Below are 144179 nucleotides of genomic sequence, written 5' to 3'. Positions count from 1 at the left end.
AATTGTCATGACTGTCATAATATAAAACTCTATTCAGCAATGAAAGGTTACTATTAGAGATATAAATAGTGATGGAGGAAATAAATTAAATACAGATATATTGATATTGCAATATATTGCAAACCTAATTTCTATAAGCGATATATATATATATATATACATACATCGCAAAAAATATATCGATATATCGCTATTCCGTAAGCAAATTGCATTTTCAGGCGTACGTTTACTGTATTACAATAACATTACTTAAATTTTAATATTTCTTTTTACCATTGAAATTAACATCATAACAGTCAAAAGCATAAATGTAAAATTGTAACAATAAACAATACATTTTCAATACCATATGATGTAAGTCCTAACCTAAATCAAAATTATGGTGGAAGTAAGATGAGCTTAAATTATATGTGGGAAAGAGTTAAGTGAACTCCACATGGTTGAATATTCGATATTGGAACACGATTCAATTATTCTAATTGTATATAGGATTCAATCCAGGACACAGATATAATGCTCTTTTCTACCTAACAACGTAATCATTTTTAAATATAAGTAAACCGTACTTAGAATGTTACAAGTTTTAATAAACTTCATAGTTGATTTGATACAATCCCTCTATAGTAAGTTCCCATTGCAAGTTATTGTTACACTCCAACATTCCAAACAACAATGGTGATGATTACAGGGATAGAATTTTTATGCACTAAAAAGATAAAATAAGAAAACAGAATGTCAGCACTAGCTTGTTCATAGAAATCATAGACGTAAACAACTGTCACATCGGTATTAAATCCTTGTTTCTCTTCCCATTTCAGAATACAGAAATAAACATTTTGATAGGCCTATCCGTTTTGAGGTTAGACTGTTCCCTTTCAGGGTGGGAGTTGCTCTCCTGTCTTCGAGAACATTAATAACAATATTAAAACAGTATTAGATAAACCTCCAGTCTGTCTCACGTTCGCACACGCTGCATTTTGAATTTGGTGCTGCATATTACACAGTTTGAATTCGAATTCCAGTTCAGCCAATTAGAACAAGGTACTGAGTAAGGTTGCACAATTATTTAACTGCCCACCTTCAGTAGCGCCATCTCTCGGGAATTATCGGAGTTATCTAGTGTGGATTTTGTTTTTGTTGATAATGATAATAATTCCACAAAAAAATCGGTAAATTTATGAGAAAACCGGTATATACGATATATTGAATCAAAATTTCGATATCGATATATCGCTATATCGAAACGAAAATACCGGTATTTCGTAAAAGCCGATATACTGTTCCAATCTCTAGATAAAAACATTATGAATTCAGTAATGTAAAAATCATAATATAATAGGACAGCAAATTGGTTTAGGGTAAAATATATTTTCAGTCTAAATTCAAACAAAACTCGAAATATAACGTTCTCATTTAAAGAAACTCTAAACGGCGAAATTCAATCACATTCAACATTGTTAGGACTTGTATTAGAGTCTAAATAATTAACATGAAATGAACTTATTAATTTTATAATTATTATCAGCAGAGACTGGAAATTCGGCAGAATGCCTTTTTAAATGTGTTAAATCTATCTTCATTTTGAAAGTAAATCTGTACGAAATTATAGTTTTGTGATTGAAACGTCACAGTTTTATGTTGCTCTTTCTGTCTTTTTTTTTTTAATATAAATGCCTAATTTATAAAATAAATGTTTTTTGTCTTTATTTGATTATTTATCTATTATTTATTAATTTATTATTAAAAATTGCCTACAGATACATTTTAATTTATTTCTATAACCGCTACAATGAAAGTGACTTCACCGAATGTATATTATTGTCTTTCAGTCAGTTCATATTCTCTTTGCAACAATGAGTGCTGCCGTGCAAAAATGTATAACAGTAAGCGTTTTAATTATCGCTTGTGTTTATTTGACAAGGCAACAATGAGTGCGGGTCTAACGTTATTTTTAACGGTTATTTTTCTTTCAGTTTTCATTGCGACGTTGTTGTATTGCGACGAAATATTTCATATCGCAACATATCAGTACAACGAAACACAAAAATGCACTTTCCAAGGCTACTGGGAAGAAGATTTCTTTGCTTCCAACAGTAATTATTGCAACATCGAGTCGAAAATCTCAATTTGCATTCGATTTATGTAAAGGTTTTCTTGCTGCCGAAATCCCTTTGTGGAAAGTGCAAGGTTGTGGGTCTAGTGCAAGGTTTTTGTAATTGCCTTTTATTGCGTATTTTAGCTATTTATGATGCCTTTCTGCCTGCCTATTTTAATGATTCATAATGCCTAAACTTCCGGTCTCTGATTATCAGGCTCCAAAGAGTAATTTATTATTATGGCTTTTAAAATTGTAATACTAAATTATACCGCAATCAACACATTATGCCTTTTTTAGTAGTACTATATTACGTTATGGAATTTATATAGGCGAAATAACAAAAAAAAAAAAAAAAACTAAATATTTTAACAGGTGCTACCTGCATATGATGCCCACTGCCGACCATTATTTATTCAGGAAAAAAATAAACTGCCATAAATTTATATATGTATATATATACACATACATACGGTATCAGTATATAACACACATTAAGGAAGCCTCAATAGTTGTCACTACAAAAACAGTATTACGCTACTGTAACACAAGATACAATTGAACAGTGTGACCCCAAAACGCGTTAAGTCCAATTAAATTGAAGGACTGGGTTAGGTATTTTTTATCCACCTGTCTATGGACTGTGCAAGTTTTCAAGTGATATTCACGATAACACAAACTTTTAGACAAGAATTGGCGTTGTTTTGGAGGCAAAGAGGCTTAAAATATAATGATAGAGTTCTCAAATCATGATTTATTTATTCTGATGTAGTTAAGGCCATCAGGCCTTCTCTTCCACAACACCAGGAATACAAATACAATAGTAGAAATAAACAGAAAAAAATACACTATATATAAAGTAAAGCTACACAAAAATATACACATGTTGCACTCACACAAACTTTAAATGAGTGATTAAGTATCATAACTAACTGTATCCTAACTAATTAACTAACATAAACAAGAAACTTGCAACTTTAATCCAGATTAAAAAAAATGAAAAGAAAAAAAACACAAATCAATACTTCTAGCAATACCTAAAAAACATTAACTAAGACATAATTTTCCAATTTAATTTTGAATTGTGATAAAGTCCTGCAGTCCCTGACGTCATTAGGTATAGAATTCCAGAGGCGAGGTATTTCTACAGTATAGGAAGATGAGTATAAAGACGTTCTATGATGGATAGAAAGAAGTGCTTGATGTCGGTTTCGAAGAGTTGTAAGAAATTGAAAGAGCGATAACAGATAATTCGGAGTAGATGTATGCGTGATTCTAAACAGAAGAGACAGTGAATGTATTGTTCTTCGTCCCTTCAGACGCGCCCATGAAAGTAACTGGATAATGTGTATGTTAAATTATAAACGTGATCAATGGACTGAGAGAGTTCTGTACTACTATTCAATTTGCAGCATATACAACTAATCAGTTAAGCTACACAAACATACACAATACATAGTAAAGAAGCACATTTTAGTTTAGCTATACATCATTGTACATTTCATATCAAGTACAATAATTCAATTTAGAAGCATTAACATTTCATCAGTTGTGTGGAATGTATAAGTAAGGTGGGTGCTCCTGTTATGGCCATGTTCCTGATATGGCCACCCCGCTATTGTGAGTGAGTTAACCAAAAAATCCGCTAAATTGCAGCAGCATCCAGTGAAAGGGCATCCTGGTATGTCACTTGATAGTTTTCCATCCAGTCAGGTTGAGCAATATGGCGTCAGTTGCCTGTTTTGCGGTTTTCATGTGACCTCTTCTTACTTTTCTCTGGTAAGTCTCCTTTGTTTTATGCATGTTTTTCAAAGACTTGTTTCATGAAAACCATCGTACTCCATTCAGTTTTTAATGTTCTGTTGATTGGTGTTGTCGTTGATGGCGTATCTTTTACAAGTTGTTCATAATCAAACGATTTTCGTGAAAGCTTACCTGCTCATGATATGGCCACATTAAATGCACCATGGCCATATCAAGTTCATTTCACTTTTATTTTTTCACCTGACAAATTTACATGCCTTATAGCTGGGATTACGCAAAAATTTTGTATTTTAAGAAAAAACAACTTAATTTTTTTATGGAAAAACCTGTTTTGACTACACTTTTGAATTATAAAAAAGATTATTAAGTATCATGTTTATTCATTTTACACCAAAATTATTTAATTTTAGCACAACTGCGCTATCAAACTGAAAACAATCACGATTTATAGAACATGGAACAAGGGTGGCCATATCATATGCATATGTTCCTGATATGGCCAGTAGGTAGACTTTTGGAATTTGGGACATTTTGGGCAATTAAAGCTATTTTTATGGGGAAAGGGAATTGTTTTAATGAAGTCCATTAGACTGAGAACGAGTAAGAAAAAATTGGTTTACATTTTTTTTTTTCAAAATGGCTGCTAGAAAAATTCTCAAACCTTAGCATGGCCATATCAGGGACACCCACCTTATGTAGAAATTTGGTTTGCATTTATTTTCATCGAATACTACTCACAGCTGTAGTTATTATTACTATTATTTTATTAGTATTATTGCATTTGTCTATTCTTCACTTCAAACATCACTTTATATTCTCTTATAATGCAGAACATGTCTCTCTTATAAAACGTAACTCATATTAACAAATGATTGACTGATGGTAGTACGTTGAGATGTTAACGACATAACATGAAGCTGAGGACGTGCAAAGTGAGGTGAACCTGGAACTCGGCAAATCACATAAAGTCGCGTCACACCAGATCTTATTTGCCCTCCAGTTTTCGGTCAACAGCCGTAAGATTCCCCGCCTTGATGTGGTCTGATTTGCATGTCCGGCAGGCTGCTAATTCAATGACGACGAGAAGGCTGGCGACGCCGCCCCTCTTTGTGCCGCACAGCCTGGTCTAATTAACATCTAATTAGCTGCCACAGTGATTATTAGTAGTCAGTAATGTCAGTTTTCCATGCAGATAAGTCATCGCACCCTCATTAAACGAGTTGCACTGAACCATAACTTGTGAGTAATAGGACGCCTACGACAGGATGAAAAGTGTGGCGTACAAAGTTTTAATTCAAGATCACGTGCCACACCGAAGGATAGGCCAATGTTCCAGATTATTTTGACTTCAATTAGGCGTGAAAATATCAGAATTAGCTCGGAGGTTGCGCTTTTGCAATCATCTAACTTATATTTTTATGATGAGAGAGAGATGGAACGGAGAAAAATTCTCTCCGGCGCCGGGATTTGAACCCGGGTTTTCAGCTCTCCGTGCTGATGCTTTAACCACTAAGCCACACCGGATACAATCCCGACACCGTTGAGAATCGTCTCAGATTAAGCTCCATCTCTTGGGTTCCCTCTAGTGGCCGCCCTCTGCACTACGTCATAGATGTCTATGCACGCAGGACCGAAGTCCATACATGTGTAGAGGTGCACTCAGATGAGTGACTGGTTGGCCGGGGTCCGACGGTATGGGCGCCGTCTTTAAATCACAAAGTGATTTATTACGCATATGGCTTAGTGGTTAAAGCATCAACACGGAGAGCTGAAAACCCGGGTTCAAATCCCGGCGCCGGAGAGAATTTTTCTCCGTTCCATCTCTCTCTCATCATCTGAGAAAGCAGAATATCTGCATGGAAATATCATATGTACTTCGGTACATCAAAATAAATATTATATTTTTATGATTCTGTGCAGATAAGCGCCAGTAATGTAAATTAAAGTACCATGAGTGGTTGTTCTTGTAATGATGGTTGTTGTGGTGCTTGTTATTGTTGTGATGATTGTTCTTGTGGTGGTGGTGGTTCTTCTTAAGAAGGTGGTTGTTGTTTCTGTTGTAGTGGTTGTTTTTCTTGTAGTGATTCTTGTGATTATTCCTGTTGTGGTGGTTGTTCTTGTTGTGGTGGTGATTGTTCTTGTGATTATTTGTTGTGGTGGTTATTGTGGTGGTGGTTGTTTTTCTTAAGATGGTTGTTGTGGTGCTTGTTCTTGTTGTAGTGGTGGTTTTTCTTGTTGTGATTATTCTTATGATTATTCCTGTTGTGGTTGTTGTGGTGACGGTTGTTCTTCTTAAGATGGTTGTGGTGATTGTTCTTGTGGTGGTGGTTCTTCTTAAGGCAGTGGTTGTTGTTTCTGTTGTAGTGGTTGTTTTCTTGTAGTGATTGTTCTTGTGATTATTCCTATTGTGGTGGTTGTTCTTGTTGTGATGGAAATTGTTCTTGTGATTATTTGTTGTGGTTGTTATTGTGGTGATGGTTGTTTTTCTTAACATGGTTGTTGTGGTGGTTGTTCCTGTTGTGGTGGTTTTTCTTGTGATTATTCCTATTGTGGTGATGGTTGTTCTTCTTAAGATGGTTGTTGTGGTGATTGTTGTTTCTGTTGTGTTCGTGGTTTTTCTTGTTTTAGTGGTGATTGTTCTTGTGATTATTCCTGTTGTGGTTGTAGTTGTGGTGATGGTTGTTCTTCTTAAGATGGTTATTGTGGTGATTGTTCTTTCTGTTGTGTTCGTGGTTTTTCTTGTTGTGGTGATTGTTCTTGTGATTATTCCTGTTGTGGTTGTTGTTGTGGTGATCGTTGTTCTTCTTAAGATGGTTGGTGTGGTTGTTGTTCCTGTTGTGATGGTGGTTTTTCTTGTTGTAGTGGTGATTGTTCTTATGATTATTCCTGTTGTGATGATGGTTGTTCTTCTTAAGATGGTTGTAGTGGTGGTGATTGTTCCTGTTGTGATGGTGGTTTTTCTTGTAGTGGTGATGGTTGTTCTTCTTAAGATGGTTGTAGTGGTGGTGGTTGTTCCTGTTGTGATGGTTTTTCTTGTAGTAGTGATGGTTGTTCTTAAGATGGTTGTTGTGGTGCTTGTTGTTCCAGTTGTGATGGTAGTTTTTCTTGTAGTGGTGATTGTCCTTGTGATTATTCCTGTTGTGGTTGTGTTTGTTGTTTTTTTAGTATCTAGTATTCTGCTACGGTTGTCTGGCGTCTGATTGAGATGAAGGTGGTAATGCCAGCGAAATGAGTCCAGAGTCTAGCGCCGAAAGTTACCCAGCATTTATTCTTAATGGATTGAGGGAAAACCTTGGGAAAAAACCTCGACTAGGTAACTTATTCCAACTAGGATTTGAACCCTAGCCCGCTCGTTTGACGACTATGCATGCTAACCATAACTCCACAGTTGTGAACTTGTGATTATTATTATTATTATTATTATTATTATTATTATTATTATTATTATTTATTCCATCTCTGTACCGTTTCCTTCAAGGAGCTAAACGCTAAATGTCAGTTTCCGCTGTGCTTGTTGGAGGTAGGCACCTGACACATACTGTGTCTCGCTTCAATCAAGTATTTATTACTCTAAATTTTAATAGCGCCCTTCACCGCGAGGATGAAACTTTCAATGGGGGTTTCCGCACTCACTTAACAATACCACCAACGCGCCACCTCTTCGTGTTAAAGAGAATTACACTTCGCTTCTGCTATTATGCTTGAAGATTAAATGCGTTGCAAAATTAAGGCAAAGTTATATTCCTGGAGAATCCTTGACGTAATTAAGTTTGACTTATCACTATAAGCCTACAAATTTTCGAATTATATCCCATGTTTTCAACAAAGTGCACTCTTATGTTACATAAGATTACACTAAAAAGAAATGACGTTTCAAAAAATTAATCATTACTAATACCATATTGCCCACATACTACTTACACGTTTCTTTCCTTCTGTGAAGATTATCTCGTATTTATGAAAATACATTAAAAACATGTCAACGTTTAAAGAATTACTTTCAACTAAACTTTTTATTACCGTCATCTTTTGTAACATTCGAAGCCACGCGGAATGGTCTGCTCTGATTGGTTGACGAACATACCTCTTATGACATGAATAATTATTAATACTAATGTTGTTATTGTTTTTGTTATGATATTTTGTATTTTACGTCGTCTGTTTAATTTGTAATTTTTTATTATATGTAGGCCCACTCTATTATTGACTTTGTTAATTACATATTTTGTGCTCACAGTGTGTAAATGAAATTCACTACATAAATTCAATAAATAAATAAGTGAATAAATAAGTAAATAAATAAATCAATTAATGAACTAAATAAATAAACAAATAAGGAAATAAACAATAAACAAATAAGTAAATATATAAGCAAATAAATAAACAAACAAATAAATAAAGAAATAAATAAGTAAATAAATCAATCAATTAATGAACTAAATAAATAAATAAACAAATAAGGAAATAAAAAATAAACAAATAAGTAAATATATAAGCAAATAAATAAACAAACAAATAAATAAGTTAAGAAATAAATAAGTAAATAAATCGATCAATTAATGGACTAAATAAATAAATAAACAAATAAGGAAATAAAAAATAAACAAATAAGTAAATATATAAGCAAATAAATAAACAAACAAATAAATAAGTTAAGAAATAAATAAGTAAATAAATCAATCAATTAATGAACGAAATAAAAAAATTAACAAATAAGGAAATAAAGAATAAACAAATAAGTAAATATATAAGCAAATAAATAAACAAACAAATAAATAAGTTAAGAAATAAATAAGTAAATCAATCAATCAATTAATGAACGAAATAAATAAATAAACAAATAAGGAAATAAAGAATAAACAAATAAGTAAGTATATAAGCAAATAAATAAACATCAAACAAATAAGTAAAGAAATAAATAAGTAAATAAATCAATCAATTAATTAACTAAGCAAATAAATAAACAAACAAATAATTAAGTAAACAAATAAATAAGTAAATAAATAAATAAATTAATGAAGTAAATAAATGAATAAACAAATAAGAAATAAAGAATAAACAAATAAGTAAACAAATAAATAAGTAAATAAAAAAATCAATTAATGTACTAAATAAATAAACAAATAAGGAAATAAAAAATAAATAAGTAAATATATAAGCAAATAAATAAACAAACAAATAAATACGTAAACAAATAAATAAGTAAATAAATAAATAAAGACAGAAGGAAATAAAAAATAAATAAGTAAACATATAAGCAAATAAACAAACAAATAAATAAACAAACAAATAAAAATGTAAACAACTAAATAAGTAAATAATATATTTCATAATAATTTCCCTGTTGGCACAAAACTCGTAATGTAAATCTGGATAAAACTTTCTGAGAAAAATTAAAGTAAAAATTAATGTCATTAATCTTAATAAAAACACATCCTTTTCTAAATAAAAATATTCACACATTACTGTCAATATTTTTTTCTAACAAATATTCGTTTGTTTTTTTCTTAACGATTGAATGTTATGGAGAAAGACTGACGACACATGTATCCCAAGTTTAATGAAAAGGTATGAACTCCTTACTTTAAAGCTGTTTTGCACAGATTGGACGTCTGGGAAAAGAGCGTATGTCTTAATGCACTCGTTATTAAAACTTGCCACTTTTGCGTTAGTTATATACACCCCAGCTTGAATGTAAACGCAGAATATAGGCTATATCTATATTTTTTGCTGCCTCCGGCGCTTGCAGCCCGTCAGATTCCCCTTCTTTTATTGTTATTCAGCGCACCTCATCAATCATCTTTACGTTTACATTGCGGTAACCCTAATTGCCTGAGACACGGTTGTTCTGTTATCTAAAATATAAATGTATTGCTCTATTTGCTCCGCTAACGAGTTATACAAATGTATTCATAGAAAAGCTTGGCAATTTTTGTATTATTTTACTCTTCTTTAATTGCGGATTTATAACCATTTCTAGGAACTCAGTAACAACATTTTTATTCGTGTTTCTTTCGCAATACAAGTCAATAAACTACATTTAAGTTCTTATTGGGATATGAATGTTTCTTGTGAGAGCAAGAATATGCAAATAGGCTAAAGACACAGGGTTTTATACTTTTCTCTCACGAAAGGCATTGACATCTATACTAATAATAAATCTTTAGTCGAAAATTTTCTGGTAATTTTCGATTTTCCAAAAATAATTAGTCCTAACATATATAATTAACCGCCCTGAAACCTAAAATCGCTTTTTTTGAAATTTTTGTATGTCTGTCTGTCTGTCTGTCTATATGTTTGTTACCTTTCCACGTGATAATGGCTGAACCGATTTATATGAAAACTGGAATATAAATTAAGTTCGATGTAACTTAGAATTTAGGCTATATGGCATTGAGAATATTTTATTTAAAAGGGGGGTTTTAAGGAGGTTTGAATTAAATGAATCGAAATATCTGCCTTATTATTAAATTTCATGAAAAATATTACATAACAAAAGTTTCTTTAAAAATAACTTCCGATAAGTTTTATTCCATGCAACATTTTGATAGGACTGATATTTAATGAGATAAATGAGTTTCAAAATTACAATAACAACGCCATCTAAGGTAGTGTAATGAAATAAAAAACAAATGATTTCGTCTATAAGGGGACTTGGACAACAACAATCGAAAGCTATGAAACATAGCCTAGAGAGAATGTTTCTGTGTTTGTATGAAGTAATATCGGAAGCTAAATTAAACTATTTGTATAATTAATTATTAATTCACCATTGGAAAGTGTACTTTCTCTAGATGGACAAAATGCTATAATGTTATTACAGTAACTTCTGAGTGAATCGAGGACAAGTAAGATTAAAATAGCTTCTTATGCACAGAAAACTTGATAGGCATTCGTTTCGTGTATTTCCTAAAATAATTTTTATTACCAAATGAGTGGTCTCTGGATCAAAATGATCGCATTTTAATTTTTTAATATAATTTAAATTAAGTAACATATTAAACGATTTATCCTTATATCAAACACGAATGTTCCCTGGATCAAATGTCCTATTTTAATTATGCAATTACTTTATATTTATTTCTAACGGGTGCAGCGGAGCGCACGGGTACGGCTAGTGCTATAATAAATATTAATAACTAACATTATATAATCTAAAACTAGCAAGGGTTTTCAGACGGTTATGAATCAAGAAACGCCAGAAATAATGTTATGGTTTGTGACAATGATTTTAAATTATTTCATAAACGTCTATTGCCAGTAGATATAATCTCAATTTAAAAAAGTTCACAGTCATTAGCTTCCTAACACATTTGCATCGCTGTCCAACGCCTAGAGACCGAATATCTGATTTCGTAATTACACGAGTATTTTAAGATGATCTATTATCTACATTATTACTAGGGGCAGCAAAATACGAAAATTCGTATTCCAAACCTATCCTGCTAGCAGTATTACAACAAAGATTTTCACAAATCGCGACGTATAGAATGCAATTAACACTACATTTCATATTGCATAATATTATTGTAAAATATTGATTTCATATTTTGCATGACTTTCCCATATCGTTAATTAATAATAATAATAATAATAATAATAATAATAATAATAATAATAATAATAATAATGGTTTATTTTAACTGGCAGAGTTAAGGCCATTCGGCCTTCTCTTCCACTCAACCAGTGCGATACAAAAATACAAAATTACTATATTGCTAAGGAGCGAAACATAATTAATACAATACAATACAATACAATACAATACAATACAATACAATACAATACAATACAATACATAACAATTCTTTTACCTTCCCAACACTCCAATGAAATATATAGGGGAGAGTCGGGTAGTATCGGACATCGGGTAATATCGGACAGTGAGTTTCTTTCAGTTTGATAGTACCTGATTGACATGGTTACGTTTCTGTGATGTCGCATAGAGAAATGTAACCATGTCATTCAGGTTCTACCATATGGTGGTAGACGAAAGAAGCGCACTGTCCGATACTACCCGATGTCCGATACTACCCGACTCTCCCCTAACATAAGCTCTCACGGAATCAATGGAAGTCTTCAGAATGGGACTTAACATCTGGCAGACGGGCCATTTTTTCATTCAAGATTGTACAGCCCTGATCATAAAATACCAATAACCAATAATGTATTTAAAAATAGGCTTAAAGACTTTACTAATAGACGGTAGTAGCTATATTGTACACACTATTTAAAGAGTGTAATTGATGTTTTGTTAATGAAATGTCGTGTCAGTGAAGTGTGTTGTGTAAGTGAAACGTGTTCCTGTCAGTGAAGCTTTATAGTTTATAGTGGCAGTGTAAAGTATTTGAACAGTGAAATGTTTTTGAAGTGTTAGTGAAATCAGGATAGAATCAGTGAAATGTGTCGTAGTTCCAGTGCAATGAGTGAGTTGACAGCGAAATGAGTGTAGTGTTGAAAGGTACTTGTGCATATATGAACATATCATACTCGTGGGTTTTAGTTCGAACTTAGGGTTAAGATACAAATCAGATTTACTTTAAATATTATTTTAAGTTATCGTTCTTCATTTAATTTAGGATGCTCCCTATTATTATTATTATTATTATTATTATTATTATTATTATTATTAATTGTGTTTATTACTAATTGTCATTATTGAGTGTAATTAGTTACCACTACCAGCGGGTATATTATACCTATTTGTAGTGTGAATAAATAAATACATACATACATACATACATACATTCATACATACATACATACATAGTGAACCCAAAATTTAATCAAAAACATATAGAAAAAGAATTAATTAATTTTAATATAAAAATAAAATAAAACAAAAAAAATAATTAAGTAATGCCATTAATTCCTTCAGATATTCAAAACAAAAGCGTTTAATACAATTTTGCTTGTTTTTGCTTTCTTTTCGAGGTAAAAATTGTTTTATAATTAAACATTTCATTGCACGTTTTGGGAAAACCTTGATATGATTTCCAATATACTCAGTCAATTTAAGAGAGCAGTGTATTTTAATAAATCACTGAAAGAATTTTAGTTTTGTCCTCTATATACAGATATTTGTCCTCAATAAATGAAATAATTTTAAAATGTTACATTTGTTTCGATCAAATTTATACCTACACATTAGAGATCAAAACTGAAATTCATTCAATAATTTATTATCATAATACACTGCTCTCTTAAACTGACTGAGTATATTGAGAATTAAATTAAAAGTTTCATATGAAGCAATTTTTATCACGAAAAAGAAGCCAAAACGAGCAAATTTGTATAAAGGTTTTTATTTGAAATATCTCAAAGAATAAACCCCTTAATGACACTGCTTACGATTCATCCTGTGTCTCTGTGACCAGGGATACAGCACAATACTGCGGTTACCATAGGAACTGTCCGTCAGAAACTCCGACTGTTATTTCGGAACAGGATGTTCCGGTCTTTTTCGAACTGTTCTCTTCTTGGAACTGTTCCGAAAGTAGTGTTGTTATTTTTCCTCCATCTCTATTTGAAGACAGAGAAGAGGATGCGAGATCTCTGACATTTAATGAAACTCAGACTATTTCTTGCCACAGTTGGAGTTACACGGCAGACTGACATTATGTGAGCGGCGAGGATTCTTCCAAATATCGTGAGAGTCTTGCCTGCGAGATATGTGCCAGCTCATGGGTCAACGAAGACAGAAGCATTAACCTTGACTTTTGTAATGCAACCACAACTGGAGCGGAAGGTCAGTGCCTTGAAATAGGTCCCAAAGACGCCCCAACTTTTCGTAACATCGTCTGGAAATGTCAGATTTTTGGCTGTATCTTATAACAAGAGTTATTGACGTGCATTATTATTATTATTATTATTATTATTATTATTATTATTATTATTATTATTATTATCATTATTATTACATTTAAAATCTTTCACATGTAAGCTTCTCTTTCCGTTAGAAATCCTGTTCAAGAAAGTCAGTTTATACTGTGTGTTTTTCTGGGTACAGTATAACATTTTCGTTGCACTCAAAAAGTACTGATAATTCAATCATCTTAAGTAAGAAGTAAATAATTCCAATCTCAGTTATTATGATATCTTTCGTAATAAAATAATGACGACAATAAGACGTAGCTGTATTACAGTTCTATTGTTAAACACGACGTATACAGTGATCATTAGTCATGAATTTACACACGACTTATAAACGAGTCATTCACAGTAGAATAATAAGACAGTTAAACATCTGAAAAGCGTTGCAGAGTTACCAATAGCAACCTACACTCAAAAAGATCAATGCAATTCAGTAACATATAGAAACCCTCAATTTATTCTTCAGGCATAATCCTAACATATCGGGGTGTATGGAGTTTAATATGTGGGACCTATTAAAATTGTGGATCCAATACATTAAAAACTAAAATAGTTTCATATTAATATATGTTCGATATGACTTTATTTCATACCTATAGCAAACTGTATCTTCTAATACAAGGTGGTTCAGTAAAAGAATGCAAAAATTAAACAGGAAATAGGGAAGCTCTACTAAAACTTTTGAGATATGGATCTTGGATCTGCTAAAGGCGGTATGCTCCATCATGCTGTACGTACTGAGATTAACACTTCACATGTCTGAATAGGTCTGTCGTTGACTCATGTTTGTCCGTGACGATGTAAATACGTTGGTTAAAACACTTCGTGGATGACAGACCAATAAAGGAATCATGATGGATTGCTTACATTTTTAAATTGGTTTACAAGCAAAAGACATTAAGTAAAAAATGTTACTTCTAAGAAAAAGGCATATATAATGTATGTGTGTGAACTTAGATTTGCAAAATCAAATACACATATAGAGAAAAATCTTATACTAAAAATAATATTTTGAAGATTCAGTTTTGTCAGGAACTTTCAACCGCCTTTTTCTCAGAAGTAATATTTTTTTACTTAATGTGTTTTGCTTGTAAGGCGACGATATATAAAGAGTCCACTGCAAGGATGATGGATGTCACTTTCTTGTTGAAAAAGACATATAGAATGTAGTACACATTAACACTGATAGTCATTGCCCAGTAATGATCGGAAAATCACAGTTAAGCTTTAAGCGCTAAGCATTTCAAACTCTCAATTGCTTCTCCTGCAAAATGTATTCCAAATGACATCCATCATTCTTGCAGTGGACTCTTCATATAATAATATGGAAAACAGTAAGCGGTAGCGAGAAACATTTTTAAACCTATATTCCGTTAATATGGATTCGTAGTCCTCAACTTCCTTATCTGAAAATGTTCACTAGAATATACCTTATTTCCTTATTAACTTTGCATTATTTTTCTGAATCATCCTGTATAAATTGCGTTAACAGATGACCGACTGATATAGCCAAGCAAACCTATGGATATATTGTTATAGTCTACTTTTGTGGTATTTGCGAATCACCCAGGAACCCATTCAGTTTCCAGGAAACTTCAGTATCTCAATATCACTCATAAATGGCTTTGCAATTTCATACAGATTTTAATCCAGTGCATTCGAGACCGGGTAGAGCTAGCTATACCATTTAGTATTTACGCAACCCTCACTAAGGCCTCCATAATATATCGAGCGTCGTTTATAAACAATTCAATACAATTTGTTGTGCTAGCTCAGTTTGTCAACAGAATTAATGGAACACAACACTGGCTGTACCTTCGGAACAAAGCGAATTCATAAATATGTATACACAAACTAATAGGTTTATTTTAAATGGTGAATCGCTCATTTTAACTGAAAATTTGCAAGTGCATACGGGTTATTCCATCTCAAATCGACCGAAATAGAGAGAAAATTGACCTTGCAATTTTATACAATGAAACTTTTTCTGTCCGTAGACAACTATGATATAATGCATTGTGCAAAGTTTGAGGCATTAGAAATTCATAGTGTTTAAATTAAAAATATTTTAATTTATCTTATTTTCATAAAATTAGCAAATTTAAACTGTTGTGGCTCCGAAACCCTTTCACCCAATGATCAAAATTACGGTTTATTTTGATGCTGAAAAGTTAAAGTTTATATTGACATGTAAACAGTTTTTCTTACTTTTTATGGAAATGGAGAAATTTAGATTTTTCTTCATTAAGACGCCTTTGCCCACGGAAAAATATTTTTAAAATATATGGTTAGATTCCGCATTGAAAGTACAAATAAACATGTAGTTCTTATTGGTGCAACGTTAATAAGAAAGTATTGAAAAATGAAATAAAGAAAATAAATAGTACGTGCGTGAGCTAACTAGCTGACTGTGAGGCGGGAGCTAGCCTAGGCAAGCAAGGCCAGGAGACATAAATACGTGATGTTTCGTCGAGTAGCGCATAGCTGGGCTAGCTTTATCACAGGTTTTCATAAACACAGGAGTAAAATGACGCCCAACGCTCGCTTATCTTCATCTCTCGGCCAGTGCTTGCTGTGTTGAGCCGTTCAAGTCTAGGCGTGTGAATATAATTTATTTAATACCCAAGAACCTTATTGCAGTGACTGACCAAACAATGCCGAATCCCTCTTAATAATGCAATGTTTTTTCTCAATATTTTTTTACATTTTTACAAATTGGCAAAAAACCTCAAAGTAAGTAAAATCAGATTATCTGTCTCTCTGTATATAATAAAAACAAGGATTACTTCTTATCATAACCTACCAAATGTCAGCTTCAAAATGAGCTCTCGTTCAATGTTCTGCAGTAAATGGTTCCACAGTTCTGAGCGCTGAAAGGAGGTTCTTTTTATAAAATACTCTAAATTTGTCGCTCAACAATACGAAAACCGTTTGACTTTCGATAGTATATTTTTGAAAATGCACTCTCCTCAGCACCTTGTATAAATAGGGAAAAAATTAGTGTATAAAAAAATGCGAGGTTTTTTACTGATCGATTTCATATGGAATAGCCCATATATTCCACACACCATACAGTCTACTAGAATTTAATACACGTGCGAAGTCTGTACAAGGATTCGACATTAAGAATCAGATCAGTTTGAGAGATTTTCAAGTCGTGTCATAATCCTGTCTGGTTATTTAACGCACAATTACAAAACAATGGATGCCGCCTTGTGATTCACGGCTATGAATTTAACCATATCGCTTTTTTGGCACTGACATTGAGAACAACTGCGCCGACATAAAGAGGCTGTGAACACACGAGCATTCGTATGGATGCAATCCAAGAGGCATTTCCTCTCCTCCATATTATGACTTACGGCGTGTCAACACCCAAAAGAGAATCTAAAATTATACAAACTCGCTGGCAGTTATAGGTGCACCCAGCAAGTTCTACGACAAAGTCTTCCCTCTGCATGATAATTATCTTAACGTATAAACAATCCATTGTCGATAATACGAGTTATTAGAAATGTCAACCACGACTCCCAGCCTTAAATAACTTGTAATGAGGTAAATTGTTGGTGCCACCAGCACGACTGCACGTGCAGTCTCTCTCAAGGCGATAAATTCATTTCCAATGTCATAACGAAGAACCTCTTGAATGTTTGCAAGTACACCGTCTCCAATTTCTTCAATTAAATTCCTGAAATAACTAAACGTATTGTTTGTAACTCCATCTTTCTCCTAGGCACTGATGTTAAAACCTCACAAGATTCTTTAAATGTAACACTGCATGTAGACCTTGGAAAATACAGTATAATGTCCGTAACAATGTACAACCGATCGCCCAAACGACAAACAAACTACAATCCCGGAAACATAACCACACAAGCAATTAACCAGTAAACGGGCAACAGAACTGTAAAGAACAACATAAAAAGAAACAAGAGCCACATAACCAAACCACAAAATACATAATTAATCAACACATCAACAAGTATATTCCGTTTTTAATTTGGTATATTCCCTGTTGTTGTTGTTGTTGTTAATTACTGTTAGTATTAATTATTAGTATTATTATTAATTGTATTTTTAATTAATAAATTTATTATTGTCATTATTGAGTGTAATTAGTTACCACTGCCACCGGGTATATACCCATTGCAGTGTAAATAAATACATACATACATACATACAATCAGTCGCACTACAAAACTGATCAATCAACGAACATAACACGCAACTAACCAACCTAGCTGTAATCCAACTGTCCAAACAACTAATAAAAACATCAAGGACACATAAACGGAACAATCATCCAAAAAACCAACCAACCACGCAGTGAACTAGCTACACAACCAACCAAATAACTAGCAAAAAAGTCTATAATACACGGCACCGAAATTCCGTTCAGTGAATCAGTAAAGAATCTAGGTATTTATATGGATAAAAGTTTAAATTGGAACACTCAAGTTGCAGAAACCTGCAAAAAAGTATTCTCATTAATCCACTCGTTTAGGCGATTGAAGAATTTTCTACCCTTTTCCATTAAAAAAAATGTTAGTGCAAACACTCGTGATACCCCCATTCGATTACTGTGATATTCTGTTTACTGACCTAAGCGTTACTTCTGCGCAGAGACTACAACGTGTTCATAATATGTGCGTCCGTTTCGTCTGCAATATTCGAAGGGACGGATCACGTAACACCATCCCTCGAAATGTTGTCCTGGCTCCGTCTAGAAGATCGTAGGAAAATCCACTGTCTTTCCCTTCTCTTTCACATATTGCATTTCTCCACTCCTGTCTATCTTGCGTCTCGTTTTCAAAATTTATTTTGTTATATATATCACAGATAAATATCTAAATTATCTCATTATTATTATTATTATTATTATTACTATTATTATTATTATTATAACTATTTCTTACCAATGTTTATTATTGTCACACTAACATTAGTTATCCAATTTTCATTATTTACTTTCATGTTGTTTTATGGTCTAGATATTAATGTAATAACTATGTAAGCAAATGCATTTAATTAGAATTAGAGTCTGGCTGGGCGGAAGAGAAGGCCTACTGGCCTTAACTCTGCCAGATTAAATAAATAAATTATTATTATTATTATTATTATTATTATTATTATTATTATTATTATTATTATTATTATTGTTATTATTATTATTACTCAATTATACCTAATAAACTACCAGCAACAGAACCAACCACACAACAATGAATAAATCACTACCTAGAGCCAACTGAAAGAACCAACCAATCAAACAACCATCAAACAACCAAATACCAACTCACAACCGTAGAAACCACAAAACAATCGAACAACCAACTAAACCAACCAAGCAACCAAAGAACTAACAATAACACCAACCAACTACATAATTAATTAATAACAAAAACAACAAAAGAACTAGCACTAATACCAACCAACTACATAATCAATTAATAATAATCAAAAACACAACCAACCGCACAATCAATCAAGCAACAAATCACTACCAAAGAATCCATCGAAATTACCAACAAACAAACAAAACAGTGAACAACACAATCGAATAAAATTTTTGCAATAAAACCAACTACATAATAAATGGATAACCAACCAAGCGATGAAGCAACAAATAAGCAACAAGTAACAAAACCAACCAACTACCTACACAATCAATCAATCAATAATAAGCCAACAACACAACTAACCACACAATCAATCAAGCAATAAGTCATACCTTCATCAATTCATCGAAATAACGTAACATACAACCAACCAACAACACATCAACCACACAACAAACCAATCAACCAACTAACCATCCAACCAAGCGGTGAACCAACGAGTAACAAAACCAGCCAACTGTCCACATAATCAATTAATAATCAACAAGCAACACAATTAACCATACAATCAAGAAACAAATTGTGGTATCAATCATCGAAATAAACAAACAAAAGACTAAATAACCAACCAGCCAACAATTGAACCAAAGCTCCGATCTATTCAATAACCAACGAATCGACTAACGAACCAGGTACAAAAAATGATCGAACCCAACCGATCGACGATCCATCTACGTACCTACTTACAATATTAATTGAAGCGTCGGCTGGAACAACGTTGTAAGTTACAAAATTTTCATTCGGCGTGTTTCCGTGTAATAATTTTGTATGTCATGTTACCTTGCTGTACTCCTTGGCTTGCAACTGTCCATCAATGCAGTACGTGAAATTTGTCCGCTCAAATGTTTGCTACCCTATAAGAACAACGTTGTACATGTACACATTTTTGCAGCTCCTGTCAATTTTACCAAATGTAACTTATAACGTTGTTCCAGCCGACGCTTCCATTATCCACTTAGCATTCCACTTTTTCATCGAAATGTTCAATTATTTGCGAAGATGCTAGTCTTGGGTCCAGGGCACCGTTGCGTCCCGTCGTCCATGTCGGAGATTCGTCTAATCCCGATACGTCAATTCAAAGGTTTGATGCTCCTAGTTGCTGCTCTTCATTTCTACAATCTCGCTCCTTTCTCACGACAGCAAAGGTGCGAATTAAATTCCCGACTGCATGCAGTGCACTTCGTTACATCGCCATTGTGCTGCAATCCCTACACGACATGGCTGCTATCTCCTCGCTGCAGCTTCAGCAAGCAAGGCACTAAATATTTATATGCCATTAAGAACCTAATAAACTACTGTGTACAACAGAATATCCTTTTGCGTTTCAGTGAACATACTACAGAGAAAAGAAGCTTTATCATATACATAGAAAATGTAGATTTCTTATTTATGTAGTTTTTCTTATAGTGATTTCAACATAAAATTTAATATTTGTGTTTGAACGGTAACCACATTACGAATAAGTACACAGACTGCTATTTCTTTCTCTGAAGCTACGGTAATTATAACGTCACATGGGATCATTTTGCAATTCATATTGAATTTCGTCAACAGGTAAATAAGTGTGCACAGCTGGAATTACAGAGAAATGGCAAACTGTGTGTGTTCCTTACTGAACAGGTTATGTAAGAAATTTAAATTTAAATTAAGTTTTATTTAACGACGCTCGCAACTGCCGAGGTTATAACAGCGTCATCGGTGTGCCGGAATTTTCTCCCTCAGATGTTTTTTTTTACATGCCAGTAAATCTACTGATTCGAGCCTGTCGCATTTAAGCACACTTATATTCTATCGATCTGGGCCGGGATCGAACCCATAACCTCGGGCATAGGACGGCATTCTACCAACTGCGCCACCCGGGCTGATTTTATTGTAAGAGATCTCTGTAGTTTATGTAATAATAATAATAATAATAATAATAATAATAATAATAATAATAATAATAATAATAATAATAATAATAATTCACTGTGAGCTAAAGCAAGGAGATGCATTATCACCTTTACTTTTTAACTTTGCTCTAGAGTATGCCATTAGGAAAGTCCAGGATAACAGAGAGGGTTTGGAATTCAACGGGTTACATCAGCTGCTTGTCTATGCGGATGACGTGAATATGTTAGGAGAAAATCCACAAACGATTAGAGAAAACACGGGAATTTTACTGGAAGCAAGTAAAGAGATAGGTTTGGAAGTAAATCCCAAAAAGACAAAGTATATGATTATGTCTCGTGACGAGAATATTGTACGAAATGGAAATATAAAAATTGGAAATTTATCTTTTGAAGAGGTAAAGAAGTTCAAATATCTTGGAGCAACAGTAAAAAATATAAATGATACTCGGGAGGAAATTAAACACAGAATAAATATGGGAAATGCCAGTTATTATTCGGTTGAAAAGCTTTTATCATCCAGTCTGCTGTCAAAAACTCTGAAAGTTAGAATTTATAAAACAGTTATATTACCGGTTGTTCTTTATGGTTGTGAAACTTGGACTCTGACTTTGAGAGAGGAACATAGGTTAAGGGTATTTGAGAATAAGGTGCTTAGGAAAATATTTTGGGCTAAAAGGGATGAAGTTACAGCAGAATGGAGAAAGTTACACAACACAGAACTGCACGCATTGTATTCTTCACCTGACATAATTAGGAACATTAAATCCAGACGTTTGAGATGGGCAGGGCATATAGCACGTATGGGCGAATCCAGAAATGCATATAGAGTGTTAGTTGGGAGGCCGGAGAGAAAAAGACCTTTAGGGAGACCGAGACGAAGATGGGAAGATAATATTAAAATGGATTTGAGGGAGGTGGGATATGATGATAGAGATTGGATTAATCTTGCTCAGGATAGGCACCAATAGCGGGCTTATGTGAGGGCAGTAATGAACCTCCGGGTTCCTTAAAAACCAGTAAATAATAATAATAATAATAATAATAATAATAATAATAAAATAATAATAAAATAATAATAATAATAATAATAATAATCGTTGCCCTTTAGCGGTCAGTGAAAAGTCGTTAGATCGCTCTGGCCCCATAAGGTTATGGCAGTAAAAATAAGATATGTTCCAGAATCTTTACCAAATATCGTACTGTATTTCTGTTGAAGAAGCTTATGGTGAAGAAGCAATGAAAAAAAAACGCAGTTCTATCTCTGGCATAAACATTTTTGAAGGCCGATCATCTTTGATATTCATACTGCCTTCATTCTGCAATGCGATGAACGAATATGTATGTATTTATTTACACTGGAAGTGGGCAAGCACCCGGTGGCAGTGGTATTTACAATATAAACAATACAAAATATAATTATACAATACATAATACAACTATACAGTACTTAATACAATTATATACATAATACAATAAGAATACACAATACAATTTAACACAATAATTACAATTAATAATAGTACATAAAATAGCCTAATTAACAAGTGAACCTAATTTTACAACATATGTATAGAAGTTTCACATTGGTACTGATAATAATCTTTCACTTTACTCTCATCTCACACACTGTAGTGGCACTATCACGCTTTTCACTGACACTTTAGAACACATTTCATTGACACTATAGATTATCACTGATCGGAACTATTCACTGCACTGTAAAACCATAACTTCACTGACTCACCTCGCTTCACTGATACAACAGTTCAAATAAGACAGATAATTACACCCTTATGCATACTTATAAACAGAACTACATAAGACCCTCTCACACGCTATTTTTAAATAATTTACAATTCAAACCAAGGGAGTAACTCGTCAGGCTAAATAAATACATTTCACCTTAAAAATTTAATGTCACCCTAATTTTAATTTACACTTTATACACAACTTTTAAAGTTATTTTTGAATCTCCTTAAGGAAGGACAGCCCTCAAAGACCGCTGCAGGTAGGTCATTCCAATCATTTATAGTTCTATTTAAAAATGAGAATTTACCTACATCCGTTTTCTGTTTCCTACATTTGATTTTAAAATCATGATCGTTCCTTCCATAGTACGTTGGCTTTTCTAACCGAGCCGTTATGTCTACTCATGCTTTCTGACCTAGATGTGCTTTATACAATGATTTTATTCTAGTTTTTCTACATCTGTTTTCCAAAGTTTCCCATTTAAGTTCTTTCATCGTATCGTCTCCGTCTTCTATTTAACCTTTAACAAATTTAGCTGCCCTATACTGGATTCTTTCTAAGGAATTTATCTGATATATTCTATAGGGATCCCAACATGTAGTTCCGTATTAAATTAACGGTCGCACTAACGTCAGATATGCTATTTCCCTCGATTTTGGGCTAGCAAATACAAACAACAACAGCCAGCCAGTTGCCACAAAACAACAATGACTATGATCATGAAATGTCTACGGAAGTGACGTGATGAAGGATGCCAACACCAGAAACAGAAATATCCCACATAACGTTACTCATTTCGGCGACAAAATATTTATTCGGGAACCTTTATGAACTGAGTAGTGATTGCAACCGTTGTAAAGAATGATGAATCAACGTTCTGTGGAATTGGTGTAGCCTGCGCTCCGTCGAGATGCCTGAGCTCCAATTATTGTTGCGCCATATCTTCACCTAACAGTCGTAATGCTCTTGAATATGCTGCGAGTGAAACTCTGTTGTTTGTCGGAAGGGACAGAGTGGCTCAATTTACTAGACAAAGACAAACGGGGTCACAGAAGCTCCGAATTGTGTTCGAGTCACTTGTAATAATGCCGTTTCCCACAGGGAACGAAATACTTAATACCAGTTCGGCTGTTAGTTGGGGCCAACTAACTTACAGCGCTGAATACAGCTGGGCTGCTGTACCATAACGTGAATTACTGCTAAGTTATATTTTTTGCACTTTATAACTTAATTGCTTTTACTGTGTTTGTCTGAGGAGATGGAACTCTCATGTCATTTTAATACGGAAAAACAAGAAGCTCTTTCACAATTGGACATTCCCAACAACGCAGAAGCACATTCGATGACAAGCCGAAGTTTAAGATCTGAGTTACGGCAGAGGAGTGGTAACTTACAGTGAAGATCCAAAAACCAATTCTTGGATTAGTAATAGAAGAAGGATATCACCCTCTGAGTGGACCAATGCCATAAAGTTGTCCACAATCATTGCAGCAGTACGATCGGTGCCAGGTCGTTCCTTTCAAGATCAAAACTGTCGTCATCCAGGATGCAGCGAAGTAGAAACCCTTGGGCATGTTTTGGGTTATTGCCCTAAAGGAGACCTACTGAGGAACAATCGCCACCATAAAGTGAGAAGCTCCATCGCAACCACTCTTCGGAAGGCAAAGTGGGAGGTTTACGAAGAAGTGCACTGCTTGGCTGAGAATGGGTCAACGAGAAGAGCAGACATTATAGCCATCGATCGCCGGAATCAAAGAAGCCTCATTCTTGACCCCACTGTCCGTTTTGAGAAGGATGATCAACAAGCCAATAACGTTAACGGTGAAAAGAAGTTTATTTACAACCCATGTATTCCTCACTTCAGTGAGAGATACAAAATGAATATTAATACATGGGAAGTGAAAGGACTTGTTTTTGGCGCTAGGGGAACTTCATTTAAGTTAACCAAAACCATTCTCCTTTCTCTTAAATTTTCTAATGAGGACATTAACAAAATTTGTATAATGGTATTGAGAGATTCATATCCATTTTACATAATCACTTTTATAATACTATGTAATTTTTTTTTCACTTCATTTCATTACTCTTCAATGTATTTTCATCTCATGTTTCTCCGAAATCAAACTGTACTTTATTTTTAAATTTATCATTGTTCCATATTCTCTCCGCAATCATATTGTATTTTTAATTTAACCTCTACTTTGTATTCTGGATCCTAGTGGTCAGCCGTAGATTTCGGCCAGATGTCCCAAATTGTGGAATTTGTGTGTAGAAAAAAAACAACAGAATTATTTTACAGAATGATAGAGTATTTAACGTTATATATTTTTATATTTTATTAGTCTGTCATTTAGCGACGCTGTATCAATTACTGGGTTTTTAGCGTAGATAAAATTGGTGATAGCGTGATAGTATTTGGCTATATGAGATAGAGGATTCGCCAGAGATTACCTGACATTCGTCTTACAGTTGCGGAAAGCCTCGGAAAAATCCAAACAGATATTCAGCCTAATCAGGAATCGAACCCAGAGCGATAATGGTGCGCTATTTTACTTGTATTGCCTTTTATAGCACTTCTCCAATTCTGATCACTTCATACTTTCTTCCTTCACGGGATTTATCTTGGCAATGTTACTACTTGCTGTAGGCTTAAGGACTTTACTAATAGACAGTAGTAACTTTTTAAAGGGTGTAATTGACATCTTGTTATTTGAAGTGTTCTATCAGTGAGGAAGTGTGTTGTGTCAGTGAAGTGTGTAGTGTCAGTGAAGTCTATTGTGTAAGTGAAGTGTGTTGATGTCAGTGAAGTGGCTGTGCAAAGTATTTGAACAGTGAAATGGTTACAAGTGTTAGTGAAATCAGGTAGAATCAGTGCAGTGAGTGAGTTGACAGTGAAATAAGTGTAGTGCCGAAAGAACTTGTGCAGGTATGAACCTGTCACACTCGTGGGTCTTAGTTCGAACTTACGGTTAAGATACAAATTAGATTTACTTTAAATGTTATTTTAAGTGATCATGCTCCATTTAATTTAGGATGCTCCTTGTTGTTATTATTATTATTATTATTATTATTATTATTATTATTATTATTATTATTATCGTTATTATTATTATTATTATTATTATTAATTTTTGTTTTTTATTAGTTGTGTTTATTATTAATTGTCATTATTGAGTGTAATTAGTTACCACTGCCACCGGGTATATACCCATTTGCAGTGTGAATAAATACATACATACATACATACACAGCATACGTACGTACATACGTACATACACACATACATACATACATACACACATACATACACACATACATACATACATACACACATATATACATACACACATACATACATACACACATACATACATACATACATACATACACACACTTACGTACATACGCATACACATACATACATACATACGTACGTACATACACACATACATACATACACATACATACATACATACATACATACATACATACATACATACATACATACACACATACATACACACATACATACACACATACATACATACATACACACATACATACATACACACATGCATACATACACAAATACATACATACATATACAAATACATACATACATACACACATACATACATACACACATACACACATACACACATGCATACATACACAAATACATACATACATTACATACATACACACATACATACATGCATGCATACATACACAAATACATACATACATACACACATACATACATCCATGCACACATACACACATACATACATACATGCATACATACACACATACATACATACACAAGTACATAAATACATACATACATACATACATACATACATACATACATACATACATACATACATACATACATACATACATACATACATACATACATACATACATACATACATACATATCCTTGCAATTTATGGCATCCTGTTGGTGTATGAAATGCCTCCATGTTTCCTTCCGTATCTCCGATTGTGCTTGGTATACTGTCTATTTTACTACCAACAGAAAAAAAAAGTGCATTGCCAATTTTTCTTGCACTAACCGCCACTGCTCTCCCCTCATTTCAAAGGTAACTGTGTACCGGTTAGTACATAACAGTCCATTTGGTACATTCTCTTCTCTCTGTTATGCTGAGTCTCCTTTCCTCTTGTATTTCTAATTTCATGCTATGCTCTTACATTTTCAGATCTGCTTTAAACGAAGCGAAAAATTCTGAATGCTTTATAAGCATCCCTCGTCTGCCGGTTCGATATGCGTTTCAAGTACAGCCAGTTGAGAGTGAACGGCGTTTTACCTCAGCCACAGAGAAAATACCACAAGGACAGTGATTCTGTAAAGTTGTACACTGTTACTGTTTAACGGATGTACAGAGAGGAAGTAACGGCGTTACGTCTGCAGCAGTGTTGCCAGACTTAATAATGGCAGGAAATGATCGTGGTGAACTTTTGCAAGGAATCTGTGCGTATTTTAATAACTGGAAAGTGTAAGTATGTATTTATTCACACTGCAATGGACATATACCCGGTGGCAGTGCTAACTAATTACGCTCAATAATGACAATAATAAAGTTGTTAATTAAAAATACACTTAATAATAATACCAATAATTAATACTAACAATAATTTATAATAATAATAATAATAATAATAATAATAATAATAATAATAATAATAATAATGTTTATTTTCGCTGGCAGAGTTAAGGCCATAAGGCCTTCTCTTCCACTCAACCAGCCTTAATCAATACAATACATAAATTTAAATTACAAATATTTACACTACACTTAAAAGGTTCTCCAGCAATATTCTTCACTACATTTATTTAAATTTAGATAAACCTATAAGGTAAAGTAGTAACTTAATTTATGATTTAATTTAATTCAATGAATTATAATTAATTTAATATTTGAGATAGCTAGTAAAATGATGAAAATTAATTTAATATAAGGTTACTAGGACTATGTTTCAGGGAGAATATATATATTTCTATTTCTATAATGAGAATATAATTGTAATTGCCATTAGAGGTTTTGTAAATCTATTTAGAGAAATTAATGATGATGATAATAAGAATGGACAGATGTTAGTTTCATTATAAGCAACAAATATTAATCAGCAATTAATCTGTTAAGTAAGAATTTATGTAATTTTGACCTAAATGAAGTTATTGTCCAACAACCCCTTACATCACTCGGAAGCGAGTTCCAATTTCTAGCAACTGAAGCTGTATAAGATGAAGAATATAAAGATGTCTTGTTGTAGTGTATAATGAGTAAATTTTTATGATGAGATCTTGTACTTAGCTGATGATATGCGGACTATTTATGTTCACGGTTTTCCAGAAATTCAGACTGTGTGGTTATCAAGGCGCAAAGTAAAACCAGGACAAACTCCAGAATTGGATACATGTAAAATTCTCTGTCCGAGAAGGAAAGAATGATGTTCTCATTGTAAACGCACTCGTATGCGAAGTAGTGTTAAGTCAATAAGTCACGGCAAGTACAGTCCGCGTCATGGTAATGTACTTGTTTATGGAAAGTTGCAGCTGTAGTTACGTTCAAATTGCAAAGAGCTGAAGCTGACAGTTATTGCAGCCCTGACGAGGCTCGTCTCCCCACGGGGCGAACTTCGCTACTGCACAGGACTGAGTTCTCTTCCAGGAACAAATCTGGCTGGCACCTTCAAAACGTAATAGCCTACAGTAAATCTCAATGGCTATATGGTTATGTTGTAACTTTTGAATGGCAGATACTTCTTACCACTGACAAGCGGCTCGCGCGAGTTCGAATTAACTTACACTTGTTATACAGGGTGGTCATAAGTAGAGAATGACAGCAGGAATGTATGGTGTAATGTGAAGATGCGTTTAATTGATAGCAAGAGGCAAGAGATTGAGCTCCAATGTTCGGAAAAGTCCTCACTACATCTACAATCAGAGCTCATGCTTAACTGGGGGAGCTGTGACTACATAAATTCTTGTAACAAAGGCAGCAGAGCAGGTTTAGCGTGGCTAAGATTGGGGGCATGGAAGGGTAATAAAATTGTCAACGAAGAAGGGGAGCGTCTTTGTCCGCTTTGCAAAGAAAAGGATTCCTATATGCATATTTTATTACATTGTGTCGAATATTGGAACTTGTACGGAGAAAATATCTACCACCCTCGATGCTAAGTCAGAGTAGGACTTCGCTTGTATGTCTTGACCTCATGGGGAATAGAGAATACGAACAAAAGACTGGATTGTTCCTCTTGAAGGTGAGAAAGATCAGAACTGCAGCTGTGGAAGTCTGCGACACGAACTGAGGAAGGGATAATAGTATCCACCCAACTGTACACTTTTATGTCTTTTAGGTTAGGATATTGTGACAGCGACGTGAGATTCGAACTCACGACCAGCGTCCCGCGAGAGAGCATATCGCGCGGGCTTCACGGGGAAAGGGGAAAGGAGCCTACACGCGAGGGAAGGCTGCGCGCGCAGCTGCTACTTAACGCAGTGAATGTGGAACGACCTTCTCGACTATTCCAGAAGTCTGTCGATGTGGAGATATCGAGATAATTCTCTACACACCTGTAGAAAATTCTCGCAACTATGATTTTGCTATAAAAGAAGAAGCGCCAGCGAACTAGAGCAGAGAGTTTTCAGTTGATTAGTCAGCCAGTCAGTGAGAAAGCCAGAGCAAGCAAGCCAGTCTTGTGTACCGGAGTTCGACTCGAGTGTGCGTCCGCATCTGCGTCAGCATCCGAAGGCCTGAGTTCGAGTGCAGTGGACCGCAGTTGGAGGGACCTGAGTTCGAGTGCAGTGGCCGCAGTTGGAGGGACCCGAGTTCGAGTACAGTGAACTGTCTCTGAAGGTCTGTAGTTCGAGATACTGTGAACTCGAGTGACTGAGATAAAAGAACTGTGAACTGAGAACTGATAGTTCTGATTTGTAAATTGTGCTTTGTAAATATTAGTTAAGATTAACAGTTCATTGTTGTTCGTACTAGTCCAAGTAAATTGTCATTGTCGTCGGTGGAGTGCTATAACGAATACTGTGTTGAGTGAAGATCCAATTGTTGACGAGAGCGTTTAAGGTGAATTGTAGAAAGGAATTATTGTTGTGACGAATAAATTACATTGTTGTTACTAATAAAATTCACAATATATTATATAAAGTGTTTTATTGTGCCATTTTCATTTCAATATGTGTGTTCTTTTAGAGAGTAGTGGATATAATTATAGGTGGGGGGGGAACCTACAAAGGAGGACTTGTTTTGGGTCCAAAGCACGTACGGTCAGAAGACCCGTGCATTGGATTTTAGACAAAATTATGATAATCAAAAATCTGTATGTATAATATTACTCAATGAATCCATCTATCTATCTAAGTAGGTATACAGTAATAATTCAATGTAGTTTTCAATGTAGCAATGATAATTGCATACTAACACTTACAATCTATGTCATCAATCGACAATCGACAACAATTTAACTGCCTGATCGATTCCTTATCGGATGTAATCCTCATTTGTATTTAATAAAACTACTATATTGTATTGCTGCATACCTTGTATAATTTAATTTTTCATCCAAGGTTTTCCCTAACTGTAAGTCGAATGTCAGGTAATGACAAGGCCAGAACCTCACCAAAATACTATACCTCGAAATGTTGTCCTGGCTCCGACTAGAAGATCGTAGGAAAATCCACTGTCTTTCCCTTCTCTTTCACATATTGCATTTCTCCACTCCTGTCTATCTTGCGTCTCGTTTTAAAAATTTATCCACCCATCATAACCTAGACACACGATCACAACACTCCTCAATATTATCCATTCCCTCCCACCGAACATCCTCATATTCATCTTCTTTCACTGTGGCTGTTCCTCGGCTTTGGAATTCCCTACCGAGTAATGTCAGGGACTGTCAGACATCAAAGCAATTTAAGAATAGGCTAACGAAATATTTTTCTAACAATTCTTGTTAACAATAATAGCTCTTTCAGGTTTCTCATTGTTTAATGGTTATATAGATCACAGAATAAATATTTAAATTATCGCATTATTATTATTATTATTATTATTATTATTATTATTATTATTATCACAAAAATCAAAAGTAATGGCATTTTTAGGACAAGACCCAGTCAGAAGTAAGATAATACACAATAACCAATGCCTCGAACAAGTGCAAAATTTCAATTATCTGGGTTGTGAAATATCTTATCAAAATGAAAAAGATGTGAAAAAGAAAATTATCAAATTTACACAAATTCTAGGAATAATAAACAATACATTAAAAGCTAAATTAGTACAAAAATCTACAAGAATAAAAATATATAATACACTAGCATTACCCTCCCATTTATACGGAAGCGAGATTTGGACATTAAAGAAAAAAGACATGAACAGAATCAAAGCAACGGATATGAAATTTTTCAGGACAGTAGGATATACTCTTTTAGACCGAAAAAGGAATGAAGAAATTTTAGAACAATTAGAAGTAGAGTCGGTAGAAGAAAAAATCAGCAGATACAAATTCAATTGGCTAGATCATGTAAGAAGAATGGAAAATTCAAGAATCCCAAAAATTATGATGCAGTATAAACCTAGAGGACATCGTCGACCAGGAAGACCTTTTAGAAGACTGCTAGATGGGGCCGAAACAGGTCTACAGAGGCCTAATTCGTGAAGGATGATGATGATGATGATGATGACTATTTCTTACCAATGTTTATTATTGTCACACTAACATTACTTATCCAACATTCATTGTTTACTTTCATGTTGTTTTATGATCTAGATATTAATGTAATAACTATGTAAGCAATTGTATTCAATTAGAATTAGAGTCTGGCTGGGCGGAAGAGAAGGCCTACTGGCCTTAGCTCTGCCAGATTAAATAAATAAATTATTATTAACAGAGAGGGCTTGGAATTGAACGGGTTACATCAGCTGCTTGTCTATGCGGATGACGTGAATATGTTAGGAGAAAATCCACAAACAATTAGGGAAAACACGGGAATTTTACTGGAAGCAAGTAAAGAGATAGGTTTGGAAGTAAATCCCGAAAAGACAAAGTATATGATTATGTCTCGTGACCAGAATATTGTACGAAATGGAAATATAAAAATTGGAAATTTATCTTTTGAAGAAGTGGAGAAGTTGAAATATCTTGGAGCAACAGTAACAAGTATAAATGATATTCGGGAGGAAATTAAACACAGAATAAATATGGGAAATGCCTGTTATGATTCGGTTGAGAAGCTTTTATCATCCAGTCTGCTGTCAAAAAATCTGAAAGTTAGAATTTATAAAACAGTTATATTACCGGTTGTTCTGTATGGTTGTGAAACTTGGACTCTCACTTTGAGAGAGGAACATAGGTTAAGGGTGTTTGAGAATAAGGTGCTTAGGAAAATATTTGGGGCTAAGAGGGATAAAGTTACAGGAGAATGGAGAAAGTTACACAACACAGAACTGCACGCATTGTATTTTTCACCTGACATAATTAGGAACATTAAATCCAGACGTTTGAGATGGGCAGGGCATGTAGCACGTATGGGCGAATCCAGAAATGCATATAGAGTGTTAGTTGGGAGGCCGGAGGGAAAAAGACCTTTGGGAAGGCCGAGACGTAGATGGGAGGATAATATTAAAATGGATTTGAGGGAGGTGGGATATGATGATATAGACTGGATTAATCTTGCTCAGGATAGGGACCAATGGCGGGCTTATGTGAGGGCGGCAATGAACCTCCGGGTTCCTTAAAAGCCAGTAAGTAAGTAAGTATTATTATTATCATTATTATTATTATTATTATTATTATCATCATCATCATCATCACTATTTCTTACCGACTTTTATTATTGTCATACTAGCATTACTTATCCAGCTTTTATTATTTACTTTCATGTTGTTTTATGGTCTAGATATTAATGTAATAACTATGTAACCAATTGTATTCAATTACAATTAGAGTCTGGCTGGGCGGAAGAGAAGGCCTACTGGCCTTAGCTCTGCCAGATTAAATAAATAATAATAATAATAATAATAATAATAATTATTATTATTATTATTATTATATTTTTCTTTTACTTTATTTAACGATGCTGTATTAACTATGAGGTTATGTAGCGTCGATGGAATTGGTGATAGAGAGATATTTTGCAAGATGAGACGCAGTATTCGCCATATATTATCTGACATTTGTCTTACAGCTTGAAAAAACTCGGAAAAATCCAGCTAGGTCATCAGCCCAAGCGGGAATCGAACCCGCGCCCGAGCGCAGCTCCGTATCAGCAGGCAAGCGCCTCAGCCGACTGAGGTACGGCGGTGATCTACTATCTTTGCCATCACTAATTTCATAGATGCGAAATAATCGCGCAATTGTTCATACATTCTTTCCAAGTAATAGTTCCGTCGTGGTCTAAGACATCATGCTTAGGACACGCGTTAAGGAATACACGCTGGTCCACTGGTGTTCAAAGATAATCGATAGTGATTGATAATTTGTTCGTGTGAGTGTGGCTTATTTAGTTATTTCTTCTGTCAACAGATGGCAGTTCACGGCTTCCTTATGGTATGAGCAATATTTCACGGAGTGAGATGTATGTCCTCGAACAAAACAGGCTTCGCTGGCGGTGCCAAAAGCAAAAGAAAATATTTGGTGGTGGTGGTGGTGGTGGTGGTGGTGGTGGTGGTGGTGGTGGTGCAAAACTATCAACATGCTATTAGACACATTTTAAACATTAGACCAAATACCTTACTATAATAATACCGGACAGCTAGCAGTTTTACGTGCGAACGACGATGGTGCTGCTACCTACCTGCCGGGATGGAGATACTCGCGAAACAATCTGTAATCAACTGCAATGTATATTGTAGCTGGGCTAGTTAATTTGTTAATAGTTTTATGAATTAATACTAGTGTTAAAATGTCAGGGTGTATATGTGCTGTTTATAATTGTGACAATTGCAGCATTACAAATTGCTCCAAATCGTACTTTCGATTTCCGACAGTTCATAAAACGTAAGTCAACAACATTCTTTAGTAGGCCTAATTCCTTCGTCTTTGTGTTGATAGAAAAATACAAACTATTTTTTTTTATTTAGACCTGATAAATGTATAGAAGTTAAAATGTATTGGATTTTAAGGTTTTATCAAATTAAGTTTTATTGTTGTCCACATGCCTTTACTAATTATTACAAGCATCAGATTACTATCAATTTTATATTTGCAGTTGTCGGCAATGCGTATATAAAACATTACTGTAAATTCATTCCTAATATCAGATTGATTTTGTCTCGGTAAACCAAAGAGAAAATATGTAACAATTAATTAACCCTGCTGTTCTGTTCGGGTCTATATGACCCGAAGTGAATATTGGTTTCTTAATATTTTCTTGAAATAGTGAGATATGCTTATGAGACTCAGTGACTTTGTCTAATAATGCAATATGCATTTGTGATTTAAATATAATTTAAAATTTTCAAATAGATTTGTCATAACCTGTAATTGTTACTTATGTAACGTTCGGGTCAATATGACCCAACATAAGATTTTATAATTTTTCTAATGTGTTATTAACATTTTTCAAGAATTTGTATCATGCTTTTATTATAATGAGTAGAAATTGAATTATTCCCAACAATCAGATACACTAATTTACAACAATGGACTGGTTTCCTGTTGTTTTTCTGAATGAATTCCTTTTTACTGGATAAATATTTCAATGTTGTTTCTCAGTTTGAGTTCACACACCATGACGGAAAGACCACTGATTAATGATCAGTTAGTATCAATTGTGAATTCCTCCGACAGTGAAGAGTTTGTTTCGGAATTTGAAGATAATGTAAGTGAATCTGAAATTGAAAATGATGACGATTTTGACAGTCAACAACCAGTCAATATTGTTCAGTCAATTCTTTCAAGAATAAAGCTATAGAATTGAAGTTGAATCCACCTCCACAACAGGAGCATCTTTCTGCCTCGAACCTCAACAAGACTACACCAGGATTTACATGGTATGCCACCATAATGAAATAATATAGATGCCAAACATAGAAGGATGGCAAGTTTATGGTCAGCAATGGGCAAATGTCGACTGTATTGTTTACCAGGCTTATGTAGGACTCTTGCTTCTTTCTGGTGTGACTCGATCTCATGGGGAGTTAACAAAATGTTTGTGGGATCAGAAAACGGGCAGAAACATTTTTCGGGCAACTATGTCACTTGAAATCTTTTGCAAGATATCGCGTGTCTTTCGATTTGATAAGAAATCTACTAGAGAATAACGAAGATTCACTGATAAACTTGCTGCTATTCGTTGCATTTGGGAGAAATGTCTGGAGGTCCTTCCTAAATTCTTCAATCCAAGCGAAAATATAACTGTCAAACAGTTAGTAGGATTTTGAAGTCATTGTCCATTCAGAAAAAAGTTAGGGTATGAGGGTAGTGTGTGACCTTTCCAGTAACCTAAGGGGTCAAAATGTAACTTGTGACAAATTTTTCACTTCTTACAATTTGGAACAATACTTTTGAAAAAAATGACAATGTTGGGGACTATACGGAAAAATAAGCCAGAACTTCCACAGCAAATGAACAAAAAGGAAATACATAGTTCTTCATTCTACTTCACAAATGATACTACTTTGGTCAATTGTGTCCCAAAGAAAAACAAAAATGTTGTGCTAATGAGTACACTGCATCATGTCAATGAAGTCATCAACAGGAATGATAAGAAGCCTGAAATGATTTTAGATTATAATGCATCCAAAGGGGCTGTAGACACACTTGACCAAGTAACATATGCATATACTTGCAAAAGAAAAAGAAACAGATGGCCAGTGATATTTTTCTATAACATTCTTGATGTTTCTGCTTACAATGCCTATGTCTTGTGGACTTCGATAGATCCAAATTGGAATGCAAATACATTGACTAGAAGGAGATTATTCTTAGAGGAACTTGAAAAATCACTGACAAAGGAACATATTTCATCAAGAAAGCACTTTTCAAGAACAGAGGAAGCAATCAGAATTGTCAAGAACATTAAAAAATCTATAATTGTGACTACAGTACCGGTATCAGAGTCTACAAGAGGAAAAATTGTAAAATGTGAACGCTGTAAGTTCTGTCCATCAAGCAATGACAATAAAACGAACATGTTGTACGGAAACTACAGCAAACATATTGTAAAGGTCATGTCACATATTTGAGTCACATAATTGTAAGCAATGAGAAAGAATTGTGATTATGTATATCATGTGTGTTACACAAAACATAAGACAGAAGTTAATTATTATAACATAGCACAAGCGTTTAGTTCAATCTATAATTTCCCAAGGCCTATTGTTATATTATAAGTTAAACATTTCAATCAAACAAGTATGTTTATTCAATTTGTTATTAATTTTTAATAAGAATGTAGAAAAAAATAAATGAAAATGTAGGAAAATAAAATATCACAAACGAATAATAGTAAAAAAAAGCAAAATAATGTAAGATTACAATAAAATAAAAAAATTAATAACAGTAATATTAACAATAGCAATAATGATAAACTATGTTATTGTAGTCATGCAAATGTTCACAAACATGATTTTGTAATTTTATATGCAATTATAATAGGTCGGGTCATAATGACCCGAACAGTACATTCGTATAGTAAAATCTAACAGAACAGCAGGGTTAAGGAAAGTAATATGAAGTATGCAATATTTCTCATAATATGGAGCTTTGATATAAGATAACAATTTTACATTAAATATTATTCAACATTTCTTAAGTGTTTCATATATAATTCCACATTAGTAACTCACGTTTTAAACAATAGTCCGAATCCCGCTATGTTAATATTTGTATATGTGGACGTAATTCCATCCCTCTGCGCTAGATGTCAGGTCAGCGATTTTTCGCACTCACGCCAATGCTGCTAGTATAGAGCTGGCCGGTATTTGGTAAGAGTACAGAAATAAACTGTTTCTTTTGCAACCAAAAGAGAGAAATCAGGCTAATCTCTAAATATTGTGACTATTTCGTTTATATGACGTCATTCCACTTTCGACCAATGAAGTGTAATGAAATTTTGAATTCCAACCAATCACAGACTTTGCGATAATGTCTGCAGCTAGATTTATCGCTATCAATTTATCGCATGGTCGTTCTTTTGTTTAGTCGTTGTCGCCAACTGTTTCCCCGTAAATTGATGATCATGAATACATTACGATGCAACAGCACGGTTAAACTTTTCTTTCAACTTTAAAGCAATGAATGCAAGATTGATATTTAATATTAATTAATATATTTACGCAGTGAAGACGACGTTCATAACGGCGCACCACGTAGACACAAAATCTTTATGCATCTTAATTGAACGTATCTTTTAAACTTGATTCTTTCAATATTCTTCTCAGATTGCACGCATACGCGATTGGAATATTGAACTGTGTAGATGCAGCTTTAGTTCCGTTACACACTACAGCGAGAATGCGTTTGTCGAGCTATAAAAATGCTTTCGTGTAGCACTCATTGTAAGTAACGGTCGAAACAAGACACAGCTGACATTGGTCCTGCTTCCACAGGTAACGTAACCTATAAAATTGTAGCCTATAACATTTGTATTGAAATTAAACAATTAATAGACGTTCAAATTTATGTAACATCATCGCATATCAAACTCAAAGACCTTGCATAGTAATAATGTCTTTGATCAAACTGCCTTTCGTATGGCGTAATAAAATTCGTGTTTTAATTAGTCCTATCTATACAGAGATGGCTTCACTGTGTAGCAACATGTCTCGCTGTGAATACATGAGCATTGGTATATAGCTGTCCCCACTGTTACTGTTAAATTAAATTATGATTTCAGCAGATAATGAAAATGTATTTATGTTATAATAATAAGAGAAAAGTGCAGTACATGTAATTAACATTGTTAAACCTGTATTTCGCTTTTCGCAATTGGCATTACTGAATAATAACATCGGATTCCTTTATTGCAATAATCGATATTCATCTACGAGTATTTCAACTTCACAATGTCTGAATAGGTTAAGTATTCGTTAATATACAATTATTAACATTTCGTGATCTAATTTTAGGGATATATTATTTAAATTTTTATTTTATTCATGAAATAGTCTTAATAAATGTCACTCAAGGTCTGATATTTCCCAGATCTCAGACCTCTCGTGGCATTACTACAGATAGTAATCATAAGTATACTTCTGTAAATTATTGTGGTATTCATGCTAATTATAGGCCTAAAATTGTGATTACTGTACTGTACTTAGATTGATAGTGATGATGGTAGTGATAATACCGTTGTTTGTGGCAATGACGATGGTGCTGATATTAGTAGCGGGCATGACATCGGTCGGTAGGTAAAGCTGCGATTCCTTTGAATATACACAAGCGTGCATCGATTGGCAAATTACAAGCGACATTTCACGTTATGATGAAAGCATGCGTCGTATGTTTTATGCTAAGATGATGCTTTCTCTTCGGTAAGTTATTCAACATGGCTGTACGTCACTTTGACGTCACATCTCCGTGCACCACATGCAATGCTGCAATATTTGGCACCATATGACGAACTGACTGACTTCTTCCTGTCACACGGCAGACAGCTCCTCCCCTGGTGATATTCCAAAGGGATTAAGACTTCGAATTCCACCTCTGCTAATCTAATTCTTGTGTGGGTAAGCACGACACACTTTTGGGTCCAGCCGCTTGCCTTGTGGTTAATTCCTCATGGTTAGACAGTGGATGCGGGATGACTTAAGGAAAAGCGAAGTTGTTTCGTATCACAGTATATGGCACGTGCCGCGCCGTCCGTCTTTTGTGTACCTGGCGAGTACAGCAGCGTACAAAACGAAGGAACCCCGGTCCGTCCATAACGCAATGTGTGCAGTTGTGTTATCCTGCTGAAGTATTTAGTACGCGTTGATTAGTAATAATATAATATAATATAATATAATATAATATAATATAATATAATATAATATAATATAATATAATATAATATAATATAATATCAGTACATTATGCAACGAGCCTATAATGATAGTAATTAAGACGCGAGTATTTTTGTTTATGAAACGAGCGCAAGCGAGTTTCATAATTTTCATACGAGCGTCTTAATTGCCATTATAGGCAAGTTTCATACGACATTTTATGCTCGACCATATTTCTAACTTGAAATTATTCATAAGTATTCATGTTATTCTTATGTGACTGGGAAGCGAACTGACCTTGTGCAATCTCGTAAATTGTGAGATGTGCGCAGACGCGAAAATATTGATTTTTTTCCGGGCAACGAATGTCGACGATCTTGATATAATCTAGACAGTAAGATAAACGTTAAACTTGATATAACCTTGAAATTGAATTCGACATTGAAAAACGAGATGACAAATTGAATTTATTGGAATATTATTTACAATTAACGCTAATTATTATAGTAAGAAAACATAACCTTCCGAGAATAATCGAAAACCTGAACTTTAATGAATAGGTGTACTTTAATTAAAGGACTGCTACCAGGTGTATAATTACTACATTTCGGCATGGTCGAGCATAAAATAATAAAAATTATTAATATTATTACTATTATTATTATTATTATTATTATTATTATTATTATTATCAATAATTATCTATTTTTTTTGTCTCATTTATTTTGACCTGCTGTTCACGTTTTATTATGCTTTTTCCTTTCTTTCTGTATGTTATATATTATGTCTGATTTCTACTTACTTGTTGTTTATATTTTATTATTATTATCTTATTCAGTTTTGTGTGTAAAATTGTAGTGTACTTTGTAAATTTGTAGTGTTTTTTTGTATCGCAGTTTTACTCCTGGTTGAATATTATGGCCTTAACTCTGCCAGGTTAAATAAATCATTATTATTATTATTATTATTATTATTATTATTATTATTATTATTATTATTATCAATAATTATCTATTTTTTATACTTCGTCTCATTTATTTTGACCTGCTGTTCACATTTTATTATGCTTTTTCCTTTCTTTCTTTCTGTATGTTATATATTATGTCTGATTTCTACTTCCTTGTTATTTACATTACATTATTATTATTGTATTCAGTTTTGTGTGTAAAATTGTAGTGTACTTTGTAAATTTGTAGTGTTTTTTGTAACACAGTTTTACTCCTGGTTGAGTGTTAGAGAAGGCCATATGGCCTTAACTCTGCCAGGTTAAATAAATCATTACTATTAGTAATAGTGTTGTGCTGATCCATTCATAATGGCAAAACGTTAAATTCGCTCAGAGTTACGAAATGCAATTAAGAAGTATGAGAGTGACATTTTATGTATTAACGAAGACAATATCGTGTGTAATGTATGTAAAATTGAAATAAAAACCTAAACAACTCAGGCTATAGAGAAACATTGCAACAGTACATCGCACAAGAAATGCGTTGAAATGAAACCTGAGGAACCATCATCATCATCATCATCATCATTTAGTTGTGCGGGTGATCCCCATTTTAGAGGTTTTCTTCAGAAATTCTCTCGATACAAAAACTGTTTAAGCGATAGGCGAAGACGATTCAGCTTCGACAACTTACGAGAATATATCGTCGTTTACTGCAACGCTGGTAATTGCATCAATGATGACGAGGACTGAACTTGCAAGCTATTTAGTATTTAGTATTTATTTATTGAACCTGGTAGAGATAAGGCCGTCAGGCCTTCTCTGCCCCTCTACCAGGAGATTACAACTATAATATGAACAATAAAAATACAATTAATATTAAATTTATAATTACAATAAAAATTGAAGTACGACAAGGTATGTACTACAGTACGTTATTTTTCTTTTCCTTTTGACTGTACGGAGATGCAGTAGCATTTTGACGTAGTCTGTTTACGTTTAAAACCTGTTGAGCCAATGGTCTGAATGAAAAAAATGTAACATATAGTAAATGAGCACCTACATTCAACGATAAGTCATCCCGCAATCACTGTCTGCTCATGATTCTTAGTTATCAGTGATTCAGGGGAACAGTGAATATCTTAGAAGGCGATCGTATGACTTATTCTGAGTAAGAAAGTTAATATTATTTACAATTTTCAATTGGTGTCGAGTTATAGTCCATTGAATGTTACGCATAAAGACCAACAGAGATGGAATAAATTAACTATAAACGACCACGTACTTTTGACTACGTACAGGGACATCATTTTATTTTTAATAACATTTTTAATATTAACCTGTCTATATCTTTGGATTAAAGGTCTAGAACCGGAAACACCGCTTGCTACCCCCTTCCAAGACTGGACTTCGATGATACTGGCATAAAATACAAATCACTATACTAGGTATAGGAGGGAAGAAAAGTAGTTCATCCATTTATGTAAACTAGGAAATATCGCAATTTTGAATTTGATAATTTTCATTAGGTTTTTGTTTAATCAAAATACAGTACTATATTAACAATGAGTGTTTTTACTCACGAACTGAGCTGTCCATTCGGACGTATTCATTATGCAGTGTATATTATACTGTCTACAGCACATTAGCGTACAATATAGAGAATGAAGTTAAATTGAAAAATAATCATAATATAGATATTTAAACACATTTTTGAAAATGGTAGCCGTTCATTTCGATACAGGCTTCAGTTCTTTTGTGCATATTATCGCACTATAGACTATTGTACCTAATTCCAATTACCAGTTTCGTCCTTGTACGAGTAACTCATTTTGAAATAATTCTATACTTACTCTATAAAAGAGTACCTTATGTACTGTAAATTCAATCTTCACTTCTGCCCGATCCGAAAATATAAAGTTCCTCAGACATGCTATCTACTGTCCGTTCAAGTGGTTTTGTCGCAGGGTCCTAAGAAGGGGGGGATCACGTGATAGTTAATAACTTAACGAGATCCTTTTATTTAGGCCTAAGTTATTTTAAATAGTTTTATAATATTACGTAGACGTCCAATTCCTAACAGAATTCCTCAGAAAAGAGCTAAGACAGCCCAGCTACTAGACTTTACAGAAGGGCGAGCAGAAGCAGGTGGGGGAAACCGGGATGCGACGTAGGGAAACGGACGACAGTACCTGTGTGAAAATATGATTCAATATTGAAAGCTCTTTCGTCACTGGAAAAAGGCGAGTATATTTCTGGAACGTACTACAGTATACTCACTAACTCAGTACTGCATACGCGGCCTTGTTTCTGTGTGGTGGACGGTTGGAAGTTTACTAGTAGAGGGGGTGGGATGTAGTACATTCAAAAACTCAGGTACAATAAAAATTGAAGTAAAAAAAAATGATGTCCCTGTACAAAACACAGTAGCACGAGACGCTATTCGAGACCAGTAGGCCTATAGTAGATAATCGGTATAGAGAAGCAGATGCTTATAGTTGCCATGGCTACAAGGAAGGGCATTGATATTTTATGCGAAAGTGGGAACCTCCTTGGACAGTAATTTAGAGTCAGCTTCGTAATAGAAGAGATAACTCTGAAAATACTATGTACGCGTATGCAAGCAATGTATTAAAATTCATTCTACGGATTCCTCGCCGGTATTTGAATACCACTCTGTAATTCTAAGGGATAGAGGGATTTATCTGCCGTAAAACGGGCTCGCCGTCCCATCCCAATAGACGAGAATGAAGTCTGCATGCAGCTCGGAGATGATCATTACAGCCCGGGGCATCGCTCCAGAAGTTGGGACGTTACATGGAAGCAAGAAGTTTCTATCTAAGTACGACAAGCTCTGCCGGGCTACAAAGCGATCTTATCGCCGGCACAAGTCCCTTTGTACAAACCGCACTTTTAGCAGTGAAGGATTATGAGCAGCACTTCATGGATCATGCAACGGCCAGACTGTTCAGACAGAAAAACACACTTGCAATTTTTTGTGGAAATTGATGTTTTGTTAAAAATATACTCTATTGAGATAGCCGTATTAAGTTTAGAAAGGGCACATGTCCAAGACAAAAGAAATCCTTAGAAATCACCTTTTCACTTTAAAAAATCTGAAACTCATATGAAATGAGTACATTATGCAACGAGCCTATAATGGTAGTAATTAAGACGCGAGTATGTTTGTTTATGAATTTAATTTTTTTTATTTTTATTTTATTGGGTTATTTTACGACGCTGTATCAACATCTAGGTTATTTAGCGTCTGAATGAAATGGTGATAATGCCGGGAAATGAGTCCGGGGTCCAGCACCGAAAGTTACCCAGCATTTGCTCATATTGGGTTGAGGGAAAACCCCGGAAAAAACCTCAATCAGGTAACTTGCCCCGACCGGGATTCGAACCCGGGCCACCTAGTTTTGCAGCCAGAAGCGCTGACCGTTACTCCACAGGTGTGGACTTGTTTATGAAACGAGCGCAAGCGAGTTTCATAATTTCCATTCGAGCGTCTTAATTACCATTATAGGTAAGTTTCATACGTATCTTAAAAGTATTTATTTCAGTCACTGACTTCACAGCATATGTTTAAGGTGCTACCCCTTTACATTACATATTTAAAAGACGTATGAACGTTTTCGTTGGTCTACGCCAACATCGTCAGATACGAAGTACATTTAAGCAATATCAGTGCTCTCTACATAATATCTACAACCAACTGAGCCACACCGGTGGCTAGTAGTGTATTATGATAATAAATGGTTGAAAGGCGTTTACTTTTGTCCTTTAAATGTGATGAAATTTTATCTGAACAAATGTAACTTTTCGTTCAGCAAAGGAATTTTACAATGTTACATTTGTTCCATTAAAAAATGTATGCCCATTTAAATTACAAAACTAAAATTCTTTCAATCATTCATTATTACAATACACTGCTCTCTTATATTGACTTAGCATGTTGGGAATTAAGTCAATTGTTTTCCCAAAACACGCTATGAAATGTTTCATATAAATCAAAGTTGATCTCGGAAAGGAAACCAAAACGATCAAATCTGTAGTAAGCTTCTTTGTTTGAAATATCTCAAAGAATAACCCCCTGAAATTAGTGACATTACTTGTGCTTCACTCTGTATACTTAAAATAAGATTGGTGCTAATAAGTACCTTATCTATAATCTCGGTGTTGTCAAGTCTCTAGTCCTGCGGTTTGATTGGACTATTTGAAGCATCACTCTTCACCATCGCATATTATTTAATTAATTGATTAAATGGCGATCTTACTCGTGTTAATTGTGTAAGCATGTGCGGCTTACAGCTGTTTCGGTGCTTCTTCACACCATCCTCAGAGCCTACTAGATCTCTGCGTCATCTCGAACTTCGCTGCCTGTTGTGTGGGTGCGTTCGATTGTTGAAAAATGTTGAAATGTGGTGTCAAATAGTGTGTGTGTTCTGAAATTGATCTGTGTGTTGAGAATTAGACTGGGGTGTGTTTTAGTGCGTCTTTATATTTTTCTTATTGTTCTAGTGTGTTGAGATTTTGGTTTCTGGGTTGTGAGTGTAGGATTTCCATGTCTGTATTTATGTTATTGTATGTGTGGTTAGCATTAGTTATGTGTTCGGCATATGTAGATGTATTGTGTCCTCGGGTTATTGCTTTAATGTGTTCTTTATATCGAGTTTGGAATGATCTGCCTGTCTGTCCAATGTAGAAACTGTCGCAACTATTGTATGTGAGTTTGTATACGCCTGTGTGGTTGTATTTGTTTGTGTTGTTTGTGTGTTGACATGTCTTTGTAGTGTGTTTTCTGTTCTGTATGCTATGTTGTATTTCTGTTTTCTGAATGAAGAAGCGATCTTGTGTGTGTTTTTGTTTTCGTATGTTAGTGTGATGTATTTCTTGTGTTCTTGTGTTTGTGTTGTGTTTTGAGTGTTTTCGTGTTTGTTGTGTTTTTGTTTTGTCTTCCTTATGATGTTGTCTATTATATTTGGATTGTAACCGTTTTCTTGTGCTATGTATTTGATTGTGTTCACTTCTTCATTGTAGTGTTGTTGGCTCATGGGTATGTTGAGTAATCTGTGTACCATTGTCCTGAATGCAGCATGTTTGTGTTGTGTGGGGTGGTTAGATGTGTTGTGTATGTGTGTGGTGGTGGTGGTTGGTTTTCTGTATATTTTGAAGGTGTGTTTGTTGTCAACTTTTGTTATGGTGATGTCTAGGTAATTTATGGAGTTATTGGTTTCGAGTTCCAGTGTGTATTGGAGTTTTGGGTGTATTTTGTTTATGTATTGGTGTAGTTTGTATATTTGTCGTTTGTTTCCTTTGTATAGTATGAGTATGTCGTCTACGTATCTGTGCCAGTATATTATGTTGTCTGCATATTTGTTGTGTTCATTGTTGAGTATGTATGTTTGTTCTATGTTGTGTAAAAATATCTCTGCTAGTATGCTAGATATGGGTGATCCCATTGGCAATCCTTCTGTTTGGGTGTAGTATTTGTTGTTTTGTGTGAAATAGTTTTGCTTTGTTATGATGTCTGTGATTTGGATAATTTCTTTGATGTGTTCTTGTGGAGTGTTGTTGTCTACCAGCATTTGTCTAGTATGTGAAAGTGAAAGCTTGGGCGGGGGGGGATAAAAGAAGAATAGAAGAAGAAATAAATAGAAAGACAAAGACAGAAATAAGGAGAGACGAACAGTAAAGAAAGGTCAGAACCTGCGATAGCTGAGGATATAGCAGAGATATTTTATATGTGTAAAAAAATAATGGGGATATGATCAAAAAGTGCAAGTATAGTGAAACTGGAAAAGATCGAGAAGTATAGGGGAGAGAGAAAGTGTATACGCAGATGTATAGAATAAAATATAAGTATTTATAGGAAGTGAGAATGGTGACAAAGGATTAGGTGTAAGCAGAATAGTGAGAAAGTGAAACTGAGCGCAAATAAGACTGAGTGGAAATAGTGAAAAAAGGGTTAAGAGAAGTGAACAAGTGACAGCATAAAATTAGTACTAACATTTGAACGTTGGAACAGTAAATGAATAAAAGGTCAAAGAACAAATAGGCAAATAATTCAATATAATAATTTATAGAGAAAAATTGAAATTGAGATTTTAGTGAATAGTAGTTAGAGGAAAAGGGGGTGTGAAAGGAGTAGGCTATATGATATATATATTAGGACTACTGAACAAATAGAGAATAGCAAATGAAATGTAGGGAAATACTGAAGGGGAGATTGACCGAGTAACAAAAAAGGTACATAGTGTAATTGGGAGAATGTGTGTAGACGTGTACTGCAAATAATGTGTTACAGTAATAATATGTTAATGGTGGCACCGGATACAGAAATGTGAGGTACACCATTACATGTAAAGAAGTGCTGTGACGAAATATATCATATATCAGCATTTGTTTTAGTATCTGTAATGTGTCTTATATCGTTATGTTAGTGTATAAGTACAAGCATATTATTTAATAAGCCAACATTTTCCAATGAATTCACTCGTGTGAAAGGAATTATAAACACTTTCCATCACACATTTGCCTCTTCTACACGGGCGCATACTTCCGTATCGGTTCAATTAAATGTTGGTATAGCTCTTCATTATATCCGGTTAGCCTTGTATCGCATAATTGTAGTTGAAAATCAGACAGCGCTGAGCAAACCATGTGCATTTTATTTCCAACAAGGCACATATCGAATGGAAGCAGCGCGGTTTAATGATCTTAACACTGAAATGAAAACAGGATACGTGTTTAAAACACGGCGACCCCCAACGAATGATCGTGTTTCCCGTAATAATGTTGAGGTATTTTCCTAACGTCCGCAATTAGTATAGCCACACTACACTAGACCGCTTGAGGTATGAGCCATGGGCAGGTCAGTGTAATGCAGCCGCCAATACTGCGGTCATCCCGAATTTCCGACACTAATTGGGTCCAAGGTTCTAGATAAGAGCCCCAACTCGTAAGTAAATTACAGCCGAGGTTTATTAACAAGTCCTTATTGTCTAGCTGCATCAATTTCCTGAAGACTCTCTCCGTGGCGGATATTTACCTGAGTAGCGACTGTGGATTGTTCAGACTTGTGCCGCAAATGAGATTCATACTTCCACGTTGTTTAACTTCTATCATCTCGCCTAAACGACCAATGTGTCTTGTTCCCTGAATGAAAATTCTTTCGTAACTAGGAACAGTTGAAGGAGGAAATGTAACACTTCAATAAATTGAATTCAAGCTGTCTGAAACGCAATTTAAATTTAAAAAAGTCCCTTCGCTCTAATTTCCGGCAGTCGGCTACATTTAAACGTGTGCGTCTTGTGATTCGCCGATGAAGATGTTAAGCATTTCCTAAGGCTGGATTAATACTTAATATAATCGCCCGCCATTTTGGCTCTTTCGTTGGCGTTCGCAGAAAGCACACGAGGACGTTATTTGCCGCTCAATTATTTGCTGAATTACAGTGCGTTTGATTTATTATCATAGGAGCTACGACATGATAATGTTTAACGGTGTGGCAAATAGATCCCTCGTATGGTAGCTCGGCAACGAAAGAACAAAAATGGCGAACGATACTACCTACCTAGACTTTATAGAGCCTTGACTTCCTAAGTCGTAAGCAAAGAGGAGGAGTCACGCCGGGAATAACAGCGTCGCGACTATAGTTACTAAGTTACTTCGTCGACTACAAAATTATTAACAAGTTATAATAAATGATGTCCAAGATTTTGTGGAACACTAAATTCCAACTCCATACTTTATAAAAACTTTAATTTATGCCATTAAATAATACTCAATTTTTTGTGATTATAATCTCATGTATGACCAAAATAAAATATCGATATCCAGGTTGTAGTGTTCAGCTATCTGAAACAGTGAAATATAAAAAAATGAAAATTTTTACTAAGTATGCTTGGCATTCTATCACCACGGCATGGCGCGTCCTCAGGTTGCGGATCGAGGAGACGGCCTCCAGATATGTTATTATTCGATTGAGAAGCTTTTATCATCCAGTCTGCTGTCAAAAAATCTGAAAGTTAGAATTTATAAAACAGTTATATTACCGGTTGTTCTTTATGGTTGTGAAACTAGGACTCCCACTTTGAGAGAGGAACAGAGATTAAGGATGTTTGAGAATAAGGTGCTTAGGAAAATATTTGAGGCTACGAGGGATGAAGTTACAGGAGAATGGAGAAAGTTACACAACGCAGAGCTGCACGCATTGTATCCTTCGCCTGACAATTAGGAACATTAAATCCAGACGTTTGAGATGGGCAGGGCATGTAGCACGTATGGGCGAATCCAGAAATGCATATAGAGTGTTAGTTTGGAGGCCAGAGGAAAAAGACCTTTAGAAAGACCGAGACGTAGATGGGAAGATAATATTAAAATGGATTTGAGGGAGGTGGGATAAGATGGTAGAGACTGGATTAATCTTGCTCAAGATAGGGACCAATGGCGGGCTTATGTGAGGGCGGCAATGAACCTCCGGGTTCCTTGAAAGCCAGTAAGTAAGCAAGTGTTCAGCTATATGAAACGGGGAAATAGAAATGTTGAAAATGTTTACTACATACGGTTGTTATTAATTTAATTAAATTTCAAGCCAATTTATGAATTCTGTAAATTCGAACCATAGATTATTTAAACGCTTGAAATATGAATACAGTATCGGAAAGAGAAAGGGAATTTATAGTACTCGACATCCCATTGTGGGAGGATGTTGTATACCATTAGTAGACAGACAGACAGACAGACAGATACCGTGACGTACGCGTCCATCGAGGTCAATACAGAACGTCCTCCATAGCCTAGGCAAGATTCAAACCACGATCAAAGCCTTCCCGCAGTAGCCAAGCTTCTACCACAGCCTACTTTATACAGTCACGAAGCTTGAGTTTTGAGGGTGCTAGAAACAATAGACTGTGACGGTACTATTTTGCATTGCCTGTAATGAGGCGATATTAGCGATCCTTGTGGTGAGCAACTATCGAATGTTTGCATATTTACTACGTATTGAGCTTCGCGACTGTATATACTAGACTGTGCTTCTACCTTAACCGCTGTGATTACCACGATCGGTAATTTACAATAAAACGAAGCAAATATCTTAAATTAGTTCGACATTAAAGTATACGATCAGCAATAACTGAATTTCTTGTAATCTATACTAGTAAACAGATGAAGTTAGCTCGTGAGTTTTGTTGCTACCTTAGCAACCTTACATTATGAGACATACCCGCAGCTGAAATATCACGACACAGATCTGAACCTCCCCATCTCCGAGATACAGAAACCTCTTTGGAAAAGCTGAACCTCTGAATCTGGGCCGAAGCGACTATGGGAGATCGATACCTTTTCATTACACTGTTGCCACATCACAGGCCTCGTTCATACATTGGTAAGTAGATGACAATGCAGAATTTTGAATCTGTCCGTCCTTCCAAGCTAATGCGGAACGCGACAAGGTAAAGTACCCAAATAGTGAACTGTTAAGTCCACAGCCTGTGTGTTGTTCTTGTGTACTGCCGTGACAGATTTCCTTCAAATGCAAATGTTTAAATCTCAATTAAAGAGTGTACACACCGGACATTTCGCGGGTTAAACCACGGGTATGTGTTGGGAATTGCATCATCTTGTTACGGAGGTAAAATGTCCAACTTGCATCAATTATGACTGTACTTCGAAAGTTCATGCAATTGCATATTTTTTATTGAATAAGAATATGTCTAAAATGTTGCTTATCACGTCTTAAAGAATAAAATGCAGTCATGTAAGTGTTTCATATTCTGCATAGTTATTTATGAGCATATACAGGGTGTATCTAAATTGGTGTCAAATGTTTCGGGGACGTGTTCCTAACATTAAAACAATTTAAAAAGTTAACAAGAACATGGGTCTGAAAACCATTCGTTAGGCAGTTATTAAAGGATTTGTCTCTTCATTGACCGCTGATTGTTTGATGGTTTTTTGTTTGTTTGAATTTTGTAGAGCAAAGAAATCAGAAGAAAATGTATTCTGTGAGTGACCAGAAAGAAATGATTTGCATCATTTAATTGATGATGTGCTTCTGGACGTCATCCAACGAATGTGTTTTAACACGATGCTGCTCCAGCTCATTTCAGTCTGATAGTTCGTAATTTTTTTAATGATCGATTTCCCCAAAGATGTATTGGTCGAAGGGAATTGTTTGCATGGCCTGCTTGATCGCCTGATTTGAATCCAATGGATTTCTTCGTCTGGGTACATTAAAGTCCCTGGTTTATGCGACTCCTGTACTTAATGTTGATATTCTGAGAGCGTATCCAAATGGATTTCACAAAATACGAAACACTCCAGGAATTTTCAACAGAGCACGCCAGAGCATGTAACGCAGGTTTAGGGGACACACCGAAGCAGGAGGAAGCCACTTCGAGCAATTTTTGTTACATTAAAGTTTGTCTTGTAACTCTGAAATATATTATTTTGAGACCAATGTTAATATGAACCTTTTGTAATGTTTTTGTGTTACGAACACATCCCCGAAATAGTTGACACCAATTTAGATACACCCTTGAGCATTTTCATCATTCGGTCTATTTTTTTTTCCCCTTTTCAAAAGGCATGGCGAGACAGTTGCTTACCATAAATGCAGATTTTAATTTATTTTGCATATTCAGGAACACATTTAAGGAAAGGTTGAGAAGATTAGACTGAAAACGTAATTGGAGGTGCAGTGTAATTATTTAAGTCATGTAATTAATTGAGTTGATATATAATTAATTAAGTTGATATGTAATTAATTAAGATATGTAATTTAGTTGATATTAAATAAATTAAGGCGATATGTAATTAAGTTGGTATGTAATTAATTAAGGTGATATGTAATTAAGTTGGTATGTAATTAATTAAGGTGATATGTAATTAAGTTGGTATGTAATTAATTAAGGTGATATGTAATTAAGTTGGTATGTAATTAAGGTGATATGTAATTAAGTTGGCATGTAATTAATTAAGGTGATATGTAATTACTTAAATTGGTAATAGTTGGGTGAAATAGAAGTACTTATAAGTTAGATTTACTTTTTCTTATCGTAGGCGTTATTATAGAATAGTTTTTATTTATAGTCCTAGGTTTATTGCATCTACTAATTATAGATTTACGTTTATTTTATTTTATTTTATTTACGTTTATTTTATTTTATTATATGTAATTGTAATTATTGTATATTATATATCACTGCCACCGGGTGTATACCTAATTGTACTTACTTACTGGCTTTTAAGGAACCCGGAGGTTCATTGCCGCCCTCACATAAGCCCGCCATTGGTCCCTATCCTGAGTAAAATTAATCCATTCTCTATCATCATATCCCACCTCCCTCAAATCCATTTTATTATTATCTTCCCATCTACGTCTCGGCCTCCTTAAGGGTCTTATTTGAAGGATTCGTAACAAGCTGTTTTTTACGGTGAAGGGTTGTTAGCCCTCCGCCCAAACCCCAAGCTGGAGGACCACCCCTCATCGGCTGTCCGCGACTGCTTATTCAATATATTCACAGCTACCCTCCATATCTGGAGGCCGTCTCCTCGATCCGCAACCTGAGGACGCGCCATGCCGTGGTGATAGGGACCCCATACCCAATTGTAGTGTTAATAAATATATACACATACATACAGTGAGCATTTTCGTCATTGGATCTTTTTTTTTTTTTTTTTTTTTTTTTTTTTTTTTTTTTTTTTTTTTTTTTTTTTTTTCAAAAGGCAAGGGAAAGCAGTTGCTTCAAAATTTCGTCGGGTAAGTTTTGTTGGAAGGTAACTCTGGGTAGAAAGTACGGAACAATCGAGAGGACATTTCAAATGAAGACAGCAGACTTCAATGTTGTCAGTGTTGTACAACACGTGGATATGTATAAAAATGCCCCAATTATTTCCTGCGAAGTGGAGAGAGCATTCTCAGCATATAAATTAATTTTTACTGACAAACTGAAGAAGTTCAGAATGAAAACCCTCTAAAAGACATTCATTGTAGACTACTATAACAACTAATTCAAAAGTTGAGGCGTGCTTTCTAAAGAATATTAATCCTATAAGTTCAATACGATGTTAAGTTGTAATTGTTATACCGGTATTTTTGTTACAATTTTTACTGCATATTTTTTTAATATTCAGTAGATATTTCAACAGATTTAAGTGCATAAATATCTCTAGTCTATTCATGACAGATTTTTATTATGGCTACTCAAAGGGTGAAATGCAAAGAAATGAAGTGTAGGCAGTATAAAATATTACGAGAAAGAATAAAATTCGGAAGTGAAATACTTATTCTTGCATAAATTATGTACTTTAGCGACAAAGTAGGTCAATTATCTATAAAATAAAGAACAATAAGTAAAAATGAAGTTCCTGAAAAGTGAATATTTCCAGTGTCCTTGATTAACGTCATCTGGGACAGCGAATGAACTTCGGGAAAAGCCAGAGTGGACTGTGATGGCCGGCAGAGTATTATCTCCATCCTCCATGTTAATTTGAAATCAGTGCACTCATTAGAATCAGGCACCCAGTTTCGAAGCTTGTGATACTGCAGTTAATTTAATTCCCCTTATTTTGTTAACTTAGAAGTTTCGCTACGAAAACAAGTTTACATGATTTGAATTTGTGGTTTCTGAAAGAAGCAGATGCAAAATAGCATATTATTGCAGTCATTTATAATATTATCTGTATTTTATAAATTATTTATTAATATATTCGCGATACAGACTTATTCAAATTTAATATCACAACATTCCTTTTGTCGATAATTCACTAAATGAAAGTATTAGTTCAAAATAAAATGTTATAACCTCAAATATTTGTTTCATTTTTCTGTCACTAAACATAATTTCTACAGCTATTGTCAAATGTTTACCCATTAATTTCATATTGCAGTAGGCCAAGGTCATGTCGGGCAATGAAATGTATTCAATTAGCAATGTAAATATCTTACGTAACAGTAGGCCTAATATAATTGAACTTATTTTCAAAACAACCCTTGTCCATTCCGGTAACCTTGCAGGAAATCATGAAAAGCGGTCTTAGGTCTAAAATTTCTTACCAGTTAGGCAAGAGGCATTATGAAACCAAAGAGGTTGGGTGCATTTAGAATCAAATGGAAGCTTGAGAGACTTTTATTCCAAAGCTGGAGCTAATATCTTGTCGCAATTTTTGCCATTTACCAAAGTCAATTTGATTCCAACAGTCACTTTTAACGCACGATTTTAGTGTTCTACAGGGTGCTCTGAAGTCAAGTCATGACAGTTGCATATAAAGTTATACACGGACGTCCATACCTGTGGAATAACGGTCAGCGCGTCTGGCTGCGAAACCAGGTGGCCCGGGTTCGAATCCCGGTCGGGGCAAGTTACCTGGTTGAGGTTTTTTCCGGGGTTTTCCCTCAACCCAATACGAGCAAATGCTGGGTAACTTTCGGTGCTGGACCCCGGACTCATTTCACCGGCATTATCATCTTCATATCGTTCAGACGCTAAATAACCTAGATGCTCATACAGCGTCGTAAAATAACCCAATAAATTAAATATACAGGGACATTATTTTATTTTTACTAACATTTCTAATATTAACCTGTATGTACATTCAGAGAACCGGAAACACCGTTAGCTACCCCTTTCCACGACTGGAGTTCGATGATACTGGCGTAAAACACAAACACATCACTTTACTAGGTATATGAGGGAAGAAAAGTAGTTCGTCCATTTACGTAAACTAGGAAATATCGCAATTTTGAGTTCGATAATTTTCATTTGGTTTTTGTTTAATTAAAATGCAGTACTGCATTAAGAATAAGTGTTTTTACTCACGAACTGAGTTATCCATGCGAACGTATTCATTATGCAGTGTATATTATACTGTCTACAGCACATTAGCGTACAATATAGAGAATGAAGTTAAATTGAAAAATAATCACAATATGGATATTTAAACACATTTTTGAAAATGGTGGCCGTTCATTTCCATACAGGCTTCAGTTCTTTTGTGTATATTATTGTACTATAGACTATTGTACCTAATTCTAATCGCCAGTTTCGTCCTTTGTACTAGTAACTCATGTTCAAATAATTCTGTACCTACTCTATAAAAAGAGTACCTTACGTACTGTAAATTCAATCTTCACTTCTGCTCGATCCGAAAAGATAAAATTACTCAGACATGCTATCTACTGTCCGTCCAAGTGGTTATGTCGCAGGATCGTAGAAAGGGGGGGGGGGAAATCATGTGACAGTTAATACTTAACGAGGCCCTTTTATTTAAGTTATTTTAAACAGTTGTATAATATTACGTAAACGTCCAATTCCTAACAGAAATTAATCTTTTCATTAAAGAGCTAAGACAGCCCAGCTTTTAAAGAGGGGCGTGCAGAAGCAGGTGGGGGAAATCGTCACTGGAAAACGCGAACATATTTCTGGAACGTACTATACTCACTAACTCAGTGCTGTTTACTATATGCAGCCTTGATTCTGTGTGGAGGACAGTTGCAACTTCATTAGTAGAAGGGGTAGGAGTGAAGTACTCGGATACAATAACAATTGAAGTAAAAATAAAATGATGTCCCTGCATTTGAAGAATGCATGGACACAGAAATTCAGTTTCGTTATCAGGTGAACAAGAGACGTTTCGAAAATGTGCTCCTCAATTATATTATGTTCCTTTTATTATTCATTATAATTCACGAAATACCTTATTGAAACATCAGGTGTGTTCTCACCTCTTTACATTAATCAGTCACGCTCCATAATTACGAATTGTGTAGTTCCAGTACAAAAGGTGACCTCAATGTTTGGTGAAAATGATATTTTGCTATACAGTATGTTGTGCATCCTGGTGATATCTTTATTATGGCAGGAGGTGACATGCATATCTCTATTATTTTTCCTTCTAACTTCTTGTTATGGAACGTAATTACTATAATTTTATAGAGTCGCTTGGGGTGCTATTCATAGACATTTCGCAACACGCGCTACGAGCGTACTAAGCTAGCCCCGGCTATCCACTGGTTACTAGTACAGAATTCAAATCATATCCTATCGCTAACACTGGTTTATGAATACGAAAAACGCTGATCATCCACCGGAAACCCGCGCAAAAAACGTCTATGAATACGGCCCAATAACTTTAAATGCTCATTCCTGAAAAACTGCAGGAAATGACATCAGATTTTCCCTTGGAGCCACAGAATTATGGACAAGATGTGAACTCTTGTGTTACCTACGATAAAGCAATCAATAACTTTTATCCCATTCTCTGTACATAAAATACACTCAATACTTAAGTAGCACACAAATAAATGCAAATAAATAAACTATTTAATTAATCTTTTAAAATAATCTATGGTGAGTCCTCGGCATCACTTCATTTCCCCCTTTGATTTGATTACCTGGTTGGGTTTTTCCGAGATTTTCCCCAACGAAAAGGCAAATTCAGGGTAATCTTTTGGTGAATCCTCGGACCTCACCTCATCATTGTAGAAAATTACTACACTGTAAAACTGTAAAAATTGTAAAATATCGTACAAATTTGTAAAAATTATAATTGAAATTAATATTGTAAAATTTTGACTTGTTCCACATCTTAAAGCTTCATTGCTCATGTAAGATCTATGGAAGATAATAAATGAATGAATGAATGAATGAATGAATGAATGAATGAATGAATGAATGAATGAATGAATGAATGAATGAATGAATGAATGAATGAATGAACATTTTTAGTAGATTATTTTGCGACGCTTCATCAACAGCTTTGGTTATTTAGCGTCTGAATGAGATGAAGGTGATAAAGCCGTTGAAATGAGTCCGGGGTCCAACACCGTAAGTTACCCAGCATTTGCTCATATTGGGTTGAGGGAAAACTCCGGAAAAAACCTCAACCTGGTAACTTGTCCCGACCGGGAATCGAACCCGTGCCACCTAGTTTCGCGGCTATACGTGCTAGCTGTTACTCCACAGGCGTGGACTGAATGAATGAATGAATGAATGAATTAGCACTGCAACTAGTCAACAAAATCGATTTGAAATATTTGGTCATGCGACAAATCTAGGCATATCTGATTTCTGCCAGCATGTGTTACATGATATCAAACAATTTCTTATTTGAAGTTTCATATGTATGTAAAATAATAATTAAAAAAGATCTCTTTGCAGACTTGACTTCATGATTTCTATCCAGACGAAGTTTCGTCACTTCAGTATGATTAGTAAACAAATGACTGATACATACGCTATCCAGCATGTGTGTATGGAGATACAATGGCTATTGATCCCGGCGGCAGCCGTTGTTCCGATTGGCGAACACACCGATGTCGTCAGTAACTTAACGCACGTACTCATCTGCGTCCCGTCGCCTCGTCCAGCTTTTGCCGATGCAGTGTCGTTAAATGACCGCGCCTGGGACCCCGAGTCCGAATCTACCAAGATATGAGAATCTGACGTATATTCCTATGCTCAGGAACTAACATTCAGTTACTGTATACATTCTCGAGAGTAAGAAATAAGCGAACCTGATGGCATATATCTGAACCTATAGTAGAACTGGCACTTGAAATTCATCAGAAGTATAATTGTGGTTTTTCAGCGTGTCTTTCAACTGAATATATACAAAGTTTCGGATATAAATTATAAAGGTTGTCTCAGAAGAAATGTAAAATACTTCTGGATAATGTAGTTAGGATTATCCTACATCGATTTAACTGAAGAGAACTGGGGAGAAATTAAGGTGAGAAATACTGGAATGTCTTGCGGTTCCGTTCACTACATGCTATTTTATCTTTTAAGAAAGTATGAAAAGTACAGTGTGACACAAAAGTTTAACTGTCAAAAAGGAAAAAAAAAAAAATATTACGTATTTTTAAATGACAACTGTTGGTCCATGACAAAGACAAATAGGCCCACAATAAGAACCACGACAAGTATCACGATGACCACAACATGAACCACGACAATGATTACAAGGACCACGACAATGATTACAAGGACCACGACAATGATTACAAGGACCACGACAATGATTACAAGGACCACGACAATGATTACAAGGACCACGACAATGATTACAAGGACCATGACAATGATTACAAGGACCACGACAATGATTACGACAAGGACAAGGACCACGACAATGATTACGACAAGGACCACGACAATGATTACGACAAGGACCACGACAATGATTACGATAAGGACCACGACAATGATTACGATAAAGACCACGACAATGATTACGACAAGGACCACGACAATGATTACGACAAGGACCACGACAATGATTACAAGGACCACGACAATGATTACAAGGACCACGACAATGATTACGATAAGGACCACGACAATGATTACGACAAGGACCACGACAATGATTACGACAAGGACCACGACAATGATTACAAGGACCACGACAATGATTACAAGGACCACGACAATGATTACGATAAGGACCACGACAATGATTACGACAAGGACCACGACAATGATTACAATAAGAACCATAACATGAACCATGACAATGAATACAATAAAGATCGCGACATGAAGTACAAGCATTTATGGTCCACGTATGCATTGAACACAGGAGATGGAAGCTGAGTTCAGAGAAAGAGAATTTCGCTCTCTATACTAATACACCGGAATGTGTATTTTGTTCTTAACTACAAACTTAAGTCGTTAAAATGATTATCACTAAAGGCATGACACATTTATTTTTGAGGAATTCAATGCCGTACGTAACAATATTACATGCCAACTTTGTTATAGAAGTGTTGGATTTGGTGGGCATGTAACTAAAAAATCCGACGATATGATCACATATCACCGTCCTTCGCAAGTCTTTCGTGGCTCAGACTTAAAGAACGCAGAATTTTACACTTTTGTCTTTACTCTTTCGAATTCTGCACACCTCAACACCAAATTACCTTTCGTCTCGTTTCTCTTATCTATACTCTAACCACGACGTAAATACCAGATCACTTATCTGTGGCACGCTAAGTATACCTCTTCATAGAACATCTTGTTATTCATCATCTTTTACAGTATCCACCTCGCGTCAATGGAATTCCTTCTCACAAAGTATTAGGGACTGCAAGACAATAAACATCTTTAAAAACAGCTTAAAAATAACCTTCTTAGCATTTCACTCAAATCATACTGATTTAAACTATCACTGACTACATTGTTACTCCTTCCTTTAGACATGCATCCTGATAGTGCTGTATTTTCAATTGTCTCATAATAATCTCTTTCTATTATCTAACATTATTTGAAATATATTAACATGCTATTATTTCAGCTTAATTCTGCTACACAGTTTATTTCAGTGTTTAATTAATAGTTCATAGTATTTTTTTTTCTTTAATTCGTAAATAACTCTTGTATACATGTAACTCTCATCTAAATCAAATTGTTGAATTCTTTGTAAGTTCATGCATATGTATATACACTTTTTGTTGGTTGAGTGGAAGAGAAGGCCTTACGGCCTTAACTCTGCCAGTTAAAATAAATCATTATTATTATTATTATTATTATTATTATTATTATTATTATTATTATTATTATTATTATTATTATTAAACATATGTTCTTCGGCACTAACTTGTATGTAGTACATGCTGTGACGAGATTCCTGTTACTTGTTCACGCAAATTTGAACAGAATAAAGTCCACGACCTAACTTTGCTGTAAACCTACTTTCAGTCGTTGGTTAGTACAGGCCGCCCATCACGTTGCATCACCCGCCATTAATGGTTGACTAGTCCTACTTTGAAACGACTTAAAAAATCGATAATGCAGCGTTAATGCAAATGGTCTCCGGCTCCTCACCCCCTGCATCCATCCTTTTAAAAAATCTGCAATTCAGTCTGGAATTTTGAGTCGCGCTGTTCATTTCTTTCTCGTTTCCACAGGAGGTTTTGTTTCCGTAACTTCGTTGTTATGCTTGCTCTAGAAACGTAATTACGGAATAAATATGACATGTCTAGTGTTTGCAACACACTACTGGATGCGACTTGCTGTGTGTAATGAAACTGCTGGCACAGCTTCCAAGCCGGTTAAATTCTAGACTTATGGCGGCTTACTCTTAGGAAAATATTTTCTTTGGACTCATTTTAATTCTCTCCGAAAGTTCTCATTGCTAAGCAATGTTCCATGTTATCTTCGCTTTTGCTATTCCTTGTTGGACTTTGGGGTCCGAGATCAGCGCCTTATAACCTATAGAAAGGCGGCGAATTTCTGAGGAACACAAAAATCCTTGCGGTAGTAAGGTAAAGTTGGAATTCCGTCTCGTAAATTTACAGCACATAAAACAATCTGTCCCTGACAGGGTTCTCCAGGAAAAATCTTTCTCTCATTTCTGATCTGGATGAAGTCCAAATTTGGACGCAGCTCAGTGGGCTTATATCACGTGGAGTTGAGTCACCCTCCGCCCCTAATCTATAAAATTCGTAGCAACATTTTCGTTAGAAATATGTTATTACTAATATTTCCATATTTTGTCAATACGTTAATTTAATTATGCACTGTATTAGAAACATGGCGGCCGTGTAGCTCAGTTGGTAGAGCAGCTGGCTACGGACTGGAAGGTCCGGGGTTCGATCCCAGGTGGTGACAGGATTTTTTCTCGTTGCCAAACTTTCAGAACGGCCCCAAGGTTCACTCAGCCTTCTATAAAATTGAGTACCGGGTCTTTCCCGGGGGTAAAAGGCGGTCAGAGCGTGGTGCCGACCACACCACCTCATTCTAGTGCCGAGGTCATGGAAAGCATGGGGCTCTACCTCCATGCCCCCCAAGTGCCTTCATGGCATGTTACGGGGATACCTTTACCTTTATTAGAAACATAACATATTAAACACTTCATTTTACACAGGACGTAACGTATGTATGTGTGTATGTGATAGCGGCAGAGATTACACAATAACATTACAATAATTAAAACAACCAAATTACAATAACAAAGTAACATAAATAACATAAACTTAAAATTAATTCTAACTATGCATAACAAAATTAATAAACAAGTGCAATAAACCTAGGACTCTAAATAAATACTAAGCATATCTAAGCTAAAGTAAACCTAACTTATAAGTAAACCTATTTCCAATAAGGTATTATTATTATTAATATTATTATTAATATTAATATTATTATTATTATTAATATTAATATTATTATTATTATTATTATCATTTCCACACCTGTGGAGTAACGGTTAGCGCGTCTGGCTGCGAAACCAGGTGGCCGGGGTTCGAATCCCGGTGGGGGCAAGTTACCTAGTTGAGGTTTTTTCCGGGGTTTTCCCTCAACCCAATGCGAGCAAATGCTGGGTAACTTTCGGTGCTGGCCCCGGATTCATTTCACCGGCATTATCACCTTCATTTCATTCAGACGCTAAATAACCTAGATGTTGATACAGCGTCGTAAAATAACCCAATAAAATAAAATAAAAATTATTATTATTATTATTATTATTATTATTATTATTATTATCATTATTATGTAATCATGCTTGTAGGAGGGTCTTAACCTAGCAATTTTAAGTTCATATAGTTTATAAGTATGATTCTACGGAATAATAAGCTTTGTTCATTTTATTTGAAGTGTTGTATCACTATCAGTGAAGTTATGGTTTACAATGACTGTGAATAGTTTTGATCAATAAAAATTTGTGTATGTGAAATGTGTTCTATAGTGTCACTAAAATGTGTTCTAAAATGCCAATGAAATACTTTATAGTGCCAGTGCAGTGAATGAGATGAGAGTGAAATGAAAATAGTGATAGGGTATCAATAAAAAAGCACACACACACGCACGCACGCACACACACACACCTACCTACCTACCTTCAGCTGTCGAAGTCTGCGACGCGAACTGAGGAAGGGATAATAGTATCCACCCAACTGTACACTTTTATGTCTCTTAGGTTAGGATATATTATATAATGTGTTTTATTGTGTCATTTCCATTTTAATATGTGTGTTCTTGTAGAGAGTAGTTGGATGTAATCATAGTTGAGGGGGGGGGGGAGGACCTACAAAGGAGGACCTGTTTTGAGTAGAAAGCACGTACGGTCAGAAGACCCGTGCATTGGATTTTAGAGAAAATTATGGTAATATAAAATCTGTATGTATAATATTACTCAATAAATCTATCTATACATCTGTCTGTCTGTCTATCCATCTATCCATCCATCTATCCATCCATCCAATACATACATACATACATACATACATACATACATACATACATACATACATACATACATACATACATACATACATACATACATACATACATAAATCATAAAGTTCATAGCAACTATGATACAATAAATCTTTTTCAATTGATCTCCGCGGAAAAAGGAAATATCAGATTCTTGAATTATGTTATATAGGTGAAAAAAGTTATTTGAAAGCATTCATTTATAATAATAAATTTTTGCATTCAGTGGTTTAATAAACTTGTGTCTAGTCAAATGGTTCTGCTAGTAAATATAAGACTAATGAAATATGACCCAGAAATTATTTTCCTTTTTCCTGAAACATGAATTACAGTTTTCTTGGTTACATCCTAATTCCTGGGAGGCTTCAATTGCAACAGCTTTTCCATGAACATTAAGTAAGCCTACAGTATTTTTCCTGAGTTCCGTCTGTTTGCAGAAGTCCCTAACAGTGCATGCTATCCAGCCATGAGGAAGTGACCTCTATCACTGGGATTCATTCTGCCTTCCTTGTTTGTACCGATCCTGAACGCTTTAAATGTTTCTACATTTACGACATAGTGTAAAAAATACGAAAACTTGTTCGACGTGGACTCTTGATTTAACATTCTTTTTGTCCACACCTGTGGAGTAACGGTTAGCGAGTCTGGCCATGAAACCAGGTGGCCCGGGTTCGATTGCCAGTCGGGACAAGTTACCTGGTTGAGTTTTTTTTCCGGGGTTTTCCCTCAACCCTATACGAGCAAATGCTGGGTAACTTTCGGTGCTGGATCCCGGACTCATTTCACTGGCATTATCACCATCTCATTCAGACTCTAAATAACCTAAGATGTTGATGAAGCGTCGTAAAATAACCCAATAATATAAACATTCTTTTTAAAGTTGTTGCTTCTATGGTGGCTTCTTGAGTTTCGAATAAACGAAAAACATTTAACAGTCTATCAAAATACATTCCAGGGAACGTATTGGTTAATCAGTTTATAGCAACACACACAGAGACCGAACATCGATCATGTAATGTCACTGGAATGTGAAGTAGAAACAAGAGACTTGCATTAGTCACGGAAGCAAAACAGGGGTTTATTTCCACATATTAAGGGCAGAGAGATCTGCCAATGCAAGTATATTTTTTTACTCGGTTATTTAACGACACTTTATCTCAGTTATTTATCGTCGATGGGATTGGTAATAGCGAGATGAGGCCGAGGAATCGCTATTGATTACCTGACATTCGCCTTACAGTTGGAAAAAACTTCGGAAAAACTCAACCAGGTGATCAGCCCAAGTGGAGAAAGAACCCGCGCCCGGCAAGTTTTAATAATTTATTGGAACGGAGTAGCTGTGCGACAGAGCACCGCTAGCGGAATTGACAGAATTGTTAAGGTTGCACACATAGTGTTCTGCCAAATGACAGGTCTTTTGCTGCAAACCCAGCATTCTCCAGTCTTTCCTATTTACTGCCTTCCTCTTAGTGTCCGCATATGATCCATATATTTTAACGTTTTCTACCACCTGATATCTTCTTCTGCCACGAAATCTTTTCCCGTTCACCATTCCTTCCAGTGCATCCTTCAGTAGGCAGTTTCTTCTCAGCCAGTGACCCAGCCAATTCCTTTTTCCCTTCATGATCAGTTTCATCACCACTCTTTCCAACACAGTTTCATTTCTTATTCTGTCTGTCCATTTAACATGATCCATCCTTCTCCATATCCACATTTCAAATTCTTCTAGTCGCTTCTCTTCACTTTGTCATCATGTCCATGTTACTAATCCATATAATGCTACACTTCTTACAAAGCACTTCACTAGTCTCTTCCTTAGTCATGTTTACAGAGGTCCACAGAAGATGCACTGTTAAGGTTATGAAAATAACTTCTTCTTCTTCTTCTTCTTCTTCTTCTTCTTCTCCAAGCTTGAAGCCTTTTAAGGCTTGTTGTGGCTCCTAATTAGTTGCGCTCATTGATTGATCCTTCTTTTCTTAGGTCTACCAACGTTTCTCCTCCCTTTAGACATACTTACTTACTTACTTACTTACAAATGGCTTTTAAGGAACCCGAAGGTTCATTGCCGCCCTCACATAAGCCCGCCAGCGGTTCCTATCCTGTGCAAGATTAATCCAGTCTCTATCATCATACCCCACCTCCCTCAAATCCATTTTAATATTATCCTCCCATCTACGTCTCGGCCTCCCTAAAGGTCTTTTTCCCTCCGGTCTCCCAACTAACACTCTATATGCATTTCTGGATTCGCCCATACGTGCTACATGCCCTGCCCATCTCAAACGTCTGGATTTAATGTTCCTAATTATGTCAGGTGAAGAATACAATGCGTGCAGTTCTGTGTTGTGTAACTTTCTCCATTCTCCTGTAACTTCATCCCGCTTAGCCCCAAATATTTTCCTTAGCACCTTATTCTCAAACACCCTGAACCTATGTTCCTCTCTCTGAGTGAGAGTCCAAGTTTCACAACCATACAGAACAACCGGTAATATAACTGTTTTATAAATTCTAACTTTCAGATTTTTGGACAGCAGACTGGATGATAAGAGCTTCTCAACCGAATAATAACACGCATTTCCCATATTTATTCTGCGTTTAATTTCCTCCCGAGTGTCATTTATATTTGTTACTGTTGCTCCAAGATATTTGAATTTTTCCACCTCTTCGAAGGATAAATCTCCAATTTTTATATTTCCATTTCGTACAATATTCTGGTCACGAGACATAATCATATACTTTGTCTTTTCGGCATTTACTTCCAAACCGATCGCTTTACTTGCTTGCAGTAAAATTTCCGTGTTTTCCCTAATCGTTTGTGTATTTTCTCCTAACATATTCACGTCATCCGCATAGACAAGAAGCTGATGTAACCCGTTCAATTCCAAACCCTGCCTGTTATCCTGAACTTTCCTAATGGCATATTCTAGAGCAAAGTTAAAAAGTAAAGGTAATAGTGCATCTCCCTGCTTTAGCCCGCAGTGAATTGGAAAAGCATCAGATAGAAACTGACCTATACGGACTCTGCTGTATGTTTCACTGAGACACATTTTAATTAATCGAACTAGTTTCTTGGGAATACCAAATTCAATAAGAATATCATATAATACTTCCTTCTTAACCGAGTCATAAGCCTTTTTGAAATCTATGAATAACTGATGTACTGTACCCTTATACTCCCATTTTTTCTCCATTATCTGTCGAATACAAAAAAACTGATCAATAGTCGATCTATTACGCCGAAAACCACACTGATGATCCCCAATAATTTCATCTACGTACGGAGTTAATCTTCTCAAAAGAATATTGGACAAAATTTTGTACGACGTCAACAAAAGTGATATTCCTCGAAAGTTACCACAGTTGGTTTTGTCCCCCTTTTTAAAAATAGGTACAATTATGGACTCCTTCCATTGTTCTGGTACAATTTCCTTTTCCCAAATAGCAAGTACAAGTTTATAAATTTCGCTATATAATGCACTCCCACCCTCTTGTATTAATTCTGCTGGAATTTGATCGATACCTGGAGACTTGTACTTTTTCAGATTTTCTATCGCAATTTCGACTTCTGAAAGCGTGAGTTCGGGTATAAATGGCTCAACAGTTTGTATTTCAATTTCGTCCCGATCATTTCTATTTGGCCTATGTACATTTAGTAGTTGCGCAAAATAGTTTTTCCATCTGTTTAGGATTGATGGAGAGTCTGCAAGCAAGTCACCATTCTCATCCTTGATCACGTTTACCCTTGGCTGATATCCGTTCTTAAATTCCTTTATACCCTTATATAAATCTCGAATGTTTTTATTCTTACTATTTCTTTCTACCTCATTCAGTTTTTCCTTCAAGTAACCTCTCTTTTTATTCCTAAGTGTACGACTTGCTTCCCGTCTTTCATTGAAATAATTATCTCTCTTCTCCTCAACTGGATCCTGTAAGAATTTCAATTTTGCCTGTTTCCTTCTTTCTACTACCATGCAACAATCTTCATCAAACCACGGTTTCTTTTTCTTAGTTTCATAATAACCTATGCTCTGCTCAGCTGCAATTTTGATACTATCTCTGATATTTTCCCACACGCTATTAACATCTAATTCTTTCTCAACTTCGTCGGAACTTTCTAAAGTGGCAAACCTATTCGAAATTTCGACCTGATAATTTTGCTTAGCTTCCTCGTCCTTTAATTTCAAAATATTGAATTTAGTAATATTAACTTGTTGCTCTACTCGCTTGGCTACTGATAATCTTTCTCTTAATTCTCCAATCACCAAATAATGGTCAGAATTACAGTCTGCACCCCTGAAAGTTCGAATATCTACTATACTAGTATGTCTCCGTTTATCTATCAAGATGTGATCTATTTGGTTGTGTGTCAATCCATCTGGAGAAGTCCAAGTATATTTATGTATATCCTTATGGGGGAATGTTGTACTTTTGACAATTAAATTTTTCCATGTGGCAAAGTTGACTAATCTAACTCCATTGTCGCTACTAATTGCGTGTAGGCTCTCTTTTCCAATATTTGGTCTAAAAATATCCTCCCGTCCTACTTTAGCATTGAAATCCCCCAATAAAATTTTCATGTGATATCTAGGGAACTGATCAAAAGTATGTTCCAATTCCTCATAGAAGCTATTCTTTATATGGTCGTCTTTCTCTTCTGTAGGGGCGTGAGCATTTATAACTATGATGTCGCACCATCTACCCTTAAGTACTAAATATGATAACCTGTCACTGATAAATTTCCTCCCTTTAGATATATAAAGCATAATTTGTTTGGGATATCTATCTTCGCCCATTCTCTCTACGTGTTCCAGCCATTTTTTTTCTATAATTTAGGCCGTGTCTCAAAGCTACATTTTCAGCTGAAGTGAACTAGATTGTTGACTAAATAGCCGGATGTGACGTCAGAAGTTATGATCCAAAGCTACATAGTGCATAGCAATCAAGTCCCTAGTAGCTAGTCAACGAAAATGCTTGCTTGATTGTTGACTTGTTCACTAAACAAACATGGATACCTCATCTGCAATTGGGGTTGTGAAATCTGAAAATGATTTGGAAGTGAAATAATGTAAATATAGTGTAGAATAACTCGTTAACTTTGACATTGTTAGTATTTTCTGTACAATGTTTTAAACATTATTGTAATGTATTAAGCCCTCATCTTTTCAACATAACTCGTAATCAAACTGCATTAGGACACTGCCTTCTTAATTCAGTGCTATACCATGATGTTATGGTTTTTAGAAAAATAGTCTATGAAGAAGGCCATGTCTCAAGCATACATGTCCAAAGCTCCCTAGTGTGTAGTTGCTAGTCACTAGTGTGTAGTATGGACTTAAACTTTGAGACACGGCCTTACTATCTGTTCATTTATATTATACATTTGCAATTGGTTTCTTATATTTTCATTTCTAAGTCTGTCTCTTCTTGTTACTCCCAGTACCGATCTCAGAAACCTCATCTCTGTTGCCTGTAATCTACTTTTGTGCGAGATCGTGCGTATTTGCTTGGTTTCCGTACAAAACCAATCCGCAGAAAGTGTAAAATTCCACATTCAGTATTCCCAACCTAACACACATAACAATTTCCCTCTTCTTACCGCCTAAGTGACATATTGATTTTACTGCTTTAGGCTTTTAACATATTATTTTTAGAGACGTTCAATATAGTAATAATTATAAATTGGAAACTTACCACTGCAATTTCACCTAAATTGCACTGTTAATTATTGTTTTTAAATATTTGCAAAAATTAAGTAAACTCTACAACTCCACTAAAGTTACTGCATTCGTGATGCAAGTAACATTAACGAAGCCGTGAAAAAATCAACAAGATTCCAGACTCATCATAGACTGGGGGGAAAAAAGACAGACGTATATCACGGCCTGCTGGAGTATAGTAAACACAAAAAACATTTTAAAGCAACAATGTTGAAGATAGATATTTATGTTTGGAAATTTGCCGTCATTGAACAGAAACCAAGATGGAGATTTCATTGCAACTAATTAGAAATTCCTCTCTCAGGTATGTAATAAACGGTCTTCGCACAAAATAATGTACGATACACGAGCGGTATGTTTTCTTTCAATTCTCGGAAATTAAAAAAGCCCAACTACGTTTCGCTTTTTCAAACTTTTCCTCGAACATGAAAACTTTAACATACCGCTCTTGTAACGCATATTACTTTTATCTCTAGATGACACTGTCCATGTCTCACTGCCCTATAGAGCTTCCGGGATTGCCATAGTTTTATAGAACTTTATCATTGTGTCTTTTCTGACTTTTTTCCTCAGTGTCCTCTTAACGGTACCACACATTCTCGAAAAATTTTCAATTTTGTTTTCTGTATCTACTTCTTTAATGTATGATAACGAGCAACCCTGGAACTTACATTTTCTAGACATCACAAAAACAAAAGTAGACAACAAACACACATTCAAAGTATACAGAAAACCCACAACAACAACAACAACAACAACACACACACACACACAACACATCAACCACCCCACACAACACAAACAAGCTGCATTCCGAACAATGGTACACAGACTACTCAACATACCAATGAACCAATAGGATTATAGCGAAGAAATAAATACAATCAAATACATAGCACAAGAAAACGGATACAACCCTAACATAATAGACAACATAATACGTAAGACAAAACAACACCATAAAAAACAGAAGAACACAACACAAACACAAGAACACAAAAAAATTCATCACACTACATACGAAAAAAAACACAAACAAAATTGCAACCTCATTCAAGAAATTAAACTACAACATCGCATACAGAACACATAACACTCTACAAAAACATCTCAACACACAAACAACACAAACAAACAAATACAACCACACAGGCGTATACAAACTCAAATGCAACACCTGCAACAACTTCTACATAGGACAGACAGGCAGATCATTTCAAACGCGTTACAAAGAACACATCACAGCCATAACAAAATTGCAAAACACCTCCACATATGCAAAACACATCACAAATGCCAACCACACCTACAGAGACATCAACACAGACATGGAAATACTGCACATCCAACCAAAAAGCCAGAAACTCAACAACTAGAACAATACGAAATATACAGACACATGAAAACACACCCCAACGATATTCTCAACACACAACTCAATTTCAAAACACACACTCTCTTTGACTCTACACTACGAACGCAACCTCACAGGAAACAAGAGGCGCCAAGACCTACAACGACCAGTTCCGAAGATGACCGAAAATAGGTCGAAACATGTTAACAAGGTACGTTAATAATATTTATGCTCTACCATGCCGAAATGTAGTAATTATACACCTGGTAGCAGTCCTTTAATGCATGTCATTAAAGTACACCTACTCATTAAAGTACAGGTGTTTTCAGACAATGACAACTCAGCTTACAGGTGTTCAGCCAATAACAAGTCAGCTTTGTACCGTTATAAAACCGCAAGTATCGATTATTCTCGGATATGCAATCGAAACACAATTAGCGAAAAGTCACGGAGGCTGGAAATCCAATACTGTCGCAGAAGGTTATGTTCTGTTACTATAATAATTAGCGTTAATTGTAAATAATATTCAAATAAATTCAATTTGACATCTCGTTTTTCAATATCGAATTCAATAATCAAGGTTATACCAAATTTAACGGGATTACACAAGGTCAATGACATTATTGTTCCTCGGAAAAAATCAATACTTTCGCGTCTGCGCACACCCCACAATTCACGACCCAGAACAAGGTCACTTACGATCTTGTCAGATACAAATAATAGAATAATAAAATAAAATAAAATCTAAATAATTTGAAGTTAGAAATATGGTCGAGCATAAAAAGTCGTATGAAACTCGGCTATAATGGTAATTAAGAAGCTCGTATCAAAATTATGAAACTCGCTTGCGATTGTTTCATAAACATCCATACTCGCTTCTTAATTACTATCATTATAGGCTCGTTGCATAATGTACTATTAACACAAGAAAGTTAATATCATACAAATTCTGAAGTGATACAGTGTTAAAAGTTGTGTAATCAAGATGTATAAACTTAAATTTATTTACTTGTTCTATTGGCATATTATTTAGTACAAATTTACATCTTATAGGCTGAAGCCCCTGAAATGCCATCGCTTTACTTTTACTTATGGAGATGTCAAAATTATTATTCTGTATTTTTTGTGGAGTTCAAACAAAGCTCTCTGCATCGTACCTTCATTATCCGATATTATGACCTGATCACCGGCATATAAGACTGTTATTATAAAGTTGTTTGTATCGTAGTTGTTTGAAATTAAATGTGTGAAATATTAATTGTAAGACCACTGAAGAAAATTATTTCAGCTTATCTGTATAAATATTTGAACACAGCCTCTGTATTTAAATGGACTTTTTTATTTTTACTATCTTCAGATTTACTTAAATGGCTCACTCAACCCATAATGTTATTTCCTAAGGACGACTTGTACTTAAGCCCAATTACAAAGCGCTGAAGGTTCACGTTTTTCATTAGCGCCATCCCTCGCAGCAGCAACTATCTCTTCAGCGCCGCTTTTACCTTAATTTCCACTCCTCACGTAAAGCTGAAGGGCCGTCATAAAGTTAAACGTCGCAGTTTCATTGGCTTTGAACGACGAGAAAGAGAAACAGAGGGGCAATGAAGTGGGGACTTTAGAGGGAAGCTAAACAGCAGTGAACCCTGCCCGACAATATCTGAAGCAAACTGCGTGCAACTTGTCGGGCTTCGAATCGCCGTCTTTTTTTGCAATCCATCAGCGAAATGACGATTATGATCACCATTGCTTTCCGACATAACTTTAGTGCAGATTGTGAGCACACATGAGTCATTCACAACAGGTACATACTGTGGTTGCGTAGTTGATAGCATAGGAAAGAAAAAGAAAAATCGCATGCTCAATTTCTACCGAAAGGCCATAAATCTGAACTTTAATCCCGGGTTACTATTCCAAGTCCCCTGCATTTATTCGTACAAATGTTGCCACTAAGTCTAGGCCAGTGATGTCATGTGATGCCCATAGGAGCAAGCGCGCGCTTTGGAGCCCAGGGGAGCCTGAGCCCTTTGCAGCGGAAAGGAAAGAGGCAGACGAAAGAGGTGGTATATGCCGCTTGGTCAGCTATATTCAGGGATGGCCAGCACTGATTCAATGGCTAAAGGGAAGAGAACTTATTAAAACTGTATCCATGGTAATTTTTAGATTTGTCTGAGAAGTATAAGTGCATTATAAGAATGTAAGTTTTAATTTTAATGTTCATTTTTCACAAGTTTGCTTTTTTATACAAAAGGAATATTTTCTCAACTTTTTTTTACAGATGTGTTTGTTTAGTAGCCTTACAGATACTAAACAATGTTTTCGTAAATCTAATATACCGTAAATACGTATTACTGAGGATAGTGTATTAATAAGTTTGAAAATATTCGCATGGAAAATGTTTGTAAGGAAATGAATTAACAAAGAAAATACTGTTACATCACAAACAAAATATATGTGCCTATGTGTTTATAAAACGTCAGCTCTATAGCTTCAGCAGATTTCGAGATAATTTAGTATTCTGATAACAGAAAGTTGCACACCAATATCACCTAAAAGCATAATGCGATGAGAGTTTTATTATGTAATATTAGTTACAGTTAAAACATATACCTAAACAACTTTGCTTTGTATTATAATATTGTTTTGATTACTTTTATTAGACTGAAGATACCTTTAATATCAATTTCAATTTATCATGTCATATTCAGTGTCTTTCTTTGGGATAACACTTTCTTTATGAATGATGTGTTTAATTCACTTAGTACAGTATAGTTGTAGTTATTATGGAATTTGTGTGAATATTCCTTCTTTACCTTTATTATGTTATTAACGTTTAAAACACAACTGCAATATTAGGCTAAGAAATAGGTGTCAGTACTTTTGTTTGACAGACAATATAGAAAATATCAAACAGAAAGAAGCCATATAAAAATAACTACATAAAATTTCACGTTCCGTTTGAAGTTTGTGCACCACTGTTTTCTTAATCCAACAGGCTCCTTATTCCTCCTAGCATACCTAGCGCTTAATGCCCGCGCACGACGTCAAGGTCAGAAAAATACGCTTGCCTTGACATCACTGGTCTAGGCGAATCCACCGCTGTGGAGTAACGGTTAGCTTGCTTGACCGTGAAACGAGAGAACCCGGGTTCAAATCTTTGGGTTTTTTCCGAGATTTTCCCTCAACCACCTGAAGCAGAACTGCTGTGTAAATTACGGCCTCGGACTCATTTCGTCTTCACTAGCATCATTTCATTAATCATCTGTAATAGTTACAGGTTCACCAGGAAGACGTGGCGGATGTCTACAGGTGGCATCTGTCTGCGGGAGCTTCACATACCCCAGAGAAGCCGCAGGGGCTTAGTAAGTGTAAATTTTTCACCAATTTTGGAAAAAATAGCTTTAACACAGATATGATTATGTAAAGGTTTACAATTGATCAATTATGTCAGATCGCAATTTTGGCGCTTGGATCGCTTTTGATAATCACCGTCCAAATGTTCGTCTTTTTATGTATTGAGATCAGTTTTTGTAATTCCACCCCAACCAATAATGTCATTGAATACCAGACTGAGGAAGAGGTAAATAAATACTTACTACTTACTGGCTTTTAAGGAACCCGGAGGTTCATTGCCGCCCTCACATAAGCCCGCCATTGGTCCCTATTCTGAGCAAAATTAATCCAATCTCTATCATCATATCCCACTTCCCTCAAATCCATTTTAATATTATCTTCCCATCTACGTCTCGACGTCTCCAAAGGTCTTTTTCCCTCCGGCTTCCCAACTAACACTCTATATGCATTTCTGTATTCGCCCATACGTGCTACATGCCCTGCCCATCTCAAACGTCTGGATTTAATGTTCCTAATTATGTCAGGTGAAGAATACAATGCGTGCAGTTCTGCGTTGTGTAACTTTCTCCATTCTCCTGTAACTTCATCCCTCTTAGCCCCAAATATTTCTCTAAGCACCTTATTCTCTAACACCCTTAACCTATGTTCCTCTCTCAAAGTGAGAGTCCAAGTTTCACAACCATAAAAAAACAACCGGTAATATAACTGTTTTATAAATTCTAACTTTCAGATTTTTTGACAACAGACTGGATGATAAAAGCTTCTCAACCGAATAATAACAGACATTTCCCATATTTATTCTGTGTTTAATTTCCTCTCGAGTATCATTTATATTTGTTACTGTTGCTCCAAGATATTTGAACTTCTCCACCTCTTCAAAAGATAAATTTCCAATTTTTATATTTCCATTTCGTAGAATATTCTGGTCACGAGACATAATCATATACTTTGTCTTTTCGGGATTTACTTCCAAACCTATTTCTTTACTTGCTTCAAGTAAAATTCCCGTATTAGCGGTAAATAAATATTAAGGAAAACTGTAATGGGTAAGCAGGACTGAAGATTAACAAATTTATAAACTGCTTTTACGAAGCCTGTTACAAAGATAAGTAATGTAATGTGCTAAGAACATTATAAATTCTGTTCAATAATTATACCAAGATATTTCACATATATGTCTGTTTCAATGTTGAACATTTACAAGCATTGGGATCTAAATGATTAGCGTATCTTCCTCACAGATTTTTAAATTGTGAACGCAGGCAGTTGTTAACGGAATAGGAACCAAGATTGATTAGGAAATATATGATGCAAAGCAGTTGAAATGAAGGAATTTCACAATCTCATCTTCGATAATAATCTAAATTGGAATTTTCAAGTTAAGAAAAGTTAAAAAAATCTGTTCCTCCATTCACTGTTTGAGTCGCTTAAGAAACTTCTTGCCCCAGCAACTAAAACTTACCCTAGTACAAACCCTAGTAATGCCGCACTTCGATTATTGTGACGTTTTTTTTAAGTGACCTAAGTTCTGAACTGTCAGTCAAGTTACAGCGAGCTCAGAATATGTGCGTCAGATACGTGTGCAACATCCGACGATATGATCACATATCACCGTCCTTCGCAAGTCTTTCGTGGCTCCGATTTAAAGAACGCAGAACTTTACACTCTTTGTCTTTACTCTTTCGAATTCTGCACACTTAAACACCAAATTGCCTTTCGTCTCGTTTCTCTTATCTATACTCTAACCACGACGTAAATATCAGATCACTTATCTGTGGCGCGTTAAGTATACCTCTTCATGGAACATCTCGTTATCATCTTTTACAGTATCCACCTCGCGACAATGGAATTCCTTGTCACAAAGTATTAGGGGTTGCAAGACAATAAGGACTTTTAAAAAACAGCTTAAAAGATAACCTTCTTATTGTTTCACTCCAATCATACTGACTTAAACTATCATCGTCTACATTGTTACTCCTTCCTTTAGACATGCATTCAAAATTGCCTGATAATAATCTCTTTCTATTATCTAAGATTATTTGAAATATATTAACATTCTACGTATTTTAGCTTAATTCTGCTACATAGTTTGTATTTCAGTGTTTAATTAATAGTTCATAGTATTTTGTTGTTCAATTCGTAAATAACTCTTGTATACATGTAAATCTTATCTAAATCAAATTGTTGAATTCTTTGTAAGTTCATACATATGTATGTATATTATGCAAATCTAGTCTTTCAGGTAAAGCTTCCTGTAAAGCAGATTTGAATAATTTCAAGGGACAAATTGTTCCGGGGTCGGGTATCGATCCCGGGACCTCTGGTTGAACGTACCAGCGCTCTGCCAACTGAGCTACCCGGGAACTCCACCCGACACCGTCTCAACTTTTCCCTTTATATCCACACAACTCGCGTGGGCTGATGAAACGCCAGAGACCCACATCGAGTGCACACAATCTCTGTGTGACTTGGAATTGTGGTTTTCTGTTAACGTATACAGTGACGTATATATTATGCAAATCTAGTCTTTCAGGTAAAGCTCCCTGTAAAGCAGATTTGAATAATTTCAAGGGAAAAAAAATTGTTCCGGGGCTGGGTATCGATCCCGAGACCTCTGGTTGAACGTACCAGCGCTCTGCCAACTGAGCTACCCGGGAACTCCACCCGACACCGTTTTTCCTGGTTGAGTGGAAGAGAAGGCCTTACGGCCTTAACTCTGCCAGCTAAAATAAATCATTATTAGGCCTACTATTATTAATATTACTATTATTATTATTATTATTATTATTATTATTATTATTATTATTATTGGGAGTATAAGGGTACAGTACATCAGTTATTCATAGATTTCAAAAAGGCATATGACTCGGTTAAGAGGGAAGTATTATATGATATTCTTATTGAATTTGGTATTCCCAAGAAACTAGTTCGATTAATTAAAATGTGTCTCAGTGAAACATACAGCAGAGTCCGTATAGGCCAGTTTTTATCTGATGCTTTTCCAATTCACTGCGGGCTAAAACAGGGAGATGCACTATCACCTTTACTTTTTAACTTCGCTCTAGAATATTCCATTAGGAAAGTTCAGGATAACACAGAGGGTTTAGAATTCAACTGGTTACATCAGCTTCTTGTCTATGCAGATGACGTGAATATGTTAGGAGGAAATATACAAACGATTAGGGAAAACTCGGAAATTTTACTTGAAGCAAGTAAAGCGATCGGTTTGGAAGTAAATCCCAAAAAGACAAAGTATATGATTATGTCTCGTGACCAGAATATTGTACGAAATGGAAATATAAAAATTGGAGGTTTATCCTTCGAAGAGGTGGAAAAATTCAAATATCTTGGAGCAACAGTAACAAATATAAATGACACTCGGGAGGAAATTAAACGCAGAATAAATATGGGAAATGCGTGTTATTATTCGGTTGAGAAGCTCTTATCATCCAATCTGCTGTCCAAAAATCTGAAAGTTAGAATTTATAAAACAGTTATATTACTGGTTCTTCTGTATGGTTGTGAAACTTGGACTCTCACTCTGAGAGAGGAACATAGCTTAAGGGTGTTTGAGAATAAGGCTCTTAGGAAAATATTTTGATGCTAAGCGGGATGAAGTTACAGGAGAATGGAGAAAGTTACACAACACAGAACTGCACGCATTGTATTCTTCACCTGACATAATTAGGAACTTAAAATCCAGACGTTTGAGATGGGCAGGACATGTAGCACGTATGGGCGAATCCAGAAATGCATATAGAGTGTTGTTTGGGAGACCGGAGGGAAAAAGATCTTTAGGGAGGCCGAGACGTAGATGGGAGGATAATATTAAAATGGATTTGAGGGAGGTGGGGTATGATGATAGAGACTGGATTAATCTTGCACAGGATAGGGACCGATGGCGGGCTTATGTGAGGGCGGCAATGAACCTTCGGGTTCTTTAAAAGCCATTTGTTGTATTATTATTATTATTATTATTATTATTATTATTATTATTATTATTATTATTTTATTATTATTATTCTGCTCTCAGTCGTCAACCAGTCACATCTGCGGCAATCCAAAGAGTGGGATATCTTTTCCTCACAACATTTTCATTTACACTTTTTGCAGCTCCCGTCCTCATTTAGAGCGGCGCGGCGCTTGGAATTACAAATGGAGCGCTGGACGCAATGTGTGTGGCATGCTTTACGTCAACTTCAACATTAACGCAACTGGAATCATGAGACGAAAAAAGCCACAAAACATCCGTCTGAAAGGCCTCGCTGTTTTTGGCAAGTAGATTTCTTCTAAATACACATTTCATTCCAGACAAGACAATCCCTTTCGTTCCCCAGACGGCCATACCTCACTCCCATCACGCGGAACATTGTAAAAGAAAGAAAGAGGTTGAAGGATAAAAAAATTCAACAAATATATATTATGGGTGGGGGGAGCGCATTGCATGATGAATCGTGGAGGACTGGAGGAGCAAGAAGAATGACCGGGTGCCTCAGACAAGATTAAATTCTGTAGTAGCCCCACTCCACGCTACTAACCCCTCGAGTACCACCCTCGCCCACTAGACCAGCATCTCCCCAGTGTTTCAGCTGCTAAATTAACCCCCGACCAGCTGCCAGCTCGGGGAGAAGTCAGCGCAGCGCTGCGCTGAGCTGCAGGAATTGCTGATCGTCGAATGGGCGAAGAAAGAAACAGTGACAAGAGATAAGGACAGCCTGGACTCGGCTACTACATGGCATTACATGAAGCCCTATCTTAACTTATATTTCACTTTAAATATGCAGCAAATATTCTCCTATATCCAGTCCTGACCAACCCTTGGCTGAGCTAATCAAACACACAGTACATGGAGTTGGCAACCTGCGGAGAGCAACCTGTGCAACACCAGCACGCGGTGTGCATCTCAAGACAAGGAGGGCATGACGATGACATTCTACAGCTAGCCTACAACACCAATAAACTAAGAACTTCGGAACGACGACCGAAGACCTTCTTGTAAATGTACATAAATATATAGCCTACAGGAACATGTACAGGGACATCACTTTATTTTTACCAACATTTTTAACATTAACCTGGCTATACTCGGAAACACTGTTACCCCCCTTCCATTACAGGAGTCTGATGTTACTAGTGCAATATGTAAACAAATCATTTTACTAGCTGTAGGAGGAGAGAAAAGTAGTGTATCCATTTATGTTGTAGGGAAATACGATATTACGATTTTCAGTTTGATCACCACTTTTACGGAATTTATCAAAATACAGTAGAGTAGTAACATTTTTTTTTCAAAAACTCAATTTTTCAGGCGGCTATGTTCGTTATGTAATATCTACTTTATTTAGCATATTAATATTGGTGTTAACATACAATATAGAGAGTGCATTTAAATTGAGGGGGTCATAAGTAAAGTGCTGTAAGTGCACTTAAGTTACTTTTGAGAAAATGGGGTTTAAATATTTAAGCTTTCGTAAAATCGGTGAAATTTTTATTTAAATTTTAATATGTGATGCGATTAAAATATCCCTTTGCCACTAAAATTTTAGATACTTTAGCTTACACTGGATGCACTTAACTCATGTTATTACAAATGTCACTAGCATTCCTTTGCTTCTAGCCACCTCAATTAAAAATAAGCTAATCTGAATTTTTAAACAAGTTGCTGAAAATGGTTGCCGTTCATTACAATGCAGGCTTCAATTCTTTACGCATATTATTAAAAACATTTTGAAGCATATTCTCGGAAACTGAATTTTTCGTTTCTTGAATATAATTTTTTAGTACGATATTATTAATATAGGTTCTTTCTTCTATAGAAAACGCATCCATATTCCTGAAACACACTATACACTGCAGTGTTTACTTCACTGCTTGAAGACTTCGAATGCAACAGAAGCCGTAAATTTGTGTGTCTGACGGGAGCAAGGACATTAGTGAAGGGATGGGAGTGAAGTACATTCAGAAATGCAGGTACAATATAAATGCAAGTAAAAATAAAATGATGTCCCTGTAGAAGTGCTTTGAATGAAAGCAAAACTTTGAGAGATGTAGAACATGTTGTAAAAAAACCGTACTACTCTTCGTCGTGTGATTTCTGAGGAATGATTATTTATAATGACATTGCAACTTTATGAATACGGTGTATATTTTTTTTTCTATTTCAAGTTTGGCTTCAAGCTAGATGTCCAGAAATTTCACATTTGTTGGAAAACAATCTGGAAGTTTCTGATATTAAATCTTCATTGATTTGTTACACGTATAATAAACGCTTCTGATTTTGTATCACATTTGTTTTTGTAAGATTCAGAGGTCTGCATCGGACGTTTTCGCTCGACCGCCAAGTAGTTCATAGCACAATCCGATAGGTAGCGCACATGCATGATGGGTAAAATTGTCACGAGCGATAAATCCTCGAACGGTATAAGCCGAGCGTTAGACATTCGTTCTTGTTACAGTAATGAACTGTTTAGTAACATCATAGATGTTTATCATTTCAAAACTTTGCAGTGTTTAACTAACCTCTCCATAGTACGACTACAAAACTTGCTTTAAAATGTAATATAAATGTTGTAGGTAAATGTTTTTTTTTTTTTTTTTTTTTTTTTTTCCACACAGTGATTTAGTTTTTGCCATATCTGATAGATGTTATTGTATGTAAATGTAATTATTATAGACGGGGAACAGAATCACGATAATGCAAGAACTGTATCAAGTTTTCTAGTAATAATAATAATAATAATAATAATAATAATAATAATAATAATAATAATAACAATAATAATAATTAGTGTATCAATCTTTGCATCTGTAACAGTTGTGCAGCATGATTATTCCTTTTATTATATTTTCTGTGACGTTATCTCTGTACTAATATTGTTATTAATCTACTGCTATATCAATAATATTTTGTAAAACGTTTCTACATTGTCGCAGTATATAGGCGGAACACTATGTATCGATCTATCATATTATATATGTGGTAAATCAAATATTGAATAACTATTTATTATCGAAGTTTTTCATACTATTTTATTTATGTTAACTTACCTATTTTGGTAAGTTCCATTGACTGTTCCGTTAAACGTTTGTCATAAACGCAGAAAATAAAGTCTTATTTTTACTGTATGAGCAAAACATATGTGTATCTTATCTGTCGCCTTCCATACAAGATAAGACATGACGGTGAGATGACCTTGTACTGTACTTCTATTTATTACGAGCGTATCACGACCGATCGTATCTCACTCGAGGGTGCGACACTCGACCGAGTTCAAGCGAGCGATTTAACTCCAATGCAGCTCTCTGGTAAAATTGTACTTGCTTGTGAATTGAAAAGGAATGCAGTAATTCACTTTAAAACTAAGATAAGTTTTACTATAAAATGTAATTATACATACTAGGTTCAAAAAGTTCCCGGAATTTGTTAGCATCATAGAAACAACGTACCTTAAACACTATTCTACAGAATTCCCTTCAAAATAGTTGCCTTCCGCAACTACACACTTTTGGCAACGCGTGTAGAGTTCCTGGAAGCAGGCCTGGAAGCCATTTTGTGAAACCCGTCTTAGTGCTCTCGTCGCGTTTGCGATAACCTCTTCAGCATTGAATCTCCGTCCTTTCAGATGACTTTTCAGACGGGGAAACAGAATGTAATCAGGTGGTGAGAGATCAGGAGAGTATGGTGGGTGATCCAAAGCAGTTATGTTGTGCCTGGCAAGAAAATTCTTTACAATAATTGCGCGATGAGCAGGTGCATTGTCACATGCATAAGGAACCAGTTTTTTTCTACCCACTTTTCTGGACGTTTCCTTCTCACTGCGTCCCAGAGGCGACGGAGGGTTTCTACGTACAATTCTTTCGTTACAGTACGACCTTCTGGAATGAACTCATGGTGCATGAGACCCTGAGAGTCGAAGAAAACTTCCAACATAACTTTGCTTTAAGTGTGCTTAAATGCGACAGGCTCATGTCAGTAGATTTACTGGCATGTGAAAGAACTCCTGCGGGACAAAATTCTGGCACATCCGGCGATGCTGATATAACCTCTGCAGTTGCGAGCGTCGTTAAATAAAACATAACATTTAAAATAACTTTGCCTTTGGAAGTGTCCCTAGGAAATTTTTGCTTCCGAGGAGATGTTTTCGATTTCCACTCAGATGACTGTCGTTTAGGGACTGGGTCGTACAAGTAGCACCAGTTTCATTTTGTTTAAGAAATCACCATCTTCATCAGCCATACTGATCATGTCCCCAGCAAAACACAGAACTTGATGTTTGTACTTTGCTCTGTGGACATAATTACAAAATGCGACGAACAAACAAAACACTATGATAAACAATTGCCTACAACTCAAAACCAATAATTGCCATTATCAGCAAACTTTAAGGAAATGACATCATGAATGTTACCAACAAAACAAATGTATAATATCCCTTGTTATATATTAATACGAAAAATGGTAGTAAAATTCCGGGAACTTTTTGAACCTAGTAGTATAAGTTACGGCTTTAGATTACTTTTTTTTTTTTTTTTTTCGTTGTCAAAGTTATCTATGTAGAGGTCGCTTGGAGTGCAAGGTTTCTGAATGTGGCCGTATGCTTAGAACCTTGGCACGAAAGCTAATTTAACCTACCCCGGTGATATAGACCAAGCCTTTGATAATCCCAACACCTGTGTATTCTCAAAGTGTCACTCTAGTCAAGGCGGGACAATTAATACCTTGAAACCAAAGTGTCATTAAATAGAAATTAAATATGTACGTCAAAGGATATAACGGAAAGTCTTTATGCTTTATCACCGACCGTTAAAAATTAAACCAGCCTCCATCTCACGCGAAGCCCGGCGTTGCTAAGCACGGTACAAAGGGACCTTTAATTTTAATTTCGCATCTACTTCGCCCCGGCTAAGTTGGCTCCATTTTGTATTTATTACGCCGATGCTTGTCAGTTATTAATGAACAGGGTTATAGCAAAAGTGGACTCTCACAAACCGCCTAGCGAATTTAACTTCACACAACTTCATCTTCAAACTGCTGCGTTGCAATATGTAAAACATTTATTCCACAGGGCTTACATTTCACCTTCTATAACCGTGCGCCATGAACGAAAAGGTTTTCAGATAATGAGAAAAAAAAAATCCTCCGAGATTTTGATGGGAAATGTATTTGCATGGATCAAGGAAAGTCTATGAGCTCTTTGGCGAGTATATCGTTCAATTTGTATGTATAAAATTATGTATGCATTCGTACGACACGCCTGAGATCTGTGCAAAACCATTAACAGTTACTGAACTTTGGCATATTTCAGAATAAAATTATGTTATGTTCATACCAACTTCTTAAAATCTTGCATATTCCAATCTTTGCGTTGTAACGGCTAACTTTGATGTCTGTGCTATGTTAACAATATTACTGAAGTTCGAGATCTTGTCTTGTCATCAATAGTTACTGAACATTAATTCAAGACTTGCGACAGGAGAATGTAAATAAAAACGTCTCATCAGATACGTTTCGATCAAATTACTGTAGGCATACGTAACACTTAACACATTAGCCAACATTAATGTAAACTTAATTTCTTTTTAAATTAATTTAGTTTTAATTTATTCATAGATAATAACTTAAATCGAGATAAAGTTACATAATGTGTATTAGTAACAATGTTATTTTGAGTTTGCATGAAATGTCAAGGAATATTTAATGGAAATATTTTTTGTTTTATACGAATACACTTTCTTTAGTATTTTGTAATTATGTATTTATATATATTTTTTTTTTACTTTATTGGGTTATTTTACGACGCTGTATCAACATCTCAGGTTATTTAACGTCTGAATGATATGAAAGTGATAGTGCCGGTGAAATGAGTCGGGGTCCAGCACCGAAAGTTACCCAGCATTTGCTCGTATTGGGTTGAGGGAAAACCCCGGAAAAACCTCAACCAGGTAACTTGCCCCGACGGGAATCGAACCCGGGCCACCTGGTTTCGCGGCCAGACGCGCTGACCGTTACTCCACAGGTGTGAACTGTAATTATGTAAAAGCAAAGAATTAACAGATACTGAAAATGTTAAAGAATCTCCATGATATTTTTTGGGGGGTTATTTTACGACGCTGTATCAAAATCTAGGTTATTTAGCGTCTGAATGAAATGAAGGTGATAATGCCGGTGAATTGAATCCGGAGTCCAGCACCGAAAGTTACCCAGCATTTGCTCGTATTGGGTTGAGGGAAAACCTCGGAAAAAACCTCAACCAGGTAACTTGCCCCGACCGGGATTCGAACCCGGGCCAACTGGTTTCGCAGCCAGACGCGCTGACCGTTACTCCACAGGTGTGGACTGTAATTATGTAAAAGCAAAGAATTAACAGATACTGAGAATGCTAAATACGTAAGTACAATGATATTAAATTTATAGTTAAAGAGGTTATAGAGTAATAAAGAATGTTAAAAACCAAACAATTTGTGTAATTAATTCATGGAATATTTTACGTTTTAATTTACAGTAATTTGAACGAGATGTATCTGATGAGACGTTTTTGTTTACATTCTCCTCTCACAAATCTTGTGGAGTGGATGACTGGAGCTGCACTCATCCCCGATGTGGACCAATGACCTCAAAGAGCACTGATCCTCATTGCAGCGTTGCAACACGTTACATTTCGTATTCTCAAAATTATTGGACGTATCAAAAAACATATTGGACAAAACTTGTTCGGACTGACTTCATCTATTACCTCTGTGAGTTATTATTAATATTATTATTATTGTATCTCCAATGGGGGGGTAGCCCTATTTTACATATGTATGCTAGGGCTATAGTTTTACACAAAAATGGATAAGCTTAAAGACAAATGAAAAAGAAAAAATAAATTAGCTTACACAATGTAAACAAAACATAAACAATCCATAATTTAGATATTGTGATTGCAAAGCAAACACCAGGCATCAATTTCAGACATACAGAAAACAGTTACAACACACATACGTAACATTTCTTAAAAGCCGTTCTCTATAACACAAATATGCAGCTTTCCATACCATACATCATGAATTATTAATACACAATCAAACTATAATTAAGACATTGCGACGACATCAAGCATCCCATAACTATGATTCACATACATAACAAATCAAGCATCCGCTACAACACATACACTTCAACATAGTAACCACAATTTTAAAAGTTACAAATTTGGCTCCAAGAAGAATAAATAGGACACTGTTACTAAATACTGTTATTTTCTACAAGGTCTTAAACACATCTGTAATAAATCTGTGGAATTCCTTTATGCAACATTGCTTCAGAAGAACTTTTGTAATTGGTGGTGAGAAAGTTGTATCGCACATGCCAAGATGGGTTTCTAGCCGGTATCTCTTGCGTTCTTGTAGCGGGCACTCGAATAACAGGTGGTCGACTGTTTGTGTGGAGTGTTCACAGGGACATGAAGAGCCGTTTGGGTTGTCAATTTTGAAACGTTCAAAATATGAATTAAATTTTGTGCGAGATCGTGCGTATTTGCTTGTTTTCCGCACAGAACCAATACGCGGTAAGTGTGAAATACCACTTTCAGTATTCCCAACGTAACACACATAACAATTTCCCTCTTCTTACCGCTTAAGCGCGACATTCATTTTACTGCTTTAGGCTTTTAACATATTATTTTTAGAGACGTTTAACATAGTAATAATTATAAATTGGAAACTTACCACTGCAATTTCACCTAAATTGCAATGTTAATTATTGTTTTTAAATATTTGCAAAAATTAAGTAAACTCTACTACTCCACGAAACTTATTGCATTCCTGATACAAGTAACATTAAGGAAGCCGTGAAAAAATCAACGAGATTCCAGATGCCGATGTTATTACTGCAATATGTTATATAAATAATATTGTTAAAATATTAAAATGATAAATAAATCACTACATAACCTTACCGTTTGTTTTAAGTTCGCATTTATAGACTGGGGGAAAAAAAAGACAGACGTATATCACGGCCTGCTGGAGTATAGTAAACACAGAAAACATTTTACAGCAACAATGTTGAAGAAAGATATTTTGGTGTTCCGAAGTTGGCGTCATTAAACAGAAACCAACATGGAGATTTCATCGCAACTAATTAGAAATTCGTCTTTCAGGTATGTAATAAACGATCTTCGCACAAAATAATGTACGATACGAGCGGTATGTTTATTTCATGTTCTCGGAAATTAAAAAAGCTCAACTACGTTTCGCTTTTCCAATCTTTTCCTCGACCATGAAAACGTCAACATACCGCTCTTGTAACGTATATTACTATTCCGTGTCCAGTCATAAATTGCGTGGATATGCAAGATGGTTCATAATTCTTTACGGTTAGTCTATCTTTAACTGTGGGAATATATAGTGATTTTGTGATTTGGCCATTTGTACTATATAACCACATTGCATTCCATTCATTTAACATGCCCACCTTCATTTGCATTTTAACGTAAGAGAGGGGTTGTTTAGAATATGTGTGTTCTGTTTCCGAAATTGCGGCCATCTTGGCTAGATGATCTGCTCTTTCATTTCCTGCGTTCCCTACATGACCACGTACCCAATCGAAACAAACATGTTGCTTACATAGTAACAAAGTTTCCCTAATACCAACCGCAATTGGATTGAGTTATATTTATCGTCTCTGTGAGTTAATTAATAGCATGAATACAAGACAACATCGGCATTAGTTTCTGTGCACCGTACATACATTCTAAGACATTTGCTGTAGCAATACAGTCATGGAATTAATTCGCGGTTCCTCAGACCGATAGCGCGAGCACAGCTGTAGACTTTAACACACGAGCCGGCATCTTCTCATCAGCAGCAATAATCTTCGAACCTGACTCCTCGTGATGGATGTTAAGATTTATATCTGAGCGCCACTTCTTCCTGTCTCCGCGTCAACATCACAGAGATTAAATTTAGACTATAAAACCGCGAGCAAATTAGAACTCTCCACTCGTCAGATACATTGCAATGTTTGTAAATTTATACTGCTAGCTGAATAAGGGAGACAAAGATTGGGGATGCAGCCAGAAGTAAGTAACCCCTCGTGTCTGAGCAATTGTCTGTAATAGGTAGAGTCCGGATTCTTATGTAATTCTTATTCTTATTAGAAATTCAAAAACTTTACAGAACACTTCGACCTTGACACTCCTTTTTAACTGTCATGTTCTCTCTAAATTGGAATATGCCTCTGTAATTTGGTTACCCACTTGCAAATCACATAGTAATCATATTTAAAACATTCAAAAACGATTCTCTAGATATCTGTATTTTAGAAGATACCATTTTTCAGCCTCCATAACAAAATTTCGTACAACAATCTACTTGCTGAATTTAATTTAATGTCTCTTGCCAGTCGTAGATTACTTGCTGAGCAGCTTTTATTGTATAAAATATTCAACGGTCTACTGGATAATAGCGAAATATTATCACAAATCCAGATTAATGCTAGAACATCACATTTAAGAAATCGTCAATTTTCATATTATAAAAAGCAAAATACTTCAGCACATAAAAATTCACCAGTGTTAAAAATGTGTTCAAATTTCAATGAATTATGTAAAATATGGGATCTAGATTTCTGCATTTCTTACATGGAATACAAACATTTTCTTATTAATATACTGAAGGTAGTTGATTTTATATAATATTGCTATTTGTTACTCTGTAATTTGCCAATTATAGCTACATTTTACATTTTTGGCTATGATATCTATATTTAACTATTTTTCATTTATTTTGTTTTGTATTTTTCATTTATATCTGTATCTGTATCTCTTAATTAGGTAGTTTCTATTTGTCTGTTCTTTTTTTTTTCTTTTCTTTTCTCATTTTCCATTTTAATTTGTATTTACGCTCGTATCTGTTTCATCTCCTTTTTCATGTTATCTATGTTTTTTTTTTTTTTTTTTGTAAACGAATATCTGTACCGTCTATTGTAATTGGGGCTTTGCCCTGTTATAGGCATAAATAAATAAATATATAAATAAATAAATAAACAGATAAATAGATAAATAAATAAATAAATAAACAGATAAATAGATAAATAAATAAGTAGATAAATAAATAAGTAAATAAATAAATAAATACATATTGCATTCCTTTACATACCTTAAATATTATGTAAAGATTGTAACATTTTTGTACATATCTAGGCAATCATTGAGTTTTCAGTATTCTTTATTTTTATTTTTTTTTTCAGAGTAAATTATTGATTTTTTTTTTCATATATGTCTGGACATATGTCTTAACGTCCCTGTTCCATTACCCCGCCTGGAGGGCCGCCTTCTGTTCTCACTATAGTACACGATGCTTGTAAAGGAGGGCCCGGAACTGACGTTATGTTTTGTTCACAACTAGTATAGAAAATAGTCTACTTCAAATTCTAAAGCTGGCTATAGAGAATAGTTCTTTTATGAATAAAAAAATAAACATAAAACTAGCAACTCCTTGTCTGTAAAACATAGTACTTCGGAGTGCCTGAACTCTATACATTTGCACAAATGCTTTCTCAGAATCTGGGATGGTTAGGTGCGCCGGTCATTTAACTTCGTTACAAATTGAAAGTAGGCTATTAGCGAGGGGTTTGGTCGGGTGTTAGGTAAATCAAAATACCATTATGTATGCCATACAAAAATACTTTTCTATGAAATCTCAAGGCACAAGAAAAATCATAAATTATGGCAGAGACAAGTTGTATTAAAGTATATTTTGTTCAGTTGCATTATGAATACAAACAAAACAAAAAATGAACTCCATGTAAAGCATTATAAACACTTAATTAAACAAAATTTGCAAACTATACTATGAGGTATAAATGCCAATCACTTTCCAGGCTGCATTCTCCCACTTAAACTGACCTGTTAAATTGTGAATTTAATGCATTAATAAATAGTGATTTTAAATTATATATTTTACCAATACTACATAATTAATTACATATTTCTCCAATATTTACTACATTTTTATATATACATATTTCGCACTTTCATATTACATAAAAATCCGGGGTCTAGTTATAGGGGAACAACTTACGAAACTCCGTTGGTCTGCGCATGCGTCACTCCTTCCTAATTGTCAGCCAATAGTAGCGCGTAATGATAGCAGTGATGCATTAGATGACTTGTCAATCAGTAGCGACAATGGTTCAGATTAATGGAGGGAAACTCCAGACTCAGCCTTCAGCACAGCGGTAAGGTTTAGTAACCTCCTACAACGGAGTTTTGTCATTTGTAAGCCTTTAACTATAGAATTTAACTAATGTATCACTGGCAGAAAATAACAAAAAATATATTTCATTAAAGTACATAAATAGATCTAAAAAAGAAACTTCTGTTTGTGTATTTTGAAATAGAAATTATGAAATTCCCTACTTACAATGAATGCACATTTTCAGCTGCCTCAAGGAGGTTTCTGTCCAAGCTTGTGACATTCTAATAGTATTATTTATGAAAATAAAATTTGAATCACAAAGTAAATCAAAACAGATTAAAAGAGACAGAAATTAAATTTTAAGTGAAATTAAAAGTTCCACAAAACTAGATAACTTGAACAAAATAATCAGACACCGAATGAAGTTAAATACGGTTCACAAGGAATAGTAAATATTTAGGGGTAGTAGTTTGGACTATTCTGAGTAAAATGTTCATACTATAAACATGTATCAAATGTTGAATGGTTCTTGGATATCAGCTGTTCAAATTTGCCCATTTATTTTCATTTAATTTGATAACAGACAATAATAACAATAATAATAATAATAATAATAATAATAATAATAATAATAATAATAATAATTACTATTATTATCATCGTCATCATCATCATTGCGTATAAAGTGTAAATTAAAATTAAGGTGACATTTGACATTTAATTTTTTTTTAAGATGACATGTATTTATTTAGCCTTACGAGTTAGTCCCTTGATTTGAATTGTAAATTATTTAAAAATAGCGTGTAAGAGGGTCTTAGACTAGAAATGTTTAACTTAAATGTAGTTCTGTTTATAAGTATGCATAAGGGTGTAAGTATTTGTCTTATTTAAACTGTTGTATCAGTGAAGCGAGGTGAGTCAGTGAAGTTATGGTTTTACAGTGCAGTGAATAGTTCCGATCAGTGATAATTTATAGTGTAAATGAAATGTGTTCTATAGTGTCAGTGAAATGTGTCCTAAAGTGTCAGTGAAATGCATCACAGTGCCATTACAGTGAGTGAGATGAGAGTAAAGTGAAAGACTATTGAAACTTATGTAGGGCTATACATATGTAGATTGTATTGTAAAATTAGGTTCACTTATTAATTAGGTTATTTGATGTATTATTATTATTATTATTATTATTATTATTATTAATTGTAATTATTGTGTTAAATTGTATTATGTATACAATTGTATTGTGTATTGTATAATTGTATTTCATCATCATCATCATCCTTCACGAATTAGGCCTCTGTAGACCTGTTTCGGCCCCATCTAGCAGTCTTCTTAAAGGTCTTCCTGGTCGACGATGTCCTCTAGGTTTATACTGCATCATAATTTTTGGGATTCTTGAATTTTCCATTCTTCTTACATGATCTAGCCAATTGAATTTGTATCTGCTGATTTTTTCTTCTACTGACTCTACTTCTAATTGTTCTAAAATTTCTTCATTCCTTTTTCGGTCTAAAGGAGTATATCCTGCTGTCCTCCTCAAAAATTTCATTTCCGTTGCTTTGATTCTGTTTACGTCTTTTTTCTTTAATGACCAAATCTCGCTTCCGTATAAAAGGCTGGGTAATGCTAGTGTATTATATATTTTTATTCTTGTAGATTTTTGTACTAATTTAGCTTTTAATGCATTGTTTATTATTCCTAGAATTTGTGTAAATTTGGTAATTTTCTTGTTCACATCTTTTTCATTTTGATAAGATATTTCACAACCCAGATAATTGAAATTTTGCACTTGTTCGAGGCATTGGTTATTGTGTATTATCTTACTTCTGACTGGGTCTTATCCTAAAAATGCCATTACTTTTGATTTTTGTGCTGAAATTTCCATCCCAAAATCTTTTAATATTTTATTTAATGTATACAATCCTCTTTGTAAATTATCCTCTGAATTGGAAATTATGACTTGATCATCAGCATAGAGTAAGGTATTTAATGTTAGAGCACTGGTTATTTTGATTCCTGATGTGTATATTTGGTTCCATTTTAAAATAATTTCATTTATATAAATATTAAATAAAGTTGGTGATAGTGGACAACCTTGTCGAACTCCATTATTAACTAATTTTCTTTCGGATATACAGTTATTTATTTTGACATTTATTTTGCTGTCTGTGTAGATTTCTGTTATATTTTGCAATAGCAAATTTGGAATATTTTTTTCTTGTAATATGTCGAATAAAAGGTCTCTTCGGACTTTATCAAAAGCTTTCACAAAATCAATAAAAGCTATATGGGTTTCTAAATTAAATTCTAAAAACAAAATATGTTCACATACGCTACCTGGAATGTTAGAGGGATCAATCATAAAGAAGAAGAACTAGATGAAATAATTGTATTTGTATTGTATAATTGTATTGTGTATTGTAATTTTATCGTGTATACCACTGCCACCGGGTGCTTGCCCTCTTGCAGTGTAAATAAATACATACATACATTCCACTACTCCGCTATTGACAACAGTAAGTTTTGCTTGTCTCATTTCTTGAATTGGTTTATTTGACGACACTTTATCAATTGTAATGGTTATTCAGTGTATGAGTTAAATGAAGATGCTAATGTCAATAAAATTAGTCCAGAGTCGGCGCTGAAAGTTATCAAGCATTTGCTCTTGATAGACTGAGAGAAAACCCCGGAAAAAAAAAAAAACTAAATCTGGTAACTTCTACCAACCAGACTTTGAACACCTCTCGTCTTTTTTCTGAGGTCCTTTTATTCCTTCATGAGAGCAGTACTACTCATAATGCGAGTGATCAATTCGTCCCTCATGTTTACTTCGTTTTTGTACACTCGCCTTTCATCAATCCCACAAACAAAAAAGTCGGCAGGAGTTAGGTCTGGAGACCTTGATGGCTAGTGAAAGTGACAATAACGGGCGATTCATAGTTCGGGAAATTTGAGATTTGTATAGTGTGTCACCTGACGACTAAAATGAACAGGAGCTCCGTCATTCTGGAAGAACATACCCATCCTTGTAGCCTAGAGAACTAGAAAGAGTCGTTTCTCTACACCATAAGCAAAGCTGTCCTCAGGCGACGCGTGGGTACTATTCCTTTGCAGGTAGTCATTTCTGCTTCCTTCATATCTGTAAGGATTGTTATGCTCGTCATTCTTCGAGCTGTATCTCCACACCCATTGAAAATTGGGTACATGTTTATATGAACTTTTTCTGCTTAGAATAGTCCATATTACCACACTCTAAAACTTATTATTGGTCCTGAGGCACCCTTTATATTAATGAATAAATAGGAAGATACAAATGATATCAGCATATCCGAACTTTGAGTGATCAATCAGATTCAATAGGCCTACTTGATTTTCGGTACAGTTTTTGGAAGTGAGGTGTGAGTAGTTCACAAAGCAGATGGTTGGATTCTCTATGAAGAATGAACAAGCAATTAACGTAAAGTTAGTTAGTTAGTTAGTTAGTTAGTTAGTTAGTTAGTTAGTTAGTTAGTTAGTTAGTTAGTTAGTTGGGTTTAAAAAGGGCGCGTCAGCATCTATTGCTATTTGCGCCCTTTTTACGTAAATCTTGGAGTGGAGAAGAAGAATAATAGTTGTGAGGGTATTACAAGACGGTATTTTTTCTGTAAATAATATTTTTTATATGCAATACGTTTTATTTACTCGTACGTTTTCTATAATTTAGCCTCTGGAATAATATTCGTAAAATAGGATGTTGGTGATGATTTCGAATTAGATGATAGTGATGATGACAAATATATGTGTTCATTATGTTTTATAACTGATTCATGGAGGCTGACAGACAAAAACTTTCCCTTTCGAATTGCTCGGTGAACATTCGTCCTTCTCTTGAGCGCCCAGTTTCGCTCTTAAACGACATTCAACAGGTTCGAATACGAGTCAGATGATGATCAAGTTATTATTGACGTATCACTAAAATATGATACATTATTCAGTTACGAACAAGCATAATTGCTGTTCTCTCGTGGGACATAATCTGCATGTTTGCCTGGAAGGGAAGCCTTTATATGTGCAGCGTGAACACTGCACAAGTGTTCGCATTTCATTCCAATTTCTGAACACTCGACTTTTCGGTAACGTGTAGTTTTATTACAGAAGCTATATTTAATACCAAATTTGACACGCATTACTTTGTACAAATTTTATTATTCATTTATATTTACGCAAAACATCTCTGAATTATTTATTTATTTATTTATTTATTTATGTATTTATTCATTCGTTTATTTATTTACTTAATTACTTATTTACTTATTTATTTTTTTTACTTATTTATTTATTTACTTATTTATTTATTTACTTATTTATTTATTTACTTATTTATTTACTCATTTATTTATTTATTTTATTTACTTATTTATTTACTTCTTTACTTATTTATTTATTTACTTATTTACTTACTTATTTTCTTATTTATTTACTTATTTATTTATTTACTTATTTTCTTATTTATTTACTTATTTATTAATTTACTTATTTATTTATTTACTTATTTACTTATTTATTTACTTATTTATTAATTTACTTATTTATTTATTTACTTATTTACTTACTTATTTTCTTATTTATTTACTTATTTATTTAATTATTTATTTATTAACTTATTTATTTATTTATTTACTAACTTATTTATTTACTTGTTTATTTATTTATTTACTCGTTTATTTATTTACTTGTTTATTTATTTACTTGTTTATTTATTTACTTGTTCATTTATTTACTCGTTTATTTACTTATTTATTTATTTATTTATTTATACATTTTTATTTATTTAAATATTTATTTATTTATATATTTTTATTTATTGAAATATTTATTTATTTATATATTTTTATTTATTTAAATATTTATTTATTTAAATATTTATTTATTTAAATATTTATTTATTTATTTACTTATGTATTTATTTACTTATTTATTTATTTACTTATTTATTTACTCATTTATTTATTTATTTTATTTACTTATGTATTTACTTATTTATTTACTTCTTTACTTATTTATTTATTTACTTATTTACTTACCTATTTTCTTATTTATTTACTTATTTATTTATTAAATTATTTATTTATTTACTAACTTATTTATTTGCTTATTTATTTACTTGTTCATTTTTTATTTATTTACTTATTTATTTATTTACTTGTTCATTTATTTACTTGTTCATTTATTTACTCGTTTATTTATTTATTTTTATTTATTTAGTTATATATTTTTATTTATTTAAATATTTATTTATTTAAATATTTATTTATTTATTTATTTATTTTTATTTATTTTAATATTTATTTATTTATTTTTACTTATTTAAATAAATATCTATTTAAATAAATATATATTTATTTAAATATTTATTTATTTATTTATTTATTTATTTATTTATTTATTTATTTATTTATTTATTTATTTTCTTACATGCAGGGACCCGAAGGCTTGCACTGCAGCCTGAGGCTTACTGTGCTTAACACTCCCTATTCTGTGAATGATTGTGTAGCCGAACGGCCGAAATCTTGTACAAGTACAGCACGCCGACCGTCAACTTTATCTGGGTTATGGTATGGATATTGATAATGATGATGATGATATATGAATTAATGACGGCGAAATGAGTCCGAGGTCCAACGCCGGAAATTACCCAGCAATTCTGCTGGTTGAGGGAAACCTCCGGAAAAACCTCCACAGGTAACTTGCGCCAAGCAGAATTTGAACCCGAGCTCGCTCGTTCACGGCCAGACGCGCTAACCATTACTCCACAGCGGTGGACTATTGTAGTTATAAAACATGATATAGGTAGGCCTTCTTCTCAAAGCAACGTAACAAGAAAACATAAATTAGAAATGTGGAAAAAAATCTAAATGAAGAGAATATACTAGTAGAAGAGGGGTATAAAAATCTTATACAAATTTTTAAAATTACTAAAATCGTATAAAACACAGACGCTATGTAAAGCGTAAAATCGATTAGCTGAAACCAAATGGAATTCTTAGGGGAGAGTAGTATATCTTTCACTAATTAAACAAGCGTTGAGAAGAAAAACCGATTCTCAATATTTTGGCATTTAACTCAGGCACTGCACCGAGATAACAATGGAGATGATTTTGATGATTATGATGACGAAGAAGAAAAAGAAGAGTATATTAGTGGCGACTGAAGCGATTGCAATGAAGATGATATAATACAAATTGCAAAACTGAAATCAATAATTAAAAACGTCCGAGAAGCAAGTGCAAGATACTAAGAAATTTAAAAAGGCAATGAGGGTGGAAACAAAGGGAAAATTCTTAAGATTGTTGGACAATACAGAGAAGAAAAGACGAACATAGACAGAAATAAGCTGAGAAGAGAATTTACGGAGAAGGAAGTGATAAAGAAAGTATATCAATATAAGAAGACTGAATATTAAAGTATGCCTAGTAGAGACTACGGACATGCAAGGCCCATTCACATTGAAAATTAAACATAACCGTAACATAAACACAGAAGTTTGCGCCCAGGCTACCAAATGGGATCATTCACAATGATTGACATAAACATTACCGTAAGACGTTAACATGGAAGTCTGCAAACTCCAAACTTTCATGCTTATGCTTGCGTGATTTGCAAACAGAACACAATCGTGGAGCGCTGAAGTATACGACAGAATATGAGGAAATGGCGTCGTTGTTATGTTTCCATGGTTACCAAGTATGTTTGCTGTTATGTTTATGTTCCCATCGTGAATGATGGTATGACTTCTTGATTTTACCGTAACGTTAATATTTTTCAATTAACGCTTACGTTATGTTTAATTTTCATTGTGAATGAGCCTATAGTTCGTGGAGGTAGAAAATGTCAAGATAAAGGACATTAGGGTAAAAAGGATTGAGGTAAAGGTTGTGAAGTTGGAAATCACAGTGATAAAGAATATGAGGTTGTGGGGAGGAATGCGAGTACAGATCTGCATAATAGAAGGCCATGTGTAAAGAAAAACTGAAGGCAGAGAACATAGTTACAGAGAACTTGGTTATAGGGGACATGAAAATAGGAACATGGGGACGAAGAAGATCAGGCTAGATAATTTGGAAATAAATTTCTGCGGGTGTATGAGATGGAGGAGAATAAAATCGAAAGTGAAGATAAATAGAAGCAGGGTAATGACTAAACGGTATAGAATTTGAGAAAGCCTACTGTAGTGAATTAGTAGAAAGTAATCGTGTAATGGTTTGGAAAAAGGAGGAAAATCACAGTGAAAATGAGGAAGAAAATATTTTTAAGGTGTTACTTTCAATATATATACAATTTTTCGATCATTTTAAATTAGGATTGCGAGACTTACGTTCTTCTTGAAAGTAAGTGTACGAAATTATTCACTTATCAATTGGAATTTCAATGGGGTTATCTCTCTTAGGAAAGTCCAGGATAACAGAGAGGGTTTGGAATTGAACGGGTTACATCAGCTGCTTGTCTATGCGGATGACGTGATAGGACAAAATCCACAGACGATTAGGGAAAACGCGGGAAATTTACTGGAAGCAAGTAAAGAGATAGGTTTGGAAGTAAATCCCGAAAAGACAAAGTATATGATTATGTCTCGTGACCAGAATATTGTACGAAATGGAAATATAAAAATTGGAAATTTATCTTTTGAAGAGGCGGAGAAATTCAAATATCTGGGAGCAACAGTAACAAATATAAATGATACTCGAGAGGAAATGAAACACAGAATAAATATGGGAAATGCCTGTTATTATTCGGTTGAGAAGCTTTTATCCTCCAGTCTGCTGTCAAAAAATCTGAAAGTTAGAATTTATAAAACAGTTATATTACCGGTTGTTCTTCATGGTTGTGAAACTTGGACTCTCACTTTGAGAGAGGAACAAAGATTAAGTGTGTTTGAGAATAAAGTGCTTAGGAAAATATTTGGGGCTAAGAGGGATGAAGTTACAGGAGAATGGAGAAAGTTACACAACACATAACTGCACGCATTTTATTCTTCACTCGACATAATTAGGAACATTAAATCCAGACGTTTGTGATGGGTAGGGCATGTAGCACGTATGGGCGAATCCACAAATGCATATAGAGTGTTAGCTGGGAGGCCGGAGGGAAAAAGACCTTTGGGGAGACCGAGACGTAGATGGGAAGATAATATTGAAATGGATTTGAGGGAGGTGGGATATGATGATAGAGACTGGATTAATCTTGCTCAGGATAGGGACCAATGGCGGGCTTATGTGAGGGCGGCAATGAACCTCCGGGTTCCTTAAAAGCCAGTAAGTAAGTAAGTAAGTAAGTATGGGTTCATCTCTCTGTTTTCTTAGACAATATAAAATTCATATTCAGAAGTGAAAATGTAAAACAGAACATAGGCGTCGTGTGAGGGACAGTTTGTGTGAAATACTGACCATAAAACAGATTTTTATGGAAGCCATGAAGTCCAAGTTCTCGTTTTAATACTGGTCCACGTGTAGAACTGCTGCAAACTGTTTCATCGGATGGTTATTATAACACGTGCGTGCACGGGGAGAGAAAGGCGGGAGGCGAGAGCGCTCTTCATTGGATTGGCTTTATCAAGGTTGCGCAAACATGAAGATCACTTCAAAAGACGTTAACCCCCCGGGCTGCATGTTTTTCAACTCGTGCTACGATTTTAAAACACTTTCGCAAGTATATGTTAATCTTTATAGCTTTTCAAGAAATTCTTAAGAGCAGTACAACTTGAAATGTGTCGTCAGTGACGTGGATATTCCTTCTCTTTCAGTCCTATCGGCAGGGCTGCCAAAATTCGTTATGCTTAGTGTCACGGCAAGAAATTTTCCGTCTCCAAAATCGTACTGCGTTTACATGGGCAGTGATATTCATTGACTGTGAAGGCTGCCATTAGACTTTGGCAAGGGATCTCCGACGCACTTAACACCACTCAACTACTATCACAGAGGAAGCAGCCGCTTTCATCAATCCTATAGAACTGACGAAAAGAGAGGCCTTTGATAAAAAGTATCGTAAATATGTAGACAGGACTTAACGTTAGCTTTACGAATTACATGAATATTATCAACGATTCAACAAAGAAAGTATTCGCATTCGTAAGAAAATTTGAAACTTACAGCAGAGTCCGTATAGGCCAGTTTCTATCCGATGCTTTTCCAATTCACTGTGGGCTAAAGCAGGGAGATGCACTACCACCTTTACTTTTTAACTTCGCTCTAGAATATGCCATTAGGAAAGTTCAGGATAACACAGAGGGTTTAGAACTGAACGGGTTACATCAGCTGCTTGTCTATGCGGATGACGTGAATATGTTAGGCGAAAATCCACAAACGATTAGGGAAAACACGGGAATTCTAGTTGAAGCAAGTAAAGCGATAGGGTTGGAAGTAAATCCCGAAAAGACAAAGTATATGATTATGTCTCGTGATCAGAATATTGTACGAAATGGAACTATAAAAGTTGGAGATTTATCTTTCGAAGAGGTGGAAAAATTCAAATATCTTGGAGCAACAGTAACAAATATAAATGACACTCGGGAGGAAATTAAACGCAGAATAAATATGGGAAATACCTGTTATTATTCGGTTGAGAAGCTTTTGTCATCTAGTCTGCTGTCAAAAAATCTGAAAGTTAGACTTTATAAAACAGTTATGTTACCGGTTATTCTGTATGGCTGTGAAACTTGGACTCTCACTTTGAGAGAGGACCAGCGATTGAGGGTTTTTGAGAATAAGGTTCTTAGGAAAATATTTGGGATTAAAAGGGATGAAGTTACAGGAGAATGGAGAAAGTTACACAACGCAGAATTGCACGGATTGTATTCTTCACCTGACATAATTAGGAACATTAAATCCAGACGTTTGAGATGGGCAGGGCATGTAGCACGTATGGGCGAATCCAGAAATGCATATAGAGTGTTAGTTGGGAGGCCAGAGGGGAAAAGTCCTTTGGGGAGGCTGAGACGTAGATGGGAGGATAATATTAAAATGGATTTGAGGGAGGTGGGATATGATGATAGAGACTGGATTAATCTTGCTCAGGATAGGGACCAATGGCGGGCTTATGTGAGGGCGGCAATGAACCTCTGGGTTCCTTAAAAGCCAGTAAGTAAGTAAGTATTCCTAAGAAAATTGCCCACTATTCAAAGCCATGAGGACCGTCAGGAAAATCGACTGTGTTAATTTTAGAAGTATCATACCCGTTGAAAATGTCATTTCAATTTTTGAGGTTAAACAATTTAGATGGTGCCATTTAAATGTCGCAGGGCACACATACTCTCCCAACAACCGTTAATCAAACTTCTATTTAATAATTGAAGGGTTCAGAGCCATAGTGGGCCAAGCGCCATTTATTAAAAACGGAGAAATCAAGGGTTAAAGTTAAGTGACTACTGTAGTTTAATGAAGACTGACATGCATTTAATTTTAATGTGCATACTTTATTATGCTTGCTATATGTTTCCATTGTATTATGGTAATAACTTCATTTTAACCCTTATTTTCTACGGTTTTAGTAAATGGCGCTTGGCTCACTGTGGTTCTGAACCCTTCAATTACGCTTCTGTAAAAATTAATTATATACGCCTACTTCCTAGCTCTTCTGGCTATTCCAATTTTTTCATCATTTTAAAATAGTGCCACGCAAACGATTATTACAATTCACAGAGATGGTACTACTGTAATAATAATAATAATAATAATAATAATAATAATAATAATAATAATAAAGACTTTAGGGAGGCCAAGACGTAGATGGGAGGATAATATTAAAATGGATTTGAGGGAGGTGGGGTATGATGATAGAGGCTGGCTTAATCTTGCACAGGATAGGGACCGATGGCGGGCTTATGTGGGGGCGGCAATGGACCTTCGGGTTCCTTAAAAGCCATTTGTAAGTAAGTAAGTAAGTAAGTAATAATAATAGTAATGTTATCAATACTGATAATAATAAAATAATAAAGATAATAATGTTAATAACAATAATAATGGTAATAATAATGATAATGATAGCTACTAAGATTTATTTCAAATCATCCGTCCTCAAGTGAAGTTGACCAGTGGGATCCGGAATTAACAAACATAAAAGATAAAGGGAAATGAAACAAGCAAAATAATGATTCTATTTGTACATTAAAACAAAAATTTACGTGTTAACATATAGATGATAGTATAGAATTTGAAGAGAGGCCTTCAGAATTTCCATTACGATCTTCTGAACCTCATAAAAGGGAATTTTAAAGGATTTAAGGATATCACATGTAAATTTTGGTAAACAACCCCTCGCTCCAAATAGTAAGCCTGTAACATCCCAGTTGTAAAGCGAAATGCCATATTTTTCACTGAGGCATGGAAGACAAGGTACATATTTAGCTCGCTTGTCATCATTTATCTGCAGGGCTTGATTCGTGTCTCGTTCAAAGCAAATAGTAGAGTCTAAGACCATCGCTTTCTGGGTTCTTCTATTGATGGCAATTATATCGACTCTTCTATGGGAATCATCTTCAGAAACACAATGAATCTCCTCATGTACTTCCCATCCTCTGTTTCTTAGCAGGTTGGCAATTGCTGTACGGGCACGATGGTGTCTGTTGTTACGCAGTAGCTCTCCCTTCTTACAGAACGTGGCCAAGTGTTTCAGTCTCGCTGCAGCCGGGATGGCGACAACGGGTAGTACTGAAGGTTCTGCCAGGGACAGATCTCACTGCGGTGACGTTGCAAGACATCTTACAATAGTAATAATGATAATAACACTAAGAAAATGCGACGAAAGACGGCTAACAACTGCTGAATGAGATTCTTACGAAAAACTGCTGGATACTCTCTTCTCGACCATCATCGGAACGGAGATATTCTGAAGGAACTAAAAATTGACTGTATTGTCCATTATTTGCAGCAATACAGGCTTCAGTGGCAGACACATATCAAGGGGATGGATCGCTCTAGATGGCCCAGGCAGATTTTATCGTATGTCCCAAGAGGTCGAAGAAATTTAGGAAGACCTAGGAAACGCTGGCAAGAAACAGTAACAGATCCACTGGGGTCTAACACTTGAAGGCTGATGATGATGATGATGATGATGATGATGATGATGATGATGATGATGATGATGATGATGATGATGATGATGATGATGATGACGACGACGGCTTTACTTAACTTGGCAGAGATAAGGCCGTAAGGTCTGCTCTTACACTCAGCACGATTGAAACTTGCTTATATAGTTGAACATACAACTTAATCGGATTTAAGAAATTACACATAGATATGATTTACATAATGAGATCAAAAGAGGTAGTAAAATAACAGTTCACTTAATAAAATAAAAAAACGCAGTGGAATACATATTAATGTTGTTAGAATCAAATACGAATCACATAAAATCAGAAGCTGATAATTCAATAAAATGTACACAATAAAAAAATTAAAAACAACATCGTGGAATACATATTGGTGTTAAGTGATAAATAAACACGATTTACATGATAAAGTCATAAGCCTACATTTCAATAAAGAGTACACAAATGAGAAACAAAAATAAAAATAAACATAGTGAAATGCCCTGCACTAAATATTTGCAACGCGTTATTTATTTATTTATTTATTTATTTATTTATTTATTTATTTATTTATTTATTTATTTATTTAACCTGGTAGAGATAAGGCCGTCAGGCCTTCTCTGCCCCTCTACCAGGAGATTCCAACTATAATATGAACAATAAAATTACAATTAGTATTAAATTTATAATTACAATTACAAATAACATTAGGTCATCATAAGATATTTTTATAATTTATATTTAAAACAATCAAAGTTCGGCAGCCCTTAACCTCCCTTGGCAGAGATTCCAATGGCGAGAAGTAGCAACAGTGAAAAATGAAGAATACAGAGATGATGTGTGGAGTTTAATTTCTGGCATGCTATCGTGTTGTGGCCGAGTATTTAAGTTATGTTAGCGATGTATTCGATTAAGAAGAAATTGTCAATAGAATTAAAAATGAAAATTTATGTTATCATACTCAATTGAATATTAAAAAGAATTTTATTAAATGGAAAATTACATATACTGAGTATATTATTATTATTATTATTATTATTATTATTAGTATTATTATTATTATTATTAGTATTATTATTATTATTATTATTATTATTATTATTATTATTATTATTATTATTATTATTATTATTATTATTATTAGAGTTATTAGTTCGCAAAATGTAATAAACGAAATGCTTTAAAAAATAAATTTTATAAATAAAAGTTAACTCACTTTAGGGGAGAAAAAAATTGCGTTGCTAAGATTGCATTTGGAAACGTTTCAAGGTTATTTGAAGGTTATTCTAATTTTTTGAAGGGGAACCTAAAGTTTTTACATTTTATTCCATTTATCATACAGAAAGGAACAACGTTCCTATAAACTTTTTTTATTTAGTAGAGTACGGTATACAGTTTCACAGATATTTAAAAAGTAAATGTTCATAAGCAAAATTCATACATTTCATAACCACCTAATTGGTTATTATAAAAAACAAATAAATAACATCAAATTATATTATTTTATTACACACTCAAACTCATGTACTCCTATCTCAATGCATTCTTAAATTCTTTTAAGAAAAGATTGATGTGTAAAAGTTAAAGGTATCCCCGTAACATGCCATGAAGCACTTGGGGGGCACGGAAGTAGAGTCCCGTAAATTAAAACTAATTATCTGCCAATATTTACACAAGCATTTCGCATGCACTCTTACACGATTCCTAGAGTTTTTTTTAGAAAAAAAAATGGTTAATTTTTGTAGCATTCGCAAATATTATCACCTGTAACTCACTTCAGAACACAAACAATGCTTCTTCGGGTTACTGATTTTTAGTATGTGTAGCTATTTTTATTTTAATAAATTATTATTATTATTATTATCATTATTATTATTATTATTATTATTATTATTATTATTATTATTATTATTATTATTATTATTATTATTATTATGCCAACTCCCTTTTCATCATAAAAATTGTTCATCGCCAAAAATCTAAAGTTTCAAAGCCGGATGGGTCTAACAAATTTCATGAAATACAAGCAGTTAGAATGTTGTAGGCATGTTCGACGAATGTCAGATCAGCGGCTACCGAGAAAGATTCTAGACTGGATACCAATTGGAAGAGGAGAGAGAGGCCGACCCAGAAGCACTTGGATGGATGATATTACAAGACAGATGAGAGGAAAAGGTTTAGAAAAAACGGATTGGGAAGAAAGAACAGAATGGAGGCAGAAAATAGAAATAAAATGAACTTTGGACACAGGAAAATGAATTTATATTGTATACCCCTTCATGATTAGCCTATGTTTATTATTATTATTATTATTATTATTATTATTATTATTATTATTATTATTATTAATGTTCCTGTGCACGATTGGACAGATGAAGAAACGAAGCACGAATAAGAAAAATCATGAATTAAAAGAAAAAGAAATGATAATATAAAGGAAAATCACAAATGAATCAAAGCACACTAATTTTCCGCCATTTCCCGGCATAGCCATGAAAGTGATCGTATGAAAGGCTTAAACGAAACAAAGGAATTGAAAGAGATGTCTTATTATTCACAATTTTTACTGTACAGTCCGAAGATTACGTAGTGAGCGAGTTATCGCTCGCAGGAAGCCTCTTACTAGGCTGCATCAATGGTCTTCTTTAATATCTGCTACACAACTAAGTGTCAAAATTCATAAACGGATTCCACAGGAAAAGCAGAACTAAAACACCCTGTGACAATGTTTACGCGAAGTTATGATCCGATTATACTTTAAAGTAGAGACTTTCGACAGAGCCCAGAACTTCCTAACAGTCGATAATGTTTCGCCCTACAGCGGGGTGCAACCCTGTTTGAGTTTACAGCACCTCACTCCATCGCCCGCGGTGCACCAGTGGTAACTAGAGAGAGTAAAAGTGTGGAGAAATCGTTGACAAAATATGAAAAAAAAAAAAAATAGAATTACATGATTTTAAAAGTATAATGAATTTCATATCATAAATTATGAAATATTATTTCTTGCTGACTTTAATATCGATATTCAATATTCTCTACCTCTTCCTGCTGCACGACGGGGCACACGGGAAGGCTCCGCTTACCCTTTACCCATTTCAGCGAGTGCTGACGACCATTGCTAGACGATTAACAAATTGTCTAATTTTACTCACTAAGTTTGCTAGTAGTATACTGAATAAGTGTGACTCTCTTGAATGCCATCAATTAAATATAAAAAGAACAGTTACGAAACAGATGATCTTCTGTTATTCTAATTCCTACAACTGTAACCTTCAGAAGTTCTCAATTGTGTTTAATATGCAATACTTGCAGTTTATCATTAAACTGTTATTCCGAATTAGATTTCAGTTTACCAATAACAAAAATTTCATTCACTTTTAAAATCAGTCTATTTCCTTAGGTATTTATATTATGAGTAATTTTGAAATATTTCGTATAAGCCTATTATTATTATTATTATTATTATTATTATTATTATTATTATTATTATTATTATTATATTTTAGTAGGTTATTTTGCGACGCTTTATCAACATCTCTGGTTATTTAGCGTCTGAATGAGATGAAGGTGATAATGCCAGTGAAATGAATCCGGGGTCCAGCACCGAAAGTTACCCAGCATTTGCTCATATTGGATTTAGGGAAAAAACCTCAACCAGGTAACTTGCCCCGACCGGGAATCGAACCCGGGCCACCTGGTTTCGCGGCCAGACGCGCTGACCGTTACTCCACAGGTGTGGACGGCATACTAGAATTCGCCTATACAAGACCTTGGCGAGACCTGTACTTTGTTACGGCAGTGAGGCATGGACATAGAGGAAGAAAGACGAAAGCAGAATAACGGCTAATGAAATTAAATTTATGAGATTTACAGCGGGATATACGAAATGGGATCACAAACGCAATGAAGATGTAATGAAAGAATTACAACTAGAACCTATAATTAATCACGTAAACATTATCAGAACAACTGGATAAATCATCTGCATCGCATGCGTAAAGATAGAATCCCAAAAGTCATGCTCCACTATCGTCCAAACGGGAAGAGATCTCTCGGATGGATTGAAAATGCAACTGTGAGATCGTAACAGGCCATTTGGCCTAATACTTGAAGGGAAGAAGAAGAAGATTATTTCATTACATTAATTGATAGTAAAGTAACTGCAATATATTCTTATTTATTTATTTATTTATTTAAATTTAAATATACAGAATAAAGAATATAATTACAAAACAAACAAGAGAAATAGAATTAAAATAATACAAGCAATATAAAAATAAGATACAGTAGTATTAACAAAATTTGAGACCGAATGAGCAGCGCTCGTGCTCGGTCGCAGTTCAAATATAATATTAAAATAAAAAAAAAATAATAATAATAATAAAAATAAATAAGTAAAATAAAATAGGAACTAAAATATAATTACAGCGGCAATGGAATTATATAATATAACATTAACACTAGAGAAGAATAATATCGCACGTGAAAAGTAGGACTAATATATATTTCAAAATTATAGAATACAAATATAATATAGGTTGATTAATTCATACACATAGGCTATAAATTTATTTAATCAAATTGTAGATATTAACACGTTTCTAATTTTCTTGTTATATGTTAGTGGGTTACATGTTAGAAGTTCTGGGTGTAATTTAGTTAAAGCATTGTACAACCGAGGGCCAAAATTTATGCTATGCTTTAGACATTTAGGTTCTACTAATGTTGAATTAATATTTCGTCTTGTGTCATAATTGTGTGTCTGTAATACAAACTTATTACGATTTTATGATACAATTTTAACAGCGTATACTTATAAATTTGTTCAATATTAAATACATTAAATTCAGAATAAATTAATTTAGTTGGATAATCGAAACGTTTCTTCAAACAATTTCTTCTATCACTAATTTTCTATTGTTCTTTCTTTCATTTGCTTGTTTTGTTTCTCACTCATATATTTTACATGTACTGTGTTAATGTAATTCACCTGTATGCCTAATTGATAGCTTGCTTTTCTTAATGATGAAGTGTGAATAAATTCAATAAATAAAGACCCAGGTAATGTTATAACTGAACACGATTTACAAAGAGCTATAAACAGGCCTCATTCTCCTTCATGCTAATTGTACCGCAATGTGGAAACGAAGTAAACTGCTTTGGCAGAGATCAAGACGAACTGATACATTATTGTTGTAGTTTTTAGCACGTAGCTGGGGTGTATTTGCTCCATTTGCAGCAAGTCGTATGCTGAATTATTTTTAAAGAAATGTTTCCTGAAACTAGCTTTCCCTGAGTGAAAACCAATTAAAAGAAGAGTTTAATATTCAAAGCCCATGCAATATAAATTGGCCGCAAGGTAATGAATTCGTTAAAATTTTAATTGGAAGTATGTGCTGTTATCTTCATAAATTAAAGTCTGACCGTATAAGCTACCTGCTACAAAGAATGAATTAATTGTTCCGGACTCTGCAGGTCAATAACACGTCTGAAAAGAAAGCACGTGGAGTGTGCAATACACAGGGTAAAAACTACGGCCCAATGTTTTCTGTAATAAATTCAACTTAAGACAACTATGATATTATGCCATGACACTTATCGCAGTCCTTCAACTGAAGAATTCAAGTTCGAAACATATTAATATTCTTTTTAATGTACAGATGTAACTTCCTAAAAAGCACATACCAATATTAGAAATAAATATTTCAAAAAGTTATACTGAAACTCTTTGGTGAGCTTTCATCCCCATCTACAACATACCCACATACAAACGGTACGGTACCTTGTATTAGTGAAAAGTACCTAACATATTTTCTGTGCACTAGTCAATGGAGTCGAATAGGGAAAACACGGGAACTTCACTGGTAGCAACTAAAGAGATAGGTTTGGAAGTAAATCCCAAAAAGACAAAGTATATTGTTATGTCTCGTGAAGAGAATATTGTATGAAATGGAAATATAAAAATTGGAAATTTATCTTTTGAAGATGTGGAAAAATTCAAATATATGAGAGCAACACTAACAAATATAGCCTAAATGATACTTGGGAGGAAATTAAACGCAGAATAAATATGGGAAATGCGTGTTATTATTCGGTTGAGAAGCTTTTATCATCCAGTCTGCTGTCAAAAAATCTGAAAGTTAGAATTTATAAAACAGTTATATTACCGGTTGTTCTTCATGGTTGTGAAACTTGGACTCTCACTTTGAGACAGGAACATAGGTTAAGGGTGTTTGAGAATAAGGTGCTTAGGAAAATATTTGGGGGAAAGAGGGATGGAGTTACAGGAGAAAGTTACACAACACAGAACTGCACGCATTGTATTCTTCACCTGAAATAATTAAGAACATTAAATCCAGACATTTGAGATGGGCAGGGCATGTAGCACGTATGGACGAATCTAGATGTGCATATAGAGTGTTAGTTGGGAGGCCGGAGGGAAAAAGACCTTTGGGGAGGCCGAGACGTAGATGGGAGGATAATATTAAAATGGATTTGAGGGAGGTGGGATATGATGATAGAGACTGGATTAATTTTGCTCAGGATAAGGACCAATGGCGGGCTTATGTGAAGGCGGCAATGGTCCTCCAGGTTCCTTAAAAACCAGTAAGTAAGTAAGTAAGTAAGTAAGTAAGTAAGTAAATAAGTAAGTCAATGGAGTGGAGTGCACAATTTAAGTTAGGTTTCGTGAAAACTATTCTAGAATGTTTTTTTTAGGCTATAAATTCAGTCACAGCTTGTTTACAAGGCGCGTTGATTGCCCCTCTTCGTCTTCTTGGACGTCAGTCAACCTCGTAAAGTTACCCTAATATATTCTCGCATGTTTTTTTTTTAACAATGGGTTTTCTGAATCTCTAATTCACCAAGCAATGTCTCTGGAATTCATATTAATTGTACATACTCCGTTCAAAAAAATTTCCGGAATATAATGGTAATGAAATTGTTCAAAGTTAAAATAAAATTGTGGTACCATGGCAACGCCGACTAGGAGCTAATCTTGGTCGTCATTTATAGGCACGTTTAATATTTTGAAAATATTTTCTTCTATGTTACTTTAAATAAGGTTACTATATCACTAACATTTCATGATAACAAGACATATCAAATCATATAACAAATTCTTTAATACATACCAGTACGTCTTGATTGATAAGTGAACTTCGTGGCTTACCTGCAAATAGAAAACAACAGAATTACCACATATTCATTCATTTAGACAAAAGTAATGAAATCGAGAAGAGTACTTCCATATCATCATCATCATCATCATCATCATCATCATCATCATCATCATCATCATCATCATCATGTAGCTTCCAAAGAGTTGGGCCACAAATTAGGTCGTTCCGGTCTCATAATAGAGGTCGACAACCTGTCAACTCTATGCAATTTTACTAAGATTTTTTCCTTTATCAGGATACATATCAGCAAACAATGCGTGAAATTACGATTTACTAGCAAAATATATTGTACTTTCTTCGTCAATATTATTATTATTATTATTATTATTATTATTATTGTATTCTTCACCTGACATAATTAGGAACTTGAAATCCAGACGTTTGAGATGGGCAGGGCATGTAGCACGTATGGGCGAATCCAGAAATGCATATAGAGTGTTAGTTGGGAGACCGGAGGGAAAAAGACCTTTAGGGAGGCCGAGACGTAGATGGGAGGATAATATTAAAATGGATTTGAGGGAGGTGGGATATGATGATAGAGACTGGATTAATCTTGCACAGGATAGGGACCGATGGCGGGCTTATGTGAGGGCGGCAATGAACCTTCGGGTTCCTTAAAAGCCATTTGTAACATAGTAACATTATTATTATTATTATTATTATTATTATTATTATTATTATTATTATTATTATTAATGCATTAGCTGAAATTATCCTGTTTTAAAGATAGGCATTAATTGAAAACAACAATACATTCTTTCTTATTGTACCCGTTTTCTTTCGGCAACAGATTAAACACGTGGATTTCCATTTTCATATCTGCTGTCATAATGGAAACGAGCCACAGGTCCGGAACGTTGGACGTTTCTCTATAATATGGTGTAAACCCAAAAATTATGCACCGCTTTGAACAATAGAATATATATTATTATATGGTCAGATATTTTGAACAAAACTGCCTTGAGAATAAAAGCGGCTTCGCCCATCTAGACTTACATACAGAGTGTCTGAAGCCTCTTGGATCAAAATAACACAGATGATAGAGGAGTATAAGCTGAGAATTTTGAGATGGGGGAACCAATGGTCGAAAATGTCTATTCAGTCACCACGAGATATTGAACGAGAAATACTTTTGAGGAACTTTTTGTAAGCGGCTTTGATTTTCACAGACTGTTTTGTTTTCATGACAACATTTGTTGTCCAACGGTCCGGTGAGATTCGGAATACGCTGATAGTGAGGGTTGAAAAAAAGATCCTGATGTCTCTGTTATAGTTCTTATTGTGTACAGACGCTGCAGTTATAAACAGTTTGCTATTTCAAGCTGTGTATATTGGTCTTGTGAACCATGGAAATCGTAAGGGTAACATATTATTTCTCATTATGGTGTATTATTTGACTGGTGGAAGAGGGAACTAGTAGATTTATTTATTTATTTATTTATTTATTTATTTATTTATTTATTTATTTATTTACTTACTTATTTAGTTACTTATATATTTAGTAATTTAATTACTTATTTATTTACTTATTTTTACTTACTTATTTACTTACTTATTTATTTCCTTATATAATTACTTATTTATTTATTTACTTCCTTATTTACTTATTTATTTACTTACTTATTAAGTTATTTATTTACTTATATATTTATTATTTATTTACTTATGTATTTACTTAATTAATTACTTATTTACTTACTTATTTAGTTATTTATTTACTTATTTATTTACTTACTTATTGATTTAGTTATTTATTTACTTATTTATTTACTTACTTATTTAGTTATTTATTTACTTATTCATTTACTTACTTATTTATTTATTTATTTACTTACTTATTTATTTACTTATTTATTTACTTATTTATTTAATTACTTATTTACTTACTTATTTAGTTATTTATTTACTTTTTTATTGACTTCTTTATTTACTTTTTATTTACTTACTTATTTACTTATTTATTTACTTAATTATTTACTTATTTACTTATTTATTTATTTATTTCTTTATTTATTTATTTACTTATTTATTTATTTATTTATTTATTTATTTATTTACTTATTTATTTATTTATTTACTTATTTATTTACTTATTTATTTACTTATTTATTTATTTATTTACTTATTTATTTACTTATTTATTTAATTACTTATTTACTTACTTATTTACTTATTTATTTACTTATTTATTTAATTACTTATTTACTTACTTATTTAGTTATTTATTTACTTTTTTATTGACTTCTTTATTTACTTTTTATTTACTTATTTATTTACTTATTTATTTACTTAATTATTTACTTATTTATTTACTTAATTATTTACTTATTTATTTATTTATTTATGTATTTACTTATTTATTTATTTATTTATTTACTTATTTATTTACTTACTTATTTATTTAATTACTTATTTACTTACTTATTTAGTTATTTATTTACTTTTTTATTGACTTCTTCATTTACTTTTTATTTACTTATTTATTTACTTACTTATTTAGTTATTTATTTACTTATTTATTTACTTATTTATTTACTTAATTATTTACTTATTTATTTATTTATGTATTTACTTATTTATTTATTTACTTATTTATTTATTTACTTATTTATTTGACCTGGTAGAGATAAGGCCGTCAGGCCCTTCACCAGGGGATTACAACTACAATATGAAGAATAAAATTACAATTAGAATTCGTTCCGAAAACATAGAGTTTATGCGCTGGGTTCACGAGAATTTTCATAAATAATATGATGATGCTAGCTGCGGTAAACCTACGATATCGTCGGTAAACCTATGACGTTCGTCAGTAAAATGTATGAACGTTCTTTGAGTAGAATTGTTAAGGATAAACAAACAGGCGAATTGAAAAAGCCAACGAAAGAACAGCCACTGGATTGTTCTAAAACTAATATAGATAATTTCGATAGCCATGCATCGATAGTTATTACGTGGTGTCCTCCTTTTCAGTCTTAATATAACAAACTAAATATTTAATATCAAAGACGATACATACACGAGTGTTCTACCAGGCCTATGAATTTCATTTTTAAACGTTCGATAGTCCTCTCACCTTCCTACAATAGGTTTAAAACTCCGGTGAGATACCCCCCCCTCTAACCGTGAACCGATGGGTAACAGTGTCGTGGACCACAATTTGTCGACCACTCTCGAGTGTCCAGGCAGGTCTGGGTAGCGTCAGTTGTCTGCTCAGCCTCAAGTAGACACACAATATGTAGCATCTCCGAAGTCAGACAACTTTAAAACTTCCGACAAAATTGCAAAGCGTACAGAGATTACGTCATACCCGGCACTCGGGTCGCACGGGCGTTGGGTAAACGCTGCTGTTCCTTCAAACGACTTTAAAGTTGATGATATTCAAAGTTTACTTTTATGTCTACTACCCAATTCACCGGCAACTTTCACACTTCAACATAGATAAGCTTTCGGTATTCGCACAACAAATGCGAGAAGCAGCGGCGAATTAACGAGTTCAGGTCTCGTCCAAGCAAATTTAGGAAACCTCAACGTGGCGATTTCAATTCTGTTCTTTACATTTATCTTTCACTAGTACAAAGACACACGAGAATAGGCTTGTATAAAACCTTAGCACAGCCAGTATTAAGCTATGGTAGTGAAGCGTGGACTGTGAAGAATAAAGATGTCAGTAGAATAACAGCAAGTGAGATGAGGTTCATGAGAACAACAGCTGGATATACTCGCTGGGATTATAAAAAAAAATTAGGACATAATGCAAGAACTTCAAATAGAACCCATTATGCAGTTCATCAGCAAATATCAACTTCAGTGGAAGGGTCATCTCGAACGAATGAATCGATGCAGAATTCCAAAAGCACTGTTTCATTACCATCCGCATGGCAAAAGATCTCTACGTCGTCCGAAGAACAGATGGGCTGAAAATTCTAGTTTGAGACCGTAACCGGCCACTCGGCCTAATACTTGTTAGGAAGACGACGACATTTATCTTAAATAGTAATTTCAACTGTGCTTTACCAATAATCCATAACAAAGTATAAAATAAGTTATATTTGGATATTTATGTTTGATCTTATATAATATATCTGATTGAGGTTCTGACTGATATGTACAGGGACATCATTTTATTTTTACTTCAATTTTTATTGTACCTGAGTTTTTGAATGTACTTCACTCCCACCCCTTCTACTAGTAAACTTCCAACCGTTCACGACACAGAGCCGAGGGCGCGTAAGCAGTACTGAGTTATTGAATATAGTACGTTCCAGAAATATGTTCGCGTTTTCCAGTCACGAAAGAGCTTTCAATATTGAATCATATTTTCCTACAGGTAGGCCTACTGTCGTCCGTTTGCCTACGTCGCATCCCGATTTCCCCCGCCTGCTTCTGTTCGCTCCTCTTTTAAGTCTAGTAGCTGGGCTATCTTAGCTCTTTTCTGAAAACATTAATTTCTGTTAGGAATTTGACGTCTACGTAATATTATACAAGAGTGTTTAAATAACTTCAATAAAAGGGCCTCGTTAAGTAATTAACTGTCACGTGATTCCCCCCACCCTTTCTACGACCCTGCGACAAAACCACTTGAACGGACAGTAGATAGCATGTCTGAGTGATTTTATCTTTTCGCATCGGGCAGAAGTGAAGATTGAATTTACAGTACGTAAGGTACACAATTATTTCAACGAGTTACTCGTACGAAGGACGAAACTGGTAATTGGAATTAGGTACAATAGTCTATAGTGCGATAATATGCACAAAAGAACTGTAGCCTGTATCGAAATAAACGGCCACCATTTTCAAAAATGTGTTTAAATATCCATATTATGATTATATTTCAATTTAACTTCATTCTCTATATTGTACGCTAATGTGCTGTAACAATACAATATACACTGCATAATTAATACGTCCGAATGGATAGCTCAATTCGTATGTAAAAACACTAAGTGTTAATACAGTACTGTATTTTGATTAAACAAAAACCTAATGAAAATTATCAAACTCAAAATTGCGATATTTCCTAGTTTACATAAATGGATGAACTACTTTTCTTCCCTCCTATACCTAGTAAAGTGATTTGTATTTTACGTCAGTATCATTGAACTCCAGTCGTGGAAATGGTAGCAAACGGTGTTTCCTGTTTCAATCGTTAATAGAAAGGTATAGCCAGGTTAATATTAAAAATGTTAGTAAAAATAAAATGATGTCCCTGTACATCTATTATCAGGCAGTACATCTCACTTGACGATATGTGTCTGAGGAAGAACAATTGTTTGTATGCATCTGAAGTCTGACTAGTGTAATATGTAGCTAGTCGGTGATGTATGCAATGGAGGGGAAAAGGAACGGCAACCCTACCCCATTATCGCCTGACTCCTTTTTATTATCCAATTTAATAAACCCTGGGGTATATTAGGGTTATAGTTGGCATCAAAATACATATTTTATAACCAATAAATAGTAAAGTGATAATATAAAATAGTGGTCACAGTTACAATTCACATGAATTATGTAGAAGAATTCACCTTAATGAAAGAATGGATCCTGTTAAAGATTAATGAGATGTTTGAGGAATAATCAATACAAAAGATATATAAGAATGTCTAACCGTTTCAGAGTAAATCACGATCTTAAAAAGATAATCAATAGTAGATTAATAAAACAAAGTTTGACTTTCACTTTCAAATTAATACTTAATTCATGAACAATGGAACAGTTAAGAGTAATAAAGAGATATTACAAGCAATGATTTACGGTTACAAGTTACATACGTGATTCAGGAACAATTACAATGATTAAAATAAGACAAGTAATGACTTACAACTAACGAATAACGAAATTCTTGAAGGGCAATGTATAATAGTAGGGGCAATACAAAAGATTTAAAAACAAATGAAAACAGTACAGTAAAGGAATAGTAGAAAAAATGACTTAAGATTACAAATTAAACACATTCTTTTTAAAGCAATAGGTAACAACAAAGAGATACTAATAACAATACACTCACTGTAGTTACAGATTAAACACATTATTTTAAAACAAACACGTAAAGGATCAATAGCTATATTCAGACATCATTCAAAGGGACCATGACTGTAATTCACATCTTCTTGACGTTATTTCGTATATTATTTTGTGTTTCAATCTATTTCAATTTGTTACTTTTCACTGTAACAACAAAATATGTTTCATAAAGCCTCAAGATATTTCTATATACTTTTTGTATCACGGTACTCTTTATCTCCTGACTTAGTTGCCTTATGAGCGATGCTTTATTCATGTCACTTACGAAGTTTCAACCAGTCTTCGGACTGTTGACTGAACTTAAAATTGAATACGTTTATTCTTGTATAACATTTTAATTGTCAGTACTTTTTCGTTATAACAAGTGCAGAAGACTGTCTGTTCATTACTTGTATAGCACTTTAATTCGGATAATCATGCTTTGAATTCAGTTACACATTTGACACAATCTACGTATAATTTCTTCAGAAATGCATATAGAGTGTTAGTTGGGAGGCCGGAGGGAAAAAGACCTTTAGGGAGGTCGAGACGTAGATGGGAAGATAATATTAAAATTGATTTGAGGGAGGTGGGACATGATGGTAGAGACTGGATTAATCTTGCTCAGAATAGGGACCAATGACGGGCTTATGTGAGAGCGGCAATGAACCTTCGGGTTCCTTAAAAGCCAGTAAGTAAGTAAGTATAATTAATTATAAGATGGAGACGATGAAAGCAATTATTATCTCTTCAATTTAACTAATTGTTAAGCGAGCTTATAACGTATAACGTATTTAGGATAAAATATAAACAAATCCGTTGATAAGTTGTCAAATACGCCAACTTTGGCTCTGACTGTTAGTGATTTTTCGTAAAATGCAATAGGCTCCCATTTATGAATTTATTTAGCTGATTTCGTAAACCTTCTCAAACTTTAATGAGATTTCATCGTGAAACGGAGTTTACAGGCATTTGTAATCTTTTAGTTATGATTTGTAAATATAGTTAATTTGTCTCCATTCTTGAAACACACATGCACTGTAATCACTGATTAACTATTAAGTTGTTAGAACAAATAAATAACGATTTCACTGTGTTAACACTTTATATCTTGGTGTTATTTTCCCAGTTGACTAGTTTCGATTTTATCTGTACCATCTTCTGAATCCTAGTGAGTTCCAGTACTATCTTCTGGTCAAGAAGATGTTGCAAATAATACTGAAATTAGTCAATCACGTAAAATAACTCCAGGATTTAACATGTTAACACAGTGAAGTCGTTATTTATTTGATCTAGATAACTTTATAGTTAATCAGTGTTAATTTCTAATTTCTTAAAATTGTGAAACTTGCCCAGGACACCCACATTTTGATATCAGGAATATAACGGACGTATACTTACTCTCTGAAAAAAATATACTGAGCCCTGGATTCCTATTGCTTTATGCTCAGTTGATAGGTATCACTTTTATTCATGAATAAAGGTTAAATCTTACGAGACAAACGGGAATTATTCGATAAGAAAAGCCTACCAAAGCCATGTGTTTCTTCGAAAACATTTTGCTTCCAGTCGTCGGTTTATGTAACTAGCAACTAGAAGTCAAACACCAATTAGCTCGAAGGAATTCTGATTGCTCTAGTTTAGAATTTATTTTCTTCAGTAAGTAAACGAGGCTCAAGCATGACTACAGGTCTGCGCTTCGTTGCCTGCAGGCAATAAAATGGTTCCACTTTTCCAGAATAAGGAAAGTGTTTGCAGTTTATCTACAAGCTGGTGTAAACAAACGAACACAAATTACGCTTCCACTTCGAAAGTGACTAAAGCAAACGACTTAGTGAGAGCCAGCTGTGAAAACAGTCTCTGCTCCCCGGCCCGGATCTATGGAGACTAATTACTTTCATTCCAAGCGTCCAGAATTTAGAATTACATGCAACTCCGTTCCCACGACGACGAACTTCTTCTGTGAGGAGGTCGGAAAGTGTGCAGACCCGATAGATTTACCTTCGAGAATATGATTATTATTTTCTGTAAAATTACTTAAAAGTTGGGCTGCGGAGATCATCGTGTTAACCACAGGATATCGTCGTACTGGTTGGATGATTGTTCACCTCTTCTGAGGCATGTGGACGTGAGAGCAGACTCGACTAGTCGATCTTTGTGCCTTATGGACTGAAGCGTCCAGGACAGTACAAGCGTCCAACAACCTTGCATTTTAGAATATACGAGCAGAACTTACAAGCAAACGTTCTGATGGGGGCAGATAAAAAAGTTAAACTTTTTTCTTCCACCATGATAATAATGTCAAAAGAAGTGCTTATACAAATTTTGGCCACTCGACCGCAATTACGAGGTCGTCCAGAAAGTGATTTTCCCTGAGACCGTTTATGGAAAAAAAACATAATTGCATGGAAATATTTATTGAAACAGATACAGCAGTTGTTGCGTTATTTGTCAACATATCCCCCATTGGAATTGAGACATTTGTCATATCATGGGATCAATTTTTGTGTCGTAGAAGCCAGCCGCCTCAGATCGGAACCAGCGTTTGACTGCGTCTGCATCTCTCTCTGTCGATCCCATGATATGAGAAATGTCTCAATTCCGATGGAAAATATGTTTAAAAAAATAGCTCAACATTTGCTGTGTCCGTTTCAATAAATTTGTGCAATGAAATTGTGTTTTTTTTTTCTGTTAGCGGCCTTTGGCGAACTTACATTTTTTAAGGCCCTCGTAATTGCGGTCGAGTGGCCAAATTTCAAAATTTGTATAAGCACTTCTTTTGACATTATTAACATTGTGGAAGAAAAAAAAATTTTTTTTTATCTGCCCCCATCAGAACGTTTGCTTGTAAGATTTGATGATGGCTAAATCGAAAGTCGAAAGTAGTCAACTAGGTAATATACGGCTTAGTTTCTCATATTAACACTAAAAAAATCGTTATTATATTAACTATATTCTTAAGTGACATAAAGTATTGAAAGTGTACGTTTATTCTTGGTAAGTTTCATGTAGCCTACTTCACTCTGGATGTTTTCCTTTTCAAATAAACATATTACTCGTAAAACATGAAAAACAAAAAATATTTCTACACTTACAGTATGTGCCGATTTCTAATAAAAAATAAATGATAAATATAATTATATGACTGTAAGTATTCATTGTCCAACTCCTTTCTCTATCTTACAGGTAAACTAGAGACCTATTTACAATAATTATATAGCCTATTGTGTCTTTTACTTAAGTCAGATATGAATAGGCCTATACTGTAATTACCTCTCTCAACCTTTTACATTAAAACAAATTCTGAAACCCAAAATATGTTTCCACACGATCATAATTCTAGGTTTATAGAGATCTGAAAATTGAACATAATCCATATCGTTTATCTAAGAGTTCAAAAGTAAAAAGCACGCTTATACGGAACTTTTTCCCGAGAAAATCGAAGGAGAATACTGGAATTTAATTTATAGATGAAATTCACAAAATTGTAGACAGTACGTTGAAATAAAAACCCAAGCCGAAACAAGAGTGGAATGTACATATTACAAGGATAACAGAAATAAGAAGTTATGGATCATCCTAGAAACAGATGTAAGCTATTACTTACAAAAGAGTCAAGTAGCCCGATTTTAATGAAAACGCATATAGGCTACAGTATTTAAGCTGGTTATGGTCGTTCGTTTCGCTTTTTCCTCCTTATCAAAATATAATGACTTGAAATATGGAAGATTATGATGCTTCATACGTCACTCTTGAGCGTTTTGACACGCATGACGCGAGGAGTGTGGGATCATCATCATCATCATCATCATCATCATCATCATCATCATCATCATCATCAATTCACGGTTTCGGCCCTTAATCCGTCCCCAGACTAAACTTCTCATCTAACGATTTATTACTTGTTTTCCAGTCAACATGAGCAATAAATGTGTGAGAAAGGAAAACGCCACACAAAAAATAACATAATCTGCAATATAGGCCTAGTATTTTGGTAGTGTGCAGCTGAGGTGCGTTGTGTTTGAGTGCCATGGAAGTGTGTTTGGGTTTGGAGGTCAGTTATGAAGATAAAGAATCGAAATGAACCATGGGAAATTTAAAATAGTGTTTCATTAATTACGACAAATATCAGTAGATGTTTATTAAAAAAAATTGTGCAATCTTATAAACTGGTACAGAGAAAAACCTTAACTAAGGTATTTGGCAGTAGAGAAGTGTGAAATCAAGACTAATAATAATAATAATAATAATAATAATAATAATAATAATGGCTTTATTTAACCTGAAAGAGTTAAGGCCGTAAGGCTTTCTCTTACACTCAACCAGGATTAAAACTAGCTTACATACTAAGGCATTCACTATGCAATTACATTAATTTCTCTCAAGAAAGTGCAAGTGGTTAGACATAATTAATTAATTCATTTACTTATTTATTTATTCATCTATTTATTTGTTTATTTACTTATTTACTTATTTATTTACTTATTTACTTATTTGCTTACTTATTTATTTATTCATATTATTATTACTTACTTATGACTAGACTTCGTTGAATTGCCACACGCAGCATGCAATCAGGTTGCCGATGTACGGTAGTATAGAGGAGGTGAGCGACTGCCCGGTCTCGTAGTATAAGCAGTTCATGTTAAGAGTTGTGACCGGTCCAAATAGATGGAGCAGCTACAGCTAATGTATACCTATGTAAGCACTTGTTTTTGCATTACTGTGGTTGGAATAGTCAAAGCTTAACATTTGTTCAGTGCAGACGAGAATTCAATCAAACATACCACAATGAGTGTGTTGCTGTTCCAAACAATTGCCCCTGGAATACCCTTACCCCCGCAGCCAGTCTTGACCCGTTGAGAAACGTGGTTGGATGCTGTTAATTATTATGCAGAATATTACGGCGAAATAATGGAGGTAATTGATGCATTGGATAGAAAATCTTCTATTAACTTTACTTAAATTAATACACTTAAACCAATAATAAAAATAAATAAATTTTAATACCCCCAAAAAAAACAATAAATAATTTAATGATAAGGGTAAAAATCAAATAAAGATTATATAAAATGAAAGACACACAGTTACGCTGTTGCAGCTGTAAAATCATTGCCTTCTGAACAGCTATTGGAAGATTGTCTGTTCATTGATTCTAATTTTAAAATAGTGTCCAAAAGCATCACCCTGTTAGAATCGTCTAAACTACAACTCTCAGAAGCCCTTAATATAGTGGATAAAGTATCACAAACCGTTATCCAAAATAACAATTCACTAATTTCAGAAAAAGTGAAATGTAAGTTGAGAAACATTGCTAAAAGTTCTGCCTATTCACAACTTCGTATTATAAATTATGTACTATCAGGTCACGACAAGACATCTGAAGTTGGTGTACTAAAAAGTAGCGACTTTCCTTTCTTCAAATATGTACGTATTACATCGTGTGATGTTGAGCGTACATTTTCCAAAAATAAAAACTGTTTAAGTGACCATCGGAGGAGGTTACTTTGCAGTCGCTCAAAATGTACGTAACTCTTCATTGCAATGTACATATTCAAGGACGATGTATCTTACATTAAATTTTAAGAGTTAATATATCTCACTATAAAATAATTGTTTAGACATTTCCTATTTCAATGATCATTCATTATATTTATTGAATGGAGGATACAGGTTTTATTGTAATCTCAGTATACTGCTCAGTGTTTACATCAGAGGCATACTCCATCCGTTGCACGCCCCCTTCTCATACTGTCTATACCGCATGCGCAGTAAACCTTTCGATTCTCGTGGCAATTCCACGAAGTCTAGTTATGAAGATGAAGAATAGAAACGAACTACGGGAAATTTAAAATAGTGTTTCATTAATTACGACAAATATCAGTAGATGTTTATTATAAAAAAATTGTGCAATCTTATAAACTGGTACAGACAAAAACCTTAACTAAGGTATTTGGCAGTAGTGAAGCGTGGAATCAAGACTAAGGCATTCACTGTGCAATTACATTAATTTCTCTTAAGAAAGTGTGAGTGGCTAGACATTATTAATTAATTCATTTATTTATTTATTTATTTATTTATTTATTTATTTATTTATTTATTTATTTATTTATTTACTTACTTATTTGCTTATTTATTTATTTACTTATTTATTTATATTATTATTACTTACTTTGCTGTGGTCGTGCCAGAGAATCAGTCCTATTCCGAGGCTTATTGCAGGGATTCGTAACAAGCTGTTTTTTACGGTGCTGGGTTGTTAGCCCTTCGCCCAACCCCCAAGCTGGAGGACCACCCCTTATCGGCAGTCCACGACTGCTTATTGAATATAGTCGCAGCTACCCTCCATATCTGGAGGCCGTCTCCTCTATCCGCAACCTGAGGACGCGCCATGCCGTGGTGATAGGGACCCACAATACATGGTTGTGAAACTTGGACTCTCACTCTGAGAGAGGAACATAGGTTAAGGGTGTTTGAGAATAAGGTGCTTAGGAAAATATTTGGGGCTAAGAGGGATGAAGTTACAGGAGAATGGAGAAAGTTACACAACACAGAACTGCACGCATTGTATTCTTCACCTGACATAATTAGGAACATTAAATCCAGACGTTTGAGATGGGCAGGGCATGTAGCACGTATGGGCGAATCCAGAAATGCATAGTGTGTTAGTTGGGAGACCGGAGGGAAAAAGACCTTTAGGGAGACCGAGACGTAGATGGGAGGATAATATTAAAATTGATTTGAGGGAGGTGGGGTATGATGATAGAGACTGGATTAATCTTGCACTGGATAGGGACCAATGGTGGGCTTATGTGAGGGCGGCAATGAACCTTAGGGTTCCTTAAAAGCCAGTAAGTAAGTAAGTAAGTAAGTAAGTAAGTATTATTACTTACTTATGGCTTTTAAGGAACCCGGAGGTTCATTGCCGCCCTCACATAAGCCCGCCATAGGTCCAGTCTCTATCATCATATCCCACCTCCCTCAAATCTATTTTAATATTATCCTCCCATCTACGTCTCGGTCTCCCCAAAGATCTAATGGTGATAGAATTCATGATTATCTTTTTTTTTTTTTTTTACTTTAGCTATAATTAATGGCAAAGGAGCATTGGGTATTATTCTTTCCTATAAAGTTATCCTCCAAGAAATCTCGGAAATAATAATTAGTCTATAGAAATTCTTCAGCAAGCAGCTCGCTTTATTCCTGTACCTTCAATCGTTCTCTTTAGCAGAATGAGGCCTACACACGCAGAACCAAAATTTGAGTCTCCTGAATTTCGTTTCTAGATCTATACAACAGGAGGTGGTTAAATTAGAAATGTGATTTTATTTCATAGATATTTCCTGGCGAGCTATTTTAACAAAGGGCTGGGAAGAAGTATAGCTATTTAACAAAGGGCTGGGAAGAATAACTATTTAACAAAGGGCTGGGAAGAAGTATAACTATTTAACAAAGGGCTGGGAAGAAGTATAACTATTTAACAAAGAGCTAGGAAGAATAACTATTTAACAAAGGGCTGGGAAGAAGTATAACTATTTAACAAAGGGCTGGGAAGAAGTATAACTATTTAACAAAGGGCTGGGTAGAAGTATAACTATTTAACAAAGAGCTAGGAAGAATAACTATTTAACAAAGGGCTGGGAAGAAGTATAACTATTTAACAAAGGGCTGGGAAGAAGTATAACTATTTAACAAAGGGCTGGGAAGAAGTATAACTATTTAACAAAGAGCTAGGAAGAATAACTATTTAACAAAGGGCTGGGAAGAAGTATAACTATTTAACAAAGGGCTGGGAAGAAGTATAACTATTTAACAAAGGACTGGGAAGAAGTATAACTATTTAACAAAGGACTGGGAAGAAGTATAACTATTTAACAAAGATCAGGGAGAAGTATAACTATTTAACAAAGGACTGGGAAGAAGTATAACTATTTAACAAAGGGCTGGGAAGAAGTATAACTATTTAACAAAGGGCTGGGAAGAAGTATAACTATTTAACAAAGGGCTGGGAAGAAGTGTAACTATTTAACAAAGGGCTGGGAAGAAGTATAACTATTTACAAAGAGCAGGGAAGAAGTATAACTATTTAAGAAAGGGCTGGGAAGAAGTATAACTATTTAACAAAGGGCTGGGAAGAAGTATAACTATTTAACAAAGAGCAGGGAAGAAGTATAACTATTTAAGAAAGGGCTGGGAAGAAGTATAACTATTTAACAAAGGGCTGGGAAGAAGTATAACTATTTAACAAAGGGCTGGGAAGAAGTATAACTATTTAACAAAGGGCTGGGAAGAAGTATAACTATTTAACAAAGAGCAGGGAAGAAGTATAACTATTTAACAAAGGGCTGGGAAGTATAACTATTTAACAAAGGACTGGGAAGAAGTATAACTATTTAACAAAGAGCAGGGAAGAAGTATAACTATTTAACAAAGGGCTGGGAAGTATAACTATTTAACAAAGGACTGGGAAGAAGTATAACTATTTAATAAAGAGCAGGGAGAAGTATAACTATTTAACAAAGGGCTGGGAAGTATAACTATTTAACAAAGGACTGGGAAGAAGTATAACTATTTAACAAAGAGCAGGGAAGAAGTATAACTATTTAACAAAGGGCTGGGAAGAAGTATAAATATTTAACAAAGAGCAGGGAAGAAGTATAACTATTTAACAAAGGACTGGGAAGAAGTATAAATATTTAATAAAGAGCAGGGAGAAGTATAACTATTTAACAAAGGGCTGGGAAGAAGTATAACTATTTAACAAAGGGCTGGGAAGAAGTATAACTATTTAACAAAGGACTGGGAAGAAGTATAACTAGTAACAAAGGGCTGGGAAGAAGTATAACTATTTAACAAAGAGCAGGGAAGAAGTATAACTATTTAAAAAAGGGCTGGGAAGAAGTATAACTATTTAACAAAGGGCTGGGAAGAAGTATAACTATTTAACAAAGGGCTGGGAAGAAGTATAACTATTTAACAAAGGGCTCGTGCGAGCCCTTGCAAGGTCCTTTCAGCACACCCTGGCTCTGAACAATTAAATATTACTTCAGATGACATTGTGTGACTGCTTAGCGCTTGTGTTTATGTTCGCAATGAAAGACGATTTGCTGTCTAATTTTACGGTTACATTAGATTTTTGAGTAATTTTCATTAAGTGTGTAGCCTAACTCCTTTGCGGCAGTAATGAATGCAGATACTGCCTTGAATGCAGGCTGTGATAGTGGTGACGTCATCGCCGTGGAGCGATGCAGCCACAATGATACGGGGAAAGACAATGGACGGTCTTGTTCACTTCCATCTTGGCCTAAACTCTGGCCTCGGATTTGCTGCTCAGCCGAGCTTGACCCGACGGACTGCCTTATCTTGGATTACGCGAGCGCGCATAAATGAGGTCCGTGGCTAAGCCGCGCTCCCATCGATCCCACAATTAAATAAGGAAAGCAGGACCTGTTCAACGACGAGCTCCTCTTTGCCTTCCTTGTTTCAGCGTTCTCGTATTGGTTCGAACAAAGCAATGCAACTTAGAATTATTATGCATTATAGAAGAGGCAGATTTGGTACATGTGCTTCAAGCATTTTAAATGCAGTGAAGTAGTGTGGCAATCCTGGAATGATAAAGATTATTTTAAACTTTCAGACTCTTCTCAAAATTTTGTGACCATAACATTTTTTAAGGCAAATCTAATAATAATAATACAGAATTAATACAAGAGGGTGGAAGCGCATTATCTAGCGAAATTTATAAACTTGTACTTGCTATTTGGGAAAAGGAAATTGTACCAGAACAATGGAAGGAGTCCATAATCGTACCTATTTTTAAGAAGGGTGACAAGACTAAACTGTAGTAACTTTCGAGGAATATCACTTTTGTTGACGTCGTACAAAATTTTGTCGAATATCCTTTTGAGAAGATCAACTCCATATCTAGATGGAATTATTCGGGATCATCAGTGTGGTTTCAGGCGCAATAGATCGACTATTGATCAGATTTTTTTCTATTCCACAGATATTGGAGAAAAAATGGGAGTATAAGGGTACAGTACATCAGTTATTCATAGATTTCAAAAAGGCGTATGACTCCGTTAAGAGAGAAGTTTTATATAATAGTCTTATTGAATTTGGTATTCCCAAGAAACTAGTTCGATTAATTAAAATGTGTCTTAGTGAAACTTACAGCAGAGTCCGTATAGGCCAGTTTCTATCGGATGCTTTTCCAATTCACTGTGGGCTAAAGCAGGGAGATGCACTATCACCTTTAATTTTTAACTTCGCTCTAGAATATGCCATTTGGAAAGCTCAGGATAACACAGAGGGTTTAGAATTGAACGGGTTACATCAGCTTCTTGTCTATGCGGATGACGTGAATATGTTAGGAGAAAATCCACAAACGATTAGGGAAAACGGGGAAATTCTAGTTGAAGAAAGTAAAGCGATAGGGTTGGAAGTAAATCCCCAAAAGAGAAAGTATATGATTATGTCTCGTGACCAGAATATTGTACGAAACTAAACTATAAAAATTGGAGATTTATCCTTCGAAGAGATGGAAAAATTCAAATAGGCCTATCTTGGAGCAACAGTAACAAATATAAATGACACTCGGGAGGAAATTAAACGTAGAATAAATATGGGAAATGCCTGTTATTATTCGGTTGAGAAGCTTTTGTCATCTAGTCTGCTGTCAAAAAATCTGAAAGATAAAATTTATAAAACAGTTATATTACCGGTTGTTCTGTATGGTTGTGAAACTTGGACTCTCACTTTGGGAGAGGAACAAAGATTGAGGGTGTTTGAGAATAAGGTTCTTAGGAAAATATTTGGGGCTAAGAGGAATGAAGTTACAGGAGAATGGAGAAAGTTACACAACGCAAAGCTGCACGCATTGTATTCTTCACCTGACATAATTAGGAACATAAAATCCAGACGTTTGAGATGGGCAGGACATGTAGCACGTATGGGGGAATCCAGTAATGCATATAGAGTGTTAGTTGGGAGGCCGGAGGGAAAAAGACCTTTGGGGAGGCTGAGACGTAGATGGGAAGATAATATTAAAATGGATTTGAGGGAGGTGGGATATGATGGTAGAGACTGGATTAATCTTGCTCAGGATAGGGACCAATGGCGGGCTTATGTGAGGGCGGCAATGAACCTCTGGGTTCCTTAAAAGCCAGTAAATAAGTAAGTAATCTAATTTTGAGCAAAATTGATTTAGGACGTACAAATGAGTTTTCGGAAGTCGTAGCGTTTAAAATACGATCGTGTAAATGTAGAAAATGAATAAGCGGTAGACGAAATAATTTAACTCGGAAAGTATAGGGATTTTTCCGGGACTTCAGAAAAAATAACAAATTAAGAGTGGAAAAGACATCAGTGCGAAACGTAACTTTTAGGCTACAGGTAGTTTTACTGCGTCAGTTTTAATTGAAACAAAGCAAGCACAATAATGTAGCTATAATTAGGTACATTTAAATGTTTTCGCTGTAGACTAGTGGTGACCAAATTAGTGCTCTTACGAAGCACTGTGTGCACTTACGAACAAAAAAGAGCAACATTGGTATTGCAAACATTGCGACGAAGAGCTCAACATTGCTAGTGAGTAGCGAAGAGTGCTCTTGCACAAAGAACACGACTTGGTCATCAGTGTTGTTCCCTCCTTTTCAACTTTCCTTTATTTTTGTGTCTGTGTCTTTTTCTTCGCCTAACAGTTTCTTTGTGTGTGTGTGTGTGTGTGTGTGTGTGTGTGTGTGTATTTTTTACAGTATATATTTCAACATGCCCCATTACATAGGTTGGTAATATTACATGTTTTGATATTTGTAAATAATTACCTTATTAAGATTGAAAATTTACCAGTTGCGTAATCAATAAATATCTGTGTGATAAGATATACGATGAGAATATTGCAAATTATGAATCCTTACACCTTCCTACTTACAAACTTACAAATTACATTAGCATTATTAATTAAAGTTTATAAGACCCTATGTTTCCCTAGTTACTTACTTACTTACTTACAAATGGCTTTTAAGGAACCCGAAGGTTCATTGTCGCCCTCACATAAGCCCGCCAGCGGTCCCTATCCTGTGCAAGATTAATCCAGTCTCTATCATCATACCCCACCTCCCTCAAATCCATTTTAATATTATCCTCCCATCTACGTCTCGGCCTCCCTAAAGGTCTTTTTCCCTCCGGTCTCCCAACTAACACTCTATATGCATTTCTGGATTTGCCCATACGTGCTACATGCCCTGCCCATCTCAAACGTCTGGATTTAATGTTCCTAATTATGTCAGGTGAAGAATACAATGCGTGCAGTTCTGTGTTGTGTAACTTTCTCCATTCTCCTGTAACTTCATCCCGCTTAGCCCCAAATATTTTCCTTAGCAACTTATTCTCAAACACCCTGAACCTATGTTCCTCTCTCAGAGTGAGAGTCCAAGTTTCACAACCATAAAGAACAACCGGTAATATAACTGTTTTATAAATTCTAACTTTCAGATTTTTCGATAGCAGACTGGATGATAAGAGACTCTCAACCGAATAATAACACGCATTTCCCATATTTATTCTGCGTTTAATTTCCTCCCGAATGTCATTTATATTTGTTACTGTTGCTCCAAGATATTTGAATTTTTCCACCTCTTCGAAGGATAAATCTGCAATATTTATGTTTCCATTTCGTACAATATTCCCGTCACGAGACATAATCATATACTTTGTCTTTTCGGGATTTACTTCCAAACCGATCGCTCTATTTGCTTCAAGTAAAATTTCCGTGTTTTCCCTAATCGTTTGTGTATTTTCTCCTAACATATTCACGTCATCTGAATAGACAAGAAGCTGATGTAACCCGTTCAATTCCAAACCCTGCCTGTTATCCTGAACTTTCCTAATGGCATATTCTAGCACGAAGTTAAAAAGTAAAGGTGATAGTGCATCTCCCTGCTTTAGCCCGCAGTGAATTGGAAAAGCATCAGATAGAAACTGACCTATACGGACTCTGCTGCATGTTTCACTGAGACACATTTTAATTAATCCCTAGTTACAATTTTAAATTACATCAGCAGCAATAATTTAAGTACATTTTCCTAGTTACATATTTCAATTCAATAAGCAATAAACACACAAAAGGATAAAGATAATATAACAGTAAGTTACACAGATAGATCAAGAGACATTAAGGACATGGACATAGTTCCACAGTATCAGTTTTACAAATTACACATACAATTAGAATATAATCATCTCAAAATATAATTACAAATTACCAAGTCCCACATAAGAATAAAAACACACTAAATTATAATTAAAAATTATCAAGACTTCGTGTGCGTGTGCATGTGTGTGTGTGTGTGTGTGTGTGTGTGTGTGTGTGTGTGTGTGTGTAGGGCTGTTAATATTGCTGGACTTGAAATACCTTTATTTTTCTTTTAAGTATCAATTCATAAAATCTGACTGACAAGCGACTGATTGATGACTTCTTTTTTTCATTTTTACCGTCTTTATTTGCAACATCTTCTTTCAACAAGTACACGACATTTACATGGTTAATGCAATCCTGAATTAAACAACTTACTTACTTATGGCTTTTAAGGAACCCGGAGGCTGCCCTTACATAAGTCCGCCATCGGTCGCTATCCTGAGTAAGATTAATGCAATCTCTACAATCATATCTCACCTCCCTCAAATGCATTTTAATATTATCCTCCCTTCTACGTCTCGGTCTCCCCAAAGGTCTTTTTCCCTCCTGCCTCCCAAATAACACTCTATATGTATTTTTGGATTCGCCCATACGTGCTACATGCCCTGCCCATCTCAATGTTGCCAATTATGTCAGGAGAAGAATACAATGCGTGCAGCTCTGCGTTGTGTAACTTTCTCCATTCTCCTGTAACTTCATACCTCTTAGTCCCAAATATTTTCCTAAGCACCTTATTCTCAAACATCCTTAATCTCTGTTCCTCTCTCAAAGTGAGAGTCCAGGTTTCACAACCATAAAGAATAACCGGTAATACAGGGACATCACTTTATTTTTACCAACATTTTTAACATTAACCTGGCTATATTCGGAAACACTGTTGCCCCCTTCCATTACAGGAGTTTGATGTTACTAGTGCAATATGTAAACAAATCATTTTACTAGGTATAGGTGGAGAGAAAAGTAGTGTATCCATTTATGTTGTAGGGAAATACGATATTATGATTTTCAATTTGATCATCACTTCTATGCAATTTATCAAAATACAGTGGAATAGTAACATTTTTTTTTTTCAAAAACTCAACTTTTCAGGCGGCTATGTTCGTTATGTAATGTCTACTTTATTTAGCATATTAATTATTCGTGTTAACATACAATATAGAGAGTGCATTTAAATTGAGGGCTCATAAGTAAAGGGCTGTAAGTGCACTTAAGTTACTTTTGAGAAAATGGGGTTTAAATATTTAAGCTTTCATAAAATCGGTGAAATTTTTATTTAAATTTTAATGTGTGATGAGATTAAAATATCCCTTTGCCACTAAAATTTTAGATACTTTAGCTTACACTGGATGCACTTAACTCATGTTATTACAAATGTCACTAGCATTCCTTTGCTTCTAGCCACCTCAATTAAAAATAAGCTAATCTGAATTTTTAAACAAGTTGCTGAAAATGGTTGCCGTTCATTACAATGCAGGCTTCAATTCTTTACGCATATTATTAAAAACATTTTGAAGCATATTCTCTGAAATTGAATTTTTCGTTTCTTGAATATAATTTTTTAGTACGATATTATTAATATAGGTTCTTTCTTCTATAGAAAACGCATCCATATTTCTGAAACACACTATACACTGCAGTGTTTACTTCACTGCTTGAAGACTTTCAATGCAACAGCGGCCGTAAGTTTGTGTCTGACGGGAGCAAGCACATTAGTGAAGGGCTGGGAGTGAAGTACATTCAGAAATGCAGGTACAATAAAAATGCAAGTAAAAATAAAATGATGTCCCTGTATAACTGTTGAGTAAATTACTAGCATTTTTATTATAAAAATGATTTAAATTGTGGCGCAATGGACTTCTTATATAAATCGATACAATATTTTATTAAGATATTAATAAACTACAAACCACTTGCAAATTAAGATTTCAGGTATAACTCCCTGTAAAGTTGATTGAATAATTTCAAGGGAAAAATTGTTCCGGAGCCGGGTATCGAACCCGGGACCTTTGGTTTAACGTACCAACGCTCTACCACTGAGCTACTCGGGAACTCTAACCGACACCGATCCAATTTTTCCCTCTATATCCACAGACCTCAAAGTGGACTGACAACCGTCAAGCAACCAACTTCGAGTGCACACTAACTCCGTGTGACTTAAATTGTGGTTTTCTGTTAACGAACAGTGACGTGTATTATGCAAATCAAGATTTCAGGTATAACTCCCTGTAAAGTTGATTTGAATAATTTCAAGGGAAAAATTGTTCCGGAGCCGGGTATCGAACCACTTATCACAAAAGGATGAAATTTTGTGCATGTGTTGTTATTAACAAAATACAACAGTTATAGGTGTTTTGTGAGTTTAGCTTTAAAAACATGGATTTAAGTAATTTCAGTATGGTGTCCCATTAATTAACACTCTTACGAGTATATACTTTATAGTCCTAAATGAATTTCACTTTACAGGAGGCCAAAGCGATGTCGGCCATGAAATATATTTTGTGCGAGATCGTGCGTATTTGCTTGGTTTCCGCACAAAACCAACCCGTGGTAAGTCTAAAATTCCACATTCAGTATTCCCAACCTAACACACATAACAATTTCCCTCTTCTTACCACTTAAGTGACATATTCATTTTACTGCATTAGGCTTTTAACATATTATTTTTGGAGACGTTCAATATAGTAATAATTATAAATTGGAAACTTACCACTGCAATTTCACCTAAATTGCAATGTTAATTATTGTTTTTAAATATTTGCAAAAATTAAGTAAACTCTACAACTCCACTAAAGTTACTGCATTTCGTGATGCATGTAACATTAAGGAAGTCGTTTGTTTTAAGTTCACATTTATAGACTGGGGGAAAAAAGACAGACGTATATCACGGCCTGCTGGAGTATAGTAAACACATAAAACATTTTAAAGCAACAATGTTGAAGATAGATATTTTTGTTTTCCAAAATTGGCGTCATTGAACAGAAACCAACACGGAGATTTCATTGCAACTAATTAGAAATTCCTCTTTCAGGTATGTAATAAAATGATCTTCGCAAAAAATAATGTACGATACACGAGCGGTATGTTTTCTTTCAATTCTCGGAAATTAAAAAAGCTCAACTACGTTTCGCTTTTTCAAACTTTTCCTCGAACATGAAAACTTCAACATACCGCTCTTGTAACGCATATTACTATTAATAGTAATATAATTATGTTATCTTCTTTTTATTATCAATTAATTATTATCAAATCGCGAAATACTAATCTGACTCAAATATCTGTTTCTTTTTCATGTTACTTTTCATCCCAGACTATTACCAGAGCAGACTACAGCTGTCATAATTTTGTGAAATTTTGTCATAATACATTATCTTGAAATATTTTTTTTTTTAAATAGAAAAATCACATTTTATGTGTACTCCAATTTCACGAATAAAATAAGGTTGGGATATTGAATCAGGGGAAAAAATAGTAAGATAGCAAAGTAGGCCTACAGAAGCAAATACGAAGATGGACAGATGAATGTACAGCAGCGAGGGATGGTTTGGCCAGTTGGAGAATGGAAGGTATTCTACAGCAACGCGTAACCCGCAAAAGAACGATGTAAATGGTTGAGTTTTTGTCACGAGACTGAATCCCTGCTTGTCTCTGTATATAACATACACAGCCAGCTTACGGGCTGCTAGCGACGTCAGTGCTATTCAGAGACAGGCGGGCGGAGTGCAAGCTGAAATTACTACAAAAACAATTCGCTCAATAAAACATACCGGCACACGTCCGAAGAAATATCTAAATATATTTTGTCCTACATTACGATATCGTCTCTATCCATTGCTAAATATGCAAGACAAACTTTGTTTTAATATTTATCCATTAAAATTTATCTACGTTGCAGAATTATGGAAAAAAGCACAAAATATATCACTGCTTATACAGAGACATCATTTTATTTTTACTAACATTTCTAATATTAACCTGGCTATACCTCTTGATCAACGATTAAGAACCGGGAACACTATCTGCTACCTCCTTCCACGACTGGAGTTCGATGATACTGGCGTAAAATACAAACAAATCACTTTACTAGGTGTAGGAGGGAAAGAAAAATAGTTCATCCATTTACGTAAACTAGGAAATATCGCGATTTTGAGTTTAATAATTTTCAATAGGTTTTTGTTTAATCAAAATACAGTACAGTATTAACAATGAGTGTTTTTACTCACGAACTGAGCTGTCCATGTGGACGTATTCATTATGCAGTGTATATCATACTGTCTACAGCACATTAGCGTACAATATAGAGAAAGAAGTTAAATTAGAAAATAATCATAATATGGATATCTAAATACAATTATTAAAATGGTGGCCCTTCATTTCGATAAAGGCTTCAGTTCTAATGTGCATATTATCGCACTGTAGACTATTGTACGTAATTCCAATTACCAAGTTCGTACTTCATATCAGTAACTCATGTTGAAATAATTTTGAAATAATTCTGTACTTACTCTATAAAAGAGACTTTACGTACTGTAAATTCAATCTTCACTTCTGCCCGATCCGAAAAGATAAAATTACTCAAACATACTATCTACTGTCCGTCCAAGTGGTTATATCGCAGCGTTGTAGAAAGGGAGGAAATCATGTGACAGTTAATTACTTAACGAGGCCCTTTTATTTAATTTTTTTTTTACAATTCATTTTATATATCAATATGCCTCGTAAATTATTAAATAAGTATATAATAAATTTCAATCTTAAGACATATCAACTTGCAAATGTTTATTTGCTATTTAATAACAACATATGAACGTTTTCGCCGTTTAGGGCATCTTCAGATATAACAAAAAACATGTAATCTGGACCTATAATAGTAAATTATGCAAATGACAAGGAGTAGAGAACAATATATGTGATACATAAGATTCATGAGCTTTATGTAAATTATGACATAATACAGGATGAATATTGAGATGGCCTTTGGATTTTAAAATTAAACTGGACAAACATTTTTACATATAGCTCATGTTACAATTAAATATACAATGATTAAAATTTGTCAATGATGTTAAAATTTAAAATTTATAATGATGGTAATAAAATGTTTTAGAGTAATCATAGCTGAACATCAGCTACGCAAACTATCTTGTAACTTACGACAATTCTCAGCTATGATTACTCTAGAACATTTTATTACCATCATTATAAATTTTAAATTTTAACATCATTGACAAATTTTAATCATTGTATATTTAATTATAACATGAGCTATATGTAAAAATGTTCGTCCAGTTTAATTTTAAAATGCAAAGACCGTCTCAATATTCATCCTGTATTATATCATAATTTATATAAAGCTCATGAATCTCATTTATCACATATATTGTTCTCTACTCCTTGTCATTTGCATAATTTACTATTTTAGGTCCAGATTACATGTTTTTTGTTATATCTGAAGATGCCCTAAACGGCGAAAACGTTCATATGTTGTTATTAAATAGCAAATAAACATTTGCAAGTTGATATGTCTTAAGATTGAAATTTATTATATACTTATTTAATAACCTTTTATTTAAGTTATTTTAAGCAATTGCATGGGGTATAATATTACGTAGACGTCCAATTCCTAACAGAAATTAATGTTTTCAGAAAAGAGCTAAGACAGCCCAGCTTTTACAAAGGGGAGTGCAGAAGTAGGTGGGGGGAAACTGGGATGCAACGTAGGCAAACGGACAGTATCTGTGCGAAAATATGATTGGATATTGAAAGCTCTTTAGTCACTGGAAAACGCGAACATATTTCTGGAACGTACTATACTCACTAACTCAGTGCTGTTTACTATATGCGGCCTTGATTCTGTGTGGAGGACAGTTGGAACTTCATCAGTAGAAGGGGTGGGAGTGAAGTACATTCAAAAACACAGGTACAATAAAAATTGAAGTAAAAATAAAATGATGTCCCTGTATAAAACTTAACATAGACGTATTTGTGTTTTAAATACATTAATGCCAAATATGATTAGTGTAATAAGTAGGTATAGGCAATGTGCTATGCAATGGAGGGTGAAAGGAACTGGCACCCTACACCATTATCTCCTGGCCTAGTTGCCTCATAAGCGGTGTTTGTTGGTATCACTTGTAAGGTTCGGACATGTCTTCAGGCAGTTAACTAAACAACAATTTATTTAAGAAAACTTTAAAATAACATTTGAAATTCTCGTTATTCTTCATTTTCTTACACCATACGATTGTTAAAAATGTGAAACACGAAAAAATGGTGTGTTAATGTATCCCATGGTAATATTCATTATACACATTTCTTTCAATTTTTTTTTCTCTTGTACGGAGGAGAAACCCGAAGGCTTGTACTACAGCCTGTGGCTTATTGTGCTGACCACTCCTGTTCTGTAAATGATTGGGTAGCCGAACGGCCGTGCTCTTGTACAAGTACAGCACGCCGCACTGTATGATGATGATACGTGAATTAATGATGTGCGAAATGAGTTCGAGGTCCAACGCCGAAAGTTATCCAGCAATTCTGCTTCAAATGGTTGAGGGAAAGCTTCGGAGAAACCGGAACTAGGTAACTAGTCCCAACCAGATTTGAACCCAGGCCTGCTCGTTTCACGGTCACAGTCCTTTCATACTGTCTGGACCAGAAGTATAATCAAGGTTCCTGTAAATAAGAACGAGTATTTTTCCCTGCCCAAAGGAGGTGTCACTGCAAACCCAGCATTATCAAATTTTTCCTATTCTTTACCTTCCTTTTAGTCTCCTTATGTAATCTACATACTTCGTCTGTCCCAAACGCTTCTCCCGTTCACCATTCCTTCCAGTGGATCCTTCAGTAGGCAGTTTCTTCTCAGCCAGTGACTCAACTAATTCCTTTTCCTCTTCCTGATCAGTTTCAGCATTATTCTTTCTTCACCTGCTCTTCCCAAAACAGCTTAATTTCTTATTCTATCTGTCAATTTTACACGCTCCATTCTTCTCCATATCCATATTTCAAATGCTTCTATTCGCTTTCCTTCGCATCGTCTTAATGTCCATATTTCTGCTCCATACAATGCCACACTCCACACAAAGCACATCATTAGTTTCTTTGTTAGTTATTTTTCCAGAGGTCAGCAGAAGATGCTCCTTTTTCTCCTAATAGCTTTATTTGCCATACTATCCTCCTTTTGACTTTCTGGCAGCAGATCATGTTACTGCTTATAGTACACCCCAAGAATTTGAAGGGTCTACTTGCTCTACTGCCTCATTTCGAATTCGCACGTTTACCTTCTTTGTTTTTCTTCCGATAACCTTGGTCGTTGTCTTGTTTCTATTTAATCTACGTCAAAATAATTGCAGAAAAACTGAAATAACAATTCATAAAATAACGGCTACACTCACTACATCATATATAGAAGTAGAAGTTTAAGAATGAATAAAGGCTGGTTCACAATAAACCGGAAACGAGAACCAGAATGAAAACGAGAAGCAGAGGACGTGAATATGAAAATTTTTGATTCACAATAAACCGAGAACGTAGGCGATTATGCATATCGATATGCATGTCAATAACGATATGTAAAGTCGATATTACGCATTCTGATGTTATTTGTGTATAATTGACCAATGGCGTTCTCTCATGTGTATAAGGCAGCCAACATAAACACAGGTAAACCAACTTCGAAATTTCAACTGAAACATTTCATTAGGTACGGTACTATAAATATGCCCATGCATCTTTATTATCACAACCTATTTTAAGTCTACCATAACGTAAAATAATTAGAGAAGAAACATTTGTAATAGAACAAAAATGAACACAACAGTAGTTATTGAACTGAAGCGTAAATATGTAGTGTGTAATACAACCAATACAGTAATAAAATGTGATTCGCTTCTGATCGGTGTTCAAAGATGCAGCTATTGAAAGCCACGTGTATTCTCCTTCATTTTCTAATCTTTAAACGAGGCGCGCCGCTTATCGTAAACGTGAGGATTTTCCTCAACACTCAATATTAGAATCTCATCAAATGAAACTTGCTCCATGATGCACAGCACAGAACAAAATAATGCATAGGTTATGTCACGGTCTTCTTGCTACAAAATATACGACGACAAAATAGCTTTTAGATGGCAATAGAATGAATCTAGTGGGCTGTGATCGGAAACGTGAACGCCAAAGTTGAAACTTGGCCAACTTTCCGTTCCCGATCCCGGGCTTCGGCAAGCTTTTCGCTAATTGTGAATGCTCACATTTAAATGTACATATTTTAACAATTTTACAGTTTTCGTTTTCGTTTCGATTCTCGTTTCCGGTTTATTGTGAACCAGCCTTAAGCGTATGGAGCATTAGTACTAGTAATTTTTTTCAGAAATGAATCTAAACTAAAGATTAGAAAATTGATGATGATGATGATAATGATGATGATGATGATGATGATGATGATATACGTATTAGCTATAATAATAGTTTAATATTATATTCACCAAATATTTATCCGAGCATAGAAATCAATTCATCCCTTTTTGTTCACTTTGACGAAATTGTTTTTAATATTTAATCCTTTCACGTTACGATAAAGAAGATTCTGGATGTAATATTTCCATACCCCACAGTATCTAGTGAACTTTAAATGCAGTCAGCTTGACTGAGCACACAAAGTCTGGCGTCGGGCCTGAATACAAATAACATTGTTAAAGGAGAGCTTTGAGATGGACACGCAAGTTAAACTCTGATGGATGGCGGAGGCTTCCCCCAAGGTGCAATATCTGGAGGCTTTGTTAAAATGTGCATCGCCTGCTCTTCTCTTATCTCGTATGCTAAACAGCCTATGCGAAGGATGCTAATGGAGTTCCTCTTAAGAGGTTCAACAACCAGCTGAAATAGTAACAGCAGTGTGTAGTGACAAGGTTCTGGTGTCTCCCTACAAGCAGTCTGTTCTACGTTCTTTTGAAATTAGTCTACGTATATTATAATACTTACTTACTTACAAATGGCTTTTCAGGAACCCGAAGGTTCATTGCCGCCCTCACATAAGCCCGCCAGCGGACCCTATCCTGTGCAAGATTAATCCAGTCTCTATCATCATACCCTACCTCCCTCAAATCCATTTTAATATTATATTCCCATCTACGTCTCGGCCTCCCTACAGGTCTTTTTCCCTCCGGTCTCCCAACTAACACTCTATATGCATTTCTGGATTCGCCCATACGTGCTACATGCCCTGCCCATCTCAAACGTCTGCATTTAATGTTCCTAATTATGTCAGGTGAAGAATACAATGCGTGCAGTTCTGTGTTGTGTAACTTTCTCCATTCTCCTGTAACTTCATCCCGCTTAGACCCAAATATTTTCCTAAGCACCTTATTCTCAAACACCCTTAACCTATGTTCCTCTCTCAGAGTGAGAGTCCAAGTTTCACAGCCATACAGAACAACCGGTAATATAACTGTTTTATAAATTCTAACTTTCAGATTTTTGGACAGCAGACTGGATGATAAGAGCTTCTCAACCGAATAATAACACGCATTTCCCATATTTATTCTGCGTTTAATTTCCTCTCGAGTGTCATTTATATTTGTTACTGTTGCTCCAAGATATTTGAATTTTTCCACCTCTTCGAAGGATCAATCTCCAATTTTTATATTTCCATTTCGTACAATATTCTGGTCACGAGACATAATCATATACTTTGTGTTTTCGGGATTTACTTCCAAACCGATCGCTTTACTTGCTTCAAGTAAAATTTCCGCGTTTTCCCTAATCGTTTGTGTATTTTCTCCTAACATATTCACGTCATCCGCATAGACAAGAAGCTGATGTAACCCGTTCAATTCCAAACCCTGCCTGTTATCCTGAACTTTCCTAATGGCATATAATAATATACGTATATTATAATACTTACAAAAATTCTTTTTTGGATGCATCTTTAAAAGCTTTAATCAACGTTAATATGAATGCGAACATAATTTATGGACGACCGTTTGACGTTTTCATGCCCGTTATTTTTAAAAGCTGGCCAAATATAGCTTAGGTTCTTTCCACAATAACTATTTTATTGGAAAACACCGTTACAATGAAAATAGACGCACGTTCAACTAAAGAAAATATTTACTATGAAAATGTATGCGTAACTTACATTAAAAATAACGTCGACTATATTAGGACTAATTAGATTTATCTTTTCTCCACGAATTTGGTTCAAGGGACCGGGGTAAAATATATTACCCAGATGAAATAACCTGATGCAATACAGTACGTTTTCATCCGTCCTATAAATACAAGTCCCCAGCATTTTCCTGGGTCATTCCTCTTTCTGTCGACAGTAATCGCTTCTAGACGAAGACTTTTAATCAAGTTGTGCTTGAATGCAGAATTCGAAGACGATGATGTCTTCTGTTACATTCCAGTTCAGTTTCCTTGTCACTGGACGCTGAGTAAGAAGGACGGACTGTGAACCAGGAAATGAACGGAGTAAGAGTGGATGTGACAGCTCAGGGAGATGGCGTGATGGATGGCGCTCTGAAATCCTAGCAATCCGCTCATTTACATTCCACTCGGTATCAGGATATTACTCACTTAATACAAGAACGCTCCTGTGTAAACAAAAGAGGTTGCCTGTAACTACGGCAACCACGTAACAACGCAGGACTGAGATGTGCCACATCAACTGTACCGCTGAATGTAATAGTTTTCATAAGATACATCATGACACTATAGCAGATAGCTGCTGTTTTCAACAGAAGACAATAAGCCTCCCCACCACGTTCTTGTTCAGATCTCGGAAGGGGCACTTCCCTCGTAGAAAGTGGTTTATTATCCAAAGAAAATTGTATAATTTTCTTCCTAATAACACTTCTGAGAAGATCACTCTACGGGCTATTGCATATGACATCGATCAGTAAAACACCTCGCATTTTTTTACACTCTAATTTTTTCCCTATTTATACAAGGTGCTGAGGACAGTGCATTTTAAAAAATATACTATCGAAAGTCAAACGGTTTTCGTATTATTGAGCAACAAATTTAGCGTATTTTATAAAAACAAGCCTCTTTCAGCGCTCAGAACTCTGGAACCATTTACTGCAGAACATTAAACGAGAGCTCATTTTGAAGCTGACATTTGGTAGGTTATGTTATGAAGTAATCCTTATTTTTATTGTACACAGAAAGACAGATAATCTGATTTTACTTGCATTTACGCTTTTTGCTAATTTGTAAAAATGTAAAAAAAATATATATTGAGAAAAAACCTTGCATTATTAAGAGGGATTCGGCATTGTTTGCTTAGTTGTAAGGGAATAAGTTTCGAGGGTATTAAATAGATTATTTTCACACGCCTAGACTTGAACAGCGCAGTACCGCACGCACTGGCCGAGAGCTGAAGATAATAAAGCGTTTGGCGTCATTGTACTCCTGTGTTTATGAAAACCTGTGATAAAGCTAGCACAGTCATGACTGCCAGACTACACATCACGCGTTTGTCTCCTGGCCTTGCTTACCTCGGCTAGGTCTCGCCTCAGTCACCTGGTTAGTTCACGCGCGTACTATTTATTTTCTTTATTTAATTTTTCAATATTTTCTTATCAACATACCATCAGTAAAAATATGTGTTTATTTGTACCTTCAATGCGGAATATAACTATATATTTTTAAAATATTATTTCCTTGGCAAAGGCGTCTTAATGAGCAAAAATCTAAATTTCTCCATTTCCATGAAAAGTAAGGAAATCTGTTTATTTGTCAATATAAACTTTAATTTCTCAGCATCAAAATAAACCATAATTTTGATCATTGGGTGAAAGGGTTTCGGAGCCACAACAGTTTAAAATTTCTAATTTCATGAAAATACGATAAATTTAAATATTTTTAATTTAAACACTATGAAGTTCTGATGCCTCAAACTTTGCACAAAAGCATTGTATCACAGTTCTCTACGTACAAAAAAAGATTTATTGTAATTAGAAATTGTAAGGTCAATTTTCTCTATATTTCGTTCGATTTGAAATGGAATAGCTCAAAAAGTTTACGTGGAGAAAGTGTGTAGTGCGCACAATAGCCGTAGTGGCGCTGAAGAAATAGATTGTTTCTAAAATGAAGATTCCTAACGAGCGCGAAGACACTGTGTGGTGGTATGTAGAAACAAAATACATTATTCAAGTACAACGAAACTTTCGTCGTGCTTACATTAAGGACCCCGGACATTCAAGACTGCTTCTGCAAAATCAAATTGTTGGGCCGCTTTTCTTTCAAGAGGGTACTGTAATTGCTGTTACCTGGATATGTTGGCGAACTTTGCCGTGCCACAGATAGCACACAAAACAGGTTAATCTTTCAACAGGATGGTACCCCACCTCATAGGAGACTTGACATTCACAGTTTTTAAATTACACATTCCCCAATCGTTGGATTGCCGTGGCGCTCCAATTCCTTGGCCTCCGCGTTCCCCCGACAGTACCCCAATATTTTTTTTTTGTTCTGGGAGTACGTCAAACATAGAGTAGACCCTACAAAACTTAATGACATAATGTACTTAAAACGTCGCATAAGAGATGCCATAAACTTTGTCACATAAGACATGCTGAACAACACATGGGCTGAAATCGACTATAGGTCTGACATTCTCCGAATTATCTTGACTGAATTATGTGAGTGACACTAAAAACTTGATGAGTTACATTATCATTTTCATGTATAGTAAGTATAGTAGCCTATACACATTTTCCTTTCCACTATATTTGTTTAAAACGTTGGACTCTCATTTTGGACACCCTGTATTTTTCGCCAAGTTTTTTAGTTCGTTTCTAGGCATCACTGTGCCTTTTCATCTTAATCTTATGAACAGACCTATTTTGTCTCCATTTTATAATGTGCCTTGTAATCTCGAATAAACATCTATGCTCGAAAATAATTTAACATAATAAGTGTTTAAGTCTTTGTCGCCATTCACAATGACAATTAAACATAATCATAACATAAGCCTAAAGTCTGGTATGTATGTAATTTGTTTCAATTACTGTGGTTGCAATGAATTACACAGACGTAAATTTAATCTTAAAAATTAGACGTTAACACGTCATTTAAATGTATAAGCTTTCATGTTTATGTTTGCATTTTCAGAATCATACAGCGCTGAAGTAGACAACAGAACACGATGAAATTACGTCGCTGTCATGTTTCCATGGTTACCAAGTAGCCTACATTTACGGTTAAATTTATGTTCCCATCGCGAATGATGGTATTATTTCATTCACTAATACATAATTTAATTAAAAAAGCCGCCCTAAATAAGGGCTCCAATAGATCTGCCTACTAATCATTTCATAAATAATAATCATGAAAACCAATTGTGTGACAATTTGAAAGGAAAAAGAAAACATTAAGATAAATGATACGAAAATATAGGAAATCATTTACAATAAAAGTTTGTTGGGTACAAATGATTACTAATTATAGCTGAGGATGATTTTAACACATGAGATCCTATGCCATCAATAGTTGCATCAGAAATTTTAAATTGTTTAAGTTCATTTAAAGTTTCTCGTGGGATCGTGCCACGGGCACCGAACATGAGCCCAGAAACTGTCCAATGTGTGATGTGGTATTGTGCTCCAAGATGCTGACAACAAGGCTCATATATGACTTGTTTTTCACGACACACCTCTTGTGGCTGTTGCTCATGCATCTCAAAACGGATTGTGGGATCAAGAATGACACCCTTATCCTTCTGCCGATCAACTATGATGATATCAGCACGTCTAGTAGAGCCATCAGAAGAGACGCAACCAACCTCCTCATCAACCTCATAGGAAGCATTCTGACGGATTGAAGATGCGATGAGAGAACGAACCGTGTTATGTCTGTTGATTCGGAGCAATTCTCCATGATGGCAGAAACCCAAGACGTGAGGAAGCGTTTCTTGCTCGTCGCATCTTCTGCAACGGGTTGAGTCAAGAGTTCTACCAGGGAGAGTACGTACAGGTATTGTATTACAGTCCATCTTAATGGCTTGCGTCCACTGACTGCTCGAAAGTTCCTTTATGGTTGAGATCCACGGATTACCTTAAGCGTGTTAAATTAAGATTTCGAACGTTATCGTTAAATTTAAAAATCATAAGCCCATTTACGATGGAAACATAAACCATGATGAATTATTAAGTTATTTAAATCAGATAAATAAATTCACTGTATATATATATATATATATATATATATACATATATATGTACGTTTAAAGACAAATACATTAATTAACTCATTCATTCATTTAGTTCTGAAACGTCCTCTACAGTAGTCCAGCCTCGAATTGGAGATGATCAGACTGTTTGAAATTTCAGCTGAAAGCTTCCATCTGTATGAAAAACAGAATTTAAATTTGCTAGCCTGACCCCGCTGTAAGCGTGAGCGTGCTCGCAGCTGAGTGAACGCACCCTTCTGCATGAGCCCTGGCGAGATTAAGTAGCAGGGATGTAAGAAGTAACATATTACAGGGCTTATGAAACATTCATGATGGAGGCAGCGAAGAGAGTGATCTCAAATTACATTCTAACAATGAGTGCGCCTTGCTTTCACGCACGCATTAACGACTTTGCGAACAGTCAGATACGCTCGCACCTCGTAAGTTCATATGATATAGCTGCGGAAAGCTGTACTGTTCGGAACGATACGCCATACTTCCTTTTTAACCCCACCCACCCAATAATTTTAACAGACATTATACATTTTGATACATTATGCTCAATTCTTTTACTTTCATTTCTTGTATATTTCCTTCGTTTAACTTATCAGTTGTGTTATACGTTAATTTACATTAGACTAAAATTAAGTGATACACGAAGTTGTAAAAGTGTGTAATCAAGAAGTATAACTGAACTGAATTGAATTGCATTATGTTTACACGAACCAATACTCCACTAAGATATAATAAAATTAGTGTCTGCCAGGAAAGCAGGGTAAAAGGCTTGCGAAGGACATCTGCATAATCTCGCAACTGTGAGCTCTCACCCCGAACGAGCTGCAGCCCGCAGTACTCCATCAAGATGTTAATGTCTTTCACAACAAAAAGGCTTTAACATTACCATTTTGTGAACCTGTCATGTAGCTTTCGGCGCATGCGTAATAAACTACTCCTTGTTGTGTTCAAGCAAAATACACATTCTCTTCTTCAATAGTATAGGTTCCTAGACTCCAATACGCGGATCGACAGGCGTTGCGTCGTTGGTGTGAATTTCAAATAACTACTTCTGACGTCATGCAATCGATTCGAAGAGAGGGCACAGTAATACTCGTACTTAGACCGAAGTTAAATTTCCAAAAATAGTGTCCTACTGACTTCTAGGACAAAAGTGTCTGACACAGCTTGAGTTTCTATCCTGATTCCGCCGTGCCTTGTGCTACTCGAACGGAACCTGATAATAAATGAATCATTTAATAAGTTCCGAGTAGAGTAGAGGTGTAACTATGGCAACGTGTTTTACGTTCATTCATCACGTTACCAAAATAGTAGTCCCGTTTATAGTTTATGTTCTTGAACTGGCAGTCAAAGGCCATGTACGTATATTATTTACAGTATTTGCACCGAAGTAAGAACGTTTGTATTCCGGATTTATAGAAGACGATGTGTCTACTTCTAAACCCATAAAGTTAAGATATTTACTTACTGGCTTTTAAGGAACTCGGGGGTTCATTGATGCCCTCACATAAGCCCGCCATTGGTCCCTATCCTAAGCAAGATTAATCCATTCTCTATCATCATATCCCACCTCCCTCAAATCCATTTTAATATTATCTTCCCATCTACGTCTCGGCCTTCGTAAAGGTCTTTTTCCCTCCGGCCTTCCAACTAATAAAACACTATATGCATTTCTGGATTCGCCCATACGTGCTACATGTCCTGCCCATCTCAATCGTCTGGATTTAATGTTCCTAATTATGTCAGGTGAAGAATACAATGCGTGCACTTCTATGTTGTGTAACTTTCTCCATTCTCCTGTAACTTCATCCCTCTCAACCCCAAATATTTTCCTAAGCACCTTATTCTCAAGCACCCTTAACCTATGTTCCTCTCTCAAAGTGAGAGTCCAAGTTTCACAGCCATACAGAACAACCGGTTATATAACTGTTTCATAAATTCTAACTTTCAGATTTTTCGACAGCAGACTGGATTATAAAAGCTTCTCAACCGAATAATAACACGCATTTCCCATATTTATTCTGTGTTTAATTTCCTCCCGAGTATCATTTATATTTGTTACTGTTGCTCCAAGATATTTGAACTTCTCCACCTCTTCAAAAGATAAATTTCCAATTTTTATATTTCCATTTCGTACAATATTCTGGTCACGAGACATAATCATATACTTTGTCTTTTCGGGATTTACTTCCAAACCTATCTCTTTACTTGCTTTAAGTAGAATTCCCGTATTTTCCCTAATCGCTTATGGATTTTCTCCTAACATATTCACGTCATCCGCATAGACAAGAAGCTGATGTAACCCGTTCAATTCCAAACCCTCTCTGTTTTCCTGAACTTTCCTAATGGCATACTCTAGAGCAAAGTTAAAGAGTAAAGGTGATAGTGCATCTCCTTGCTTTGGCCCACAGTGAATTGGAAAAGCATCTGACAAAAATTGACCTATACGAAATCTGCTGTACGTTTCACTGAGACACATTTTAATTAATCGAACTAGTTTCTTGGGAATACCAAATTGAATAAGGATATCATATAAAACTTCTCTCTTAACCGAGTCATATGCCTTTTTGAAATCTATGAATAACTGATGCACTGTACTCTTATACTCCCATTTTTTCTCCATTATCTGTCAAATACAAAATATCTGGTCAATTGTTGATCTATTACGCCTAAAGCCACACTGATGATCCTCAATAATTTCATCTACATATGGAGTTAATCTTCTCAAAAGAAATAAAGTTAAGATAGTGAAATATTTTTGCAAAAAAGAAAATTCTTTTTAAAACGGTCCTCTCTTCAACATAGCTTGTATCCTAGAGTTCGGGAATCGTTAATTACTCTGAACTTAGACGCGTGTGGTTCTAGGCTCAAATTGCGTAGTTCTTCTTTTAACGTCACTTCGTAAGTAAACTGTTCATTATGTGATATTAAGCAATCTTTCTGCTATTTATTATACAATTTTAAACAATTTATTGGCACACACTGTATTCTCATGAATTTATCAACAGTAATCTCACTAGACGTTTTGATTTATCTAGAGAAAATCAAAACTCGAGTGGGATTTAATTGACTATTACACGATTAGAAGAAAGTATATAGAGATTAGAAGTAACGAAGTACTCCAATACAATAAAATATTAATTGACTTACGAAAATACAACTGTATTCAAATGTATTCTTGTACCATCCCAACATTACAAATATTACGCTAGATGCATGCTAGATGGCAGTAGTGAGCAATGCCTTCTCGTCGAGAAGTTCTCGATCTATTATACACGATGGCAATGTTACTAGTCGAGAAGGCTTTGTTGATTCAGTTTCATTTTTATTAAAATGCAACATTCCACTTCAATTATCCGAATCCCAGTAATCAACGTCACTTGACAGATGATTTTCAATAAATCTTAATATTAAACAATCTCTGATACGTGACTATCCATAATATCATAGCAGAAGCTATAACATAACCTAACTAATATACACAAGTGTTAGAAAAGTTTTAATTAACGACGATGACACAAAAAATAAACATGAATAATTTTAAAAGGAATAATTATTGAACGTACAATTTTCAAATTTGAATGTGGCTGGTGGTTCAATTGATGTTATATTGGACGTGTGCGTAACAGAAGTGAAACTCGTTGATTTAGGCCTACATGGTGTATTCAACTTATTCAGAATTTCCGAATGAATAATTTTAAAAGGAATAATTATTGAGTGTACAATTTTCAAATTTGAATGTGGTTGGTGGTTCAATTGATGTTATATTGGACGTGTGCGTAACAGAAGTGGAACTCGTTGATTTAGGCATACATGGTGTATTCAACTTATTCAGGATTTCCGAATGGTGCTCTTCATTTATTTGTAAATCGGATTTCAGAAGATGCATAGGTATGATCAGTGTTTTTTATTAATTCTTGTTCTTGAATGTCAATGCGAGTCATATTTGAAACTGCTGTGCATCGACTGGAGTGGTTTGTAATTTTATATATAAATAAATATATATATATATTTTTTTTGACGTCTAGACCAGCGCAGTTTCAAATGTTGGCAAAAATAGAAACAAATGCTAGGGACGCGATAAAATTAAACAAATTCTAGGGACGCGATAAAATTAAACAAATGCTAGGGACGCGATAAAATTAAACAAATGCTAGGGACGCGATAAAATTAAACAAATGCTAGGGACGCGATAAAATTGTGCGATAAGCAGCCATGATTGGTTGAAATACGTCCTTTCGTGCCGTTTTATTTGTCAAAAGTAGTATGACGTAGTAAGAGTGTAATAGTCAAATTAAAATAATATCGAACTAGTCAATTAGGTACAATAAAATTAACATCATTAGTTGAAATAACACAATGAAGTCGTTATTGATTAGTTTAAATAACTTAACAGTTAATCTACTGAACCTACTCAGGAAGAGAAAATGGAATTGGTTGGGTCACTGCCTTAGAAGAAACTGACTACTGAAAGATGCATTGGAAGGAATGGTGAACGGGAGAAGAGTCTGGGCAGAAGAAGATATCAGATGACAGACGACATTAAGATATATCGATCATATGCGGAGACTAAGAGGAAGGCAGAAAATAGGAAAGACTGGAGAATGCTGGGTTTGCAGTAAAAAAAACTTGTCCTGGAACAAAACACTTTTATGTATGTACGTAAAGTTAATGAGTGATTATCCTTTGGCCGGGACGAAAAAGGTCTTAAGTCAATTTTTTGTGAAAACGAGATTTTTATATATTCCGAAAGCGGCAACAATTCTCTACAATCTGGTAAAACGGTTAAAGTCAAGTAAGACTCCTTGCTGGATTTATAGAGCGTTACCAAATGTCCTAAGTACTTTTTGAATCGAGCACACACAGAATAAAGGACTTAAGAATATTTAATACTTCATTCCTTACAAACCATCACATGTTTACTTTCGATACTTCCCTATTAAAAAGGTCTAAAATTTATTTTAGCCATTTTATCACATACTGATGCCCTTTCCTTTTAAAACTTTAAGCACCATGGTAAACAGTCTTATAATTGTTTAAGACCCA

General features: G+C 34.8%; 1 non-coding gene across 1 annotated transcript; it reads right to left on the bottom strand.

Moving 5' to 3' along the window:
- Window positions 1-5311: 5311 nt before the first annotated feature.
- TRNAS-GGA (transfer RNA serine (anticodon GGA)) lies at window positions 5312-5383 on the bottom strand. Its single transcript has one exon. It is a non-coding gene; the product is annotated as a tRNA-Ser (tRNA).
- Between the last annotated feature and the right edge of the window lie 138796 nt (window positions 5384-144179).

The sequence above is a fragment of the Periplaneta americana genome, chromosome 4 (assembly GCF_040183065.1).
Source record: "Periplaneta americana isolate PAMFEO1 chromosome 4, P.americana_PAMFEO1_priV1, whole genome shotgun sequence".
Classification (NCBI taxonomy): Eukaryota; Metazoa; Arthropoda; class Insecta; order Blattodea; family Blattidae; genus Periplaneta; species Periplaneta americana.
Note: the sequence above shows the minus strand (reverse complement) of the source record. Positions and strands in the feature narration are given on the sequence as shown.